Genomic DNA, 142,934 nt, shown 5'->3' with positions numbered 1-142,934 from the left:
CATTTCTCTCACAGAACAAGAATTTCTAATTTTGATGGAGAAAATTTCTATTAGTGCTTTTTTTTTTTTTTTTTTTTTTTTTTTTTTTTTTTTTAATCATCTGACTTTTTGTCTGAGGACTCTTTGCCTGCCATAATTCTTTTTTTTTTTTTTTTTTTTTTTTTTTTTACTTTCTTAGTGCTAGCCTGGGCAGCCCCCAATGCTTAACTCATTTACTCTTCACTGTGATCCCATGAAAGTGGTACCGCATATGATATAACCGCATATGACAGAGGAGGAAACTGAGGCACGGAGAGCTTAATAATTTGTCCAAGGCTCACCCGGCTTTCAGTGGCAGAGCTAGGATTCGACTGCACGCCTCCAGGACTTCAGAGCCCACCCTCTTCACCACGAGGGTCCCGCTGAAACTCTGCCGTGGAATCTCTCATTGGAAAGTCATCAGAGCAGGAAGCTGGTAACATTTGCTCCTACTTGTCATTCAGTTTTTAGCTTAAATGTCACCTCCTGAGGGAGCTCTTCTCTGGCTCCTCCGTCTAAAATAGGTCCCTCTCTCCCCTCCCTTCCCCTTGCCCCTCTGCCCCTGCCCCTTTCTTAACAGAGGATGAGCTTCTCCAAGGCACATTCCATCATCTGAAATTCGTTAATTTTATATTATTTGTTTTCATTCACATAACTTTTTTCCTCCCCACAAGAAGTTCAGCTGGGTGAGAGCAAGGCCTTACCTTCACCTCTCTGTCGCCAGCTGCTAGCCAGGTGGCCTGTGCAGAGTGAGTGCTCACCAAGTACATGCTAGTGGGTGGATGGATGGATGGATGGATGGATGGGGAACTGACTCAGTTGGGGACATTGAGCTTCCCAAGCAGGAGAGAACTACAACTTTGGAACTAATCAGGTTCTGGCTGGAAGAAACCAAAAGGTATCTTCCATATGAACATATTTGCTTCTGTGTATAGACATTATATACAACATTATGTTTTTTTTAAAAAAGAATATAGCCCCAGCCAGGTGGTTCAATTGGTTGGAGCATCGTCCCATGCACTGGAAAGGTTGCAGGCTCAATTTCTGGTCAGTTCACACACCTAAGTTGTGGGTTCAATCCCTGGTTGGGGTGCATGTGGGAGGCAGCCAATTAATGTTTCTCTCTCTCTCTCTCTCTCTCTCTCTCTCTCTCTATCTCAATAAAAAAAGCAAATCTTCAGGTGATGATAGACATGTATTTGCTAGTATATGCCTAGAATGTCTCTGGAAGGATGCACAAGAAACTGCTGTAGAACTGGGTAGCTAGGCTATGCGGGAGGGAATGAGGCTCACGTTTTACTACATACTCCTTTTTTTTTTTTTAATCCTCACCCAAAGATAGTTTTCCATTGCTTTTAGGTAGAGTGGAAGGAAGGGAGGTGGTGGGGGAGGGAGAAAGAAACATCGATGTGAGACAGACACATCAATTGGTTGCCTCCCACAGGCGCCCATGTGTCGGGAAAGAAACTGCAACCCTTCTGTGTGCGGGGCCAATGCTCTAACCACTGAGCACACCAACCAGGGCCCACTACATACTTTTATTCATTCTAAGTTTTCTACCATGTGCATCTGTTGCATATTCAGAACTTATATTTATTCATTTTGCAGCAACTTAATTGCTGTTTTATTTTAAGAAGTTGCCAGTCACCACAAATGCCAGCAACCATCACCTGAGCAGTCAGCAGCCATCTATAACCAAGATCAGACGCTCCACCAGCAGAAAGATTATGACTTGCTAAAGGCTCAGATGGTGGTTAGCATTTTCTTTTTTTTAGCAGCAAAGTATCTTAAAATTAAGATATGAACTTACATGTGTTTTTAGAATAATAATAATAACAGGTGTCTTTTCCCTGGAAAGCTGGGCAGCAGAGCAAGCCAAGAGGTTAACCAGAGGAAGTTATTCATAAGACAATGAGCACCTTCGCACCTTCTCTCCAATCAGCAGCTTGTTTGTAGGAACTGGAGCAAGGTAAGTGTTCAAGCAGAAAAAGGTTTACAAGAGTAGACAGGCAGACAACACTTATAAAGTCATTATTAATGAGCAGGGCTTTTAAATTAAATTTTTAATAAAGTACTGCTCATTGCAACAATTCAAACTTTAAGATGTATCTGAAGCAAAACTAACACCCTCCAGTTCAAGCCTTTCAACACTGTAATTAGAAATTTGATTTCCCAGTAATTTTCTTTGCTTAAACAGGGGTTCAGGGTGATTTGCATATGTTTATTTTGTTTTCTATGAAAATGGAATCAAATCATAGGCATTGTTCTTTAACATCCTCTTTTCACTTTATATGTTTTAGAGATAATATTAAGTTGGCACAAGGCATCTACCTCATTTGTTTTAATGGCTCTGTAATAAGCAACTGTATTGATGCAATCAGGGTATTTCCAGGTTCTTGTTACTACAAAAATGTTGCGATGACTATTCTTGTCTGTCCGTCTATCAGTCTATCTAGCTGTATCACTATTATTGTTTTCATATCTGAAAGTTGTCACACACTTCTTTTTTTGCCATAGTATTTTGGGAAAATTATCCTAAAAGACTTTAAAAAAAAAATTCCAACAATGGATATGTTAGTGTTGGTTTTCTATGCCTGCATCAGCTAGGACTGTTACCAATATTTTTCATTTTTCCCCAGTATTAGGAGACATATGGGGGCTCACTGTTTAATTTCCATTTCCCTACTCACACATATGTTTGTTTCCCATTTTCATTTGCTCTTGTACACTGTTCACATTCTTTGCCCAGTTTTCCATTGGGTCATATGTTTTTTTCCAGTTTATTTGCTGGAGCATGTTCATACCAGGGATAGTAAACCTTTGTTCTGTGAAGTTTAAATATCTTCTCCTACACTCTCATTTATCACCTGACCCCATTCGTGGTGTCTTCTGCTATACAGAAGTTTAAGATTTTTATGTAATCATCTCTCTGTTTTTCCTTCAAAGCTATTAATAACCACGGATGTTTGTGTAGCCCAGTGATTTTCATATTGTGCTCCTAACCTTTGTGTTTCATGGGGATGAATGGATGTCAAGGGGGTGGGGGTGAATGGGGCTGTTGGCTGTTAGGAGCTCACCACAGCGCCTTCCTCTGTCCTTATCAACCTTGCACGTGCTGTTGTAGTGGACGGGGGCCTAGGATCTGGAGCCAGAATTATTGGGCAAAGGATTTAACCTCCCTGGACCTTAGTATGAGATGGGAACTTGGAACAGTGCCTGCCCCTGGGATTATGATGAGGCTTCAGTAGCTGGTACGTGGAAAGCAACTGCTTAATTAGCACTTACCATGTGCCCAACACTGTAGGCAATGCACATACATATATTCTCACCCTGTCCCTGAAACCTGTCTAAGAGGCCAGCATCATCACCCCTGTTTTATAGAGAAGGAAACTGAGGCCCAGAGAATTTAGGTAACTTGCCTAAAGGCACACGAGATTTGCATCCTTGTCCCTATGTGACTTGAAGGCCTTGGTTCTTCTCTTCTCCACTCTCTATACCACATAGACATTTATTGAACACCTATTATGTTCCTGCCCAGTGAATATGACAGCGTCAGTCTCTTATTGCTTACAGTCCACTGGGTGAGGCAGTCACTAACAGCCAGACAATTTCAAATTGTAGTTAAGTGCAATTAGGAGCTGTACAATGGAGACCATAATGATGATTGCTCTTTTAGGTTGGGGGGTTAGAGAATATTCTGAGAATATTCTCTTTGACCTGAGACATAAAGAATGAGTAAGAGTTAGGCTGTTGGAAACTGTGGCCCATCAAGTGGGCAGGCTTCAAGAATGGAATAGAAGATCATTATGGCCTGTGCAATGTTTGAGGTGGGGAGCAAGAGGTCAAGGGATTCCAGAGAATGCAAGACCCGTGGAGGTTGAGATTAAGTTTGGACTTAGTTCTAAAGGCAGGGGGGAGCCATGGAGGGTTTAAGAGAGTGCTGCTTCTGATTGTATTTCAAAAAATAGCACTCTGTGGACATATTCATATCCTGTGATGAAACCATTCTACTCCTAGGTAGAACTTATGTGCACCAAAGATAAAAATATTGACAACTGCACTCTTTGTAATAGCCCCAAATTATAAACCACTCAAATGACTCTCATTACTCAACTAAATAGATAATGATATAGTCAGGCAATGGAACACTACACAGCAATGAAAATGAACAAACTATAATTACATATAGCAATGTGGGTGGCTCTCACAAACAGAATGATGGGTGAATTAAGGCAGATATAAAGTACTACATATTGCATTAATCCATCTACATAAAGTTCAGACAGGAGAAACTAATCTGTGGTTAGAAGTCAGGGTAGTCGTTATCCTGGGGAAGAAATAGGGGTATCGAGGAGGCTTCTGAGATGATGGTAATGTTCTGCTTCTTGATCTGGGTGTTGGTTACACAGGTGTGTTCAGTTTAGGCGAATTCATCAAGCTTAGCGCTTATGATGTGTGCATGATTGTTGTCCGTTGCATTCTGGCCAGTGTCTGAGCAGTGAACTAACTGGAAAGGAGGCCAGCACAGTCTGGGTGTGACAAGGTAGGGCTATTGCAGAATCCAAGTGAATGATGGGTGGCCCAGAGGGTGGTGGCGGCGGCGATGGAGAGATGAGAATGGATTTGAGAGAAGAGTCCATGGGAAGAGTAGGTGGCTATGAGCAGGGAGAGGGGTGGTGAAATCCGGGCTGCCGCTCTAGCTTCTGGCATGAACACCTAGTGGGAGGAAGTGTCAGAATAAAGATGGAGAAAGTGGGGGAGGCACTGATTTAAAGATCGATGGCAGAACCCAAGGCCTTGGTGCAGGACATGTAAAATTTGAGATGTTTCCAAAGGCACCATCATAGGAGCAGACGGGTATGCAAATGTACAGTATAAGATTCATTTGATTAAAAGACTTCTGCTGCTTCAGAGAGAAAAATCAAAAGCCACCGTTCTAGCCCTTTTTCCTTTTACAAAGCACTTTCAGTTCCATTATCTCCTTCCATTTAATTTCATGATGAAGACTGTTACATGGGAGGGGAGGTGGGGGTGACATGGGGGAAGGCTGTTTCCTTCTGCAGAAAGTAGAGATGTATTCCCGTGTATGCTGTTACGTGAACATACTATATTTCTCTATTAAAAGAGCCCTGGGGTGGGAGCCTGGGCTGACCCGCAGGAGGCATCAGCCATGATGAGAAGGCTGGTGAAGGCTCTGGATTAGGTTCTCACTGCAGTGGGGCTGAGCTCAGAGGTCTGAGACCCAAGCAGAATGGAAGAGAAGTCTACCTGCAGCTGTCTCTAGCCCTTAATCCTTGGGACCCTGGGACAGGCTGCGAGTGCCAGAAACATGGGCCCTGTGACCTTTGGATTCTATCTGTCCCTGCCTCTCCCTGAAGACCATGATCACACCTCTCCCCTGCTGGGCCCTCCAGAGCTCCCCATGCCCTCAGGGAGGAGTTCCTAGCATCAGCCACCAGGCCTGGTTGGGAAGAGGCCTTACTAACGCTGCAGCCTCATCTTTCACTCCGTTCACTGGGTTCTCCATGTCTCAGCCATGCAGGACTTTTCTTTTTGTCTATTGAATGCCCCCTGTGCTTCCCTGTTTCCGGACTTTTCATGTCTGTTTCCGCTGCCTGGGTACTTGTTCACTCTTCACTGGGCTCACCACGACACATTCTTCACGTCTCAGCCGAATCCATTTCTTTCAGGAAGGCGCGCCCACTCCCTGAACGGGGTGAGCTGCTGACCTGCTTACCCGGGGCTGCCAGCACTGCCCGACGTGACCCTCACTTCTCTTTATAGTAGGACACATTCGGATCTGTCTTGGCCACCAGACTGAGTGCCAGGGCAGTGGGGACTCAGTCTGCCTTCTTGTCCCCTGTAACCTGACACAGTGCTCAGCACCGGGCGGGTTGACTGATTCGTCCCATGACCTCCCTGACTGAGGACTGTGCCCTGCTCCCCAGCATCAGGTGCCAACCATGTCCTCACAACCATGTTCTTTCTGTGCCTTCTGGAATAAACCCTGGGGACCCAGCTGATGACCTTGAAGCTCAGAGACCCAGCATCCACTGTGCACTCAGGGACTTGTCCTTGTGTTTCAAAATCCCTGAAAATGCTCGTGACCATGACTGACCCCAGACCTACTTTTTTAACACAACCCTTGGACACAGTTTACAGGCAGATTGGAGCCAAAACCTGCCCCCATCCCTTGCAAAGGACTAATTGGGGTCAAACATACTGAGGCCAACTCAGTCTGAAATACTGTAATCTCATGAGGTTGTCCAATGATAGTGTCAACAGTGTGGCCAGTGATCCTGGAAGAGGCAATAATCACAGAGCATCAAAAGCCGTGTCACAGAGCCTTAAAAATAGGACTATCTTTTGCTGCAGCAATTCTACCTCAAGGAATTCATTCTGATAAATTAACGCATGGGAGCAAAGATGGATTTATGAGGATGTCTGCTACAGCACTGCTCATCACAATGAAAAAATGGACATAATCTAGATAGCCAACAATAGGCGATTGGTTAAAAGTGGAAATCCAGACCATTGAAAATGATGCTGTGCATGTATATCACTGACATGGAATTATGTCGTGTGTGTGTGTGTTAGGAGCTGTTCAGTGGCAAGTGACGGAAATCCACCTCAGAAAGGAAAAAGCACAGGGAGGACTTGTTGGTCCATGGAATCCAAAGGGGAGTCGGACAACCACGTTTTGGGAAGGACCACGGTGTGGTTAGACCTTACGAACAGCTGAAATCTGGACTCGGGCAGCTCCAAGGCTCCCTCTCCACCCGCCCTGTTTGCCCCTCCCTGCATATTCACTTTCTCACTGCAGACTCATATGGGAAACAAGATTTGGGACACAGGAGAGAGTCTACCCGAAGCTGTCTCTAGCCCTAAATCCAAAAGTCCCAAGCCAGGAATATATTGGCCCCGTTAGGTCAAGTACCCAAATCAGAACCAGTCAACTGTGAGCAGGGCCGCTAGGCACTGTGATTGGCCCAGCTGGGGTCAAGACCTGCCTCTAGACCAGTGATGGTGAACCTTGTGAGCTCGGCGTGTCAGCATTTTGAAAAACCCTAACTTAACTCTGGTGCCGTGTCACATAACAGAAATTTTTTGATATTTGCAACCATAATAAAACAAAGATGTATATTTTTGATATTTGTTTCATATATTCAAATGCCATTTAACAAAGAAAAATCAACCAAAAAAATGAGTTCATGTGTCACCTCTGACACGCATGTCATAAGTTCGCCATCACTACTCTAGACCAATCAACTAAGACAGGTGGAGGGGTCTCCTTGACTAACATGGGATCTCCTTAATTTAACAAAGAAGAACATTATTTCCCAGGAAAGGGAACTAGGCCGAAAATCTCAGTTATCCTCTATCTATTGTTAAGGGAAACAAAACAATAAGCACAGTGAGGTCCCATTTCTGTGAAACTGTGGAGCAGAAGAGAGGAAACACGTGTCCAGGAGAAAGAAGTCGGAAAAGATATTCTAAAATGTTAAAGGTGATTTTCTTGCAGCTGTGTTGTGTATTCTACACTGAACAATTATTTGTGAGATTAAAGAAATTTTAGGCGAGGAAAACTATATTGACTTCCTGAGCGTTTGGGATGTCGTGTCTCTTGCCTTCAGCTAGCCACTGTTAGATTTGTGAGCTGCAGGGCTCCTCTGTGTCCCCAGTCATTCATCCATCCAACAAATAGATGTTTACCAGGGGTCCCATAAGTGCCAGGCAGCAGCCCGCACTGGAGATACAGTGACAACGAAGGGCCAGACCCTGCCCTCAAGGAGCTCACAGTCTGGCATAAAAACACAAATGAGTTCATCATCAGTTATAAGAACCTCAAAACAGAAGTGTGAGCAGCATGCTAGGAACATGTAGATCAAAGAGTAACATATTCTGTTTAGGGGGATCTGGAAAGGTGGTCTTGGGCTTTGAACGGGGCCCTGAAGGTAAAGCCTGAAATCAAGGGCTTATCAGGTGAAGGAAACAGCATGTGCAAGGGTTCCGAGTCAGCAGGACTAGAGTTGGCAGGTAGTTGGGTGTGGCAGGTCTGAGGGAGCAGGTGGTGAATTCCATCCCCTAAGCATTTAGTGAGCAGCTGTTGTATGTCAGGCTTTTGGCGAAGGGCTTACTGGTGAGATTGGAAAGGACCTTGAATGCCATTCTGTGGCTTCTCCAGTAAAACAAAGTTGAGATCAAAATGTGAATTTTTCACTTCTCGCCTATGAGAGATAAAGGTCTTCCCCATCTCCAGGCCCTCTCGAGTCTCCTTAGCTCACACACCTCCATGTCAGGGGAAGAAGAAAGACTGGACGTGTGTCAGAGGAGTAGGATCCCAACACGCTGCTTCCTGGATTTGTAACTCCACCCGAGGGCTAAGGGTATTGGGGAAGCAGATATTTGGAGAATTCTCCCAGGGGTTGTTATAACAGCTGATCTGGGCTTTGCAGTGGAGACCCACAGCCACCATCAGGGCACTACCCTCCCAGATCTGGGTCTCAGGAAGGGCGCTGGGGAAGGGAGATCGTTATCTCTGAAGTGTCTTTCACGCACGAAGCCAAATGACCTTGGCCTGAATCGCTGAGGGTTATGTAAGGTTAGGTAGCCACTTAGTCAAAAATAGCTCTCATGCTGACTCCAGCCCACAGAACAGCATCCAGGCGAAGGGGGCACAGATGGGCCGGCGCTGGGCACGCATGGGGAAATCCCCTCCCCGGTCTTCACCCTGGAAAATCGTTCAAGAATGTTAGATGGGACGTCAGGGCTGCTGACAGATGACGCCCCATGCTCGTCTGTTTGGCAGCAGAAATGTGACTGTTTCGCTGACACGCAGAAACCAAGGGACCATAAAGGCAGAAATCCAGGGCAAACACTAAAAGTGAGTAAGAGGGGGTAGCAGGCAGAAAGAGCACTGAACTAGGAGTCTTCAGATCTGCCATTACCATTGACTCTCTAGGGCCGGGCGTTTTTATTTAATCACTCAACAAATACTGAGCAGCGCCTACCATATATGCCAGAGACCGTGCTAACACAAGAGGCACAGCAGGCTGTACCTGGTCTCATGGAGTTTCAGCTTGTGGTGAGCTGTCTTGGACCCCATCCTGATGATAACTAACGTTTTCTGAGATCTTCCCTGTGCCAGGCACTTTACAAGACATGGCTGAACAAACCAGACACAGTCCCTCCATGTGTAGCTTACTGTCTAGAAACAGACAAGTAAGAGATGAAAAAAAAATGCAGATAAATTGTCTTTACAATAGAAATTGCAATAAAGGTTTGCTAAGGGCCCTTCCAGATCTGAGAGTAGGAGCTCTTTGTTGAAGTGGGACTGTTATGATCTCGTTCAGGTTTCTGCCCAGTGAAGGAGCGTGTCAGGGCCGCTGGTAGTGACATTGGAGAAAAGTCTTTGGACCCTGTGTGAGGAAGAGGCACCTCGTCCTGCTGTTCAGAGTGGGTGTTGGTCTGGCATTTTTGGAGGACAATTTGGCAGCATTCACCAAAGCTTTAAAAGTATGTCTCTCCTTTGACCTAGTAAGTCCGCTTCTGGGTTTAACCAAAGGAAATAATTGGATATGTACACAAAAATGTACAGTATAATGAAAGTCATTGCCTCCTCAGTTATGATAGTTAAAAATTTAAAATAACCAAGATAGCCAATATTAAGGGATTGCTGAAACAAATGGTAGTATATTCATAAAGTGCTATGGAATGATTAGGTAGCCCTCTATCCCACTGAATTGGAAAGATGCCCATAGGTTAAGTTAAAATGTTTGGTTTTAAAAGTGGTGAGCAGAAAATTTAAACTCCTGTGTACCGTTAGTGGGAGTGTCAAATGGTATAGACACTGTGGAAAAGAGTTATGGCGGTTCTTTAAAAAATTAAAAATAGAATTACCATATAATCCAGTATTCTTCTAGGTATATACTCAAAAGAATTGAAAACAAGGTCTTGAAGAGATATTTGTACACCCATGTTTATAGCAGCGCTATTTACAAAGACAAAATGTGGAGGCAACCCAAGTGTCCATTGGCAGATGAACAGATTAACAACATGTATATACACACAGTGGAGTATTATTCAGCCTTAAAAAGGAAGAAAATCCTGACACATGCTGTAACATGGATGGAACCTTGAGGACATTGTGGTAAATGAAATGAGCTAGACCCCAAAAGACAAATACTGTCTGATTCCACTTATATGAGTCACTTAGCATAGTAAAAATTATAAAGACAGAAAGAAGAATGGTGGCTGCCAAGGCTGGGGGGAGGGAAAAATGAGGATTTATTGTTCAATGAGTATTGAGTTTCAGCTTTATAAGATGAAAAGAATTCTGGAATTGGACAATACTGAGGAGAGCACAACATTAGGAATGCATTTAATACCACTGAATTGTACACTTAAAACTGGTGAAGATGGTAAATTTTGTTATGTGTATTCTGCCATACTTAAAATATTGTGTGCAATAGAAACCAAAAAAGAATGAAATACTTAAAAATAAATTAAACTACAAAGATGCAAGACTTGAGTACTGAAACTACAAAATATTGCTGAAAGAAGTGAAAAAGGACCTAAATGAATAGATATCCGTGGTCATGGTTGAAGACATAAAACTGTTAAGATGACAACACTCCCCAAAGCAATGTATAAATTCAACTCAGTCCCTAAAAAAAAATCCCCAAATCCCACAAATTCCATTTTTCAGAAGCAGACAACCTGATTCTGAAATTCACGTGGAGTTGCAAGGAATCTCAAATAACCAAAATAATTTTTAAAAAGAAAAACAAGATGTGAAGGCGCACACTTCCTGACTTCAAAACTTAATACAAAGCTATAATAATCAAAATAGTGTGGTACTGGCATAAGGATAATCTTATGTATAGATCAATGGAATAGAACTGAGAAACCAGAAATAAACCTGTACATCTTTGGTAAACTGTTTTTCCACAAGGATGCTAAGACCATTCAACGAGGGGGAGGAGGGGATAGTCTCATCCACAAATGATGCTGGGACAGCTGGATGTCAACATGTGAAAAATGAAGTTGGATCATCACCTTATACCAGTGGTCGGCAAACTGTGGCTCGCGAGCCACATGCGGCTCTTTGGCCCCTTGAGTGTGGCTCTTCCACAAAATACCACATGCGGGCGCGCACGTACAGTGCGATTGAAATTTCGTGGCCCATGTGCAGAAGTCGGTGTGCAAACTCGCGAGCCACAGTTTGCCGACCACTGCGGCTTATACCATAAACAAAAATTAACTCAAAATGGATAAAGACCTAACTATAAGAGCTCCAACTGTAAAAACTCTTAGATGAAAACGTAGGAGGTAAGTCTTCATAACCTTGAGTAAAGCAACAGAAGAAAAGATAAATTTGACTTAATAAATATGAAAATTTCTTAAAAGTTGAGATACAATTGACATATAATATTATATTAGTTTCAGGTTTGCAATATAATGACTCTATATTTGTATATACTGTGAAAAAAATCACCACAATAAGTATAATTAACATCCAATACCACATGTAGTTACAACATTTCTTTCTTGTGGTAAGAACTTTTAAGATCTACCTTCCTAGCAACTTTCAGATATGTAATACAATATTGTTAACTAAAGTTGCTATGGTGTACATTACATCCCCATGACTTATTTATTTTACAGCAGGAAGTTTGTACCTTTTGACTTCCTTCACCCATAAAGTAAAAAACTTTTATGTATCAAAGGACACTACCCAGAAGGTGAAAAGTAACCCACAGAATGGAAGAAAATATTTGCAAATTATATGTCTGATGTTATTTATTTGAATATGTAAACAAGTTGTACAACTAAACAACAAAGTGGTAAACTAACCATTTTTTTTAAATGGGCAAAGGTCTTGAATATATATTTCTTCAAAGAATAGATACAGCCCGGCCATAGTGGCTCAGTGGTTGAGTGCCGACCTATGAACCAGGGGGTCACAGTTCAATTCCCATTCAGGGCATATGCCCAGGTTATGGGCTCAATCCCCAATCATGCAGGAGGCAGCCAATCAATGATTCTCTCTCATCATTGATGTTTCTATCTCTCCTTCCCTCCCCCTTCCTTTCTAAAATCAATAAAAATATTTTTTTAAAGATTTTTAAAAATAACATATACCAGCAGTTCTCAACTTGTGGGCCGCCAACCTGTGGGTAGTGACCCCTTTGGGGGTAGAACGACCCTTTCACAGGGGTCGCCTAAGACCATCAGAAAACACATATATAATTACATATTGTTTTTGTGATTAATCACTATGCTTTAATTATGTTCAATTTGTAACAATGAAAATACATCCTTCATAGCAGATATTTACATTACGATTCATAACAGTAGCAAAATTACAGTTATGAAGTAGCAACGAAAATGATTTTATGGTTGGGGGTCACCACAACATGAGGAACTGTATTAAAGGGTCGCGGCATTAGGAAGGTTGAGAACCACTGACATATACAAATCGTCAACAAGCACAGGAAAAGATGCTTAGTATCATTTGTCATTAGGGAAATATAAATCAAAACCACAATAAGATAGCACTTTATATGCACTAGGATGGCTATAATAAAAACAAAAACAAAACGTGGACAATAAAAAGTGTTTGCAAGGATGTAGAGAAATTAGAACTTCTGTCGCTGGTAGGAATGTAAAATGATGCAGCCACTGTAGAAAATAGTTTGGTGTTTCCTAAATAAGATAATATAGAATGGCCATTTGACCCAGCAATTCCACTTCTAAATATATACCCAAAAGAATCGAAAATAACTGTGCAATAAAAAACTTATCCAGACATGTTTATAGCAACACTATTCACAATAGCTGAAAAGTAGAAACAACCCAAATGTGCCTCAAGTGATGAATGGATAAACAAATTATGGCATATCCACACAATGGAATATTATTTGGCTATGGAAAAAGAATAAAGTACTGATATGTGCCATAAATGAACCTTGAAACTATGCTAAGTGAGAGAAGCCAGACACAAAAGGCCACATATTATATGATTTCACTTATATAAAATACTCACCCATAGGCAACCCATAGAGACACAAAGCAAATCACAGTTACCAGGGGCGAGGAAAGGAGAACAGGAAGTACCCCTTAATGGGTTTCCTTTGGGGTGATGAAAATTTTGGGGAACTAGTTAGTGGTGATGATTGTACAACACTGTGAATATACTCAATGCCACTGAATCGTACACTTTAAAATGATTAAAATAGTGAAAAAAAACTGTGTGTATTCCAGAAAAATAACTGAAAGCACAGATGCTAACATGCTTAGGATTTTCTGGGTAACGGTAGGAGTGACTTTCACTTTTTTTTTTTTTTTTTTTTTTTTTGTATATCTGGTCATTTTACAATAAGTATATGTTGCCTTAATAATCAGAATGATAAAGCCACAATGAGCTGTTTTCATTTGGGGAAGCAAGAAGGAAAGAAGAAGGAAGGAAGGAAAAGGGAGGGCCCTTGAACCACCCCCATCTTTGTCTCTCTCGCCTACTTGGGGATGAGTGGCTAGAGTTCCTGTTTAGACATCAGTTAGGACCCATTTGGTCCATAGGAGTGAAGCTACCAGCCAACAACTCTTCACAGGTCTTTCGGAAAGTTCTTGAAGACACATTGTGTAAGAAACGAAGCTCAGAACATAGTGCCACAGCTAGTGCCACACACACACACACACACACACACACACACACACAATTAAGAATGTATGTACATACATTTGCAAATGCAAAGATACTCTCTGCAAAACGAATTTAAAAACCGCAAGAACACGTTTCCCCAGGGAGGGGAACTGGGTGGCTGGGAAGCAGGACGAGAGGGAGGAGGCCGGCTCATGGCTGCAGCCACCCCTCTCTGTACTTTTTGAATTTGGTAGCATGTGCTTTTAAAGGCCTGTACTTGTTTCCTGCTTCATGTCATAGAAACAGAGGTTCAAAACATAGGACCAAACATTTTTAAGTCAAAATAAAACACTTCTTGTTTGTCTCTACCCTGTTCTGTATTTACCAAATTAACAACAGACAGTAGTTAACATCAATAAGGCAGGTATTCCTTTTAACATTCAAACAACACAAATGTTTAAAGTAAACACAGAACATTCCTCGTGGCTTATTCTCAAAGGAAAAATATATTTAACAATAAAATGTATTTTAAATAAGATAGAGGTATCAGAGAACTGGGCTTTTTTATTTTTTTTAACGGTTCTTTTCTTTTTTTCCTACATTTTCTCTAATGACATTTATTCTGTTGGAAAAGGTCTGCAAGTAACCGAGTTGTTGAACATAAAGCCCCAGTTTTATGCAGCTGGTGAAGCAGCACTGGCCTGACCTTGACCTCCCAGCAGCCCTGGACCCTTCTCTCTGGCCTGCTCTCCGCAGCCTCCTTGGCCCAGACGCTCCCGCTGCCCTCAGACGGCCTGCGCTGCCTGCCAAGCTGCTCACCAGCCCCCAGCCCTCAGGACTGGCTGGAGGAGCGAGGACATGCAGAGGGCACAGTGCTTCCGGATTCCGCTCTAGGAGGGGCCTGGGGCTGTTTTCAAGGTGTGTGTGTGTGTTCAACAAGCACAGTGTTTTCCTCTAATAGTATAACAGACAAACGGAAACAAAGTTTTCAGGAGAATTTTTTATTCATGCTTTATGTTAGGTTGAGCAAACGTTGGTTGTCCGTTTTAAAGAAGGGGGCACACAGCCCTGGCTGGGTGGCTCAGCTGGTTGAGCCACTCAGTTGGCGTTCCAAGCACCAAAAAAGTTGCGGGTTCTGTTCCGTTTGGGACACATGCCTAGGTTGTGGGTTTGATCCCTGGTCTGGGCACGTGCGGAGGCAACAGATCGATGTTTCTCTCTCTCTCTCTCTCTCTCTCTCTCTCTCTCTCTCTCTCTCTCTTTCTCTCTCTCTCTCTCTCTCTCTCTCTCTCTCTCTCTCTCCCTCTCTCCCCCTTCCTCTCTCTCTAAAAAACTCAATAAAAACATATCCTTGGATGAGGATTACAATAAAAAGAAGGGTCACACAGATATTGGGGGACACAGGAGAAGTGGGCTAGCCCAGAGACCACCTGCCCTGGCCTCCCAGGTGTGGCCACCATGGGGGGACCTTGGTATTTGACTGCCAGTCCCCACCCCACAGACAGAAGAGTGAAACAAAGACGCCTTCCGCCTCCCTGTCCTCGGACACGTGGTTTGGAAAGTCTCCCGGGGTTGTCCCCATGGTCTGCGACCAAGGGTTTGGAAGTTTTCTCCTGGGATGTTTCCTGAGCCTTTCCCTGTCTTGGCTTCTCTGCTCTGCTGTCCCCGCACATTTCCGAGGTGATGCTGGGTCAGACCAAGTGGGCCCATCAGAAACCTCCACGGTCCTCTGGGTGCTGCAGGGAAGGTCCGACTGCCCCCGGACAGCTCCTCCATCGCCTAAGCTTCGTCCAGTTCTGAACCAGGCGTTTGCATTTTCAATTCTAAATTCCAATTTAAAAATGAACAAAACGTTCTTTTCCCCCCTGAATTACAGAGATGTAGACTGCGTAAGGCAGAAAAAAGCAGAACCTCCGGGCCCCACCGTCACCTAAAGAGAGCCGCTTCTTGAAGCCTTTAAAAATAAATCCCGGAGTCATTTTTACTGTTGTTGTTTTATAGTGTGATCCTTCCATGTATCAATTTTGATTCTTTTTAATAAAAATCACTTCAACAGAAGCATTTGTTTATGTTGCTGTACATCCGGCTCTGCTGTGCTATGCAATCTTGGGCATGTTTGCTTAACCTCTCTGTGCCCCCCGTTTCCTTGCCTACAAAACGGAGTTAATGCCAGGATTTACGTTTCGGGGCTCCTGCAAGGACTCAGTGAGATAATGCAGGACAGGTGCTCTGTCAACAGCCCGATGCCGTCAGTGTTAGCAATTCATCTACTGCGGGCAGAGCCGCGGCTGACTTCGTTTTTCAGCCCGTGTGAATAATGCTACAACGAACACGCCTGTGGCCAGAGCCTTGTCCATATTAAAGATTAATTCCTTAGGAGAGATTCCTGGAAACGGAATTGCTGGACCAAAGGTCTAGACCTTTTTGAAGTTGTTGATACCGGTTGCTATTGCCACTCCTGCCAGAGAGGAGGGCTCCTGGTTTCATGCACTATTGACTTGTTTGTTTACTTATTTTCAGTTTTATTGAGATAGAATCGACACGGAACGCTGTGTCAGTTGAAGGTGTACAATGGGACGATTTGATATATGTATATATTGTGAAGCGTTTACAAGGTTAGTTATGTTTAAGGTTAGTCACCACCTCCTTTGCCTCATGTGATGACCATTTTGTTGTTGAGAATCCCGGTTTTAAGTGTAAATCTGTCCTTAGTTTAGAAGTCGGCTTTCTCTGGACAAGCTTTCTCTGGCTGGGAGTCTGATAAGACGTCTTGGCATCATCGAGGGGCCTGTTAGAATTACCCTGAGACCTCACGCTCTGTAAAACCGGGGCAAGGATCTTGCCCAAGGTGTGGTGACGACTAATCAGTGGCTAATGGCTGGAGCTGACTTTTGTCCTCATGGTCATAAAAGACCTTTGAAATTCTTAGGAACAGTGATAACACTAGGCCAAAGTTCTTGCCAGTTGGCCAGCCTGCCTGTTGGCCAGCCTGCCTCTCTCCAGCACCCACGAGGCTGAGGGGAAGGGAGGTGATCGCAGTCCCCGGGGTTTCGGGCGGGTTCACTGGAGTTGGGGTCATGGGGGCGGGAGATAGTTCCCAGGTGATCCTTTCACACAGGACACCACAGGAACGAGCCCCACGCTGTGTCTACCACCCCACCCCTGATACGCCCGAAGGAGGTAGGTTTGGACACACAGTAGCAGAGGACTTAGCATGAGGTGAGGCTCAGCCTGGATATGAGGAATGGATCCAACCGTTCCTGTCACTCCCTCTGTCACCCAGCCACCCACCAACACCTCCCAGAAAGTCAGACTCAACATCCTCTGCAGCGGGATCTGGGAATCTGTATTTTATCAAGTTCTCCGCAAGATTTTTATCATCCACCAAGTGTATGAAGGAAACATTGGGGCTACATACCCCCATGATATCTGCTCAGATCTCTCTGTGCTCAAAAGCCTTGGAAATCTCCCACACTTCAGACTGAAGCCTCAGCCCGTGAGTGTGGCATGCTGGACTCCAGTTCTCCTGCCCGGACCGGCAGCCCACCTCTCCCCTCACTCACCACCCCTGTAGCACGCCGGGCTGTTCCTGGCACCTGAACCAGGCAACCTTGTTCTCGCTGCTGTGTTAATTTGGTGAAATCCTTCCCAGCACGTAAGGTCCACCTCCGGACTGGCCCTGGATCCAGCCCCAGAGAGAAATGATTCCCTATCTTCTGGAATCCCGTGGACCCTCCTTATCTGTGCTCTCACGTGGCTCTGGTCACTTTCCACCCTGTTTTATAGGCTTTGCTGACTTCATCTTCCCAAACAGCCTAGAGCAGTGGTCGGCAAACTGCAGCTCGCAAGCCACCGGTGGCTCTTTGGCCCCTTGATTGTCGCCAAGAAGTTTCAATTGCATTGTACGTGCGTGCCCGCACGTGGTATTTTGTGGAAGAGCCACACTCAAGAGGCCGCAGTTTGCCGACCACTGGCCTAGACACGCCTGAAGGACAGTCCCCAACGCTGGGTTATCTCTGTGTCCCCAGAGTGCAGGGCAGGCCTTCCTGTCACGTAAGGTAATTAGTAAGTATGGCTGACATGAATTAATTCCTGCCCACCATGCCGAAGAAATGCTAGTAGAAAAGGTAAATTAAACAGAGAGAGTTTCACTTCTTTTATTCCAATCTGGTGCCCTTTATTTCATTTTCTTGCCTAATTGCCCCAGCAAAACCTCACATACAAGGCTGAATAGAAATGGTGAGAGAGGACAGACTTGCGTTGTTCCTGATGTGGGAGAAGCCGTTTGGTATTTCGTTAATAAGTCTGATGTCACTGTGGGTGTTTTGTAGCTGCACATTATCGGGTTAAGCACTTTCTCTTCTATGCCTAATTTGCAGAATGTTTTTATCATGAAACGGTTTTGAATTTTGTCAACTGCTTTTTCTGCATCAGTCAAGATGATCATGTGGTTTTTGTCCGTTAGTTTATTGATAAATGGCATATGCATTACTTGATGTTCAGATGTTAATTCAACATTTCCGTCCTGGGGCCAAATCCCACTTGGTCATGGTGTCTAATTCTTTTTATGTATTGCTAGATTCTGTTTGCTAGTATTTTGTTAATTTTTTTTTTTTTTTTTTTTTTTTTTTACATCAGGCAGAGTTTAAACTACCTGAAAAAGCTGAGCTCAAAGCCAGTGGGAGAGGGAAAAAAATCTTATGGTGAGGAAGTGGAGTTAGAACCCTGATTTCTTTCTTTTTTTTTTTTTTTAATTTGAAATGTTTTTTTTAAAAAAATCTTTGTTTTTGAAAGTATTACACAGGTCCTCCTTGCTCCTCATTAACCTCTTCCAGCCTGCTCCCCAGCCACTCCTCTCCCCAAACCCAGATTTCTAACCCTCATTTCCCTTCCAGGAACCTAGTGTGAGCAATAGCGCCTCCAAACTTTTATAGAGTGGGTGCCGTGAGCCAGGCCTCGTGCCTGATGCCAGGGGTAAAGAAGACCGTCACCACGCTCAGGCATAGACAATAACAACACAGCCTGGGAGAACAACTGTACGGGGGCCCGTGGGGCTCAGGAGGGGAACGTGTTGGTTGGAGGCATTCGGAGAGGCTTCTCTGGAGAAACAGATTCTGGGTAGGCCTTGAAGGATGAGCATTCGCTGTGAGGGGCCGATGAGGTAGTAGCATGTGAGATCATCTGTAAAATGTAACAATGTCGCAGAGAGTGGTCTTTATTATTACGGTATTATGATGCTAAAAAACCAACAACCCCAATTAGACTAATAGCTTAATAGCTACTGGTCTGCCTAGGAAAGGTTTTTGCCAGAAGCACTGGTAAATTCCTATGCAATTTTTAAGACAAGTTTGCTAGGATTGGAATCAGACACAGAGTAGGGGGCAGGGTAGAGGAGTCCTTCTGAGTGCAGGCTTTGGTATCAGACCCGCCTGGCTCCAAGCCCTACTGTCACTCGCTCTCCAGGTGCCCATCTGTGGGATGGGGGTGACGCTATAAGAAGGTTAAATGACATGTATGGATGGAGTTGGTGGCTCATGGTGAATGCTCTGTAAATGACAGCTACTGCTCAAGGGGAAAGGACTCACAGCTCCTAGGGCTCAAGCTCTAGTGAATTCAGTTTTCCTCTTGAAAAGGTATTTTTCCTTTCTTTTTGTTTTTATTTGCCACCCAGTAGCCAAATATGTAACATCGAGGAAATGTTTTTTCTTGGCCCTTACCTTTCTTTTCAGTAAAATCTCTTTAGATTGTCTTTACAAGACCTGTCAAGGGAAAGGTTTTTAAAAATAGTGCAATGCAAGCCTAAACCACAAAGATGCTCACCTCAATGTTGTTTGCCATGGGGAGGCGGAGAGCAGGAAATGACATAGATGTCCGAAAAAAGATGATTGTTGAAACATATTACGAGACTTCCTTCAATAGGGCTGTAAACAGTGAAGAATACAGGTCCCATGAGAACCAGATTATTTTTCTCTCATTGAATGATGACTCTCTCAGCACCCAAAACAATACCTGTCATATAGTAGGTGTGTGGTTTCATTAAAAGAATGAATAAAGAAATGCGGTAAGTTAATTTCCCAGGGACATCCTGGAGGAACGCCATTGACTATTGTTGCGCTGCAAGGCATGTACAAATGGACTAGAAGAGCCAGCAGTGGTTTCGAGAGGCTGTGGATGGGGGGAGCAGGAAAGTCAAGATTTTAGAGCAGTGGTTCTCAACCTTCCTAATGCCGCGACCCTTTAATACAGTTCCTCATGTTGTGGTGACCCCCAACCATAAAGTTATTTTTGCTGCTACTTCATAACTGTAATTTTACTACTGTTATGAATCGTAATGTAAATATCTGATATCCAGGATGTATTTTCATTGTTACAAATTGAACATAATTAAAGCATAGTGATTAATCACAAAAACAATATGTATTTATATATGTGTTTTCCGATGGTCTTAGGCGACCCCTGTGAAAGGTTCGCAACCCACAGGCTGAGAACCGCTGTTCTAGCGAGAACAGAGCTACCAAGCGGGATGTTTGAGGGTGTTTACTGGATGACGCGCAAGGTAAGTCTCTCCTGCACGGCTCACAAAGTCTTCAGTAAAATATACGGTGCCTGGCAGTGCTTTGGGGATTGGATGTTTTTTGAAGGGTGAAATGAAATACAGAGGCTGGCCTCAATCAGAGAATACCCATGGGCATCCAGTCACATCTGAGTATCATAATGTAGAAGGAAATTTAATGATGTGGAAAGATGTCCACAATATATGGTTAAGGAAAATAATTGGGTGCAGGACCGAATGTGCGATTGCAACCCCGTTTTGGTTAAAGTAGAAAAACATGTGTTCTTGTTGAACCGGTGAGGTTCAGGAATATTTTCCCTTTATGATTATTTATGCTTTGCATTTTCTTTAATGAACATGTAATGCCTGTGAAATTAAAAATAATGTGAAGCACTCAATGAGCTTGAGCTGTCTTTACTGCGTTTGCCTGGCTGGTAAAGAAACTGAGCTGCAGCTGAAGTGACATTGTCAAGGTCAAGCCAAGGCAGAGTGGCCCATTGATTCATGGCCAGTTCGGTGACCTTTCCATTTGACTGGAAGGAAATACCTCCCCAGTCGTGTTCTGAGTGCTTCGGACACACACCATCTGAAATATCTGGAAAAAAAAATAGGAGCATTCTCTCTCCCGTTCACTCCCTTTTTGCTAGATTCCAGGAATTATGTTCAGGAGAGTGCCAGTGGTTAGAAGTGCATTCCTCCTTCTCCCATTTCAAAGGACACTCACCAGGTTTCCTTTTGCACTTGGGTCAGTACAATGACCCTCCAGCTCCTCTGGCAGAGAGTCATGTCAGCAGGATGGGCGGTACGCCTCCTGCAGATTAGCCGGTTGTAATCTGTGGCTCATATCTGCAGATAAAATTTTTTCTATAAACATGTCTGTTCAGTGAGAGGGACAACCAGAGAGACAGAGACAGAGGGGCAGCCAGGAAGCATACCTTGGGCATACACTTCCCGCTCAGGCGCTGAAAGGGCCCTTTGAGATCACCTGTGTCATCAGCCACGATTGGAGAAACTGAGGCTCGGGTGGCAGAGACCAATGCAGCACAGCCAGGGCCAGAACCCAGGTGGTGTTTGCTCCCTAAGCATCTCTCACGCCTCCTTTCCTGTCCTTCTTCCCACGTCTGTCACAGGGATGCCACAACACCTCCCAGCGGATCTTCCTTTGGCCCAGGGCTGGGTCACAAAGGGTCCTATAACCCACATTGAGGAATCTGGACTTTAACCAGGGGCAACGAGACACCGTGGAAGAAGTTTTAGTCGGAAGGGCAGTGGGTCAGATTGTAGATTTCAGGTGGCCACTGAAAGCCTCTGCTATGCCTGGAATGAACTTCCTAGGTGAGAAGTTGGAGTGGACTCAGGGAAACCACTGAGGGAGCTGCTGGAATCATCCAGGGGAGAATCGATGGCAGCCTGGACCAAGGCTGTGGCAACGGAGACAGAGATACGTGGGTGGTCTCCTTCACTCCTTCAGGCCCTCATTGATCTCCTTCGGCACTTACAGTCAGTACCACCCAATGTAATACCTAGTGATGGGCTTATATTTGTTAGGACTCTTAGGTATGATTGCACAGAAACCCAACTCAACTAGCTCAAGCTCAACACTGTTGAGCAGTGTTAGGCATATGGTATGTGTTCGGTGAATGATGAATGAATGAGAGAATGAATGGCTCTCGACTCCTAGACCATTGTTTTTGCTACTACACATTAGGCAATATTGACCTTAAGCCTAAATTCCATAACCCTGAGCACTCTAACGGCCAGCTATTCTGGGCTTCCACCCAGCTCAGGAATCCCCTCCACAACATGCCTGACGGATATCCATTTGGCCTGTCTTTGGAATTCTCCAGGGACAGGATACTCACTACTTCAAAAAGCAATCCGTACTTGACACAAACAATAGGTGCAAATTTTTAAGCTCATCTTTATTGAAGCATAATTTACATATGATAAAATGCACCAATTTAAGTGGAAAATTCAGTGAGTTTAGCAAATGAATACAGTTAGGTAGCCACCACCACAATACAGTTTAGAACATCTCCGTTGTGTCAAAGAGTTTGCTTGTCCTCCTTTGTAGTCAATCTGCTCTTCCCACCCCTGGCCTCTACTTCCTGTCACGATAATTTTGTCTTTTCTAGAATTCCATTTGAAAGGAGTTTATACTATTTAGTCCTCTGAGTCTGGCATGTGTCACTTAGCATAATGCATTTGAGATTCATCTATGTTATTGCATGAAACCTGCTCCTTTTTGATTGCTGAATAGTATTCCATGGAATGCTTTTAGTACGATTCGTTCATTCGCTCAGTTTGTTTATTCAACCCACCATTTGGGTTCTTTCCAGTTTTTGTTATACAGTGGGGCCTTGACTTACGAGTTTAATTCGTTCCGAGACCGAGCTCGTTAAGGAGCTCATTAACTCAAATTACTCTATCAACTCAATGCAAAAAATCGGGAGAGAGACAGCTGGTATCTCAAAAAACTCGTTAGTCGGGACACTCGTAAGTCAAGGCCCCACTGTATTGCTAACAAAGCTGCTACGATAATTTACATATGCACTTATGTACACCTACTTTTTAAACATTTCTATTTTATAAATACCTAGAATGGGATTTCCGAGTCATATAGAAGGTAAAAGTTTAACTTCTAAAAATTTGCAAACCTATTTTTCAGAATGGCATCATTTTACATGTGTATCATTTTGTATTCCTTTCAATATTGCCTGAGAATTCCAGTTGCTCCACATTGCCGCAAACACTTGATATGTTTTAAAATTTTTAGTCACCATAGGGAATGGGTAGTGGTATTGCACTGTGATTGACATTTGTTTCCCTAATGACTAATGATGTAGAGCACCTTCCTATGTGCTTACTTGCTATTTAAAAAAAAAAAAAAAAAGATGTAATTTTAGAAACAACATTTTCTGCTGTTAGAAATCTCCAAGTTCTATGGCTTTATTTCAATGTAACAAATATCTCCTGACCACTTACTTTATGTCATTCACTGTGAGGTCTGATTTCTCTAACATTGAGACCCATTCCCTGACTAGAGGCACCAGCTATGTCCTGATTACTTACTTAGAGGTTTGTCAAAACAAAGACAGAAAGATTTAAAACCAGACGAATAGATGGGGGAGAACAGGTTGTGGAAGAGTTCAGCTCTTCTTCATTTGGGCAGAACTTGGGTAGAAAACAGCTTGGGTAGAAAAATTAGAAGCAGAAAGAATTGAGAAGTTTTATTTTCATTGACATCCTCACTCCAGAATGGGTGCTCACCCTTCCCCATCTTTCTGTTCCCTGCTACCTTAGATTTGGGCGTGGTGACACCAGACTGCCAGGCTGTCTGGCTTTGGGCCCTGGCTGAGCAAACCCAGGGAAGCTTATTGAGCCAAATCCAGATCCTCAAAGCACCTCAGCCATGTGGCCCTCTCGCTTCAGCCTGGACCCGTGTGGTCTTGCATGGCCTACAAGGCACACGCCAGTAACAAAAGGCTCAGACTGTTACAAGGGTAACACGAGTGAGCTCAAATCCACTGACAGATGAGGAAACAGGCTTAGATAGGACCGGTTGCCTCCGGGCACAGAATGTGGCAGAGCTAAAATTTGAACTGACTTTTTAAAAACTCCAACTTCTATCTTTGTCTTTGTTTCTTTCATCTTCCTACCACTTCACCAGAGGCATTTTCTTTAATTAAGCCCAATATCAATATACTTCTTTTATGGGCCAATTTTTTTAAATATATACATTTTTTTTTATTGATTTCAGAGAGGAAGGGAGAGGAAGAGATTGAAACATCAATGATGAGAGAGAATCATTGATCAGCTGCTTCCTGTATGCCCCCCACTGGGGATAGAGCCTGAGACCCAGGCATGTGCCCTGACTAGGAATGGAACTGTGACCTCCTGGTTCATGGGCTGACGCTCAATCACTGAGCACATCAGCTGGGCTATATGGGCCAATTTTGAAAAGGAATAAGGAGGAGGAGGAGAAGAAGAAGAAGACCCAGTCCCTGGTCTTGAACTTATAAAATTTTCTCACTGAAGGTATTAGTGTATTAATAAAGGTAAGGTAAGCACAGAAGACAGGTAAGCACACTCCTTCCCACTAGGGGTGATTAGGGAGAGGCGGTGGGTAGGTAGGACAGGGGGCTCAAGGAACCTTCCACCCTGAACTCTGACATCACAGAGATGCAGGCAGGGTGTCATTGATTTATCACACGCTCATTGAGCACCTACTTGAGTGGCCCAGACACTGAGATGGCCATGAACCAGACAGACATGGTCCTTATCTCAAGAATCTTACAGAATGAGGACAAGTTCACTATTTTTCTCTTGGCACCTTATATCAAAAATATATACCCACCTCCCTGGCCAGTGTTGCTCAGGTATTAGAATGTCGGCCTGTCCATCAAAGGTTCTTGGATTTGATTCCTGGTCCAGGGCACATACCTGGGTTGTGGGTTCACTGTCCCCCACCCCCCATTATTGTGGTGGGTGCTGGAGGCACCTGATCAATGTGTCTCTCACATCCATATTTCTCTCTAACTGACTCTCTAACTCTCTCTCTCTCTCTCTAACAGGCTCACATCTGACACTTCTCTGTACCCCTGTGGAGTGGACATCTGTCATTTCTGCCTACTCACCACCTCTCTCTCTGGTAAAGGCTCCTGATTTCCCCATATTATATTGACAACTTTTTCCGTGTGTCATGGACCCCTGGACAGTCTATAGAAGCCTAGTGACCTCTCCTCAGATTAATGTTTTTTAAATACATAATATCAACAATATGTGATTTAAAAGAAGTCAATTATATTGAAATAGTTATCAAATGATTAGAAGAACAAATTTATAATATAGTAATATATTTCTTTATCAACACATTAAATAATAAGACCTAGCTGGTCTAATAACTACCATCATTTCAAAATAGTGATAAACATAAATAGCATTTTGAGACATCTATGACAACTGTGATATAAAATGAAATATCTGTGGTTTCTATTGATGTTAAAGTTATGGGTACTTTTACTAATTTACTATGACTTATTTGCTACATTTATAATAGAAGGAAATGCTAAATTTCAGTTAAAAGTTAGCAAAAAGAGAGAGAGATAAATTTTTCCCATTCAAATGAATGGTCTGTTGTTAAGAAACCTTGGCTTGGGGGTTTATATAAAGCTGCTTGGCCGAAACCGGTTTGGCTCAGTGGATAGAGCGTCGGCCTGCGGACTGAAAGGTCCCAGGTTCGATTCCGGTCAAGGGCATGTACCTGGGTTGCGGGCATATCCCCAGCGGGGGATGTGCAGGAGGCAGCTGATCAATGTTTCTCTCTCATCGATGTTTCTAACTCTATCTCTCTCCCTTCCTCTCTGTAAAAAATCAATAAAATATATTTAAAAAAAAAAAAAAAAGCTGCTTGATTCCTGGATTCAGAAGTAGGCATGTAACCCAGTGCTGGCCAATCAAAGCAGCGATTGACTTAAGGATGGGCATTTGAGCCAAACTGATGCAATCAGAATGAATTCTGGACTTTTGCTGGACACTTGGGACAATTCCTTCTGCTGGACTTGCTAAGGGGATGGGGCTTAGTGTTGGAGCACACCACCTTGCCATCACCAAGATGCAGAATGAACCAAACAGATAGGAGAGCAGAACGGAGAAGTGATCATTCACATCTCCTTGGCAACATTCCTCCTTTTAATGTGTTAATTACGAAAGCCAATACATTATCTGTTAAAGCCAGTGTGAGTAGGGTTTTCCGTCACTGCAACAAGAACAGTTACAACTAATAGAGTCTTGCAAAGTTTAGCAGAATGCCTGACACAAAGTAGTTTGCTGATGAAAGAATGATGAATGGATTTCAAATAGTGTAGCCACATGATTAATATTATTTGCTCAACTGTTACATGCAGATCTGGCTTGATTCTGTATTAAAAGGTGAAGGATAGCCGAAACCGGTTTGGCTCAGTGGATAGAGCATCGGCCTGTGGACTGAAGGGTCCCGGGTTCGATTCCGGTCAAGGGCATGTGCCTGGGTTGCGGGCGCATCCCCGGCGGGGTGTGTGCAGGGGGCGGCTGGTCGATGTTTCTCTCTCGTCGATGTTTCTGACTCTCTATCTCTCTCCCTTCCTCTCTGTAAAAAATCAATAAAATATATTTAAAAAAAAAAAAAAAGGTGAAGGATATACTCCAAGTAAGCATTCCATTGGTTGAATGAATAACGGAAAGTGTCCACTGTCATCCTTTCCTATCCCCAGTTTTGCATATTCATCAGTGACATCACCAGGACCATATAACCTCCTGGAGACATCACCTGGAGAACACCAATCTAGAATTAGGGCAGATAACAGGTACAAATCGGGGCCGTGGCACACGCGCCCTGGGGAGGACCACACAGCAATGTAAAGGAATCAGGTAGATCTGTATGTACCGATGTAAAAAGACCTCCAAACACATTAAGAAGAAAATCACAAAACAGTAATTACAATAAGGTTCCATTTTCATTAAAAACAAAATCTCCCATGCAAAACTTTGAGCTTCTTTATACATAATAAGTATGTAAATCAAAGAAAAGTTCTGAAGGGCCACTCGTGAAACACAATCGGTGGGCACCTCTGAGGAGGGAGTGTTATTGGGTGGGCTGGTCACAGAAACTTATCTGTTCCTTGTGTAATTTACACTTTTTATACAGGAATAAAATAAATATGGGCCACTTGTGTAAATTTAAAATGGAAAAATAATATAGCAACTCTGATAGAAGCTGTTTTTTGTTTTGTTTTATCCTCTGTGGTATCTGTCAGTATTCTCAGGAAAGCTAAAGAGCAGGGATGTGCCCATAATGTTCTGCTATGCCCATGACGCTGAGCCCATGATGCTGAGCCCATGACGCTGTGCTGTTGAGCCCATGACGCTGAGCCCATGATGCTGTGCTGCTGAGCCCATGACGCTGAGCCCATGATGCTGTGCTGCTGAGCCCATGACGCTGAGCCCATGACGCTGTGCTGCTGAGCCCATGACGCTGAGCCCATGACGCTGAGCCCGTAATGCTGTGCTGCTGAGCCCATGACGCTGAGCCCATGATGCTGTGCTGCTGAGCCCATGATGCTGAGCCCGTGATGCTGTGCTGCTGAGCCCATGACGCTGAGCCCGTGATGCTGTGCTGCTGAGCCCATGATGCTGAGCCCATGACGCTGAGCCCGTGATGCTGTGCTGCTGAGTCCATGACGCTGATCCCATGATGCTGTGCTGCTGAGCCTATGATGCTGAGCCCATGACGCTGTGCTGCTGAGCCCATGACGCTGAGCCCATGATGCTGAGCCCATGATGCTGTGCTGCTGAGCCCATGACGCTGAGCCCATGATGCTGAGCCCGTGATGCTGTGCTGCTGAGCCCATGACGCTGATCCCATGATGCTGTGCTGCTGAGCCCATGATGCTGAGCCCATGACTCTGAGCCCATGATACTGAGCCCATGACGCTGAGCCCATGATGCTGTGCTGCTGAGCCCATGATGCTGAGCCCATGATGCTGTGCTGCTGAGCCCATGACGCTGATCCCGTGATGCTGTGCTGCTGAGCCCATGACGCTGATCCCGTGATGCTGTGCTGCTGAGCCCATGACGCTGATCCCGTGATGCTGTGCTGCTGAGCCCATGACGCTGAGCCCGTGATGCTGTGCTGCTGAGCCCATGATGCTGATCCCGTGATGCTGTGCTGCTGAGCCCATGACGCTGAGCCCGTGATGCTGTGCTGCTGAGCCCATGATGCTGAGCCCATGACGCTGAGCCCGTGATGCTGTGCTGCTGAGTCCATGACGCTGATCCCATGATGCTGTGCTGCTGAGCCTATGATGCTGAGCCCATGACGCTGTGCTGCTGAGCCCATGAAGCTGAGCCCATGATGCTGAGCCCATGATGCTGTGCTGCTGAGCCCATGACGCTGAGCCCATGATGCTGAGCACGTGATGCTGTGCTGCTGAGCCCATGACGCTGATCCCATGATGCTGTGCTGCTGAGCCTATGATGCTGAGCCCATGACGCTGAGCCCATGATACTGAGCCCATGACGCTGAGCCCATGATGCTGTGCTGCTGAGCTCATGACGCTGAGCCCGTGATGCTGTGCTGCTGAGCCCATGACGCTGAGCCCGTGATGCTGTGCTGCTGAGCCCATGACGCTGATCCCGTGATGCTGTGCTGCTGAGCCCATGACGCTGAGCCCGTGATGCTGTGCTACTGAGCCCATGACGCTGAGCCCGTGATGCTGTGCTGCTGAGCCCATGACGCTGAGCCCGTGATGCTGTGCTGCTGAGCCCATGACGCTGATCCCGTGATGCTTTGCTGCTGAGCCCATGACGCTGAGCCCGTGATGCTGTGCTGCTGAGCCTATGATGCTGAGCCCATGATGCTGTGCTGAACCCATGATGCTGTGCCCATGATGCCATGCTGTTTCCATAATGCCATGCTGTGCCCCCCATACCTTGCATGCCTGTGAGGCCATGCCTTTTCCCTGGGTCTGCAGTTCTGGCTGCTCCAGGAGCCAAGGAGATTCCACCCCGTAGAAAGCGGCCCTGGGGTGGCCTACTGACCTGGATTCCCCTCTCAGTATCCTGACTCCAACCACCTCTGCTGCCAAACTTCACGTGGCCCAGACGATTTCTCCCGCAAACGCAAACGGGAGAGGGAATCAGAGCACCTCACAGTCAGGGCAGAGGCCCGGGGAAGACACCATCTGAGGCATGTTCGGGGTGGCTGATCCAGTGTAAGCCCAGCATTGTGCAGACTGGGACTCTGAGTCTCAGAGTGGAGAAGAGAATTATCCAAATGTGAATTCAGTGCCAGAGGGACTCCAACCTGGGTCCCAGTGAGAGCTTATTTTATGGGAGATTCCCTAAAGGTCCACCATCATAGCTATTCCGTTATATTGAGATCTTGAGTCAACAAAATATTTGTTACAGTGTGTAACTGTTATTTAAATAACACATTTAGCACCTGAAACAGTTTATCAGAGGAGCTGGTTTTTAATATAAAAAGCAGAAAGCCAGCTACATTTTACTTTATTTATTGTAAGAACAAAATTGTAACAACACAAGTGAAAATATTAAAAGGAATTATTTCTGCCATTCTAATCATCTTTCATTTGTTCACATTTAGTTCACTCTAAAATACATACTGTACATGTGCATTTATGCATAGAGCTATAATCATTTACAAATGTTTTATAATGCCGTTTCACTTTATGTTGTTCATGTTTTTCTGGAGGTTTTCGGTATAGCGTTCTACCTTCTGCAGAGTATTTCATCATACATAACTGCATTGTCACTGCTCTTATATTATAAACTACTTTAAACATACAGAAAAGCATAAGGAACAATACACTGCACAGATTCAGCAAACATTAATATTTAAAAATATTTTTGAGGTTTGTTAAGGAAATTAAACATTACAGGTATCATTGGAGCTCTCTTCTGTACAATGTACTCTACCACCCCCCACCCCCCCCCACCCCCCCACCCAGGACAAGCTACATAGATTGCAAGGCCCAGAGCAAAATGAAAATGCAGGGATGTTTCAAAAATCATTATGAATTTTAAGACGGTGACTTCAGAGCATTCCACCCAGCACAGGCCCTTCTAAGTGCAGGGACCGGTGTGCCTGCGCAGGTCGCACCCCCCCTGCTGTCAGCTCTGACTCCCCCTCTCCTCTGCCTTTTCTAATACTGATCTGGGTCTCTGCGGTCCCATCTTTATGCTTTTTCTTCATATCCATGTATTCACCAGCATTGTGGAGTATTATTTTGTGTATTTAAAAATATTGCCTAAGTGGCATAATCCTGTATGTGTCCTTAGGCTGCTTGCTTATCTCACGTGTTGTTTCTGTGATTTATCTGTGTGGATTCGTGTAGATTTTATTGATTTTCACTGTTGTCTAATATTCCAGTGTGTGATCTCACCACAGTTCATTTTTCCAGTACCTTTTTTTTTTTTTACCACAATTAAAAACACTGCAGTGAACACAGCTCTTTGTGCACGTGTGAGCTTTTGTCTGCTGTGTGTAACTCGGTGCACAACCCAACTGTCTGTCTTCCTAGATGTTGAGATTATTTCCAATATTTTTGCTTGGCATCAGTGTGTTGTGCTTGTATGTCTCCACTTGGATGGCCCACAGTCATCTGAAAACCCCCCCACAGGGACTCCCCCGCCCCCACACACACGTTACCTCTCCTCTAAGACCCATCATACACTGAAGACAGAAGCACCACTTTTACCTATGACCCAAGCCTAGTGTTTCCCACTCCAAACAATGGCTGTAACACAGGGGTGGGCAAACTTTTTGACTCGAGGGCCACAGTGGGTTCTTAAACTGGACCGGAGGGCCGGAACAAAAGCATGGATGGAGTGTTTGTGTGAACTAATATAAATTCAAAGTAAACATCATTACATAAAAGGGTACGGTCTTTTTTTTTTTTTTTTTTTTTTTAGTTTTATTCATTTCAAATGGGCCGGATCCAGCCTGCGGGCCGTAGTTTGCCCACGGCTGCACACATCCTCTCCTCCACATCTCTCCTTCTTTCATTGTTTTAGCTCCGGCTCCACCTCTCCCCTGGGCTCCTCTCTCACCTCCTAACTGGTCCCTGATCCTCTCCAGCCCCACAACTTCCTCCATGGTGAGATCTGAACCCAGGTCCGTGCATGGTCCATGCTGACTGCATGCTGACTCGCCTCTCTCCTGCACATCATAGAGATCAGAGCTGTGAGTTACACATGTGAGTTACACATGAGCAAAGATTGTATCACGTGTGGGTCTGCAGTAGTGCGGGCATGTAGCAGATTCTAAAATATATACACTTTGATTCTATTTACTGAATCAAAGTATATATACATATATCTATCGAAGTATACATCATGCTATAGTTTTCCCATCGTTTGAATCAGACCCTTAGTATAAATTCCCCAAAGGAGCATTATTGATGACTTAGGGTAATGAATGCAAAGTTCAAAGCTCTTTGTAAGTGAACTTGAGCCACACAAAACTCTAGGTCCAGTAGTACAGATAGGATGATCCTCACCAAGGACTGATTTTCACAAGGTCCCAAAGCCAGTAAGTGACAGTGTAAACAACAGGTAGTCCAGTATTCTTGCCATCTGTTAGCCTTATTTGATAGGGACACTAAATTTAGATGTTGCCCTTTCATCTCAGTTGACTGTCTCTTTAAGTGTTGCTTTTCTGGTGTATACCCCCCGCCCCCCCCCCCACACACATACACACATAAATAAAATAAACTGATAGTATTTATGCTTCTATTTTAAAAAGTTCACATATCTGGGCCATTTTTTCTCCATCTATCAAATGGGCTTAAGAAGGGCCCTGTCTAGGATATTTTTGCTTTATGGGCAGATGAGGGAAAAAACACACATTTCTATGCCACGTTTTTATTCCACATTCTTGAACCTGGACAGTAAAGTCAGTGGCTAACATGCTCTGCACTGCCCCTCCACAGTCCGTAAGTCTTATCATTCGATGGAAGGTAGAGATGGCTTTCAGAATTAACAATACAATACAGGTGCCTTTTTAATTCATCTTGGCTGGAGTCCATGCCTCCTGGAGGGAAGCTGGGAAATCGGTGTGTGTCTGGCTCCCTGGCCTGGGTCATGGAATTACAGAGCTGTGGGTGGGTGGCTGGCAGGAAACCTCAGTGATTGTCCAGACTCACGTCCTACCTCCCTCACTCCTTCAACAAAAATTTACTAAGCACTCGTGTTGAATAGAACGTGGGCCGGGATGGCAGCTATGTTCACCAGTTTACCCATGGCACCGATCACAGTGGCTGGCGCACAGTAGGGGCTCCTTAACCATCTGCTGAATGATGAGTAGTTCCCTGCCACAGGTCGTCTAGGGGAGCGTGTTGAATGCAGATTCCCAGGCCCGCCACAGACCTCCTCCATAATAATCTCTAGCGACAGGGCCCAGGTGACTGTCATGCTCTCCAGAGTTGGAGAGCCACGGCTGTAGTGCATGTCTGATGAGAGCATCCTCCTATTACGAGAAGAGAGAAAATGCTGATGTTTTCACTTTTGAGCATTTGTCGGTAGTGTCTGTACTATTCAAGTCAAATAGGTTCATTTTGCTGTAGCCATTTCCGCGGAGCCTGGAGGAGTCTGGGCTTCACCCAGAGTATGCGCAGGGCGAGCTCTCACTAATCTCGGGAGAGGCGAGGCCAATAAAAAGGCTGAGGAGATAGGAGTTGAGCCACATGAAATCCAGGCTTGGCATTATTATTGTCCTTCACATGAAAGTCATAAAATAAGAAATGTGCCACCGTTCCTGGGAGTGGTTGCCTAGCGTGAGGTTTCTCTCAATCCCTTTCAAGGGGCTGTGCCGTGGACCAGGCACAGGCCTGGGTTCAGATCTCAGCGTGTCTCTAACTGCTGGGTCTTGGGCTAATCACTTTAACTCCTTTTAAGCTTTAGTTTCTTCAGTCACAGAATGGACATTGCAGTGTCAGATTCTCAAGATTGTCAAAAACAGTCTGAGAGGATACCAACTCAGGTGTCTGGCACATGCCCAGGACGGAAAAAACTGCACCGTTTGGGCTGCTACCTACAAACTGCCATCCTATTTCGGCTGGAAGGTTCAGCAGAGGGTCATTTAGCCCAGCCCTTTCATTTTCCAGGTGAGAAAACGGCCCTGGAGAGGGTAAGCAAATTGCTCTAGCGCCTTAGATGTCTTGAGAGCTTTTAATCTCAATGAAGAATTTCCAATTCCTCCGTGGACTAGAGGGGGTGATGAGGCTGGCGCTGTGGGTGGCCTTGATGAAGGAATTCCTGGGATAAGATGCTTTTGAAAAGGAAGCTAGATATCCCAGGTGAGGTGCCTTCCCACCCGAGTTTCCTGCCAGCCAGAAGTCCGTTCTGAGGACACAGTGATTAGGGCGAAAGTTCCTGCAGCTGGGCAATTTCTGGCCTTTCTATCAACCCCGGTTTTAAAGACAAACACCTTTGGGTGAGCACTGCTGAGGCCTTCCCTGGGAGGCCCTATCCGACCTAGCAGTGTCCATGGGCAGCAGCAGAACAGCAGGGCTTTGGGAGAGTTTGAGTCCTTAATGCTAATGGTGATGACACCGGTGAGGGGACCATGGGGACGAGCATTTCCTCTCTGCCAGGCTCAGGGTCAACAATTTATGTTACACGCATTGTTTCGTGCAAACCTCCCAAGATCCCCGGGTGGAGGGAACAGAGGCCCAGAGAGGTTAAGCAAGTGACAAGGGCACACAGCTGGTGAGCACCAGGATTCAAAGCTAGATCTACTGGAGTCCGGGGTAGCCAGCAGCCTGTAAGTGCTGGAAGCAAGGCAAGGAACACTGACCAGTGCTTTCAAGGGGTACATATTTTATTGCCACTTTTACAGATGAGGAAACAGAGGGCCAGAGAGGTTCGTGTATTTCCCATGAGGTCGGGCACCATGCCAAGCGTTTTACATATGTTATCTGCTCAGTCATCTTAACAGCCCCACGAAGTAACTCTATGATCCCCATTTGTGTAGACGAGGAAACTGAGGCCTGAGACGAAATGACTTCCTGAGACGAAATGACTTGTTGGGGTTCAACACTCAGCAGTCTGACTAGAGGGCCCATGTGCTGAACTTTCTGAGTTGCCCAAGATTGGAACACAATATGGCAGGCCCGGTCCGGCACCTAGGACTCCTGACTCCCAGGCTAGATGTGAACTCTCTGTTGGATGCATTGTTCCTTAAAAGTGCATTGGCCCAAAGCCCAAAGAGTGAAATCACACCCTGCGGTTCTGGGAAGTTCAGATGGGAGAAGGAGGCTCTTTCTTGCTCTGGTGTTCAAGTCTGAGCAGGTGTACTGGGACTCTCCCCGATTCCTCCTCTGGCTGGGAGGGAGTCCACGCTAGGGCAGGGTGGGGCAGCCCTGGGAGTGTAGGTGGGGGAAGAGCAGGAGGCAGGTCTAAATCTTCCCGCCTTCCTGATTTTATCCTGGCCGTGCCCTCATCTCCTGCCTGGCAAACCGCAGATCATGATGATGAGAGTTCAAGGCTGGAGCCAGGAAGCCTGAGTTCAGGTTCTGGCTCAGGCACTCACTCTATGTGCACTTTTGACTCTGGGCAGGTTTCTTATCTATACAGTGTGTGGTGCTGGGAGTGGGTGGTGGGAATCAAAACCATCCTGGTTTTTAGCTAACGCATTATTTATGAACTGCCCACTATGTGCCAGGCACTGGAGACATGGCAAGTTGAAAGCAGATTCAAGCCCTGCTTCCATGGGTCTTGGAGTCTCGTAAGGAGAGATGTAGATCAAATTTTTACTGAAACAAATGTAAAATGGCAAATGGGACCAAGTGTTTTAAATGAAGGTCTGCGGAGCTAAGAGAGCCCATGATGGTGGGGGTGGGGAAAGAGGGATTGGGTTGACAGTCTGAGGGGCAGTAGGGGGAGGATGCCCTGAAGATGTGGTTATAAGGTGAATGGTCACTGGGCAGGGGACAGTACTGGGTGTGTAGAGGCCCATTATGAGATGGTTCATCCGAAGAACTTAGAGAAGGCGGGTGGCCCTGGGGAAGTCAGCAGAAGCCTGGACACTTCAGGATGTTGTGGGCCATGGTAAGAGAGGTTATTGTTTTTCTTTGATTGTTGTTTTGGAAGAGGTTTCGGGGATTGAAGGAAGACTTGAGAGAGAGAGATCGCCAAACTTAACAGAATATGAATCAACACATCTTCAAGTTAAAGGGGAAAATGCCACCCCTTCCGAGGAGCCTTCCCTGATTTCTCCACCTTTGGACTATGGTATCCCTCCTCCTCTGGCTTTAGAGAAACTCTGAGGCAGTCTGACCTAGGCTTTGTCTTTCATCTACTGTAGTGTACTACAGCTTCAAACGCGGCCCTCGGCTTTCCCGGGCCTCAGTTTCCCCATCAGTGCAGAAGCAGGTTGTTTAGACGGACCCGCCCAGCGCTAAGGCAACGTGATTCGCTCTGGCAAAACCTGGGGGCTGCCCGCATTGCTGCGCAGAAATCGGGCTGCAGGCTGGGGCACCGTCACCCCGTTTCAGGAGCTGTTCTCCCGGCCGGGGGGGCCGCCGGCTGGGATCACGGTTCCAGACCTGGAGCAAGAAAGTGGGGGCGCGACCCCCGGCCGGCTCCGGCACCGCGCGGCCCCGCCCCCGCAGCCAGCGGGCCCTGCGGCAGCCGCGGCCCGAGCTCCGCCCTCCGCCTCCCTCGCTCCCTCCCCCGCCTCCCTCCGTCGCCGGCTCGCTCCCTCCCCCCGGCCGGCTCGGCGCTGACTCCGCCGCACGCTGCAGCCGCGGCTGGAAGATGGCGGGGAACGACTGCGGCGCGCTGCTGGACGAAGAGCTCTCCTCCTTCTTCCTCAACTATCTCGCCGACACGCAGGTACGGCCCGCCGGGGCCGCGGGCCCGGGGCCAGGGTGCTGAGCTGCGGGGGTTGCCGCCGCAGCCGCGGAGGCTGGGAGACAGCGGTGGGCGCATCGAGGGGATAGGGGGTTCCAGGCTGCAGAGCCCCCTGCCATGCACCCGGCGAGACGCTCCGTTAGGGGGGCAGGGGGCTGGCGGTGCCCCGCGCTAGCCGGAGCGTGGTGGGCGCTAGGCTGCTGAGGAGGGTCTAGCCTTGGTCTCTTGGAATCCGCCCCCCCTCCCGCCGGCAGAGCTGGAGGAGGGGGGTGTACCGCGTTTCCTCGGGGAGGTGGAGCCGCGCCAAGGTGTGGGGGACCCTCGGGCTAGCTCCGGGTGCTGGAGGCGCGCCCTCAGGCTCCCGGCACTTGCTGCCGTACTTTCACGTGGACTTGTGGCCCCGGCACGGGCGCCTACCCCCGTCCTCGGAGTCACCTGCTCTTCCAGTCTCCAGTCCCCCCTCCACTCCCCATCGGCCCAGCGCTCCTCTTCGGCGCCCGCAGCGCGGAGTTTGCTGCCAGTTGCCCGCTGAAGGCATAGGGGTCTACGGGGCACGTGGACATGCGGGCGGGTATAGCACCTTCCTGGTTGCGCTACTCGGCGGAGCGCCCGGGGTGGGGGTGGGAGGCCGGCAGGATGGGGGCGGAAAGACTGTCTGGGGGCGCCTGGGTCCCCCTGCGGCGCGCGGCCCCGGTGCGCGCTCGGCGATGCTGGGGGAAGGGAAGACGAGGCGGCAGTCCTGGCTCTGGGAACCCCACCGGCGACACGCGCGTGACAGGAGAGGGTGCTCTGGTGTGCCGGGGGTGGGGGGGAGGAGTGGGCGCCGAGGAAACTGGTGACTTGGAGACCGAGGCGGGGGGCAGGGGACGGGGGCTGCTGGTTCAAGCAGCCACCGAAAATGCCTGAACACGGCGTGCGCGCCCCCCACCCCTTCCGTGGTTTACCCAGCCCCCTGCCTGTTGAAAGCGTAAAGTTTGGCCCCATAGTTAGGGCTTTTTCTCTGGGCGCCAGGCTGCGGGAAGCCGGGAGAATGGGGATGCGGCGGAGCCGAGAATGAGACCCCGGATGCGGGCGCCCGCCGGGCCGAGGAAGAGGGGCCGCCCGGCGGAACCGGGCGCGGCTCCCGAAGGCTGGTCTGGTACCTGGAGCCGGAGCGCCAGGGCCGGCTCGTTTTGCATAACATTGAAAGGGAGGGGGGGAGGCGGAGGGGGCGGGGGTAGGAGGGCCGAGAGGGAAACTTTGCTTCTTGTTGTAATCTGCCTGTCTTTGGGCGGCAGCAGCTGTCATGGGACCGGTGGGCGGGGAGAGGCTTGCAAGCCGACTCCTAAGCCGAGAGACGCGACTTGGAGGGGACGCAGCGGCCGAGAGGTTCAGCTCCGGGCGGACTCCGGGAGGCGACTCCCGGCTGGCGGCTGGGATGGCGCGGCGTGGCTGGGTGTCGCCGCGAGGAAGCCCGCCACGCGCCGGAGAAGGCCAGCCCTCGCCCCTTGCGGACGTCCATGCGTCAGGAAGCCGCGGGGCCTCGTGGTCGGTGGCGGGTGCGCTTGGGTGGGTTCTGGTCAGGGGCCGAGGGGGCTGGTGACGGGCGATCGCGGTCCCCAGGGCGAGGGGGAGTGTGTGCCGAGTGGGCTGCGCGCGGGGGTGTGTGTTGGTGTGCACACGCCGCGCGCGCCGGGCGCGTCCCTTTACCTCTGACGAAACCGCAGTGGAGCTTCGGTGGCGGTCGCCGGGCGCCGTCACACGCCCGGAGCGCAGAGCCCAGGTCTTCGCGGACTGCAGAGCCCAGTCCCAGCACCACCGCGGCTCCCCTGGCCTCCCACCCCCCGCGGACCACGGGGACCGAGGGGACAGAGTTGCCCCTGGGAAAGTTCTGTCCTCAGCCGGCGCACTTGTCTGGGAGTGTTTCCAAGCCTCTCGACTAAGACGCGGGTGAAGGAAGCCTGAAATAACCGGAGACTTGTTCAGGGGCCCAGAGCAAGAACTGACCGTGTTGGACCCGACTCCAGGTTTTAACTCCATCTTCAGTGGTCTTTGGCTCACCAATAATTAATTATTTGCCCTGCTCGCCGCCCAGCGGGCCTATCCGGTAGGGATATTTCACCCAAGGAAACTAGAAAATTGGGTAATCAGGTGTCAGCAGAAGAAGTGCAGTGAAAGTTAATCTGGGACGTTTGCTTTTTTTATTTCACCACGTGACAGGCTGAGGATCTTCTGGCGATCCTTGCCGGCCCAACTTGGGAAATGTAATCGATAGGGAGAGCTTTGCAGCCGTCCCTAGAAGGCTTAGGGAGCGCAGCATGAGAGGACTCGGGCGGGCCATCGCCAGCCGCCTCATTTTACAGTTGGGGTTAGAGGCTGTGAGGGGTGAGCCACTTGTGCAGGACCATGCAGCCAGTGGGTGACAGAGCCACCCAGGGCTCCTGACTCCAGGTCCTGTGTGTTACCTCGAAATAGCACTGGACTTGGAGTCAGAAGGCCTGAGTGGAGTCGCCTTCCCCACTCTCTGGCTGGGTGACCCTGGAGCAAGCCTTTTGAACCCTGGGAGCCTCCCTTTCTCCATCTGTCAAATGGGGCTGGTGGTGTCGGTAAGAGCAGCGAAGGGCCTGCCTGGTGGTGGGGGTGAGCGCTCTTTGCATGTGAGATGTCTGGTTTCTGCACTTCTCTTTCCTCCCCAGACCCTTCCTCTCCGTCCTCTTCTCCCATGGGAAGGGGTGGGGTAAGTGAATAAAAAGGAAATATACGTGTTGTCTTTATCCAGAAGACTTAAGTTGTCTTTGGTGGCTAATCCAGGGTTAGGTCGAGGGAAGCGTTCTGTTTAGGAGACAACTTTTACTCATTCGGGCCAAAGTTCAGAAATCCAGCAGGCCAAGGATTGTGAAAGTTTCTTGGAAAGGTTTGGAACATGTATTCCAAAGGACTTCGGGTTGGCTTCACCTTTGCCCAGGCTGTGCCCCTTGCCTGCAATGCCCTCGTCCACCCATCCTGCATGGCCTCTTCTCGCCGGCCTTCCCAGCCTGGCTTGCCCTGCTTTCTTTCTCTTTCTTCTGGTTTTCTTAGTCTGTGTTATACCACCAGGCTCTTTGTTTGTGAGTCCTGTGTCCCAGGAAGATTCTAGAGCTAGAGTTGTGCCTTTCATCTCTTTGTGCCCCCACAGCACCTGTCCCTGTGCTGAGTTCCTTTGCTCGGCTCTTGGCCAGGCACATGAATTACAGGGGAAGCTCCCAGGCCCGCTGGGGAGACAGCTGGGCAGCGAGTATGAAGAGAGAGGAATGCAGAGGGCTGCAGCTGTGGGCAAGGACTTATGCTCCAAAGGCCACACCGTAAGCCCACACTAAATATGGGCTGTTTGAAGTCGCTTGGGACATCAATCATCCATGTCCGAAATGTCAGAGTTGGCAGGAACTTTATAAGTCATCTGGTCCAACCCCTTATCATTTGAAAATATTTTAATTGTAGAATTCATAGAAAATACTGGCAAGCATAGAGAAAGAAATTGAAAACATGTAATCTTACCCAGAGATAACCACTGTTAATTTTTATGTGTACTTCCAGACTTTTTTCTTTCCTCTAGATTCCTATTGATTATATCTTTGTAGAAAAATGGAGTCATTCTTTATATACTAATTGTAACTTGGAATCACACTGTCATAACTTGCTTTTTTCCCCCTTTTCCAAACAATATACTGTGACTACCTTTCCTCAATAATAAATATCCTACTTAATATCGTAATATCTTAATGGTTATATAGTATTTCTTTGAGGGTTGAGCCAAAATGTATTTAATCAGTCCTTTATTGTTAGTCATTTAAGCTGTTGTTTTTTTTATGTTTTTGCTATTGTAAGCTGTGCTGAAATGAATGTCTTTGCATATGTCTTCTTTCCTTCATTTAAATTCCTAGAAGTGAAATTACTCTGTCAAAGGAACTATGCAGGCGTTTGGTAAACACATTTCTGGATTGCTTTCTAGAAAGATTGTGCTGATTTCCACTCTTACCAGCATTGTGTGGGAATGCCTGGTTCGCCATTCCCAGATAACTCTTGGTATTTTCATTTTAACCAGTCTGTTCATCAATAAATTCTCTGTCACCCTTACTGTTTTAATGTGTATTTTTTTGATTACTTGTGATGCTCAACCTTTCCCCCATATGATTATGGATCATTTACGGTTCTGTTCTGTAAAATGCTGTGTTTGTAAAAACTCGGCCCATTTTTCAATTGGTATCCTCTCCCCTCATTGTTCTAAAACTGGATCTGAGCTCCCAGAAGGGCGCCCCCCCCCCCCCCCCCAATGGAGCATTGAAGCCCTGGTGTTCACTTGCAAGGTCTGGAATAGTGCTGCCTCCACAGCTGTGGAGGCAGGGCCGGTTTCTTTTCCAAGTCCAAGTTCTAGCCTAGCCATCTGTAGGACCAAGTTGAAGTTGCAGCCTTTGCTGGGTGCCTTTGTCCACCCTTCACCTGTGTGAGGTCAGGGGGAGTAACTTCTTCACCTGAGCCCAGAAGGGGACCTGTTTGCTGGCTTTATGAGAAGCCCAGAGGCTACTTTCACTGGGACTCTCTCACTGGTGCTAATGATGAAGATGCCTATGAACCCAGGAAAGGCAATAGCCCAGCAACTGGGCCCCGGGGTGGGGATGGAGGGGCTCATATTTCCCCTTCACCTTGGGGCCATCCTCTCCCAGCTGGTGCAAGCCAGCCAGCAGCTCCCCCATTACCAGGATGTGAGTCACCCTTTTCCTTCTCTCTGGAATAATAGGATACTGCTGTGGGTCAGAAGCAGCCTTGCAGATGGGGGCCTGGGCTTAGAAGTTAGGCCGTAACAAGAGCATTGCTGGTAACACTTCATCACTATTATCATCCGCAACGACATTTATTGAGCATCCTCTAGCTGCCACGCACTCTGTGGAACTTTCAATGTGCATCATTCTGTTTCATTCTCATAAAGATTCTACAACGAGTAGGTGCTATATCCCCATTAACTGGATGAGAATTGTAGTTTTCAGAGAACTCACTGACCAGCTGATGACTCTAACCTACACTACCTGTTGAGTAAGTAGCAAAAGCGGGATCAGTGGGTGAGGTTCCCAGACTGCTTGATTCCAAGCTCTGTGAAGATAGGGACAGCTTTCTATTGCTGTCTTCACTGTATTTCCAGCACCGTGAGCAATTGGAGGCACAGTGTATAGAGTGAAGACAGAACTCGGAAATCCCTTTGCTTCTCTGGCCTCAGTTTCTCAATTTGTGAAATGGGGCTGATAGGCCCTAACTCTCAGGGTTGGGCATTAGGTAATGTAATGTATATAAAACGAGCATCTGTCTGCTACTCAGAAAACTTGGCATTCTCTCTTTGAAGCACTTTAGAAAGGCAGCATCCAGTAGAGAGCTAACTCCCATCCATTCAGTCTTTAAAAAAAAAGTTTTTGTTGGTTTTAGAGAGAGAGAAAGGGGGAGGGAGAGAGAGATAGAAACATCGATGAGAGAGGAACATTGATCGCCTGCCTTCTGCGTGCCTCCCACTGGGAATTGAGCCCACAACCTGGGAATTGAACCACTGACATCTTGGTGCATGAGTCCACGCTCAATCCACTGAGCCATCCCAGCCATACTAGCTGGCACATTCAGTGTTGTTGTTGTTGTTTTTTTTATGTAAAAAATGGGAAGCATAATTCTTGTTATGTGAGGGTGAAGAAAACCCAAATGAAGTTATTTGGAAGATAATGAGCAGAGTTGTTTACTATCTCTCCTCCTCCAAGATAGTCAAGCACCTCACATTCATCCTATGGACACTCGGTTGATGTAAGATCCCAGTTGATGTAAAATCCAAGGGATTGGATTGAACTTACTGTTCTTCTCCCCGTCTCCTAGGTCTTTGCCCATTCATAACTAGATTCCTGCAATTACTACCAAACAGATCTTGGCTTGACTTGTCCTTGGCCCTGATGGTAGATCAGTCCTCTTAGAGTGCATGTCTGAAGTCACTCCCTTGCTCACACATCACCCATGGCTCCCCAGTGCTTTTAAGTTAAATTCAGTTAAAGTTTTAAAGTAAACCTGATGTTCAAGGGCCTTCAGGTAGTTGAAGTTGGAGAGTGAGCCCTCCTCCCCCATCCTCAGTCGTGTGCTTTCCCTTTGGGGTCCAGGTCACACAGGATTATGAATTTCCTTCCTGGAAGCCTGGGCTCAATCTCTTTTCTGTGTTCTCCATTCCCACCATTTCCATTACCCTGCAAGACCCAGCTCCCAAACCGTTGTTTTGGTGACGCCTTCTCGCTCACCTCCTGGCATAGCTGCATCCCATGTGTGGCAGCATGCACTCACTTTGAAGTCAGCCTACCCGGGTTTGAGTCCTGGTTCTACAAATAGGTGGCTGGGAGACCTTTGGTGGGTCCCATAACCTCTCTGAGCATCTCTTTCCTCATCTGTAAAGCTAAAGATAAATATTACTTCCCTCATAAGGTTGTTGCAGGGAGTCAATGGACATCGGATGACAAAACGCATGTAAAGCACCTAACAACAACCCCCAAATAGTAGATGCGTCTCATTTAATCCAGGCCACAGCAAGTGTTGTTCAGGAAATCACTCCAGGCTGTGAAGCTCCTCCAGGGCAAGGACTGTTGCTTGTTTCATTCAGTGTGTTTTCCCCACAGCAAATAGACAAGCGCCTGGACACAGAGTCATTCAGCCTCCTCCCTGAGTGAACAGAGATGCTGGGCCACGCGCCTCGTCAGGGCAGACACTGCTTCTCGTTTTGTATCTTCAGTCCATGTGTTCTGAGAAGGGACAGACTAAGCGATGAGTGTGCAATGACCTGGAATATCCTCCCCAGACCCCCACTCTCCCCATTGTAATGCGTTCATAGTCTGCCTTCTCTTTAAGCCTCTGCTCACAGCTGTCCTCTCTGGAAAGCCTTTTAACTTTTAAGAAACCTGTTTTTCTTCTGGTACCTCCCAGGTGGAGGGTGCCACTTACTGTCAAACGTATACAGAAGGAGCCAGTGGCAGAAATGGTGTAGGACATCCCCATGGCCTCATCCCTCGGCTTTAGGCATTTTGGACCCGTGGCTTATCCACCCACCCTCACACCACATCTGTCATCAGTGACTTCTGCAGTGTGCATCTGCAGGGAGACTATCGCATGGGTTTCTCCCCATAACTGTGAGCTTGGTTCTATTTTCCCTATTTAGTAAGTGATGACATTGAGGCACAGAGGGTAAGTCACTCAGAGTCTTGCAGTAGTGAGCATCTAACCTGGGATTTGAACCTTGGCCCCTGAGCAGCTCCCTCTCCTGCCAGGCTTGGGAGGGCCCTTAGCGAGCATCAGATCTACCCGAAGCAAGGGCATGGAGGCACAGGAGAAGACACCCCGCTGGAGGAGGCCCAGGTCCCTGACTCCCTGGCCAGTTCTTTTTTCAGTATCAGGACTTGTTTTTTTTTTTGTTTTTGTTTTTTGTTTTTTGTTTTTTTTTTGTGTGTGTGTGTGTGTGTGTGTGTGTGGTAGTCTTGTTCCTGAGGGAGAGACAGGGTGAGGGTGGTAGTATTGGAGAGACTCTTGTGCAGGGTAGCTGGGCTTTGTGGTGGCTGTGGGACTCTGGGTTGCCGCCTACCCACTAGCCCTGGACAGGCTGCATCATTTATTATTTTCTGTCTGTTCTCACCCCAAAGGCCTCACCTCTCCCCTTGCATTTGACCTTGGGTTTTCTCAGTAGATGCTCAGGACCACCCAGTGGCAGAGACAGGGCTAGAGGGCCAGCAGCCTGGGTTCACAGAGCTGAGAGGAGGGGCCTGGCCTGCGGTCACACTGCTGGGCTAGGCATAGGACTGCCAGGCTCCTGGTGGCAGCTGGATTCCTGGGCTCCCGCCCTGCCCTTTCCTTAGGGCAGAAACGGAGCTGCTGCCAGGTCTCGAGTAGGAGACCAGAGTGACTGTTACAAATGGGAGGGCAAAGCCGTTGATCACTTATCCTCAAAGGCTGTAATTACTGCTCAGCCTTTTAGGTAAGAAAACAAACTTTTGCCCTAATTATTCCTTTTGGTAACTGAGGGCTTTGCGTCCCCGGATTGAACTCCATGGCCTTGGCACAAGGTTTCTTTGTGCCTCAGTGTTTTCATCTAGGTAATGGGACTAATAATGGCACACTATTAAAGGGTTTTAGTGAAGACTAATGGATGCCTGCCAAGTACTTACAAATACTCAGTCCATAGGAGCCATTGTTAGTATTAAAAACAGTCAAATGTAATGCAGACCCAAACTCTAGGCCAGTGGTTCTCAACCTTCCTAATGCCCCGACCCTTTAATACAGTTCCTCATGTTTTGGTGACCCCCAATTTCATTGTTACAAATTGAACATAATTAAAACACAGTGATTAATCACAAAAACAATATGTAATTATATATGTGTTTTCCGATGGTCTTAGGCGACCCCCGTGAAAGGGTCGTTCGACCCCCAAAGGGGTCTCGACCCACAGGTTGAGAACCACTGCTCTAGGCCCTTGATCCTGTCTGGGCCCCGGGATTCCTCTTTCTGAGTGTTATGTTCTTCCCCCTAAACTTCTGGGGGAACTGAAGAGGAATCCATCCAGCCTTCGCAAGTGTTACAGTACCGGCTTTGAGGAAACCAAATTCAGTTAGATGCCACTTCAAGTGAGGAGAAGAAATATCAGATAGTGGTTAAGAGCTCTGGCTTTGGAGTTTAACTGCCAAGGGTTTAAATCAGGGGTCTTCACTTCTAGCTGTGTGACCTTGAGCACGTGTCTTCTCTGACTGCAGTTGCCTCCTAAAAATTGGACATCATCATAGTAGGTTCTTAGGATAACTGCAGAGGATAAATAAGCCTGCAGCATGGCTGGGCCTATAGTAAGCGCTCAGTAAAGGGTAGCCACTATGATGGTGAGCTTGACAGTGATGGAAATACATAAATGTAAATTTGAGCTTTCAGGGAGTTCAGAGAGCTTTAGAGACCACCGTCTTAAGATGCTCAGTGCCCCTACCTTGAAGTGAGGAAAACAGATGGGGAGCAGACCAGGGGATGCCTTCAGATCACCCAGCCCCGGCAGGACAAGACCCCCCTCTGCTGTCTGCGTGGCCAGGGCTGGCTCTGTGTGGTAGGGACGCAACTGTCTGGGACCCACTGTCTGGGAACTCAGCCGGGTGAGCCCTGCTTGGCTGAGATGGATGCTCCCCAGCAGCTCTGCGGCTGTGTTTTTTCCTTGTGCTTGCCTGGCAGAACATAGTCATGTAGCAGAGGGAGAGCGAGGAGACGGTAGAAACTGGGCCCTGATGTTGCCATGGCAAACAGCCTTGGCAACGTGGCTGCTTGCTTGAGCCTTTATTTCTGGTCTTAGGCTCCTCTCAGGGAAGTGTGGTACCCAGGACACTGGGGGAGGCCCTGCCCTGGTTCCTTAGCACCAAGGATGACTGGCCACGATCCCAGGCCACAACCACCTCAGGTCAAAACATCTGCAGGCCCACCCTGCACAACCTGCAAAACAGACTCCTGGGTATGGCATTCAAGGCCTCAAATGCATATCCATCCAACTACTCATCAAATACTGTGTGACCCACTGCTGCAATATTCTTAACATAGACCCTGGGGTTAGGTGTTCCCAGCCTGGCATCCTCTTCAATCTTATCCTTTAACAATTATGGTGATAAGAACAGCTAACAACTGCTAACCCTTTCAAGCAATTACTCTTCCAGGCCCTGAGTAAATTAGTCACATGTACAATCACATTTAATCTCAGAGGAACCCCATGAAGTAGTCCCCACTGTTATCCCCATTTTACAGTTGAGTAGTCTGAGGCCAACTCCAGAATTTGCGATGCTGTTGCTGCTCTGCAGTTCCTTCCCTAGACCAGGCAACCATGAGGTTCTCTACCATGAGACTTTTGTCCCCATCCCCTTCAAGGACACCTCCCCAAATACCCCCTCTCAGAAATGGCCCCCTTTTTGCTCTGTGATCCACAGTTTGTGTGCTCTGCCTGCACTCTGTATCTATCATGCTGATGAGTTTATATCTACCCTCCAACCCACTAAAAACAAAACAGAGAGGAAACGAGCTCAAGGGAGAGCTTTGAATGTCCTGGTGAGGAGTTTGGACTTGGCAGGCAGTGAGGAGTCAGCAAAGGCTTCCATTAGTATTGTTAATAATAACAGTAATCATAGACCATAGCTCACCTTCAGTGACCACTTGGAATGTGCCAGGTACTGGGGTTAGGTGTTCCCAGTTCTTGTTTAATCTTCAACTACCTGGTGAGGTTGGTACTATGACAAACAAGAAAACTGAAGCTATGAGAAGTCCAGGGACTTGCCCTAAATCACCCAAGCAGATAGTAAGTAAAAAGGCTGGGATTTGAACCTTGGTCTGCCTGGCTTCAGAGCATATGGCCTAAACCACTGCAGTGTTGCTAATCTGGCTGGGCACGTAGAAAGGACTGGAATGGGGGTGCTGGGTAGCGGGAGGAGGCATCTGCTCTTGGCTTTGGTGGGGGGTCAGTGGAAGTGAGTGGGATGTGGGAGGAAGGTGGAGTGCAAGGGGCTGGCTCAGAGTGGCATCCCTCTAGCTGAGATAAGGCTGCAGAAGAGGATTTGCTTTGGGGGGTTCTGTATGGGGAGGAATAACTATTTACTCAGGGTCCACTGTGTGCCAAGTTTGTCCCCATCCCTGGCCTTCCTGGAACTTTGTTAAATGTAAAACTCTGATCCCAGCCTGTGATAACCTTTGTTTATGTAGTTACTAGAGACCTGGTGCATGAACTCATGCATGGGTGGGGTTCCTTGTCCTGGATGGTGATTAGGGCCATAAGGGCCTTCTCACCCAGATAGGGGCCGGCTGGTTGGCGGGGAGGGACCGCGGGAGGTTGGCCAGATCAGGCTGGCTGGCCAGGGCGAGGGGCTGTGGGAGGTTGGCTGGCCATCTAGGGGGAGGGATCGCGGGAGGTTGGTCAGCCACAGGAGGTTGGTTGTGGGAGTGCACTGACCACCGGGAGCAGCTCCTGCATTGAGCATCTGCCCCCTGGTGGTCAGTGCGCATCATAGCGACCAGTCGGGTGGTTCAGTCACTTAGGCTTTTTATATATATAGACTAGAGGCCCGGTGCACAAAAATTTGTGCACTCGGGGGGGAGAGGGGGTCCCTCAGCCCGGCCTGTGCCCTCTCGCAGTCTGGGACCCCTTGGGAGATAAAGACCTGCTGGCTTAGGCCTGCTCCCGGGTGGCAGAGGGCAGGCCCAATCCCTAGGTGCAGCCCCTGGTCGGGCTCAGAGCAGGGCCGATTGGAGAGTTGGGGCGCCGCCCCCTGTCATGCACAGAGCAGGGCGGATCTGGAGGTTGCGATGCCACCCTCAGTCACACTCAGGGTACGGCCGATTGGGGGGTTGGGGCACCGCCCCCTGTCACACTCGAGGCAGGGTCGATAGGGAAGTTGTGGCACCACCCCGTCACGCACAGAACAGGGCGGATCAGGGGGTTGGGGCGCTGCCCCCTGTCATGCATAGAGCAGGGCCCATCAGGGGGGTTGGGGCTCCATACCCTGTCACACACAGAGCAGGGCGGATCAGGGGGTTGGGGCGCTGCCCCCTGTCATGCACAGAGCAGGGCCCATCAGGTGGGTTGGGGCTCCGTACCCTGTCACACACAGAGCAGGGCCGATCAGGGGATTGAGGAGCTCCCCACTGTCACTCACAGAGCAGGGCCCATCAAGGGGGTTGGGGCACCGCCCCCCGTCACACACAGAGCAGGGCGGATCAGGGGGTTGGGGCGCTGCCCTTTATCACCCACAGAGCAGGGCGGATCAGGGGGTTGGGGCGCCGCCACTGTCACACTCAGGGCAGGGCCGATGGGGAGGTTATGGCTCTACCCTGTCACACACAGAGCAGGGCCCGTGGGGGTGGGGGTGGGGGGCGCCGCCCTCTATCACCCACAGAGCAGGGCCGATCAGGGGGTTGGGGCGCTGCACCCTGCCACACACAGAGCCACAGGGCGATCAGGGGGTTTGGGTGCTGCCCCTGTCACGCTGATCCCGGTGCCGGGAGGCCTCGCGGCTCCACTGATCCCGGTGCTGGGAGGCATATTACCCTTTTACTATATAGAATAGAGGTCTGGTGCATGGGTGGGGGCTGGCTGGTTTGCCCTGAAGGGTGTCCTGGATCAGGGTGGGAGTCCCCACTGGGGTGCCTGGCCAGTCTGGCTGAGGGGCTGAGGGCCGTTTTCAGGCTGACGGGTGACTGAAGCTCCCAACTGCTCCTTTTTTTCTTTTTTCTTTTTTTTATTCTGGGCCAGCTTTAGCTCTGAGGCCTCGGCTGCTAAAAACAGGTTTCTGGCCTTTGTTTACCGTATGTATTTGATACAATGTTGCGGTCCGGCTGGCTGAAGCCTGGCTGAGTAAAGCAGGTTTCTGGGGTTTTGTTTAGCTTCTATATTTGCAACATAGTTGCTTAGAGTTGCAGCTGAGAGGCCGGCAAGTCAGGCAGGGAACGTTGGAGTCCTCCATCACTGAAGCAAGCAAGCCTCCCTGTTCGCATCAGCTGCCTGGCTGCCGGCCGCCATCTTGGCTGGCAGTTAATTTGCATATCTCCCTGATTAGCCAATGGGAAGGGTAGCAGAGTGACACCAATTTGCATGTTTCTCTTTTATTAGTGTAGATTCTTTTCTCTACCTAGCCAGGACTGGAGTTGCCTAAGGAAAGGAACCTCATCAAGTTGGTTCACCATCAAACCCCCAGTGCCATCACAGTTCCTGGCACACTGTAGGCCCCCTAATAAAATATTTGTTGAATATTTGATGAATATTGAATGACTAAACACACGCTGTTTGATCTTTTAGAAAATTCACCAACTATTTGCTTGGCTCCAGCGGCCTGGTCTCTGTGCTTGGAGCTGAGTTGGGATGTGTGGGTGAGGGGAATTTAGGGGGGTTGTACCAGTCCCTATACCTTCCAAAGAGATTGAAACCAGCACCTTACACTGAGCTCATGCCCATTGCCCAGGGGCTGGTTCCAGCAGGACTGGGCAGGTTGGCCTCCTCTCTGGAGGAAGAAAGGGGGGATCCAGGGAGGTATAGGGGTGAGGGAGCACTTGAGACCAGTGAATCCAGTCTCCAGCCCAAGAGGGTGAACTCCATGCCCTACCAATCTTTCCCTTTAAGACTCAGGTCCTCCCACATCTGATCACCCTGCACCCTTTCTGCTTAGGACCAATTAGCTCTTGGTTTAGGCATAATTCTTACAAGCCTGGCAGTCTTGCCCTGGCCTCTGTGACATTAGAATCAGCAGGTTAGTTCTGTTAGTGTGTATCTCTGCAAGCACGGGTCAGGGGTGTGGTTCCACTAGAGTCAGAAACACGTGAACTGTGGCACCAAAGGCCATTTGGGTCCTTAAGGGAAGGGGCAAGGAGGCCCCTTGCTCTTGAGTACCTTCCTGGGTGCAAGTACCAAGCGCATGGGTCAGCGACAGCGCCTCATCCCCCAGGAAAGGTGTATACTGTTCAGTGTTCTCTGTGCAAGGAAGCAAAGAAGAGTGACATACATTTGGGTATTATTGTCTGAAATAGGAGGTCTGTTAAAAACAGGAAAAGTTTTATAGTTAGCTATAAACTTAGCTATTGCAAGAACACATTATTCCTTGAGGATGCCAGATGATTAAAGAGTTGGTCTAGCTATAAAAAGTTTCTGCGAAAGTGAATGCTGTCTCCTAATGTGAGATGTTGTCTTTTGTATTTCCGAGGCTGCACGAGGTGGTAGAAAAAGTATGTGGCAAATGCTGATTGGGTAGCTCAGTTGGTTAGAGCACCATCCCCATAGGCCAAGGTTTCAGATTCGATCCCCAGTCAGGGCACATAGAAGAATCAACCAATGAATGCATAAGTAAGTGGAACAACAAATCAATGTTTCTCTCTCTCTCAAATCAATTTTTAAAAATGCTGATTGGCTTCAAGAAACCATGTTGCTTAGTGATTAACGAGCACAGACTATCTGGTACAAATATTAGCTTTATGACTTAATAGCTGTGTGATCCACGGAGTGAGACAGCTGCTCTGTGCTCTAATTAGTCAGCCACCAAATGTGAACCATAATAGGTCCTACCTTCCTTCTGTTGGTAGAACTAATCAGTGGTTGTCAACCATGAGTGCCTATCAGAATCAACGATGTAGTTAAAAAAAATATAATAATAGTTCTACCTCGGGGCCACCCCGGACTTACTGATTGAGAATCTTTGAGTGCAGGCCCTACGCTTCTTTGTTTTCAGAAAGCTCCCTCTCATGGCAGCCCTGCTTTGGTCCTAAACAAGCAGGTACTATTTGTAGAGTGTCTGGCATTAACTCTGTTAGTCCCTTCCTCCCTCTGTCCTTCCTGCCTTTGTCCAGATTATGGGGTAGCACTTAGGATACAGACGACCATGCCGTACCGATCTTTATAAGGCCTGTGTAAAGCAGGATGCCTTCCTTAGCTGGCGTATCCATTTGGTCTTCACATCAATCTTGCATTGTAGGCAGGAGGAGAGGAATATTCCCATTTTATAGATGGAGACATGGAGGCCCAGGGAAGGATTTGATGGGATCCTGAAGTGAATCACTTTTCAAATATTTGTTTTTATCCCTGTATCTTGATCTCTTTGATCCTCAGCCACATATCTGCTTTCCCCTCTTCCAACCCACTCATCTCTGATGTCATTGTGATCCCCCACCACCCCCTCCACCTCCTGAGTTGTCCTACAAGCAGATATGTGGCTGAGGATCAAAGAGATCAAGATACAGGGATAAAAACAAATATTTGAAAAGTGATTCACTTCAGGATCCCATCAAATCCTTCCCTGGGCCTCCATGTCTCCATCTATAAAATGGGAATGCAAGCCGTCTATGGACCCTCAGCCCAGAAATAATTTTATTTATCGGGACCCTTAAAGATCAGAGGGTGCTGCATGTCCCAGGCGGTTTAAGGGACGCAAGGGGATTAGAACCCACTTATCCTGATGCCCAGTTTGCTGTTCCACCAGCTATGTTCCGCTCTTGCTCAATGGGCAGGGCGTGGCTTAAGTGATAATAGAAGTAGTCTCCGAGAGCTAGTGTACTTGCTGTTTCCTCTTCCGGGAATGCGGGGCCGCACCGTGGCCTGCTGCTCCTTCACCTCCACATCTGCTGAGACAGCACCTCCTCAGAGAGGCCTCTCCTCACCCCCCAGCTCCCACCCGCACCGTCCACTTTCTATCCAGTACCTGTTTGTCTTCTTTAAGGCAGGAACCTCTCTCAGACACTTTCTTGTTTATGAATTTGTTCCTCATTGATAACCCGTTGCCCCTGTGGGAATGGGAGCTCCATGACGACTGGACTTGCCTGTCTGGTTCCCCAGTATCCCCAGGGCCTAGACTAGGGCCTGGTACGTGGTTGGTGTTTGTTGGATGTTTCTTGAATGAGTTTATTCAGTTCTGGTTGAGCTCTTAATCTGTACTGGCCACTGTGCTGAGCTCACTTCCAACAACCCCAGGAGATAAATACTATTAGCCCCATTCTTCAGATGAGGGTCCTGAGGCTCAGAGGGTGAGTGGTGGGCCTGGGGATTTAGCTCCTTTGCTGACCAAGCCATGCAAAAGCCCCCAGGGGCCCTGCAGGCTGGTGTGACTAGGGCCTTGCCCTAAAGGAGCCATGCCCCAGTGCCCTGTTGACCTTACACCACTTTCTCCTTAGGGTTGGGCAGCCGCTCCTCCCTGTCCTGTGGGTGCAGTCCCTGGTACCTGCTCAGCAGCGTGTGGGCCTTCCAGCCTTCTCCACACTTGCTCTTTGTCCTCGTGGCTGAGGGAGTGGCTGGCTGGCTTGCACTTTGTGGACCTGTGCCCCTCGGGAATATGGCAGTCTTCCACCTCTGGGGGTGCAGGTGGGGGTGGTCTGTAGGTGGGGGTGGTCTGGAGGCTGGGTACTGTAGCAGGTGAATGTAAAGAGGGAAAAGGCCCTCTCCCCAGAGCGGAAGTAGGCCCAGATGAGTGAATCAAGTCGTGGGAAGAGCAAGGCGGGCTGGAGGATGTGGTAAAAAGCATGGGAGGGAGGAGGGGGATTTAGAATCCACCCCAGAATGACGAGAAAAGACCTCCTTTGCTCAGATGACCTCACTGTGAGTTTTTTTTTTTTTCTTTATATATTTTATTGATTTTCCACAGAGAGAAAGGGAGAGAGACAGAGAGCTAGAAACATCGATGAGAGAGAAACATCGATCAGCTGCCCCCTGCACATCTCCCACCGGGGATGTGCCCGCAACCCAGGTACATGCCCTTGACCGGAACCGAAACTGGGACCCTCCAGTCCGCAGGCCGACGCTCCATCCACTGAGCCAAACCGGCTTCGGCCTCACTGTGAGTTTTTAGTGATCCAGTTGCAGGGCCACCCAAGGAGGAGCCGTGTCAGCCAGTTCCAGGTGACAGACTCAGCCCAGGTCTGGGTTTTGAGGGCCAGTGGGAGGCAGACTAGAACAGTGATGAAGAACAGAGCTCGGAGTCAGGGTCTGCCCTTTAGCAGCTGAATGGATTATGGCATGTCCTTTAATTTGCCTGGGCCTCAGTTTCCTCACCTGTGAAATGGGATAATAATATGTATTTCACTGGGTGGTTGAAATGACAAGAAGATACACTGTCTGAAGAGCCTAGTGCAGTGTCTGGGTGTCATTAACAATAATAGTGGTTTGATGGCAGTTTGGTGGAGGAAACTGGAAGACCCCATGAGTTACAGACCCCTGATTCTCACTTGACGCCTCTTTTTCCATCCACGCAGCAATCACTCCCTCTGGGTGGGAAGCTAGGATTGCAGATTTGAACAAGGCCCATTCCCTGTCCTGGGAAGAACAGATCTGCCGTGGCTTTTTAGGGTGGCCAGCGCAGAGGGGGTGTCCAGGCAGCTCGTGTAGCAGAAAGAGTATGAGGGAGGAGCAGGAGCTGCTGGCATGATGGGGAAAGGCATTGTAGGCAGAGACCAGCCTGTCATAAGGCCCAGCACGTCCTGTGGCTGGGGAATGAGCAGCGATGACTTGGGGGGAGACATGAGCTGGAGGAGACTCCCGTGAGGATGAAGAACAAACAGATACACTAAGTGCTCGGAAGAGTCACCAGCAGGAGCACCAGGATTTCCAGCCCAGGAATCTAGCTGGAGGCTGCTCTGGGGCAGTGGGGAAATCTCGGGGAGGGTGACTGACAGTGACTAGGTTTTCCCTGGGCCTCATGGGCAGAATGGAATGAGTGCTATCACCCTGCTATCTGGGCAGCTCGAACCCAGGCCCTAGGCGTGGAGTGGAGGTGCAAGGCTAGGGCACAGCTTCCCACCTGCAGTCCGGACTGAAGTCCTTTGCCCAATAAAGCTGCAGTCTCGCATGCCTGGTGGTTGGTAGGGGCAGGTCCACACAACCACCAGGTACGCAAGAAGGTTAGTAGCTCTACAGAGTAAGCCCTCAATAAATGCAATCATGATAATTATTACCATAATTATCATAATTGTTGCTCCTGTTACCCGTTAGCACATGACTGAAAATCACAGAGCATTTTCACATCCATGGTTCTCATCCTCCCGTGGATTTTCATTTTCATTTTACAGATGAAGAAACTGTGGCCCAGGGATATTGAAGTGTCTTGCCCAGTAAGGTCACTGTTGCAGGGACTCGATGGGAATGTGGACTTGAGGCCCACCAAGTCCACCTGTTGGAGGGAGGGATGGCTTTTGACCGGGGACCCTCAGCCATTCATGTCTGTGCCTTGTCTAGACTGAGTTCCCAGGATTATCTCCTTAGAGCAATGATCCCCAGTCTTTTTGGAGTTGCAACATCCTTCTATTGTGTGATTTTGCAATAGTTGCAACTCCCCCAGAAGAGTGTGACTTCCATAGATTCCCCTTGACATTAGAGTTGGGGAGAGAAAAATCGTGTTGAAAGAATTTTGTAGCTGCCCTGGAGATGGTGCAAGCATTGTACCTGGGAGTCTGGGTTCAGGTCCTGCCTGTCCCCCTTTGCTGTGTGACCTTAGACAAGTCTGGCCTCCTCTCTGGACTTGAGTTTCCCCATCTCTGCCATCTCTGCCATGCTGTGATTCATTCTTTCACTCTCGGGGCTGGGGGTGGGGGTGGGGGGCGGCTGTCTCTTACTTTTGTAAATTCTGCTTGGGGCAGAACTGCCAGGTGGTGGATAGAGAGGGAGAGAATTGGTTACTGAAGACCAGAGGAGTGAGGGAACTGTCACATCTCGAACGGACAACATGGTTTCCCTCCATCCAGTGTGCAAAGCCAGTTGCAGGTTCTGGACGCCCCAGTTGCATCCCCTGTCCTGGTGGTAGGTACTGACTTCTCTTTGAACTGCAAGTTGGAAGAAATTTGTCATGGTTTCATGTGCCTTAAATGAGTGGGTTTGGAAGGAGGAGGAGGTGGAACGGAGGAGGAACTCCAGGCGAGAGAATCCCCGATTTCCAACCTCCCCAGTGAATCACGGAACATTTGGATAAGTCACTCATGGGGGTGGAAAGATTGGGTGAAAATCAGGAACTGCAGGCCAGATTTCTTTTCTTTTTTTCAAGGAGCCAATTATTCAAAATCCTCTACTGATAGATTCTATCTAAAATTGATTTCTTCCTTTTCCCTGCAGTCCTGTTTTATCCATCTTGGACCTTTTTTTTAAAAAAAAAAAAATCTGGAAAGTTGCCTTTTAGCTCTGTTTCAGCTAAAAACCTATTTTAATAGGGGAGACAAGGTGTCGGTGAATTCACAGATACCCCAGGGTCTGCAGTCCTGGCCTTGGGTGCTCTTTGAGGCTCAGGATGGCGGTTCTTGGGCTCTGGACCCAGCAGAGCTGCTGCTGGCTCAACCTCGAGGCCTGCAATTATTTAAAGAAAGCTCACATCAAGTGGAAAAACAGCGGCCATACTTACCACACCATGTGGCCAGTAGGCAATTCAACACCAGAGCTACCTAACTCCCTCCGGCCCTCACCAGCTGCCGCGTTTGGCAGCCGATGGATTAGGTAACGGGCGGGACTGACTGACGGGCAGGGCCATGTGCACATGGTGGGTGCCCTGGGTGCCCGCAGGCCTGGCCCTGCTTCAGCCTGGAAGACAGGATCTGCCTGCATCCAGGGGAAGCTCTGCTCTGAGCTTTACAGAGCAAGTTAATTTAAAAGCAGTTTTGTCAGGGCTTAAGGGAAGCTAAAAATTATGGAATTTAAAACAAAAATTCTCTATTGCTATAACTCAGACATTTGTTTAATTGCTGCATAGTTCACCATTAACCCCAAAGTGTTTTTGGAGAAATAACGGATTATCTTAAATTCCTTTTTTCATTTTATATTTTGTTGGTTGTTCAACACATTTATATGCTTAAATTAATATTAAAAATCTTTTTAAATAAAAAAGTTAAGTAATAATTTAAAAAATTCCAGTGTTAAGAACTAACTTAGAGAAAGTGAGACCACCTTTATCCTATAAATGCCTTTCAATTGACTATCTGATCATCTGCTTTTTAAAACTTTTATATATGTTGTATTTTCTTATTGCAAAAGGGGCAAGTGTTAATTTACTGCAATTTGAGAGAATACTGTTTGGAAAAAAAGCAAACAATAACCCAGCACCAAGAATTAATCAGTCAAAAGCAGTGCTTTTTTTTTTTTTTTTTTAAGTAACACAGGTCCCATCTCCAGCCAAGCTTCCCTCCTTGGACACACTTCTCCTGTTTCCCAGAGGTCATGTGTGGGCTCATTTCTGCCTGTGACCTTGAGAGGGAGCGAGCCTCGGCTGCAGCCATGGTTTGAGTGTTGCTCACCCTGTGAGCTCTTCCAGCCTCTCGTCCTCTTCATGAAACGCGAACCATCCCTGCATGGCTGTGAGGATGCACGCATCACGGACTTCAAAGCTGTTTGCAGGTTGTAGTCATAAACCGAGGGAAGGCCGTGCTAGGACTCTGCCAGCCTGCGACCACCGCAGCGACTGAACACTATCTGATCACCTCTAAGCATTTCACATGACCGATCGCCATTATACCCCAGAATTTAATCACCGCCAAGATTTGGCGTTTATTCCACACACTGCATGGGTACCGCAACCGTCTATATATACATTTGTTAATATGTACAGACCAAGATAAACACTCTTGCTGGTAGAGAAGGCATTCAAACCCAGGCTTCCTGATTTAGAATATATTACTCATGCAGGCTGTTTGAAGTGTTAACTGATCCACCTTGTGATTCAGGCTGCCATTGGAACCAACCCAAGGGGAAGAGATTTGGGGGGCAGGGTCATGCAGAGCACACCCCAGGAAGAGCCAGCTACCTAACAAGTTAATTTTCATACTGGTTTCGACATATAGCATTGTTCAGTGGGCAAGAGACAATAGACTTGCTTTTGTATTTATTTTGAAATGTAATGCATGATCCTTCTTGAAAAAAAATTGTAAAAGTACAAATGGAAACCCTTGTAAAAGTTACAAATAGAAGTCCCCGCTCCCATTCTTGTGTTCCTATCCCCAGAGCAACCCTGCTATCAACTTCTAACATGTTCTTCCAGAGATAAACCATGCAGACACCAGTATATATATAGATAGACATATAGATATAGATACAGATAGATATATAGATAGATATATAGATATAGACATATAGATATATAGATATATAGATATATAGATATATATAGATATGTAGATATAGACATATATAGATATATCTATATCTATAGATAGAATAGATATAGATATAGATGATATAGTATAGATATAGTCTGACTTCCTGCCTCCATTTTTTTGCACAAATGGTAGTAAACTAAAAACATTGCTGTGCCAATTGCTTTTTTTCTAATCACATATCTTAAAGACCATTTCATACCAGCATTCAAAGAGAGATCCACTTCATTTTTTGGCTCGACCGTAGTTCTTTTAACCAGTCCTCGGTCGGAGATTCAGGTTATTCCTAATTTAATGTTACTAGGAGGCTGCATGAGTATTTTTGAGTGTCATTTTGTATGCGTGTGAGCGGATGTATAGGGTAAATACCACAGAGGGGAATTGTCCAGTTAACCGGTGGGTGCATTTAAAATTATGATGCATATTGCTCCACATTCCCCGTCATGAAAGTATATCAGTTTTACATTCCCAAAGAAATGAAAAAGAAATGCTTGTTTCCTCCCACCTTCACCAACACAGACTGGCATTAAACTTTTTTGATCTGTGTCAATCAGGTGTCTCTCTGGAGTTTTGTTTCCTCTCCAATGAATTACCTATTCTGTTGTTAGTTTTTACTTATTGACTCGTTTTCCCCAATGTTCCCTCACAATACCCCGGGACCTTCTCAGGCTCTATCCTCCCCCCTCTGGCAGCCTGGCTTGGAGGAGAAAGCCCACTGGGATTCGGGTAGGAATCTAGATCCTCATCCTGCCACCTACCCACTGTGGGACCTTCACCAACTCCCCTGCACTCTCTTGAGTCACTCACTGTCTCCCAGAAAGGGGAGGCTCTTAGTTCTACCGCAAGGTTGTTGGGTAGATGAGCTAATCAATGGAAAAGTGTTTTATAAACTGTAGAAAGCTGCAAAAACATCACATCACACTAATATCTACTTAATTTCAAATGAGTGATAAGAGTTTAGATTCCTAAAACTTTCGAGCCTAGGCATGTGGTTAAACAGGTGGGCAAAGGGAGGCCAGAGAGAATGGACCTGCTGGAGGAGGCCTATGCCAGAGGCGGGCCTGACCGGGGATGGGGTCCTTGTCTTGCTGAAGTAGGATCTTCCTATGGTAGGAACAAGGGCGACGTGCAGTTTTTTTGAGAGCAGCCTGATTTTTATAGTAAATGGTCCCAACTTCCACAACAATCAGGGACTGCTATATGGCAGAGCCCTGAGAAACCGGTACTTCAGAACTGAGCAATACTTGCTGTTGGCTGCAGACGCTACACCAGGAGATGTCACTTTTTGGGCCACAGTTGCTTTCTCTGTGGAATGTAGAGGGCTGTTGAGAGGATTACTGTGACCACAGTGGTTCTCCATTTGGCACATGGTAGGGCTTGGTTGATGGTGTCATGATTATTGTCTGGCTTTGCCTGAGGCATGCTGCCTGTAGTCAGGGAGCCAGGCACCGTGCGGTCTGACACCCTGGGTTCAAGACCTTGCCCTGCCCTCCCTTGATGGTTGGGCATCTGATTTCTCCGCTATGAGGTAATGATAGGGGTTCTGGCTGTACAAGGGCTGATTGGAAGAACCAATAGACTTTGTATATAAAGTACTTACCACGCAGAAGTCACTTAATAAAAGAATAAGTTATTAAGAAGGTATTTACAGAAGTACCTATTATGTGCTGGCCCTGGTCCAGATGTTGGGGATTTAGCAGATAAGAAGCAGGGGCTCTGGCCTTGGGGAACGTACATCCCAATTTATTGTTGCTTTATGTTTCTCGTTATTGTTGGTCATAATGGCAGTGTAGTCTTCTGGCCAGTGTTAGCAGAATCTTATGGAGGTTCTGCTTGGCCCCTGCCTAGAAACTCCAGGACACACTCAGGGGATTCGGGGATTTTTCCTGTCCCTATAGAGTCAGCAGATCACTTCCAGGAACCTTAGGGAACTTGACTCAGCCTGCCTCTCTTGACCTCCCGTGGGGCCTCACCCGCTCGCTGACCTGTGATCAGAGCTTCCTTGACTGGGCCCTCCAGCCCTATGGTCCATTGTCTTACCTGATGTCCAACCGATTGTTTGGCCAACGGGCGTGTCCCTCTCATCCAGCCCATATTTAATGCACATTTCCTCTGTGCCACCACCAAGCTTGGACCTGGAGACATAGCAAGTGAGGTAGACCCAGTGCTGCCGGTGGTGAGCTAGCACAGGGAGGCAGGCAGCAAACCAGATGACCTCCCGTGGCCTGAGAAGGATAAGTCCTGAGAAGGGACTCAGTAAGACAAGGACATGCGACGAGGGGTGGTCTGGAAAGCCCTCTGATGTGATATTCACTCTGAGGTCTGAGAAACCAGAAAGGAAGCAACCTTTTGGGGAAAAGGGGTTCAAGGCACTGAAGAGAGCAAGGGCGATGGCCGTGAGTGTCTGAGCTTGTCATTCTCACGAAATATACCCACGACTCGTGCAAACCAGATCCAAGGGGAGGCCGTGTGGGGACCTGGGGTGTTTGAGCATCTTTTCAGAGCAGGTGATGTGCTACTTATAAATCAGAGCAGGCCCCACTGAGGGGATCGCCAAGTCAGCCTGGGTGAGGTGAGTGAATAAGTGCATTTTAGGTCATTGCTTGAGCTATAGTATATCTTTGAAATGAGTAAAATCTTCAAGATCGTTGTGAGTTGTAGAATCGAGGCCTTCCCGAGTTCCAAGGAGCTCTGGCAGGCTGTCTTAACGAATGAGGACTTCCTCACTGGCTCTCCATCTAATGGTGTCAGCATCCACAGCCACAGTGGACACAAAGTCAATTTCCACTCTTGGATCTGCGATTTAACGCCTGGCTGCTCAGATAGCTGCAGAGAGTTGAGGTCAGTGGGGGCTAATTGGGTGGCTTAATAAGAAAGAGGTTCTTAGAATTGGAATAGCTGGGCCGGGGCAGGGTCAGGATACAGAGAAACCAGCAGGGCTAGCCTGGGGGGGGGGGGGGGAGGGGGGCGGGAGCGGGGAGGGGGAAGGCCCTGCCAGAGGAAGCTGCTGGTCACAGAGCTGGAGTGACACGGATTAATGTGCAGGCGTTGGACTCTCATGGACACCCCTGCCCAGGTAGGCAGCTTGGGGCATTTTCTCACCTGGATTACTCTTTCCTAGTAACAGCCTGGGTGATGGGGACCTTTTCTCCTCCCTCCCTTTATACCATGACTCTTGCTCCCCATCCCACACATAGCACTGTCTGTGGTCTGTGCCAGCTGGTGTTGGGGACCATGATGGACATGTGAGGGAACATGGTGTAAGGCTCCCAACTCATGTCCCACTGTGGGGTGGATTCTGGCTGCGTAACCTGCCTCTCACCTTATCCCCTTACATCCTTTGACTGTTCATTTATTCAACAAATACTTATGGAGCCATAGTCCGTGTCAGGCTCTGTGTTAGGTGCTCAGGGCACAGTCACGACAGGACAGACCATGCCACTGTCTTAGAGCTTAGTGCCTGCTGGGGTAGGAAGAAGTGGGCCTGTGTATTGCATATATTAGTATCATTATGATTATACTTGTCACTGAAACTGCACGTCAGGTACGGTTATGAGACATACCTCAGAAGACAAGTACCGGGTCTTTTGAGGCTGGGAGATCCGACGGGATCTCCTGGATGGTCACTGGTTCTGCCCATTGTACTTGACCTTCCTCCCAGGCTCCATGACGTCCTGTGTCTCTACTGTGGGGCCATAGCCTGCTTTAAAAATGTTAACAAATACTTAATAATTATAAAATGTTCACATTTTACTTATAGATATAATTAATTGAAGAATTGGCCATTAATTTTATACATTCACAATCACTCTGATTTATATGAGTAACTTCTGCTTTGTTTTTAAATGTTTAAAATTTTTTTATTGTAAAAGAATTAGCCCTAGCTGGTTTGGCTCAGTGGATAGTGTCAGCCTGTGGACTAAAGGTCCCAGGTTTGATTCCGGTCAAGGGCACATGCCCGGGGTGCAGGCTCAATCTCTTTCATCATTGATGTTTCTATCTCTCTTTCTATCTCTCTTTCCCTTCCTCTCTGAAATCAATAAAGATATATTAAAAAATAATAAATTTTTTTTAAAGAAATATAACCTCTAAAAGGAAATAAAAACCACCCATAATTTCACTATGTAGAAGCTACCATCCTTGAACATTTCTTTTGTCTTTCTTGCCATATACATTTTTCCTTTACAAAAAGTCAGATTGTCTTTGTGACTTTCCACTTAGCATTATAATGGATGATAGATCTTTATTAAAGTCTCATTCATCGTTACTAAGGTTTATGGAAGGTCTTGTCCATGGCCTTCCATTTTTTAACTCTCCGTTTTGATGAAAGCAGGTGATGTTCCTTGAGGATGTTGCCTGAGATTCTGTTTTTTTGTGGTTTGGTCTCTCCTCTAGGAGTCACTTAGATTTTACTCATACCTTCAGGCAAGTAATTGACTCCTCCTTTGTCTCTTCATCTGCTTGTAAAAATGGGAAATGACTGCCTGCCCCGAGGAGTGGATGTGGGGGGTTATCCTGCAGCCATACCAGTAGCTGCTCCCCTGGAGCTGAGGGAAGAGGTGCTGCCACCATTAGGTCACCTGCCTGAAGCAGCTGTTGACCAGAATGGAATTTAAGCAGCACCTGAAGGGCGCTCCCCCTCCTCCTCACCCACCAGAGGAAGTGCATTTGGTTAAGAATGACTCACATCCCTCACCAGGCAGGCTTGGGGCACTCCTTGGGAGTTGGTGAAGGGCCTGGCTGCCAAAAGCGCCCCCAAGCTGGGGGCCACCCACACCTGCTGTGGATATTGAGGCTCAGAGACTAAGCTACCGACCCATCAGGCAGTGTGTTAGTGGCAGAACTGGGATTCAAACCCAGGGCTTTCCTACCACATCTTTCATGTTAGATTCTGTGGGGGTTCAGAATGAGCCACCCCAAGATGTGTCTCTGTGGTATGCGGATTGTTTTGAGGTAAAGACAACTTTAGCCAAAGGCTCAGGAGAAACTTCTGCCCACCCTGAACTACCTAGTAGAACTTGGATTAGGGGCCTTGCTCATCATAAGAGATTACCAGAGATAACCTCTTTTGATTTATGTGGCAGGGCGTGCGTGGAGTGGGGGAGGGGGGGGTCTCTGACTCTCTCATGTATGCGGGGTTCCATACATATGTATGTAATTACATTTGCTTATTTTCTCTTGCTAATCTGTCTTATATCTATGTGATTATTAGATCAGCCAAGAGAACTGTGAAGGTAGAGAAGTGTCTTCCTTCCCTGAAATTCCTTCACCCCATGGGATGGAGCATTTGTTCATGCAAGGAGCTGGGCTGGGGAGGGTGGCGGGGACAGACAAAGTAGGGTCCTTGCCACACCGGCACATACACACAACACCGGAGATGCTGCAAGGGTCAAGGCCATGGCCGGCATGTCCACTGGTTCTTTCCTTAGGCATATGCATGCCGAGTCAGTCCCTGTGCTCAGCACCTGGACATGGCCTTGGGCCAGCAGACCACATTGACCAACAATCAGCCAACTGTCGGAAAGTCAAGGCCGATGGGCCCAGGCAGGAAAAGATAGAATTCCTGGGTGGGACTTGGTGTTGGGCTGGAGACTAGCTGCAGTGCCCCTGAGACCAGAGGCAGGTCCTTGGCATTGAATAGTAGCTAAGGGCAGGGCTTTGCACTCAGACCACTTAAATGCTGGGTCTGAGGATTCTGCCATTGAACATGCTGTGTGACCTTGGGCAAGTGGCTTGGCTTTTCAGAGCCTCCCACCCTAAAGGGTATAAGAATGAGAGGAGAATAAAGGGACCTAATGTGTCTACAGCAGCCATGTGGCTATCATCACGCCTTCTTTATGTCATTGTCCCTCATGGCGGTGACAGCAGGTGTGCGGAAGTCTGGGATCCGCTTGGGATTGGCATTGCTTGCCCCTTGTGGAGCACAATATAAGTGGAGCCCAAATGCTATGCAAATATGACAGACACTGTCCTACTAACAACCTCACGCACCTGCCACACAAATAGAAAGGGACGGAGGCCTGCTGTGCCTGGCTGCCTCTTAGAAGGGGAGGAGCGGAGTCATTTTTGGAATTTGCCCCGAGGGGTAGCAGATCCCAGTTGACCTGGTCCCAGGTGCACACCTAGCTGAGCACTCAAGGAGAGCCTGTCCATCTTAAAGTAAATGTGAAAGAAAAGGCTCACGCCCTGAACTGGGGGCAGGCTGGGGGGGAGCAGGAGAGCTTCTGGAGCCGGGGCATATTTCCTGCTGCTCTAGTTAATAAAGCAGCACGGGCACCTGGGTGAGTCAGTGACTGGCACTAGCCCAGCATCCGGCTCCTCACACTTCACAATGCTGTTTTGGTTTCGTGGGCTCTGCAGAGGCGGCTTGGGGTCTAATCCTTCCTCTGTGGCTTATTACCTTGACAGGCTGCGGGTCCCCACTGTCCTCAGTCTCCTCTTAACAAGGGGAGCCCACCTTACCCTGTGGATGCCAGTAGCACCAGCCTCATCGTGGTGCCGGAGGCTGAACCGGGATAAAGCGTGCTTAAAGAACTTAGCACAGTGCTTGCCACCATGAGCACTCCTTTTTTGCTCTCACAACTAGGATGTCTGCCTCTATCTTGCTGTTCACTCCTTCGCTCAGTCTACTCCCTTCTTATTCTCTGGCCAGACTCTCATCCTCCCTGGGTTCCTGCCAGGGTGTAGGTGAGCTGCTGGGTGTAAATGCAAGGGCAGTGACTTGGTCAGGAGTCCCTGCGGCAGCCTCCCTGCAGATTCGCCCACCAGGGACTCTCTAGGACAGCGGTCGCCAACCAACCAGTGGTCTATGGACCACTTGTCGTCCATGAAGTTCGAAAGGTTGGTGACCGCTGGTCTAAGGAAACCTTTGGAGCAGCGGTCGCCAACCTATGGTCCAGAGACCACTGGTGGTCCGTGATGTCCGAAAGGTTGGCGACCGCTGCTCTAGAAATCTCTCCTGCCTTCCCAGGCCCCAGCCTTCTCTTTGGCCCTGAGGGAGGATTCCAACACTCACTAGAGTGGAAGAGGTTTTAGGGGGCATCTCATCAGCATCCTCCCTGGCAGGGCTTGCATTTTCCAGCTGCTGCTTGCACACGTGGGAAGTCAGGGCGCTCACTGTCTCTGGCGGCCCCCTGTTATATTTGGGGGATAGTGTTGGTGATGTGTGGGCGTTGAGCCGAATCTGTAACTCCTGACCTCTGGCTGACTCCTCCTCGAGCCCTTGGGTCCCTTCAGGGAGGTGACCTGCCTGCTCCCTGCTCCCTTTCTCTCTCCTTCCCTGGCCCTGCAGCCTCCCTCCCTCTGGCCCTTGGCCCTGGTCCTGCAGTTTCCACTCTGGATTTCTGGGGGGACCACAGTGGAGTTGAGAGTGTCATCATGGCCCCAGGTCCTGGGGTGACTCTTGACCTTTTTTTTTTTCTATTCAAGTTATCGCTTGCTTGGGCTCTTAAGTTGAATGAAAGGCATCAAACACTGTGTTTCTTTCTCTTCTTGTAGTCGGGGCATGTTGATTGCACCAGGTGGAGTTCAGGCAAAGAGAGGGTGTTTTGCTCTCTTATTAATGCCCCTTGCACTTGGTCCCAGGTGTGGAATGTGTCCCTGAGATGAGGACATTAGAGTCCAGAGACAGCCCGAAGGCCTCAGACACCACCTCTCCCAGGGCTTTTACCCTTTTCGTGGGCAGAGCTTCCTTTCGGGGCTCTGAAGACAGTATGGACTCTTTTTAGATAAGACTTTCAAAACACAACATAGTTGGCGTGTAATTTCATAGACCGATAGCCAGGCGCAGATCCAAAATAAGAACTTCTATTGGAGTCCTTGTGCCTTCATTGGGCAGAGAAACTGAGGCCCAGAGACGCACTCCACACTTCACAATAACTGGTAGGAGGGCAGGGGGCGCTACGGATCAGGAGCAGAGGTGGTGGTGGGATGACTCTGCCAGAGGCAGGGCTGGTGGGGTGTGCGCCCGGCCAGGGTTAATGGGGAGATGAGCAGGGATGAGGACCCGAAGGACATTGGCCCCGGCAGGATGGCCTCCAGCCCTGCAGAGGAGGCTGGGTCAGTCACGCAGGCTAGAGAGAGGTGATGGGAGTTGGTTAAAGATACAGAGCCAGTGAATTAACTTATGGTCGAATTAAGACAGGCTCTGGTACAAGCATGACGTGATCCTTGGCCAGTGAAGGTAACAGACCCAGGGAGACAAGGCATTGGGTTGGAAAGACCTCAGATGCCACCGTTTCAGAATTTTCCCAGAGAGGAGCTGAGGCTCAGCAAGGACAAGTAGCTGGGATCAAGTCAGTGCACGTGCGGGAGTGTCCTCAGTCTCCAGTGTGCCGGGCTGGGTGGTCTGCTTGGTGATTTGGGATGGCAATTTTATTTTAATAGCTAAGTATTCCAGTGCACATCTGAGGAAATATAGCTGGTACACATACCTTGTCACTAAGGATAAGTCTAAGGAGCAAAAAATGAGTAGATTTAAAGGCAAATATTAAATAAAAAAGAGTGGTGGGGTACAAAGATATGGTAAACCTCGGGCAGCTGACATGGGGACCGTGCACTCCACACCACTCCGGTCTGATGACTGACACATTTGGCCCAGGCTGATTGATCCCTGGGTCCTGAGGATGGGAAAGGAGGGGACCCAAGCACCCATGCTCCTGCTGCCCTCCCTGGGTGGGCTTCCTCCTGAGAATAATGCAGAGAAGGAGGGGCCCAGCAGGGCTGGGGCTACCAGGGCTTCTCTCCAGAACCTGAGCCGAACAGACAGTCTGATTCCAAAGCTTGTGTGTGACCTGAACCTTCTTTTTTTTTTTTTTTTTTCAAGTAAAAACTTCAAATATATAATACAGTTTCACTAACTCTAGTCCCCATGCTGTACAGTACATCAGATTTTATAACTGGAAATACCTGTTGACCACCATTACTCACCACCCCTGTCGCCCCTGCCACTGGCTACCACCAATCTGGTCTCTGTATCTTTGAGTTTGTTGTCTTTTATATTGCACATATAAATGAGATCATGTGGTATTTGTCTTTTTCTGTCTGACTTACCTCATGTTGTCACAAATGGGAAGATTTCCTTCTTTTTTATGGCTGAAAAATATTCCATTGTATATATGTACCACTTCTTCTTTCTCCATTCACCCACTGGTGGACACTTAGGTTGTTTCCATGTCTTGACTATCCTATACAATAAAAGCCTAATATGCTTAAGTGTCCTAATATGTTTAATGACATACCTCGACCTATCGGCTGTTCAACCAATCAAAGTGTAATATGCTAATGATTTGCTAAGGCCGATCAACTGCTCACTATGAGGTGCATTGACCACCAGGGGGCAGATGCTCTGACCAGTAAGTTAGCTTGCTGCTGGGGTCCTGCTGGTGGGGACTGAGCAAGATGGGCCAGACATGCCTTGGAGCCCTCCCACGGTCCCTCCCCAGCTGGCCAACCTCCCGAGTCCCTCCCTGCCCCATCCTGCACTGGTGGGATCCCTCGGCCTGTCCTGTGCCCTCTCGCAATCCGGAACCCCTCAGGAGATGTCAGAGAGCCAGTTTCGACCCAATCCCACAGGCCAGGCCCAGGGACCCCAGTGGTGCACGAATTTGTGCACCAGGTCTCTAGTTGTAAATAATGCTGCAGTGAACACGGGAATGCAGTTATCATTTTGAGTTAGTGTTTTTGTTTCCTTCCTATAAATACCCAGGAGTATTCATCTTCTCACTGCCTCTCAACTAAACCCAGACCAAGTATCCTTCCAGCTCCTGGATCCCAGAGGGTTTAATGTGCCCTCGGTTTCTGTCTGCAGGCACCCTACAGAAGCCACGTGTCACTCCCAACCTGGGCTCATACCCTAGGGTTCTGCCCCTGTCCTTTACAGAGCACAATAGCACCCATCGTGGTTTCATTGGATTCCACTGAAGGCAAATGTGAGATGATGCAATGACCAGTTCCCCTACTTCCTGACCCTCACAGGGCAGGTGGCTGGCCTCTTTGGGGAAGGTGGATGTTCTCTGAGTGTCTCTGAGAGAGAAGCAGGTACCTGCTTGCACTTTGAGAACCTGAATGTGGACTTAGGGGGAGATGGAAGGGTGTGAGGAATAAGAAAAACCAGCGTGTTTCTTTCCAAGTCAGTTTGGCTGGTGGTGCTGGCCTGGCGTGGCTGGCGTGGAGAGGAGGACAAGGTCCCTGCTTGGAGTGGGTGGAGAGCTGTCCTAGCAACTTCCTGGCCCCTGGCAAGGATGTCCTGCTCCAGGGGAGGAAGTCTGCCCTGCGCTAGGGAACAACAGTCCTCTTTCTGTGACACTGGATGCCTCGGTCCATTTCCCACGCTGGCTGGGAGGGAAGGGTATGGGCTGGGGTGTCAAGTTCAGGGAGGTGGGCTCCTGGGCCCGATAGGGTGTTTGTGCAGGGAGCTACAAGAGCCCACAGAGACAATCCTGTGTCTCCAGCCTTTTCCCCTGCTCTGGGTGAGGCTGTCTGCAAAGATTCCTTGATAGTAAAGTTGTTTAGAAATGATGGTTTATTTAGGGTTCCTGGGGCAAGAGTCTGCCTGCCTTTTTCTCCAAGCCCACCTGGAAGCTTTGAGGATGTGTGGTAGGTGGCTTTGGGATGTCTCAGAGGCAGGGGGTCTCAGACTTTATTGAAGGGCAGAGTCGGGTCTCAAACTGCAGGGGTCTCTAGAGGCTTGTTCTTAGTGTAGCGGAATTCTGAAATCTAGAATCTTCTCCAGTCATGAATTTTTGTGGATGTCCTTTGGTCTGCCTTTCTTCCCAAAGTGAGAACGCTTCTCTTAGCATTCCTGGAAATGCTGTACCTACTCAGCTGTCACCTCCAAGAACATTGATTCCCACCGGGCGTATCGCCTTCCCTTTGGGCATCTGACAGCTCAGGTGTTCCTTTCATTGAGCTGAACTCCGCTCCCCTGGAACTTTCTAGCATCTGTTTATATTGTCCGTACTCTCTTACGCTTCCCGTTTACAAATGATGATCGAGATGGCTGAAGGATGAGCTGCAGAACAGGTGGGCCCTCCCTGTCCCACAGTCGAGGGACACCGGCCACTCCCTTCTTCTTTCTTGGCCTTGGTTTTTTTTCGCTTTAACATGGAATGAGGGTTGTATCAGCGTTCTAGGGCTGCCGCAGCCAATTACCACAAACTCAGTGGTTTAAAGCAACACACATTTATCATCTTCCAGTTCTGGAAGTTAGAAGTCCAAAGTGGGTCTCAGTGGGCTAAAATCAAGATATTGGCAGGGTTACATTCCTTCCCGGAGGGTCAAGGAGAGATAATCCACTTCCTTGCCTTTTCCAGCTTCGAGAGGCTGCACACATTCCTTGGCTTGTGGTCACATTGCTCTGACCTCTGCTTCCATTGCCACATCTCCTTTTTTGACTCTGACGCCCCTGCTTTAATCCTTGTGATTACAGGGGACCCACCCAGATAATCCAGGAAAATCTCCCATCTCAAAACCCTTGACTTCCTCACATCTGCAAAATGGGGCTGAAAATATTCCATGGGCCAGTGCTCAACCACTGAACCACACCGCCCGGGGCTCAAATCATTCTTGCTCTGCCCTCTGCCCAGGTTGCTTGAGGGTGCAGTAGAGTGAGGTCTGCGGAAGATTCCTGGGTTGTAAAATTTAAATGAGATGATACAGGTAAAGTGCTTAGCACTGGGCCTGGCACTGAATAAGGGCTCAGTAAAGATTTGCTGCTGCTGTCATCCTCCTGGGGTCTGGTCTCATGATGACCTGCCTGACTACAGTTGTCCCATCTAAGCATTGAGGGAGGAACAGGATGACCGCTAAGGTTCCAGCTGTGACATTATTTAGTCATTCAGCATGCAGACCGTATCCCTTAGAAGCCATGCCCTTTTCAGGTGCCAGGTGTTCAAGGATGAGTGTGGCTGGGTCCCTGCCCCACATGTGATCTGGCTGGGCAGGGTCTGAGCCTCACCTCCTCTCCCTGTCACCTCAGCCCTACATCGGTCATGGACACTCCCTTCTCTAGCTAGGCCCTGGCCCTGTCGGCTTACTCAGAAAGTGGCTGAGATTCCCTAGGACCCACTCAAGGGAGTCAGGGAGGTGAGGCTGCTGGTCTGGGAGCTGTGAGGGCCTTTTGCCCAGGGATTGTGTTCTGTCCCTAGGCCTGAGTCCATTGAGCAACCAGTTCACAGGCTTTGGGCCCAGTATTTGCTCCCGTCAGGGATTGGGATTGGCCTATGTGTGCTCACAAGTCCCCATGCATGGGTGCCTCTGAGGTGGCTGGTCCACATACTGGCATTTGGGGCCACGCATCTTCGTTGAACAGATAGGAAACTGAGGCTCAGGGTGAGGTGAGGACTTGGCCAGGCCCCAGAGTGGGTGAGTGGCAGAGACGGATGGAACTGGTCACACAGCTCCACCTGAACCAGCCTCCCCTTTCCTCGTTTGGTGGGGGTGTGTTCATGGGCAGTTGAGGGGTGTGTAGGGGTGAGGTAGGGCAGCTCCCTGCCATGGAGTACTCTAATAGCCTCTTGATAACCTCACGTGGCTGAACTCTCACCCCTCCTACAGAAGCCATAACTACAGGTCCATGAGGCTGCTGAGAAGGCACAACTGTGGGTCTCCAGGGAGCAAGGGACGGAGCAGTAATAGCAAGAGAGATGGAATCCAAGGTTCTTGTCCCTGTAATCATCACTGACTCATTGTGTAGCCTTGGACAGTTTCCCTGGACCTGTAGGCCTTCAATTTCCTTTCTTTCAAAGGGGCTCAATCATGTGCCCTGACTGGGAATTGAACCAGTGACTTCTTGGTGCATGGGTCAGCGCTCAACCCTGAGCCACATTGGCCAGGCGGGACTCAATCATTCTTGCTCTGCCCACTACCCAGGTTGCTTGAGGGATCCAATAGAGTGAGGCCTGCAGAGGATTCTTAGAAGAGAGAAGGTCAAGCCTGAGATGGTACATGAGCTGAAACTTCCTTTTCAGCACTCATGGCAGACAGAACTAATCAATCACTGCACGTTTCCCCCTGGATCTGGACAGGCCTCAGAATCCTTTGCAAAACAGTGCTTCAGGCAGTCCTCCCAATCAACCGGAGCTGGCATTTGAGATAAGCATTTTCTAAGAGATCTAGAAAGGGATGCTGCGTCTGCAGCTGGGCATATCTTGCCTTGAAGGCTTCAGCTAGAGATACCTACTCCTCTTCCTCTGTCCTAGCATGGGAGCTGGGAAGTGCTCAGGGCTCGGAGTCTCTCCAATTCACTCATTTCCTTGTACCTCTCTCCACAGGCAGCACTGAAGGGAGCTGGGGCATTAGGTACACTGGATAGTTATAAGGAAAGTAAATCAAGTGAGGTAGAAATAAATCAACTGATGGGTCCTCTCATCTTCCCCTCCCTGCCTCCTCCTAACATTCTCCAACACAACCAAGCTGGCTGAGGCCAACATTGCCTCCTAGTGGTTAGCATCAAGAGAGCACTGACTGCCCAGCCCTCTTCCCATCACCTCCTCTTTTCCCTGACCAACCATAACCCCACCCCTTTTCCTCTGTCATTATTAGCTTCCTCATACATATACATTTATTTTGGAACCCTTCTGCACTGTGTTCTAACCCTTACAGGTGTTGTAGAAAAGACAGCAGAGTAGAGCACAGATGGGAGGAGGAAGACCCTCATTTCCATTGCTACCTTATTGTGTGACCATGGGCACATTCCTTTCCCTCTATGAGCCTTAGTTTCCCCATGTGCACCATGAAAAGTTCGCCTGTGTTCAGTGTTTCCCAAAAGAAGTGCCAAAAGCGTTTCAAGCTGGACAGCTCTTCATTGTATGGGACTGCGTGCGCATCTAGGACATACAGCATTCCAGGCTCCCAAATCAAATCATTGCTCCAACCTGGACTCCCAAATGCCACCCCCCCACCCCCGCCCCGCCTCCCCGGGCAGTGGTACTATCCATGGCTGGCACTTGTAGACAGGGGGATTCTGAGATCATGTGTGAGGTGGGTGTTGGTGCCAGCCACAGCTAGGCTGCAATGGTTCATCCAGGAGCCCCGGGACTGACCCACCCAGAGGCCAGCGCTGTAGAGTAACAGACACCTGAGCAGTCAGACCCGAGTTTCTATCCCTGCTCTGCCACTAGCTAGCTCTGAGGCTTCAGGCAGGTTTGAACCAGGGCTGTGTGTGGTTCTCAGAGGATGGGAATAGCCGAGTAATCTTTTCCCTTTGGCAGCAGACAGGGGGTGAGGCTCTCTGGGCTGTTTGTATTCTGCACATGCATAGACATACACACATGTGCACACACCCTCACGTTCCTGCCTAGCTCCTGCCCTGAGTGCTAACCTCACCCTCTGCCCACCTCTTCGACAACAGAAACAACCACTTCCTGGTCTGTTGCACTGGGCTCACAAGAGGGAGGTTATGATCTCCATTTTGCAGATGCAGGGCCTGAGAAAGGTGATGGGACTCGTCTTAGTTAAGCAGCAAGGCCAGGGCTGGAACTCAGTTGGCATCCATTTTTGTTGTTGTCATTATTGCCCAGGAAGTTCTGTGGTTTGTTTTATCTCCTTTTTATGGAGCACTTTGTATGCGACAGGGCTTTAGAATTTTCTCAATCATCCGAAAGACACACACACACACACACACACACACACACACACACACACACACGCACACGCACACGCACACAGCCTGCTCCCTTTACAGATGGAGAAACTTCTGAGAGAAGTCCCCAAGCACATGCCAAGGTTGCCCAGGTTGGCATAGCCAGGATCCGTTCTCACCGTCTTTAGAGCCCGTTTCCCTTGTCCTCATACTCTCCCACCTTCTTCCCCAAGCCCACCACCCTGGGCCATGGCCAGCCCTGCTCAGTAGTAAGGCCTGGCCGGAGTGATGCTGACAGCCGGGAGCGAGAGGGGGTTTGCTGGCTCTGTGCCCGGAATGTGTTGGGGAATTCTGTTACTGTCCCACGCTGGCAGGGAAGAGTTAAGTGTCTGCCTCGTCCCTCATGGATCACAGAGGCCTCTTCACTCCTTTTACAGCCTGGGTCTCCTCAGGAGACTGCCTGTGGCCTCCCCCGCCCCCTCTGTCCTAACTTCTTGCCTTCTTTGGTCCTCTCTCCCCATGAGGGCTGCACCGCCCCATCCTCCGCCCAGAGCTCCCGCTTCCCATGAGGAGGACACTTGGATATGGGGATTTAAAACTCTCTTCTTCACACACACACACACACACACACACACACACACACACACACTGCATGGACCAGCACCAGCGGGGTCTCAGCAGATGCCCCCGAACTTAGGTGGTGGGGAGGCCCACACTCCTGGCAAGAAAACTTCCATCTGTCTCTTACCCTCAGCCTAGATCTTGGCAGGCAGGAGGGGAAGGGGTCTGTGAGGCTTCCTAGACCTCCAGCAGCAAGAGGGACCCCAGAGCAGTGAGTGAGGAGAGGCGCAGAGCAGGGCTCTCTGGTCGAGGGGACTTTCAAGGCTGTCTGATGGAGACTGCCCACCGTCTGGTGCTTGCAGCCCCTCCCATCCCACCAAGCAGCTTGTGTTTGTGCACGCCCAGGCCCAGTGCCCTCACTACCTCCCAGGGCTGCCTGTGGCCATCTTTGGGCAGATTGACTATCACAGGTGCTTCCTCAGGATACATGAGCTGCAGTCTCAGCCCCCTCCCTTGGCCCTGGCTCAGCCTCGTGGGACCTCAGAGTGAAGCTCCCCTCTCCTACAAGTCACAGCTCTTCGTCCCCCTCTCTCCCAGGTTCCTCACCAACACCCTCCTCCTCCAGACATTCTGCATCTGTAACTGTCTAGAGGTGGCTTAGGATCTTAGGCAAGACCTGGCATTCATGCCCTCTGTTTCCTTGTTTTAAAAAAGGGAGTGAACTCATACAACTTAACAAAAGGAAGATAAACAATCCAATCAAAAAATGGGCAAAGAAGCTAAATAGACACTTTTTGAAAGAAAACATACAGAAGGCCAGGAGACATATGAAAATATGGTCAAAGTCACTAATCATCCTAGAGATGCAAATCAAAACAACAATGAGGTACCATCTCACACCTGTCAGACTGGCTATCGTCAACAATCAACAAATGACAAGTGCTGGCGAGGATGTGGAGAAAAAGGAACCCTTTTGCACCGCTGGTGGGAATGCAGACTGGTGCAGCCACTGTGGAAGACAGTATGGCGTTTCCTCAAAAAGTTAAAAATGGAAATCCCGTTTGACCCAGTAATCCCACGTCTAGGACTATATTCCAAGAAACACCAATCAGAAAGGATATATGCGCCCCTGTGTTCATAGCAGCACAATTTACAATAGCTAAGGTTTGGAAATAACCTAAGTGCCCATCAGCAGATAAGTGGATTAAAAAACAGCGGTACATCTACACAATGGAATATTACGCTGCTGTAAAAAAGAAGGGACTCTTACCATTTACAACAGCATGGATAGAACTGGAGAGCATTATGCTAAGCGAAATAAGCCAGTCAGAGAAAGATAAATATCACATGATCTCACTCATTTGTGGAATATAATGAACAACATAAACTGATGAACAAAAATAAAACCAGAGTCACAAAAGCGTTGAACAGACTGTCCAACCTGTGAGGGAAGGTGGGGGTGAGGGGGTAAGAGAGCAACCAAAAGACTTGTATGCATGTATATTAGCATAACCAATGGATACAGATGGGGGTAGGGAGTGAGGGGAGAAGTCAATGGGGGAAAAAGGAGACTCGATTCTGGTCAAGGGCATGTACCTTGGTTGCGGGCACATCCCCAGTGGGAGGTGTACAGGAGGCAGCTGATCAACGTTTCTAACTCTCTATCCCTCTCCCTTCCTCTCTGTAAAACATCAATAAAATGTATTTTTTAAAAAATTTAAATTAAAAAAAAAAAAGGGAGTGTGACTGACTCTGTCATCTTAGAACCAGCCCTCAGTTTCCATGATTTTATGGAAAGACTAGTGTCCCAGTGCATGGATTTGTGCACAGTGAAAGGAAATTAATTAGAATAAATATTTTAATATCGCTATTCGCGTCTTGCTAATAAAAATAGGATTCTACCTAGTCTCCTATCTACCTACTCCAGGACTTCTGTGAGGATCAAATGAGATGAGGCACGGGAAAACGCTTGACAAACATTTGGTTAAACTGTAAAATGTTTGCACCTGGCTATAAAGCAAGTCAGGTTCTTGGGTTGAAGAAACTCGAAGGAGGCTAGTCGCTAGGGAGAGGAAGCCGGGCGTTGCTACGTGACACCATTACCTGGCACCCACAGCCACCACTTCCAGGCTGGGCTGGGCTGTGGGCTGCATTTTGCGCCATGGGGTCTTGGCAGCATTGGCTGCGATTTGGTGGGGTGTCACTCTGGGGTGGTGGTGGGGCCTGTGTCCCACTTGGGGGAAGCCGAGTGCTGGTTTGTCGGCACCAGTCCAGTGGCGCTGTTTTTTGTTTTTTGTTTTTTTTTTTAAATATATTTTATTGATTTTTTACAGAGAGGAAGGGAGAGAGATAGAGAGCTAGAAACATCGACGAGAGAGAAACATCGATCAGCTGCCTCCTGCACATCTCCTACTGGGGATGTGCCCGCAACCCAGGTACATGCCCTTGACCGGAATCGAACCTGGGACCTTTCAGTCCGCAGGCCGACGCTCTATCCACTGAGCCAAACCGGTTTCGGCGACGCTGTTTATTTTTAAATGGCCAGTGCGCTTTATGGCAGCTCCTGCATTGAGCATCTGCCCCCTGGTGGTCAGTGCGCATCATAGCTACCGGTCAGACAGACACTTAGCCTTTTATATATATAAACTAGAGGCCTGGTGCACAAAAATTTGTGCACTCGGCGGGGGGGGGGTGGGTCCCTCAGCCCGGCCTGTGCCCTCTCGCAGTCTGGGATGCCTCAGGAGATAACGACCTGCTGGCTTAGGCCTGCTCCCGGGTGGCAGAGGGCAGGCCCAATCCCTAGGTGCAGCCCCTGGTCGGGCTCAGAGCAGGGCCGATTGGGGAGTTGGGGCGCCGCCCCCTGTCATGCACAGAGCAGGGCGGATCGGGAGGTTGCGATGCCACCCTCAGTCACGCTCAGGGTACGGCCGATTGGGGTGTTGGGGCACTGCCCCCTGTCACCCACAGAGCAGGGCCCATCAGGGGGTTGGGGAGCTCCCCCCTGTCACTCACAGAGTAGGGCCGATAGGGGAGTTGGGGCACTGCCCCCTGTCACACACAGAGCAGGGCGGATCAGGGGGTTGGGGCGCCGCCCTCTATCACCCACAGAGCAGGGCCAATCAGGGGGTTGGGGCACCACCACTGTCACACTCAGGGCAGGGCCGATGGGGAGGTTATGGCTCTACCCCATCACACACAGAGCAGGGCCCGTGGGGGGGTAGGGGTTGGGGTGCCACCCTCTATCACCCACAGAGCAGGGCCGATCAGGGGGTTGGGGCGCCGCCACTCTCACACTCAGGGCAGGGCCAATGGGGAGGTTATGGCTCTACCCCGTCACACACAGAGCAGGGCCCGTGGGGTGGGGGGGTTGGGGCTCCGCACCCTGTCACACACAGAGCTGCAGGGTGATCAGGGGGTTGGGGAGCTCCCCTCTATCAGGCACAGAGCAGGGCTGATCAGGGGGTTGGGGCGCCTTCCCCTGTCATGAACAGAGCAGGGTGGATAGGGAGGTTGTGGCCCCGCCCCCTGTCACACACAGAGCCACAGGGCGATCAGGGGGTTTGGACACTGCCCCCTGTCACGCTGATCCCGGTGCTGGGAGGCATATTACCCTTTTAGTATATAGGATAGAGGCCTGGTGCATGGGTGGGGGCCGGCTGGTTTGCCCTGAAGGGTGTCCTGGATCAGGGTGGGGTTCCCCACTGGGGTGCCTGGCCAGTCTGGGTGAGAGGCTGAGGGCTGTTTTCAGGCTGACTGAAGCTCCCAACTGCTCCTTTTTTCTTTTTTTTTTTATTCTGGGCCAGCTTTAGCCTGGCTCCAGCTCTGAGGCCTCAGCTGCTGAAAGAAGGTATCTAGTTTGTTTCGGTTCTATAATCGAAACTCTGTATCAACTCCAGCTCTGAGATCCCAGCTCGCTGAAAGCTGGTTTCTGGGGTTTTGTTTAGCTTCTATATTTGTTACTATGTTTCAAACTGCAGGCTCAGAGGCCGGCAAGGCAGGTGGGGAACATTGGAGTCCTCCGTCACTGAAGCAAGCAAGCCTCATGTTCAGTTTAAGCTGCCTGGCTGCCGGCCGCCATCTTGGCTGGCAGTTAATTTGCATATCTCGCTGATTAGCCAATGGGAAGGGTAGCAGTCGTACGCCAATTACCATGTTTCTCTTTTATTAGATAGGATAGTATCCAGAGGTGCTAGAAACATCTCATAGGAGAGAGAGATGACCTGTGCCTAATGTCTGTACGTGACAGGGAGTTTATTCACAGACCAGTCTTTTATGGAGTAGGTGCCCTAGAAAGCAGTTACCCCCATTAAGTCTATTTTTTGAATGTCACAAATCGAAGGCCTCACATCAGCCCCTCCTTGGTAGGGTCCTTCCTCGATTTCCGTTAACTACCAGGTAAAGTCCAGATAAGGGCCAGGCTCCAAATATGAATGCAGCTCATGGAAGAGGTCTGAATTTTTTTATGTTTTTATTTTTTTCTTAACAAAATTTTAGCAAATTTTATTTATAGAAGGAGGTTAATACATTATGCATAATTAAGTAAGATTAATCACAGAAATACAAGGTTCCTTTAGCATTTGAAAGTCAATCAGTGGGACTTACCATTTTAGTAGACTAAAAAATAAAGAAACATTGGACAGAATTCACTGTCTATTCATGATTAAAAACTCCCAGTAACCTAGAAATAGAATGAACTTGTTCAACCTGAAAAGGAGCTTCTATTAAGAAACTTAACAGTTAACAACATACTTAATAGTGAAGTTCGAATGCTTTCCTCCTATGGTTGGGGGGTGGGGGGGAAGTTAAGAACACCTGCTCTCAATGCCTTTTTTTCAGCATTGTACTAAAAGTCCTAGCCACTGAAAGAAAAATTTCCATATAAATTGGGGAAAGATAAATAAAGTTGTCATTATCGAAGATGGCATAATGTATTTGTAGAAAATACTAAATAATCAAAACAGGTACAAACACTAATGGATGAGTTTATCAGAATATATGTTGAATACATAAAAATTAATTATAGGCAATAAAAACAATTGTATACAAGCAATAAATAATAACCATAAATAGAATTAAAAACAATAAGTTATAATATTAAAACATAAAGTAATTAGTGACAAATTTGACAAAAAATGTGCAAAGCTTATACACTTTATACACTGAAAATTACAAAACATTAATGAGCGATAAGGAAGGGCACTCAAAGAAATGGGATATACCACACACATGGGTAGGAAGACTAAGTATTTTTAAGAGGTTAATTTTTTCTGAACTAATATATAGATTCAAAGCTATTCCAATAAAAATTTCAGCAGGCATTCTTTAAGCTAATAGTAATTTTCAAGCCGATTCCAAAACCTATATGACAATTCAAATGTCATACAACGGGGGCCTGAATTTTGTCTCTGCCACATCTTGGGTGTATGTCACTAAGTCTCTGTGAGCTTGAGTCTCCCCATCATTTAGACAGTGATGAGGGTGGTTAGGAATCTGTGTGATGAGTGCAAGTGCCCAGCACATCGTAAGTGCTCAGTAACTGGAAAACAGCAGGCATGCCTGTGTCTGGCAAAGGGGACACGTCTTCTGCCCTCAAGGTCAAGTTTTTGTATCCCCTTCCCCAAAAGTGTCATTGGACCTCCTCAGTAACCATGGAACATTCATGACTTTGGGTTTTTGTTGAACATCTAATTATACTGGACTCTGAAGATACAGCTCCATGAAAAGACTGATAGACCTCTGCATCCATGATGCTCTCTAGAGACACAGACAAAATGGTGACAAGCTCTGGGACAATGAGGAGATGCAGAAAGAGGAAAAAATGAGGGGCAGGGCCTCCGGGGAAGGCTTGTTCCAGGATTGACTTTTGAGACCTCCTGTTTGAGGGCACACAGGAAAGGAGGAACAGATCCACGTGAGGCTGGAGCACCCGCAGCCCACCGGGGGGCAAAGCCCCAAGCATGAGTGCTAACGCAGGATGAGCCCTGTGTGGAGACCAGCGGGAGCCCCAGGCCTGCAGAGTTCAGATTCTCACCCTGACCTGTCAGCAGCGCTCTGTATGACCCAGGTCGGCTCGCCTGACCTTGAATTGGGTGCAGGATTTTAAGTCAAACATTACCTAGTGTTTGGTGAGCAGAAGCCACGACTGGGAGGAGGATGTTTAGGTTCTAGTCTGGCTCTTCATCATCTCAGCATTGAACCTAAGACAGGGCCCTTCTCACTCATCTGAGGAGTTTGAACTAGGGGTCTCTAAGGCCCTTCTTGCTCTGACAGTGTTATTCTAGTTTGTTCTAGTTTTGTAGAGAAGGGGTATTTTGGGAAAGAGATGTACAGTGTGAAGCATGGTGAACTCCGAAAATTATTGATGGTTTTAAACATTTGGCTGTATTCATAGAAGTCCCGGATCTAGAATGAGGGGAGGAGATGATTCGGTCACCAAAGCAGGCAAACAGATGTGCTCTCAGCGAAAGCAATGGAGAGCAAGATGCCTCTAAACCAGGTGCTCTTCCAGATGGCAGGTGCTGTAGAAGTGTGTTTCTTAGAGGAAACAAGGTTCCGGGAGGGCCTGAGAGCTGACATGGGTGAGGGGTGGTACTGGCCAATGGAGTTCATGAGGAGAGGTTCCAGCTCAGGCTGAGAAGGAGCTTGCCAAACAGTCAGAACTGCCCCCGGATGGAATGAACTGGCCTGCATTGGATGTTAGGGAGTTTCCTGTCATGGGAGGTAGGAGAGGGCAGGTGGGCAGCCACCTGACGGGTTGGCTGTCCTATGTCCTTTGGGGCACTGGACTGGATGATTCCTGCCAATTCTGGATGGCTGCCATTCTGTGACCTGGGTGGAGGTCTGAACTTGCCAACTCCTGTAGCATGACGTGGGGCAGTCACTTAACCTCTGTGTGCCTTGGTTTCCTTGTGTGAAAAGGAGAGGGAATAGCTGCCTGCCTCTCAGGCTTCTTTTGCAGATTAGTTGAGGTGGTGGCTATAGAGTTCTTTGCATGGTGCATCCAGATGTGAGCAGGGGATAATTGTCATTCCTCCCTCCCCCTGGCATCGTCTGCTTGCCCCCTTGCTGACACTGGGTGGTGGGCAGGGCGTGGAGAATCCCTATTCTGTCAGCTGACGCTGACTGATCTATATAGCTGAGCTTCTGCCTTAAGGAATTTAGCCTTTGGGGGCAAAAGAGTGAAGAGTAAGTACTAAAGCAGGGGTAGCAAAACCTGGCATGAGGGTTGACATAGTCTATGGCCAGGGCAGACATCACTAATCAATTACCGCACTCTTTCCTGCTGATTTTGGATATAGCCTCACAATCCTTACCCAGCTATTATTAATTGTTAGGATTTGACCTAAGAAATAGACTCTATTCACCACTCCTAAATAAAGGAAAATAATTATTCATGACATTTTTGGTCAGTGCCAAGCAAATGACTGAGTAAATGCAGTGTTAAGGGGAGTGTATGTGTTTGGTGGAGAGAGAGGGTCGGGACAGCTGTGATGGCTTCTTGGTGGAAGTGGTATTGGGCTAAACCCAAGAAGGGGTGAGATTAAGAGAAGGAGAGAGAAGCAAGAAGGGCACTCCAGGCCATTGGCACAGCATAAGCAAAAGCCCCAGTGGTGCCGGGAGTAGTGCTCGTGATCAGCGTGAGGCTGCATGAGTGCTGACCTGCGAGTCGGGTTCCTGCTCTGCAAGTCATTTACTGTGTAACCTTGAGTAAGGCTTATTCCCTTTGTGTGAGGTAAGGGACAGTAGTTGGTCTAATGTCCTCAAAGCTGTAAAGAAGCTCAAAAATTTTTTCTGCAAAGACCAGCATCCCCAACACACACACACACACACACACACACACACACACACACACACACTCACACTCCCCTAGGAGTGGCCAGTGGGTCCCTAATGAATACCTTGTTTGTGGCAGCATATTCAAGTGATTCAAATGACTCAGAAATCTGGAGGCTGGAAGCAGTAGCTACACCAGGATAGTTATTGGGGAAAGAAGCAAAATGTGGGCTGAGTGGGCCTGGGCTTTGACAGATCCCTGAATTTCTGGAGGATGGAGCATTTTCCCTTAGGTCGGCAGAAGGTTTGGGTCCAGAGCAGCTGAGCTAGTTGTCTGGGCTCTGCACCCTTTCAAGTCGCCCTTTCATTCTTGGCCAAGAGGATGGGGAGGCTGGGTTTGGGCAAGGGGGCTGACAGGTTCTCATCTATTTATAGCTGGGATTTGGGGTCATGGGGCCCTGGGTGCTAGGATGGCCAGAAGCCAGATCTTTCCAGCCAATCATAGGATGGCTGGCCCCAGGGTCCTGCACACTAGCAGGTGCCCTAACATGAACCCACAGGGCTGGCCTGGGCTCTGGCCAGATGCTCAACATTCCCTCCTGACTCCCAGCGGGCCTCTGGGGTACCGCCAAGTGCCTGCTGGGACAGAGGTGGGGAGGGGGCAGAGAAGAGGAAGAGAAGAAAGGGCTTGTGTGAAGGCCACCGGTTCTGAGCTCACAGGGTGGACGGAAGGTCAGGGTGCTTAGGGCAGAGGTTCTGGAATGGGCACCGGAACTCCTGGGTCCTAAAATAGGACAGAGCGAAGAGACCATCGGCCCACTCAGGCCTTCTTCACCCTGGGGACATGCCTCTCCCTGCCACACTCAACACCCCAGAAGCCATTTAGTTATTTTCACTGAGACTCACAGCCACCAGCAGCATCAGGGAACTTGTCTTGACCAATCAGCACATCTGCCCCATTTAACTGAGTTGCTCAACTGGCAACTCGGTTAAAGCTGTGCAGAGGTTTTCATAAAGAGAGTAGGGAAGGGGTTCTGTGACCTTCATGGTGACTGTGTGGGGCCTGGAAGACAGTAGACGTGGGCCGGAGTTGTGACCTTGGACTTCTGCCTTAGGGAATTTAGTCTTTGGGGCAACAGAGGGAAGAGTAAGTGCTAAAGCAGGGATAGCAAAACGGCATAAGCAAAACCTTCTGGGAACTCATCTAATCTCTTGGGTTTTAAGTTTTTCATCTGTGAAATGGGGAGAACTGACTGGGATGCTTTGAGGACCAGACAAGAGGATTAGAGAGAGTTTGAGTGTGCTCTGTAGCATTATGTAAATAGGAGCATTGCAACAGCCTTTTCACACCCCCACCGTGCACATGCACACACACAGGTGCTTGGCGCAGCCAGGCAGGGGGCGCAGGAGAAGGCCGACTTGCTTGCCGAGGCTGACTGCACTGCTCACCTGTTTTCAGGTGCCCCAAACCCAGCAGGTCCAGGGTGGAGCTCCTTATTGCATTTCACCCCCACCCCAGCCCCATTCCCCCTGCCTCTTCCACCCAGATGGCCGCAGCACTGGACCAGAGAGCCCTCTTTAACTTCTCCTCCTTCTTTACTGCCCACAGCCCGGCCTCACCAAGTCTTTCACTCCCACCCCAGAATACAGATCACAATCCATCCATTCTACCTGCTTCTCTTCATTTTACTTCCTTTTTCCTCAGAGGCCACTCTGTCACACTGGCCATGAGACAGCCACCTAATTGGAGCCTCTGCTGCCAACTTGTCCCCATCTCCCCGTAGCAGCCGGAGTCCAGGTTTGTCATGTCACTGTCCTGCAGAAACCCCCTCAGTGGAGCCCCATGATATTAGGGCAAAGGTGAACTGTACAACCCCCTCCCCCTGCCCCCACGCATGACCTCGAAGTCCTTCGGGCTCTGGCCCCACATACTTCCCCTCATCCTTCCCAGGTTCCCTGACCCACCCCCCACCCCCACTCCAGCCAGCTGAGCTCTCAGTTCCTTCTCGTGTTCTGATCACCTGGGCTCCCCCACCTGACTGAATGGTGGGGGACCCCATCTTTCTATCACCGCTATAGTCCCAGTGCTAGGTAGTTGCCTGATGCAGGTCAGCGCTGAAATAGCTGTTTGGGGAAGAGGAAGGTGTTTATATACTTTCAGCGACAGAGAGTTCTCCATACTGATAGTCAGGGTTCAGGAGGTCTGGACCTTCCTTTGAGGCCTCAGTCTGGCCTGTGCAGCAGGGGTTGTGCCCTATGCCCTTGTCCGAGGGCCCTTTAGTTCTAAAGGTGGGACAGGAAAAAGGCAAAGAGGATAAAGGCATGCACTTTGCAGCCAGACAGGCCCAGGTTTGAATCTTGGCTTTCATCTCTTGTTGGCCAGGCGATCTTGGGCCTTTCTGAACCTTGATTTCTTCCTCTGCGAAGGAGAGGGTGGCATGATCATTTCTACTGTCTCAAATGATACAGCACAGGGCCTGACACTTAGTAAGCACCCAATAAACAGGGGCTCCCGCCTTTCTAGTTTACAGTCTGATGATGGAACGTGGCAGTTCAAATGACTCATAAATCTTTATCATTCAGAAATTATTTTCTCCCCATATGTTTTAGTGCCAAGTATTTACAAAGGGCCTGCTGTGCACTTGGTCTTGCCGTCTACTTGGTGGTGCCACGTGAGCGGTCCAGGTATGTCTCGGGAGCCTGCTGTCGGCTTACAGTTGTGACTGTTGGGGGCTGGTGGCAACCCCAACCCAGGTTGGCACTAAAAGAGGCCAGAGAATAGAATCCTTCACTGGCCCTCCCCCCACATGTACGAGGCTAGCTGCCCAGACCAAAGGCAAACTGAGGTCTGAGCCTGAAAACCATTCTTTGTGGGAAGACACTCCAGGGACAGGAGCCAGGAGCCAGAGGCAGGTGTATCTGTGCAGATGCTTTCCCAGACACCCTGTCACAGGCTTGGCCTCACGTCACACCCCAGCTGCCTGCACGCTGCCGACGCTGCAGAAACGAGAGGCAGTCAGGAGGAATGTCTAGGTCAGTGATGGCGAACCTATGACACGCGTGTCAGAGGTGACACGCAAACTCATTTTTTTGGTTGATTTTTCTTTGTTAAATGGCATTTAAATATATAAAATAAATATCAAAAATATAAATCTTTGTTTTACTATGGTTGCAAATATCAAAAAATTTCTATATGTGACACGGCACCAGAGTTCAGTTAGGGCTTTTCAAAATGCTGACACGCCGAGCTCAAAAGGCTCGCCATCACTGGTCTAGGTGGTAGGAAAGGTGGAGAAGAAATCAGAGGGTTGGAGTGAAGACCGTCCAGCAGCAGTAAATGTCAGTAAAATGAATAAAGCAATGAATGAACAGATTCACGAATGAATACAGGTCTTCTCCGGCCAACAGAAGCAGAATCCTCTCCCAGGCCTCAGAAGCAGAGCGTGAGCCCCCTCGGCTTATCAACATTATTAGGTGCCCAGAAAAGAAAAAAAGGCATCAGAAAAACCCCACGGGGTTATGCTCAATGATTTTTAAACCTTTTAAATTCTACCCCAACATGCGGGTGAGAGAGCACAGGCTCACGCCCCTAGTTAGCAGCTATGGATAAGAGGAAGCTGCGGGCCACACGCCTGCTGGATGTTTTCCCACCCACCCCAGAATGTGAGCATGTAACGGCCAGGGTTGTTTTGGTTATAAGTGAAAGAGAGCTGTCTCCGAGTCATCCCCCGACAACCCCACCCCCAAGAAAGGGAACTCACTGGGTCCAGAAGCTCCATCTCTCAACTGTGCTTTCCTTTGAGGGGGTGCCTATGATGGCTGCTGTTGTGACCACCTTCTGTCCACAGACAGCTCAACGGGCAGCCACACTCCCTGTCTAAGCAGCAACAGCCCCAAACCATCCAAATCCAGAGTGAGCTGCTCTGTAGCCTGTGCTTCCTGGGGGCCTTTGAGGCTTAAAAATTATAATAAAAGGAGCACAATCGGAAGAGAGTCCGAGGCTATGATGAGGCATCTTGAGAGGGTACAAGTGCTCTTGTTTTTGGACCGGATGAAATAAGCAAAGACATGAATGACAAAGCGTATTGGTGGTTTGCTTTCCTGTCAGTCACCCTGGGTGCAGGCCTTCTGTTGGGAGCGGATCTCAGTGGCCCCACTGTGAAGTGGAACCTGGTGATCGAAAAGGAATATGTGACACAGACAGGTTCCCGGGCTGGGGCAGGAGCCTGGACAGTGGACAGTAATGGTTGTTTCATCACTTGGGAGCTTGCTTAAAAAGCAGATTCCTGGGTCTCCTCCTGAGATGGATTTAGGACTTCCCCAGGAGGTTCTGCAGCAGGGGGCCAGGCACCAAACCTTGGGAAATGCTGAGCCTCTAACTTCAAAAGGCACAAACTTCCAGTTATAAAATAAATACATCCTGTGTGTATTGTGCCGGACGACTCTAGTTAACAGTGCTGTTTTGCACACGTGAAAGTTGCTAAGAGAGTAGATCTGAAAAGTTCTCGTCACAAGAAAAAAATGTAAAACTGTGGTGATGCGTGTTAACTAGACTTACTGAGGTAATCATTTCGCAATGTGTACAAATATTGAATCATTATGTTGTGTACCTGAAAGCAATATAATGTTACGTGTCAGTTACGCCTCAATAAAAACAACAACCGTCCTTTGATTCTATGAGGCTTCCCCTCGGCTCCCTTCTCTGAGCCACCTACCCTCAACTCTTGGGGCAGCGAAGACCCTGCAAGAGGCCCAGAGCTCCCTCTTAAGAGCTTTTAAAGATGACCCCCAGCTTCTTCAGGAGCTCCCCATCCCAGAAGGCGTGCAAGGACCTGCAGGGTGCTCCTGCTCTGGATGGGGGCGAGGGCGCCACCCAAGTGCAAGGTCTCCTTTGGTGCTGTGATTCTGTGATTTCATTGCCTGGGGAGGCTAATCTTTTAGAGCAAAAGTCAGTATCTGCAGAATGGGTGGTGATTAGAGAATATTGAAGCGAGAAGGGAGTTTTTTTTTTGTTGTTGTTTTTTCACTGCAGGAATCCTCTTCTTTCCTCTGTGGACAGAATCTTCCCTGAAGACCCAATTAGTTAAGGAGACAAGGAGAGCTACTCTGTTTGGACTGGCACCCAGCAGTCCCCTTCCCCCCTTTTTACAGCCTTTTACAGATTAAGATAACGAGTGCCAGCCCATATCCCAGGGCCTGGTGGTTTTTCTGTTCAAATATAAAAGGATACATCTATAAAGTTTCACTTATTCAATAAACATGGGATGAATGAGTACCTGCTGGTCCCAGGACATGTTCCCCCCCAACCCCCCGCTGCCCGCCCCGCAGCTGACCCGTGATCCCCGGGCCTTAGGTTCCAATTCTCCCCACTGAGAAGTGATGCTGAAGCCTTGGAGGGGTGGAAACAGGGCAGAGGGTGTCCTTGGGCAATACTTGGAAGGGCAGCGCCTTGAAGAGTGGTGCAGGAAACAAAGTCACCTTAGCAGGGAAGGCGGGAGCGGGCTGAGTGGTGGAGGATATGGACAAAGGTGCTGAAGTGGGAACATTCAGGGTGTTTAGAATAAAGGGTGGGGAGGGGCAGGGCAGGAAGCTGTAAAGTGGAAATTAGCATGGAAAGTCCTGGAACCAGCAGGGCTTTTCCTGGTCTCTGTGGAGACTTCTGATCCTTGGTGGGGTGTGGGGTGTGTGTGTGTGTGTGTGTGTGTGTGTGTGTGCAGAAGTCTTTCCTCTTGGGGTGTCTAAGATGTAGAGTCCCCATTCCATCATTCCTCACATTAGCAGCTTGCCCCAGACACAGGAGGGGTCAAAGAAAGACCCAGACCACCTCCCCAATGAATTCATTGTACTCGGGATGGAGGGGGATGGGGTTCGGATTCTGAGTGTCATTTAGGGAGCATGGTTTTGTGCAGACACTGATGCTAGGAAGCTGCAGTCACATCCTGGCTCCCTGTCCTACTTCCCCCTCTCATCACTGAACCTGACTTTCCCCGTCTGCAAAGTGGGACTATTAATTTCTGCCTTGAGGATTGTTGTGAGCCTTAAAGAATATACTGATGAAGGATAAGAAACGGAAGAGCACAGACTTGATATACAGTTATGTTCACTAAAGCAGCGTGCATTTTGGGAGCGTGGGCACCCTTTGCAGTTCGCTCTGCCGGCCTCTATGAATCACAGCAAAGTGGAGGACATCGCTGCTTTCATCGAAACATTCTTTCTCGCATGGGAAAAATATGACTTCCCCCCATTGGTGTCTTGGATCTGCCCCCGGGGCTCCGTGGAAAAAGCTCATGTGCCTTTTCTTTGAAGACCTTCAGAGACGTGCAGATAAAAGGACAATGACCACAGCGTTGGGACTGGACATCCTCGGCTTCATGCAGTCGGCGGCGAGGCGGAGCCCAGGCCACTGGGTTTGGTGGTGGGTGTGCCCTCCCTGCCCTCCCTCAGAGTTGCTGGTCTGCTGGATCTCCCCCAGGACAGCCTGCGGGGGCAGCTGCTGTTGCCTGCTCTTTCCTCATCCTCTTCCTGAGAACTGGGTGGAGGCAGTAGGGAGGGTCTCCTTGGGCAGGAGACTGGTTTCTGGCTGCCAGGAGAAGCCCCTGACTCATAGGAGATGTTTTCCTGTCAGAAGGGAGAAGTGGTTATAGTGACAAGTCCCAGGGGAACGACTGAAGGAAGTTGGTTCATCAGAGCATCCTCTGTCTTCTGAAACTCCCAGGGCTCCATTAATAATAGCATAAGTAGCCCCTTGTTGAAAAGAATGCCCTTGCACTGCTGCACTTGGCATCCATGCAACAGATTTTGTGGGGAGGACAGCTCATAGCCCGGCTTCCTCATGCCTTCAGACACATCTCATCCTGCAGCCGCTGCCTTCGGATTCTAGCGAAGAGCCTGTGGTAGCCAAAACCGCTACGGTGGTGACAGGCACTGTTCCCTACGGGCTTTCTTTTCCTTCAGAGGCCACTGGTTCTTGGGTTAGACAGAGCCTCAGCTCGGAGATCTGGTTGACCAGTCCACCGCAGGTTAGAAACGGCGCCCAAGCAGGGAGAAGTGGGACTCGAAGACAGCGGGCCCACAGCAGGAAGAGTGCAAACCAAGAACCCAAAGGCCAGAGGTGATGACTGAAGGGCAGAGACAAGCCGCTCTGAAGACCCCAGGGCCCCAAGGGGAGGAGCAGTGCTGTGTCAGGGCAAAGGACTGCCTTGAGGGGTGGCGGTTAAAACAATGGTTCTGGGGTTTCACTACTAAGGCCCTCAGGGCCAAATTCAATCAGCTGCCTGTTTTTTTGTAAATAAAGTTTTATTGGAACCCAGTCACACCCGTTTGTTTCTATGTTGTCTGTGGCTGCTTTTACATTGCTGCCACAGAGCTGAGCAGCTTGCTATTTATGGCTTAAAAACCTAAAATATTTACTACCCGGCTCTTTACAGACAACGTTTGCCAACCCCTGATGATGTGAGTTATGAAGGAAGGGTTAAAATTCAGCCCGAGTTAGAGCAAGACCAGGAGGTGTGAAGTCTCTTGGGGAAGGACTTGCAGAAAGACTGGCTAATGGCTTGTCACTCATGTGATGGGGCTTTAATTGAGTGGGAAAGGTTTCGGATTGTGTGGGTTTCATAGAATTGTCAAATGTTAAGCCCGAGAAGGACACCGAACAGTGTCTAGTTTGACTCTTGCATATCCATATGGGGAAACTGAGGTCTGGGGAGGCAAGAGGACTTGGTTTGGGAGCATAGGTGGCAGCTCTCGGTCTCAAACCCAGGCCACAGCACTCTGTTCTGATTTACTGTTTTATGGCACAGGCCTGCGTGCGTGTACACACACACACACACACACACACACACACACACACACACACACACTTCTCTAAGCAGGAAAATGGCAAAGAGATGTGTTTGCCTCTAAAGGGCAGTTGCTTATTTTGTCTTTTCTGTGTCTGTTGCCTTTGCATGAGGAGAAGGGGGGCAAGGGTTCCTGCTTTGCCCTACATAAGGAGGCCGCTGTCCCCTCCTGGCCCATCCCATAGTAACAGGGCTAAAATGGAAACAGGGAGTTCTGTTGAAGACCAGCTCCTGAACGACAGCTGCCTCCCGCCTGCTGTGGATGCAGCATTGTCTGCTGAGCACCTGCCCTTCCTGCTGTAACCCGATTGGAATGCAGGCACCAGGGGTGCACAGTCCTGGAGTGGGTCTTGGGGGAGGGGGGGGTTCAGTGCCTCCCACCCCCCAGCGTGCCACCTCTAGCCCTGCCTTGTGTCCAGGGCCTCAGGGCATTCACCAGAAGCAGCGTCAAGCAGGCGTGAGCCTCAGTTTCCTCCCATGGTAAATCGGAGAGTTACTAGTAGAACCGGTTCTAAGGGCCCCTTTCATTCTGTTGTTCTCTAATTCTGGCACTTGTGCCTCCTTTGAAGAGGCTCTGAATCAAAAAGGGTTTTTTGTTGTTGTTTATCCTCACGGAAGGATATTTTTCCATTGATTTTAAGAGAGAGTGGAAGGGAGAGGGAGGGACACAGAGAGAGAAACATTGATGTGAGACACATCAGTTGGTTGCCTCCACATGCGCCCTGACCAGGGCCCAGGATTGAGCCTGCAACCAAGGTACATGCCCTTGCCCGGAATTGAACCCAGGACCCTTTGCTCTGCAGGCTGATGCTCTATCCACTGAGCCAAACCGGCTAAGGCATAAAGGGTTTTGTTTTTATTCTAGCATGGGGGTTAAATGTCACAGCTTAGGGAGTCAGATTTCCTGGGTTACATCCAAGCTCAAAGACTTATTTACCTGGGTGTCTCCCAGGGAAGTTAGCACCTCTCAGCCTCAAGTTTCTGCATCTGTAAAATGGAGATACAGAGGGAAGTACCTGCAGCTATTGTTTGGTTAAAGCAGAAGAAGGAGGTGGGACTATGTGGTTGTCAAGGTCTTTTCCTACATTCAGTTCTAGGGTTCCAACTGTGGCCTCCTGGGCCCAGTGTGACTAGGGAATTTCCTAAGAGGACACTCCACAGCTCTGGAAACACGATCTGGAGATTAGAGTCCTGGAAGAGGAAGGTGAGGAGAAAGGAGAGTGGGGACTTTCCAGGGCACTGCGGGCAGAGGTGAGTCCAGGTGTGGGCACCACATCCCTGCCAGCTGCTCCTCTAGGCAGAGCGGGCCAGGAGGGAATGGCTTCTGAGTAGGATGAGGCCACAGCATCATGAGACCTGGGATACCATCGCGTTAGCCCTGCTCCTCTGCATCTTTCTGTAGAATCATCCTTCCCTTGTCTTCTGTTGAGGGGTGATTTTGGAAGGTTGTTTTTAAAGCGGTGTAATGCAGTGGTGAAGAACCTGGCTTCGGCCTCAGACAGACCCGAACCAGCGGAGGAACCTCCGTGGGCCTCCTCAGTTTCGTCCTCTCTCTGTAAAATGGAAATAATAGCAGCTGTGAAGATTAAATGACAGTGCATGTCAAGAGCCCAGCCCACATCCCACGCAAAATAAGCTCCCTCAGTAAAATCTGAAGAGTGTCTAATATGTGCCAACATAGAGTAGGAAGCAAGACAGACTAGTTCCTGGTAGTCAGGAGTGTCCAGGCATGTGGGGGTGGACAGATAACCAACATGAAAAGATGGACAAGAGCATGTCAGTGATGTGGGTAGTGAAGAAAAGAAGACATGGCCATGTGCTGGAGAGTGTCCCAGAGCAGGGAAGGGTGGCCACTTTATAGTGAGTGGTCAGGGCTGGCCTCTTTGAAGACGTGACATTTTGGTCAAAGTGTTGGAAGAAGCCAGCCATCCGAAAATGGCCTGTGCAAAGGCCCTGGGGCAGTGGCCAGCTTTTAAGCTGTGATCTAAATAATGCCAAGATGCTGGGGGCATAGTGAGTGAGGCAGAAAGTGGCAGGAGAGGATGCTGGCAAGATAGGCCTCAGATATTTGGATTTTATTCTACATGCAATTGGAGAGTCTTTGAAGAGCTTTGAATAGGGAGTGGGGTGACATGGTCTGATTTCCATTTTTTAAAGGTTGTTCTGGCTACTTTAGGAGAGACCAGCTTGAGATGAGATGGACAGGTATGGAAGTGGGAGACCCATTAGGCAGCATTGTAAGAGTCTAAGCAAGAGATGATGACAGCATGAGCTATAGTATGGTGACAGCAGAGATGGAGAGAAGAATACTTTGGAGAGGCAGTGGACAGGGCTGGCTGATGGATTGAATGTGAAGGTGAGGGAGAGAGGAATCCTGTTTTGCTTCTGAGCAGCTGGGTGAAGGTTGTGCTATTTACTTGACAGGGAGGGGACTGAAGAAGACATTGTCTTAGGTGGAAATAGAATTCCATTTGGATATAAGCTTGAGATGCCAATAGACCACCCAAGTGGAGGTGTCAAAGAGGCAGATTTTAAATGGCTTTTTTGCAGGAGCAGCTGAGGACATAGGCAGGACACAGCCTGTTTTGAGCTGAGACAGCCTGAGTGTATATCTAACTGGAGCTTAACCCTCTTCCAGCCCTAAGCTTCTGGATTAGCTTTAAGGGCCTCACCCAACAGGCCGGCATGACCCACATCCCTCCCTGAGCTCCCGAAGGGCTCAAGGCTGCTCTAGCCACTCCCCTAGAAGACTCCTAAAGGCATGCAGGGGGAACCTTGGGCCCTATTGTGTCTGGGGGCAGACGCTGGCATAGCTTGAACCAGCTCGCCCTGAAGAACCTTGACAGGGCATGCCAGGCATGTGAACCTGCTTTACAGTGGAACTTCGTAACCTCATGTCCATCAGCCAATCCCAGCGGATAGAATTCAGGGGGTCTGTGAACTTGGATGGAAAAAAAATATTACATCTTTATTTCCCTAACCTCTAAGTGAAATTTAGCATTTCCTTTCATTGTGAATGTAGGTGACAAACCACAAAAGTATGAGTGGTACCTGTGATTTTTGTCACTAATGGAAATCATAGATATTTTCATATCGCATTACAGTTACTTCAGACACCTAGAACTATTTATGTTCATTGCTACTTTGAAATTACGGGTGATCATTGCACTTGCTACTAGATATTACAGCAGTAAGGAAGCCTGTTGTATTACTGTAACATAAATATACTCTTTTTAATAGTTTATGAATGTTTTTTTAATATTATTGGCTTCCTTTGTAATCCTGTTTTATTTTAGGCTTCCCAGATTGCCAGTGGGACCTATGGCTCAAAAAAAGTTAAGGCTTCCTGCTGTAAAGCATGATCTTATTCCCATTTTACAGATACAGATGCTAAGGCTCCAAGAGGTTGAGTATCATGGCGGGGTTCACACAGCTGGTGAGTGACTGAGCCCACATTAATGCAGATCTTTCTGATTCCAAAGTCGCTGTTCAAACAGTCCTGTCACTGCCTCCACAGTGGCCCCATCAGTGAAACCCACAACCAATGTAAGCAGAATCTACAGCACAAAAACCATTCATATTTTATCTGAAAAGGTTAATACAGCGTTTGCATTCTAGTTCCTAGAATACACTTGTGTTTTTTAATAATAGAAGGTAGTTTTCCTTACTAGTGAAAATGTTTAATTTTCTATTGTGGGAGGGAAATGGAAGTCTGAGAAGAGGCATCCTGTGTCTTTGAGTGTTTCTCAGCCAGCCCACCCACCCCCACCCCCGTGCCCCCAGTAGGTATGTGACCAGAGACAGAGAAGCGTGATTCGGCTCAGTTGATTCTCATGCTTCCTTGTTGGTAGCCCTCTGAGCAGATGAGAAAACAGGCTTTGGGCTATCAGGTGGCTTGCCTGCAGCCATGTTGCTTCAGCCAATGGGATTCTAGTTGAGGCTCTTCCCTGGCTGCTGCTTTGGTCCAGTTCCAATGTCACAAACTTAGCTGCGGGTGCGCAAGCACATTACTTACCGTCCCTGGCACTCAGCTTGCCCATCTGTGAAATGGACTGGCCGGTGTGTCTACCTGTCTTTACTTGGTTGTTATACAGTATGAATGAGAGGACTGTAAAATGCGTGGTACCCAAGAGAGGCTGAACAAAGGATAGTGATTATCATGGGCCAAGAATTGCCAAATTTTCAGAGGTGCTCAGGCAGGGGCTGGGTGCTGAGGAGGGCAGGGACCGCCTTGCTGCCTGGGAGGAGAGATGGGACCGTCACCAAGTTCCCGCCAAGACCAAGAGCCAAGTCCAACCTTCGGGGTAGCCATAGCCCAATGCTTCCTAGGTGAGCAGTCAGGACCGGGGACTAGGGGACAGACTCAGCCTCTTATCCCTGACTCTTTGTCCCTTCCTCAGAGCCCCAGCACCAGAGTGGCAGCTTCATTTCACACGCCTCTATATTTAATAAGCAGGACCATGACAAGGTTTGGTGACCTCAGGGCCCAAATGGACTGTCTGCTGGCATAAGTGGTGCTTGAGTCATTTCCCAGGAACGAGCCCTGGGCAGGCTTCCAGGAGCTGAATTTACCCTCCGATTCTCAGCTTTCCTCTCCTCCTCCCCACCCCTAACCTCCATTATAGTCTCCAACTTCATTGTCTTCAGAAGGCCAAAGACCTAGATAGAAAGCAAAACAGCTATTCATTCACTGGCGCGTCCATGCCCCCACCTCATCAGGGGCTCAGGTTCAGTGTCGGGGGAGACCCCAGAGGCCTGAGACACTGACCCCGGCCCTGGGGCTCCTGCCTGGCTGGGGGCTTCCACGTTGACCTCCCACTGTCTCCAACCAATTCCTTATTCCTATGGCCGAACTCTTAATATTTTCTTGTGTGGTCTTTTAGCAATAATCTCTAAACATCTAAACTATCCATCTGTCCTTCCATCTATGTTTTTTTTCTTTTTTTTTAAAGTACAAGCAGGATCATATAACATTAACTTCCCCTTTTTTCTTAACAGCCCCACTTGGTGATCTTCCCATGGAAATGCACATGGGGCAGGTGGCTTTGACCATGGTGTGGTCCTTGCAGGTAGCGGGAAGGGCATGGGCCAGATGAGAAAACCCACAGTACGTAAGAGGAGCTTTGGCAGGGAATGAGGGAAGCAGTCCTGCCGAGTGGTTAGGAACCGAGCCTGATCTTTGAATTAGAAAGATTTGGGGTCGAATCCCAATCCTAGCACTTTGCAGCTGTGTGACTCTGGGCAAGTTTCTTCCCCTCTCTGAGTTTCAATTTCCCCATCTTTCAAAAGCAGCTAATAATACCTCCCATGAGGACTGTTGGGGACTTTCAGTGAAAGCACTTACCCCTCACAGAGGCAGGTAGCACATGCAAACAGGCCCCCGTTTTCGCTGGTAGTTTTTGCTGGTGTCGCTGTTGTGTGTCTGATGGGGCAGGGGGCAGCTGAGGCTGACAGGTAAGGCCAGGTGCATGTTCGGTGTTTCTGGAGTGATATTTAGAGAGAGGAGGGCCAACAGATCGATCTGAAGCTTAAAATAGCCTGGAAGCACAAGAACAACAATAAATAAATGGGTTCCGGTGCTTTTAAACCTTGGCATTTTCTCATCTCAGCTTAGCTGGCCCAGACAGCTTCATCAGCGTTTACTGCTGAGGCTGGCAGCACACATCTCCCCTGGCCATGGCCCAACGCTGCTTTCAAGAAAATCAGATCTAGAAACATTTGGATCTTTGGTGCTGGGCCTGCCAGTCATGGATGTAAGTTGAGGATCAGGCAGCATGGGGGACTGCCCCATGTGTGTGGAGAGTTAAGGCCTAGAATATCAAGTGTGAGGGAAGGTGGCACCTCCTAGGGCAGGGGTGGGCAAACTTTTTGACTCGAGGGCCACAGTGGGTTCTTAAACTGGACCGGAGGGCCGGAACAAAAGCATGGATGGAGTGTTTGTGTGAACTAATATAAATTCAAAGTAAACATCATTACATAAAAGGGTACGGTCTTTTTTTTTTGTTTAGTTTTATTCATTTCAAACGGGCCGGATCCGGCCCACGGGCCGTAGTTTGCCCACAGCTGTCCTAGGAGGTGGGGGTGAGGTGGTGGCCAGAGAATGGGGTTATTCATTCACTCCCCAAGTATTTATTAAGCACTTATTCTGCACCAGGTGCTGGGAATACAGTGGTGAGCATTAAGCAAATGCCCGTGCAAATAAATGTTGACCAACTATGATGGCTCTAGAAGGCTCAGGACCTCCAGAAGGCTGAGGCCAGGTGAAGTAGGGCTCCTCATCGGGTCTTTGGGGCTCAATGAAAGCTTCCCCCAAGGTGTAAAGAATAGATAGGAGATAACTAGGCAAAGCGGATCTACATGTGGGGATGGTGTTCCAGGCAGAGGGAACAGCACATGCAAAGGCCCTGTGGGCGGAGATTCTGGCACATGCCTGGGTGGAAAGAAGCCAGTGGGACCAAAAGTTGGTATAGAGGTTGGTGTGTTAATTCTGGGAAATGATACAGGATGGGTAGGCAGGAGTCAGATCACACAGATCACGGGCTTGAGGGAGGGTTTTGGTCTTTATCTGGGAGAAATCCCAGGCAGGCTTATCTGCATCTTGGGAAGATGGCTGTGGCTGCTCTGGTGGGGGCTGGAGCGGAAGCAGAGGCTGTGGCTGCCATTCAGGGGCGAGTTGATTGTCAGTCAGAGCCTGAAGAGTTTACCCTGGGATTAGGTGGCAAGGACGCTCCAGCGGCCCAGAGAAGCTGCAGCTGTTCCAGCAGTTGCTTCAAGACTCCCATGTAATAAGCTCCCTAATGGCGGCTGTCTTTTGAACACTTGCTTTGCACCAGACACTATGCAAAGCCCTTCTCATTAAATGCTCATTAGAACCCTAAGGCAGTGGCTGGGGCTGTTATTATCCCCTTTCACGGAGGCCCAGAGAGGTTCAATCACTCAGCGAAGATCACATAGCTCAGCCCTCATGGTCCAGCTCCTCTGGGTTGACAGTTCCTGGATTGGTGTCCTCAGGGCCCAAGCCCTCAGCTTCTGTCTGTTGCTGTAGTGACCCTCAGCATCGGGTCTGCCCTGGCCATGCAGAGGACTGGTTCAGAGCTGGGCTGGAAAGACATTGTCATGTGTGACCTGAAGGGACACAGCCCCATGGCCCTTCCTCGCTCATCCCTCCCTCCCAGCCACTGGTTTCTGCCTATGCTTCGTAGCCCTGTTTTAAGCCATGAGCTGAAATGGCCACATCGCTGGGTTTCACATGTCGCCTGCCTCTTGGGATTCACACAGTCTCTGCTGCTTGTTTTTATTTTGCTTCTTTATTTCCTTTCCTCTCCTTCTTTCCCTCTGCTCCCACCCTGTCCCCATCTGTTGCTGCCCCAGGGGGGTCTTTCCTCACCTCCCAGATGTACAGGCAGGACTTGGGAGGGAAGCAGAGGCCTCCTTCCTTCTGGCCTTTCAGGAAGGAAAGAAACTGGCAGTTCGGGCAGCTGTTACCTGCCGGGCACTGGGTTAAGCTGTGGGCATGCGTGATCTTACATAACCCTCACAGCGGTCCCGTGAGGTGTACACATCACCTCTACTCTACAGATGGGGACACTGGGGCTCGAAGGATTTAGGTGTCAGACCCAAGGTCACATGCTACAATCTGACTCCTGATTTAAAATATGTTGCTTCCCAAACTGTGCATGTGAGTCACCTGGGGAGCTTGTTAAAATGCAGATTCTGATTCAGGAGTTCAGGGACTCAGCATGAGATTCTGCAGAACTTAACAGGCTCCAGGGAGGCTGATGCTGCTGATCCGGGGACCACGCTTTGAGTAGCATCTCAAGGAGCTGGCAGATCTCCCCGCGCCCCCCTCCCACTGCCTCCCCAACAACATCGGTGCAGACACACTCCACCATGACGCTCCATCCCTCAGTGCCTGCCTCCTCCACAGGCTTTCCACCATGCTCAGCCATCCCAGGCTGACTCTGTATGTCCCAGACTCCATGCTGACAGACCACGGTCTCCAAGGCTGACCACTGTTAGAATGTGGGGAACGGAGGCTCAGAGAAGGGGAGGCCCCATGCCGATAGTGCAGAAAATTCAGGCTTGTGACTCCCAATCAGTGCTCTCCATTACTGCTTCATTTAGGAGTCAGGGGTCTCGGGCTTCTAGTATTGCCCCTCTTTAACTTGCTGTGTGACTTTAGGCAAGTTACTTCCCCTCTCAGAAATTCAGCTTCCTGTGGGAAACTGATACAGGGTTAAGCCTCGGACTGACCTGCTGGCAAAGTCACAAATAAGCCCTAGCTTAGAGGGCACAGTCCTCTTAGCATAATTAGGCTTGACCTTATAACACTCCCTAGATCTTATCTGGGAAGCTAAGGGGCTGAGGAAGTGCAGGAAGTATAACCATGGTGTAAACGAGTGAAACTCACAAGAAAAGTGTAACTTTGGTAACCACTACCTTGTTTACCGCTCACTATAAAAAGCTTGGTGAGGCCTGAGCACAGTGGAAGTCCTTCCTCTTGAGTTGGACTTGCCGCCTGGTCCCCCAATATTCCCAAATTATCTCCTGTCTTTTCTTTTTCATTTGTTGTGCGGCTCCTCTTCCAGACCCGAACCCTGAACCACGCAGGACGTGGAGGGAAACACGGCAGCTTCCCATCGGAAAAAAATGCCTTTACCTCTGCCCTGTTCTGAGGATCAAATGGGAGAATGTCTAGTTTACAGCATAAAGGGTTTTTATGAGCCCCAAGACCCCCAATCTCAGTAGGTGGGAGAAACCTAGTAGGGCAGAGAAGCAGGTTCAGGTGGCACTTAGGTGCTGGGGTGGCGGGAACCTCACTCCCTGAAACATCTCACTGTTCTCTGTTTGAGAGCGCCACACTTCCTGCCTGCTTTCCATCAGGCTTTGGTGATAAGCATTGTCAGATGGTTCGCCTTCTTCAGTTCAGTGCCTGTAATTCCATCGCTAGTGCATAATACAGAGGACCTGGCCCTGGGGAAGGGGAGTGGGGGTGAAGCTGTGGTAATACCACCCCTCGGGACACATCACTGGTACATGAAAAAAAGGAAAGAAGACGTGTTATTCGTTTGACATAAATTTACTCTATGTGCCCAGTGAACATGCTTTTTTACATAAGGCAGACTCACCTGTGGCTACATGGGACATGATGAATCAGTGGGGGTCTGCTAAGCAGGCCTCCTTGGCCTCTCTTTGGCCCTCACTGACCACATGACCAGGGAGGGCCTGCTGGGGCCCAAGAGAATCTGTTTCCCACCAGCTTTATCTGGGAGCTCACAGATCTGGGATTCTCATCATCTGACTACTGGAAAAGGAAAGGCAGAAATTTCCATAAGGGAATAAATGGATGGGGAAGGAAACCAACACCTCCCCCGCCACCCCAGTAAAGGGGAGTGCATGAGAGGGAGACCTTGCAGGCATCACAATAATGTGAAGCAGAGGTGCCCAAACTGACCTGGGAAATGGGGGCTCTACTCACCCCCCACCTGCCCCCACCTACCCCACAAAGGTTTAGTGAGCACCTACTCTGTGCCAGGTACTATGCCAGGTGCTGGGAGTCAACAGAGACAAGCCCCGGAACCTGCCTTCGCATAGTTTACATTCTAAGGGGACACAGACAGTCCCTGGGTTCATGCTGTGGCTAACACACCGCCATGCAATCTACAGTGACTGGGAGGGGTACGTTGGGGAAGGACTTGCAAAGTACTAGCAGGGCTTTGAGACACGCCCCACCCCCACCCCCCGCCCCAATTTCAAAGTTCACCTGCTCAGAACAAGGAAAAAAGCTCTCTTCCCCTGCCCCACTGTGTTATTATCAGCTGTGGTCAACCTGAATAAACAGATGGCTGGAGGTTGTGGCAGCAAAGAATTTGGGAGTTGAGTCCGGATTCACATTTTGCATAGTAAAGCCATACTACGTTCCTGAGCCTTAGCTTCTTCTGTAAAACAGGTGAATTTAAAAAAGTAGTAATTTTTTTATTTAGAGAGAGAGAAAGAGAGAGAGAGAGAGAGAGAGAGAGAGAGAGAGAGAGAGAGAGAGAGAAACATTAATGTGAGAGTAAAACATTGATCAGCTGCCTCCTGCACACCCCTTCCTGGGCCTTGAGCCCACAACCCAGACATGTGCCCTGGCCCATAATCGAACTAGCAACCTTTTGGTGCAAGGGACAATGCCCAACCCATTGAGCCACACCTAGCCAGGGCTAAAATAGATGAATTAAAGAAAAAATTTTTAATCCTCACCTAAGGATATATTTTCTTTCTTTTTAAAAAATTGATTTTAGAGAGAGAGGACATATGAGAGAGAAACATGGATTGGTTGCCTCCTGTATTCGCCCAGGTGATCAAACCTGCAACCTAGGTATGTGCCCTGACTGTGAATCGAACCAGAAACATTTTTTTGGAGTGCAGGACAGTGCTCCAACCAACTGAGCTCCCCGGCCAGGGCAGAATGGCTGGATTTTAATTATCCACTTTGCTGGGCTCCCATGTGCCACTCAGGCACTTTGAGTGGTGGATACCGCCTACCGAAGGAATGGCTTCTTAGTCTGAGGATTCAAATTAGCCTGGTAAAGCCCTTAAATTGCCCATGAAATAGTATGTATGAATAATAGCTATGAGTTCGTGGGCATGGGAGGATATAGAATTCATGTACAAAATATAATGTCACCATATTTCTAATATGCAAGAAAGAAAAAGAAATTTGGTTTTATATGTATTTGTTTTTTGCCAAGTTCATAATGTTCAATTCACTCAGGCTAAATAAGAGTATGATGGGTTGCCCTGTATGGTTTTTAGTTCATAAAAATGGAAAACCTAATTCATCAGCTTCCTCATAATCCCTCCCACTTCAAAACCCAACGTCCTGGTGGGCTGTGGGGGTGGAGATCCTGCAGGGGGTTCCCCTGGGAGCCCAGCGTGGGAACCACAGGGCCAGATGGGCTGTAAGGCCCCTCCTGGCTCCCACGCTGTGCAGCAGCCTCAGCAGGGGCAGTTGTGGGTTGAAAGTTGCTGAGTCATCTCTCTGCAGGTCAGATCGTGTGTTGGCTGACAAGCCGAGACGGGTGGATTAGTGGCAGAACCCTGGTCCTGGATTCTTGGGGAGCTGACTTCAGCCCCTGTCCACTGGGCTGGGGGAATCCTTAGCTATCTGCTGCCTTTTCACCCATGTGATAGTCCCTTCTCTGCTCAGATCCCCCAGGAGCCAGCCACCTTGGGGCTGCCCTTCCTGGGTGGCAGTGCCACCCCATGGGCTCCTGGCACAATGGCAAGGCTACAGTCAGCTCTGGGCTGAAGATGTGAGCTGGCACCATGCTGGCCTGTTGAGCATGACATTTCCTCAAATGCCATGAAGGGGCTGCCTGACCTTCACTCTTCTGCCAGGACCCCCTTTCTGCCTCTTTCTGGGTTATTTATAACAGTGTTAACAGGTTTAAAAAAAAAAAAAAGGCTTCCCAGCCGAGTCCTGGCCCCACTCCCTCAGCCTCCCCTGCCAGCCAGGGCAAGAGACACATAAATAGAACCCAAGAACACGGACACTATAGGACCCCAGAGAACACCTGCTGACAGAGTGTGCTGGGTACTTGTCTTTCTTTCTTTCTCTTTTTTAGGTCTCTGGCACTTTTTTTAGGTTTATTTTTATTTTATTGTGGTAAAACATACACAACATAAAATTTACCATTTGGACCATTTTTAAGTGGGCAGTTCAGTGGCAGTAAGTCCACCCACAATGCTGTTCAAAGTCATCACTCTCCATTCCCAGAAATTTTTCATTATCCAGAGGCAGGTCTTTTTCCGTCCACCTGATAATGAGGATGGCTGGCATGTGCCAGTGCCCCTGCCCCCGGGCTTATTCAGATTTTGAGGAAACTCCACAAAGGAAGGCACCTGCCAGCTGATGATTGCCACAGTTTGATTAGAACATCGGTGGCTGCCCCTTTCAGTTGGTGTGGGATGGGCAGGTTCCCCAGGGCTAGTGGTACCCTCTGCCTCCCTTCACTTTGGGAAGGGGATCAGGGCCTGAGTGAGTGCGCTGGGCGGTGGTGGTGGCGGTGGCGGGGAGGGGTAGGATGTCCTGGGTGCAGGGAGAACCTTGAATCCGCTCTTCTCTCTCTCTTCTTAAGCAAAATCTATTCCTTTATCAAACTTCATTCCTTTCCTTATAAATAGGGCAAGTATTTTGCAAAACGGAATGCTACTCACCACTCTGTTGGATCATTGATTATACCTCTGATAAAAGTTTAATGATAGTTCCTTACAGCATATTAGAGTTTTCCCAAACACTCTCCCACCCAGAACACCTCATTGGACCAGGCTGGGACCGTTCATTCCCCAACAACCAGAGAGTTATGGACCCCATTGTAGAGATACAGAAACCGAGGCACGGAGTGATCTAGGATGTGATCTAATCTCATGTTAGTCACTTGCATCTGTAGTAACTCTCACTGTCTCATTCCACCCAGGCCAGGGATTAGGGTAAGGTAAAGGAGATGCCTTGGCTCAAGCATAAAATTCACAGAGATGCCAGAACATCAGTAGTCAAGATAAATCTCATTTTAATGCAGCTTTCTTTCTTTCTTTCTTTCTTTCTTTCTTTCTTTCTTTCTTTCTTTCTTTCTTTCTTTCTTTCTTTCTTTTTTAGTTTTATTGCTTCAAGTATTACAAAGGATATTGCATATGTCTCCTTTTTTCCCCCGCCCTTGACAATCCCCTGGCCTCCCCTACCCCCCAGTGTCTTATGTCCATTGGTTATGCTTATATGCATGCATACAAGTCCTTTGGTTGATCTCTTACCCACCCCTCCACCCCCCGCCTTCTCCCCCCATACCCTCCCCGGCCTTCCCGCTTAAATGCAGCATTTTAAAATAATAACAATGGGTGCCAAAACATCCATGCTGAACAAAATACCAAATTAAAAAAAAAAAAAAAAAAGACAGGAACAATAAGAGTGCCACGCAGGGGTATAGAGGCGCCTAAAGCCAAAGGAAAAATCAGTACCACTAGACCCGTCTTTATTGTGAATTTTGATATTTTGCTCAGCATGTGTGGGGTTTTTTGCATTCATTTTGACTTTCATTTTTTACGATATTGCGTTAAATGTGATCTGTCTTGATTACTGAGTTTTTTGGTGCCCACGTCAGGTGCCTTTCTCTCCTAATCCTGGCTCTGATTCCACTTCCAATCTTGGTGTCCTGCTGTGACAGAGGAGCCCCCTCCCGGGTCCCCAGCCTCGGGTCCTCATATGCGAAGGCCTTTGCAGCCGCCCCTGAGTGTCAGGGGAGCAGCTGAGGGTGGCATTTGATCCTGGCAGTCTATTTTTGTGCCTGCCCTTCAGCGACTGATAAAATGTTGCTCTCGGTAGAGCTGATGTGCTGAAATGGTGAGTGTCGATGTCAGGTGGCTTGTGTGATCGGATATCTTCATTCTTGACCTCGCAAAGGGGCCTGGAACCAGGAAAGTAGCTCTCGTTGGTTTTGCTCCCCCGGAGCTGGACAGAACTCAAAGCGTTGTCTGGTGACAGGCCGCCAGGCCATTTGGCCTCATCTTGGGGCTGTTACAGACAGAATGTCTGTGTTGCCTTCTCTTGCTTTTCTTGCTTTTGTGTACTGCCCTTGACGAGGTGCTGCCACTTTTATTTCACTTGGATTATTGAGCACCTATTGTGTGGTGGGCATCATGCTAGGCACTGGGGAAACAGACATGGCCCCTGCTCACATGGAGCTACTCTCTAGGGAAGGCAATGACACCCAAGGAGATAAATGAAAAGTGGGGAAAGTTCTGGACAGGGGTAGTGGTGACGGTGGCACAACAATGTACATATACTTAATACCACTGAGTCACACACTTAAAATGGTTAACACGGTAACTTTTCTGTCATGTAGACTTTGCCATCGTTTTTTTTAAAATCCTGGGAAATAGGGGTAGATACCAGAGAGTGAGAAGCACTAATGGAGGGAATGACAGCAGGGTGCTGGGTCAGAGGGATGGGGTAGCCACTTGAGAATATGGGGGTCAGCAAAGCCCATCTGGGAAGGACTCTGAATCTGGGACGGGGTGATAAGAAGGGACCAGCCTGCAAAGATGGAAGACAGAGGAGGCAGCCCAGGCCCAGGGAGCTGCCAGCGCAGAGGCCCCGGGGTAGAAACTCAAGCTTTCCAGCAGTTCTTGAGGGAGCTGGGCTCTGGAGATGCCCCGAGGCCTGGTGATTCCCCATAACCAGCAAGTGATGAGCCAAGGGCGGCCCTGCCTCAACAGAGCTTAACAATGGATACCTCATAGGCTTTGCGGTTTACCAAGCACTTCTCCTGCCACTCTCTTTTGAATTCAAGAGGCCCTTGAATTCAAGTGCATAAAATTGACTGCAATCACAGGCGAATACTAGTACAATTGTGTGTATTACGCTGCCCCAAAACACCTTAGCTCGCTGGCTGGCTTGTGTCACGGAGTATATTGCAAGCTTTTGTTGTTTTAAAATAAAAAAAAAATGAAACACACACCACCTTCCCAGGCCTGAGGCAGCCTTTACACCCCTTAAAAGACAGCCCCCAACATGTACCAGGAGCTGCAGTGGGCAGGGGAGGAGAGAAGGGGAGGCATAGCTTCTGAGACATCAGTGCCCTGGGAGAGGAGTCTGGGCTCTGCACAGCCACCTGCCAGGATACCCAGGAGCTGTTCCATCCGGGTAACCTCACCTGGGCACCGCTACAAGAAGCTTCACAGATCTGCATTGGATAAAGGGCTGCTTGCAGGCAGCAGGGAGTGGGAAAGGAGATGCCTGAGTGAGGTAACACGGCCCCAGGAGACTCTAGGGTCTCACTTTCCCTTGCCTTTAAAAGGGGAAGAGCGAACGGAAAACATCTTGGTGTTCAGGCTCAGCTGCTGAGGAAGCGGCCTGTCATTTTGGGAAAGCTTTGGATGGGGACCTGGAGATCCCTGGCCCTGCCAGGAAGAAGCCGGCTTTGCGGATCTTGGGTGACTCCCCGTTCGCTCTTTCCACCTGCAAAATAAGGCCTTCGTCTCTAGAATGCAGGCTCTTCCAGGGCCCCACCCGCTGGCTCTGCGGCTTGGCAGTCCATTGTGCGGATTTATTTCCTGGGCTGTGGAGGTGGGGATCCTATACAATAGTCACCTTATCTGGTGAGAGTGGGAACTGTGGCTGGGGGCGGAGGTATAGAGGGGAATTCCGAGGGAAGTGTCAGTGAAAACACAAAATCATAAAACATAACGCCTCATATTATCTTTTAATGAAGCCGTATGCCACGTCCATTCATTTTGCCAGTCTTTTGCTGAAGACTGGTGCTGGCACTGCACAGACTACACCCCCAGTGCCAGGGCTCCCAGTTCCAGAGTGGGGATTCAGTCAGTGGGATCGAGAATTTAGGATCTTGTCAAACAAATCTGAGTGCAGAGTCCTTCCAGATTCTTGTCAATTTCCCCTAATCTTTTACTATTATCTCACCGGCACATGCTTTTATGGCACTTTAAAATTTTATTTTATTTATTTTTTTAAATACATTTTCATTGATTTCAGAGAGGAAAGGAAGAGGGAGAGAGAGATAGGAACATCAGTGATGAGAGAATCACTGATCGGCTGCCTCCTGCAGGCCCTCTACTGGGGATGAAGCCTGCAACCTGGGCATGTGCCCTGACAGGGAATTGAACCCTGACCTCCTGGTTCATAGGTCGATGCTCAACCACTGAGCAACACCAGCTGGGCTGAGCACTTTTAAAAAAACAGCAACAAACATCTCAACTTTATTGAATCCTTCCACAGCCTTCAATGTAGTTTCCCTTGAAATCGCTTCTTTTGTACTCGTATTTTCTGCGTATGAACCATTTAATTATATTTTTGTAATTATAGTAATCAATGGGTTTGGGAAGAAACAACTGATTCCCAGTAAACAAACAACCCAGCGGTGGGAGCAGGCGTGCGGGTGACGTAGAGCATCCCCTGCGGCTCCAGGCCGGCCACCTTGGGCGTTTTTACTGGAGGAGATGGAGGATGTTGCTTAACCTGGCTGGTTGATTCGGTGGAGGCTGGTCAGGGGAGCTCCGCTGTACCAAAGGCCTGAGAGGGGGCCTGGTTAGGATTAGCACTGGCTGCAAATAACAGCCCCCCCCCCCCCCCAAATGACTAAAAAGTTCAACAAGCTCCAAGTAGTTCTTCGGTCACAGCAGAGGTAGATGTCCCAGGGCCAGTTTGGCAAGTTACAGCACAGGGACCCCAACTTCCTCCATCCTGTTGCCCTGCCTACCATGCAGAGCTGCCCTCCCCAGGTCCCTGGTAATGCCATCCTCTCTGGTTGGCTGGGTCTGGCCTGGTCTTGTTGCTCAGTACTGAACACTGCACCCCATTTTGCTCTCTGGGCTGGAGAACGCACTCTCACCAGGCCTGGTGACCCTCTGTTGGGTCTCCTTGCAGCTGCATGGCTGGGGCTTGGGGCCCCACTGTGAAGGGCTGAGCATCACGAGGTTGTGCCGGCAGGTGTGGGGCCAGATGCTTCCACATGGGAAAGGCCTTGAATGCCAGGCTGACATGTGAGTGTTTTTGTGGGAGATCCTTTCAATGGTCTGGTTCGTCTCTAAGTTCAGGCTCTTTTGCTCTTTTAAGCTGGGCTCAGGGCCCCTCTGTTTTCTACTTAATTTTTCTGGAGCGAATCTTGTGTTGAGGATTTCCGAGTCCTATTTCAGAGGAGGCTGTAAGTATTTCTGTGGGAACTAAGACCAATTACTTTTCCTACTGTTCTCCTAGAAGCCTCTTTAGAAGTTTTCAACTAAGTTAATAGACTGGAAAGGTTCGATTTTTTTTTTTTTTTATGTAAGAAAGATGCGTTAGTCATAACTTTTTCACTGATAGGTGACGGAAACTCCTACTGGCATGTAATCTAGAAAGGACATTTACTCACAAACTGCAGAGTACGGGGACTAGCCTGGCTCAGGCACAGCTGGATCCACGTGTTTAAGTTATTTGTTTAATGTGGGGAATCTGCCTCTCTCTGCATCGTGGTTCTGCATTCCCTGTGCCGGCTTCATTCTTACTCAGGCTCTTCGTGGGTGCTGACAAAGATGACTGCCCACTCTCCAGCCCCCTTGTCCAAATGCTCCGGCAAATTCCTGGTGTTCCCTCCCCTCCCCTCTGAACCAGTCAAACCTGTTGTGGTCCCTGGACAAAGCACATAAATTAGCCAGATTGTGCTTACGTGGACCTCCTGGGTAGAGGGGTAGGGTGGCTCGGGCTGCCACCACTGGGAAGGGCGGTAGGTAGGGGGCCAGCCAAATAACAGAGGTGGGAGGAGAAGATCGTCTAATGAAATGGCTTTGTGGGGACTTCATGAACACACCTCACTTCCTTCCTCGAAGGCAGGTCACAGGGCCACAAGTCCAGACCAGGCCAGGTCTCATCGATTAGGCTCCATGTTGGGCAGGCTCGGGCTCAGCAGGAAATAGAGTCATGGTCACTCGACAGATACTGTGATGACACTGGGGTTGGGGGTTGGTGGAGGTTGAAGGGACACAGGATAAAAGAACCAGTAGGTTTAGGACTGAGGGGAAGGGTCAGAAGACAAATTCGAGAAGCAGTGACCCTCTGAGAGCCCCAGTTTCCCCATCAGTCACATGGGGATGCGGACCACTGACTGCTCCCTGCATCTTGGGAAGGTACCAATGAGACCATGGCTGTGAATGTCACTTGAATGTCAACTGCAAGTGCGGTATCTGACCATCATTGCTGGGGTGTCTGACACATGCGAGGCTCCCACCCGTGTTACTTCATCTTTGTAAAAACCCTGTGAGGTAGGATACTTTTTTTCCTCCCCATTTTGTCAGTAGAAACTGAGGCGACCAAAGGTATGCCCTGACCTCAAAGGCCTAGTGTTAGTTAGTGCAAAGCCAGGGGCTAGTTCTTTGTCCTCCTTGTCTAGGCCTCTTTCCTTTCCAAGACAGTCCTTCTCTCTGCACTTTTGACTTCCCCTCTGTAAATTATTTGTTCATTAAATGCTGTTTTACCTAAATACTTCCTCCAAGCCTGTGTGGATCTCAGAAATTAGACTCGTACGGAATTGTATCAAATGCTTGAGCAAGAGGGGTCCATATGGTCTGTCTGTTTGACGCTCTCTTTTCCAGAAGGGGCAGTGAGAACCCGACTGAGGAGGTGACTCATTGAAGGATGCATAGTGAGTAGGGACAGAACCAGAAGCCAAGCTCTGTCACTGCCGCCACCCCTCCCCCTCCTGCTTCCTTCCACTCAGTAACTCAGAAAATGCTCTCTGGGCCCGGCACTCAGCGAGGAGATTTGCTGATTGCAGTCAGGAAAGTGGAGCCACCAATTTCTCTGGGAGATGCATTCTTTCTTAAGCAGGGAATCGATTTCCACCAAGATACGCAGGCTTCCAATGAAGCCACTTACGTGAATCTGGATGAAGCACCATTAATTCACTGCCAGGGGCATTTATCTCCCTGGCTTGGGGCAGCCACGGCCCTTATCTGAGCAGGGTGTGGTGTTGCTGGAAAAATGGGTGCCGAAGGCCCAGCAACCAGATGGGTCTCATGGCAGGGGTGTGAGCAGACCCTGGGGGGTGGGGAGGGGCTGAGGGACCATCCGGGTGAGGCCGGTGCACAGGACAGCATATCTAGCCCCTTACCTGTCCTGCGCAGCCCTGAACCTGCGGTGTGACTTGGGTCTTCCTCAGCCCTCGTCTGCAGCCCTGTCTCCCCATCACTGAATGGGAATAAATGGTCTTGAATGTTCCTTCTCACGTTCAGAAGCAGGATGTCGGATGACAGCAGGCTTTGTAGGGAGCAAGGAGAGTTGGATTTGAACTTCAACTTCACCTTTCTGGGATCCTGGGTGCTATGGGTTGAAGTGTGCCCTCCAAAAAAAGACCTCTGGACCTCAGAATGTGACCTTATTTGGAGATGGGGTCGCTACAGAGGTAATCGAGTTAGAACGAGGTCCCCTGGGTGGGTCCTCATCCTGTATGACTGGCGTCCTTCTTAAAAGGGGACATTTGACACAGGGACAGGCAGACATCGAGGAAAACCATGTGAAGAGACAGCGGGGTAAGACAGCTGTCCTCGAGCCAATGAGACAGGCCTTGGGAGGGGCCAACCCCGCCAACACCTTGATCTCCGACATCTGGTTGGGGGACTGTGAGGCCACCCATTTCTGTTGTTCAAACCCCAGCAAACTCATCCAAGTGACTCCATCTCCGAGTTTCCTGATTCGTCACGTGGGGACGGTGGCACCTGCCCTGAAGGGTTGTTTTAAGAATCTGATGGGAAGATGCATGCACTGCCCGCAGCCTGGCCCGTGGCAGGTAGTAAGCCTCACTAATAGCAGTGGCCTGGTCCTGTGCTGTGATCTCCCAGCTCCACTGCGGGGCCCCCGGCAGGCGGCCAGTACAGGACAAGAAGGCCTCAAGTCAGACCTTTCCGAAAGAACTGGGTCATCCCGGCGCCCCTTCAGAAGCCTCTCCTAATATGGAGAAGGCCGGGAGATCACTGCTCATGCAGTGCTTAAAGGGTTTTCGCCAGAGTGGCCTCAACCCTAATTGACAAGGCCGCAGAGCTGAGGTTTCTGCATTTTTATGTCCTGAACACACTTGGAGTGTGTCGAGCTGCTATGGGTAATCAATAAGGGCAGTAGTCATGGGCATTTTATGGGTGTTTGTAAAGGAGGTGACATGGTTTTGATGGGAAGGATAGTCACTGGGTGACTCTGAGTGAATCCTTGTACTCCGTGGGCCCCAGTTTCCATGTCTGCAGAGTGAAGGAGGGAGACAGGAGTTCTTAGACAGCATCTCTGAAGGCCTACAAGTTAAGTACCAATTCCTTGCACACGTATGCATCGCACATGCGTATTTTATGGAGAGCGTAAAAGCTCTCCATAGCTTTTGTCTGGTTCTTGAAGGGGCCTCTGAAGCCCAAATTGTCCACGATAACTCGCCTGGACAGCCTCTCAGGGCTGCTGATTCCTGGCCTGTCTGGGATTCTGATGATAACGTTATTTCTAAGCCTCAGGAAGCAAGTCCTACAGAGCCAGGTGCTCTGTTACTGGGATGAAGGGGATCGAACATAAAGGAATAGCTCCCCACAGAGGTTATTGCTGGGGGGTTTGCTGGCCAGGGAAGCCCCAGCTGCCCAGCACCCTTGTGTCTCTGCGTTGGGCCCTCCTGTGTCCCTCCTGCCCCTCTTTTGGATGCTATACCTGCCGAACCCATCTGCCTGCTTCTAAGCTGGTCCCACCCCCATTGTACTTGGAGCAAACCTCTTACAATCCCTACCTGATCCGCCTCCACCTGCCTCTCTGAAGGCATCTGGTCAGTGCCTCATGCTCCGAGCTTGGTCCCCACTTGGGCCTCTGCCTTTGCTGGGCCCTCTGCCTGGAACATTCTTCCCACGTCTTCCACCACCTGGCTCCTCCTTCCAGTGTCAACTCAGGTATCGGCTCCTCCAGGAAGCCTTTCCTGACCGCCCGCCCCCGCCCCGGCCAAACTAAGATAGACACCCGCCTTGTTAGCCTCCATCAGCGCACCTGGTTTGTTTCAGCGGCACTACCATGGTCTATAATGAAATATTTATGTGTTTTCTTCCCCCACGAAGATGTCCACTTGTGAAGGAATGAACTGAGTCTTCTCTGTCACTGTGCCTGGCTCGTAGCAGTTACTAAGTGCACCCACTAGCGTGGCTAAAATTAAAATGAGTGACAATGCCAAGTGCTGGTGAGGGTTGAGAGCAATTGGAACGCGCACACTGTTGATAGATGTCCAGTGGTACAACCTCTTTGGAAAACAAGGTGTAGCTTTTGTAAGTCACACACGCACTTCCCATAGAACCCAGCAAGTCCACTCCTAGGTATTTACCCAAGAGCAATAAAGACATATGCCACACAAAGACTTACAAACATTGTAGACTTCATAATAGCCAAAAACTGAAACCAAACCAGTCGTCCATCTAAGGAAGTCCCCAAGAGGGGGCTGAGAATCCACCTGAGTGTCCCCGCGGCCAAGGCAGTTGAGTGGTGGTCAGGGTGTTGGCAGGGCCTGGAGTGACACGGTGCTCAGTATTCGTGGTTGTGGAGTGCACGTGGGCTGGAGAAAAACTGGACAGGTGGGGGCTCAGGTGGTTGGGGGTGTCCCTGGAGACAGAGGCTGCCCGAGCACCGTGCTCCCTGGCCTGAGCAGGGGGCGGGCCACTCGAGAGAAGCTTGCTCTGGTGCTACCCATGCATGCCGGATTCTTGCAAAATGCCAATTAAGACATTTGACCTAAATTCGGATAAAAGCCTTTTTCCTGTGTCAAGTTGAGCTAATAATATACATTTATTCATAATTTATGAGGCCTAGTAAGTGGGAACAATTAAGGAAAAGGCCTCGCCAAACCTATTTCTCCTGTCACATAAGCTCTTTTTTTGTTCTCTAATGCAGTTCTGCCCCCTCTGCCTGCCATGAAATGCTGTTGTTTTTATTATTTAAAAAAATTTGTTACTATGGCTGTGAGCTACCATTTCTCAAGCGCTTGCCGAGCCAGGCTATACCGTTGTTTCATCGTAACCTCATGAAGCAGGCGGGGATTTCCCATTTTACAGATGAGGCAGCTGAGATTTGGAGGTGAAGGGACTGGCCCAGGGTTTCACAGTGGCTGACCGGGGCTCATGATTCAGATCCGCCAGACCCCTGGGCCTACGGTACTCCGTTTCAGTGTCAGTCTCCCAACTCAGGCTGTTTCTAAATTTGCAGAGCAGCCCTCCTCCTGGTAACTGTTAAACTTGGGAGATGGGGATGAGAAAGCAATGGCCTTCTGATTCGGGGGGGTCTGGGGTTAGGCCTGAGAACCTGCGTTATTTCTAACATGGTCCAGCTGCTGCTGACACTGCCGGTCCTGGGACCACCCTTTGAGAAGCACTGGTTCAGGCAGTGATGTTACCAGAGTCCCCACCCCCGCTGGCAGGTGGGCTCAGGGCCTTGCAGACCTTTTCCTGTGCGTTGCATACGTGTTACGGTACACAGAGAAACGCGTAGCCTGGTTTTTCTCTTTACACACGTGGAATACCTACTGATATCCTGCCATTTAGTTTCTTGTCTGACATGTCTTAAAGAGTATATTCAGCCACCTCATTCTCTTCAACAGCACCAGAAGATTCCGTGATACAGGCGATACTAGTTTTATTTACCTGTTGTCTCATGATGGGTGGGCTTCCACATTGTAGACTTTACAGGTATTCCTGTCAAGTCCCTGGGGACACGGGTGAGTGAGTGTCCAAACATAGTCCTCACTCGATAACATCAGCCATTATTATTATTATTGCGATTTTTGTTGCTTCCTTATTAATATGGAGAGATTGTTGTCTTCCAGAAATCTCCTTTCAGCTGGGGGCAGGTATGGGAAGGAGTAGGTCTCTATTTACAGGTCCTCATAAGGTTTTCAACAAAACATTGCTGCTAAGAGAAAGGAGGGGCTACGTGGGTAGGGCCTTGAGGGATATATAGGAGTGCAGAGGAGAAGGGGAGAGAACAGGAGGCAGGATTGTACTGCCAGGGCCTGGCTTAGCTCCTGGTGCATTCAAAAGATGTAAGAGAGTGGGGCAGAACTTGACATTTCTTGGTCATTTGGCAAAATGGCCTTGGCCAAGGGTGGTCGAAGGTCCAGACTGGCAGCATCATGAGTAGGATGGTCCCCGCTTGGGTTTAGCCAAGCTCAGCTCTGACCAGCCTCCCTCCCTCCTGTCTCCTCAGGGTGTGGGGTCCGAGGAGGAGCAACTCTGCGCCGACTTTCCAGAGCTTGACCTGTCCCAGCTGGATGTCAGCGACTTCGACTCGGCCACCTGCTTCGAGGAGCTGCAGTGGTGCCCCGAGAGCTCCGACACTGAGCCCAGCCACTACAGCCCCGATGACTCGGAGCTTTTCCAGGTATGACCTCCCGAGCCGCTGTCCCTGCCCAGCCGTGGCCCTCTCTGCCCCTGAAAGCCTGGCTCTGCTCGCACCACCTTCTCCCACACTTGCTCACGCAAAGAGGTTTCCTCTCGGGACTACCGAAGCTCTTCCGACTGTGTCTCTTGCCCTGGATCTGCACTTGATCTTCAGCAGCTCTCGTCCTTGCCAAGCCTCTGGAAAGTGACGGCTGGGAAGAGCGGCTCTCTCTGTGCCCCTCCCCACCCCCATCCCAACCAGAACCCAGTCCCTCTGCGGGTTAGGGCAGGTTCCAAGTCCTCCCTTCCCTGTGGTAGCTTGCTCAGTTCTCTTCTCTATCCTGTGAGGCAGGCATGATCAATTCCCCATTTTGCAGATGAGGAAACTGAGGCTGGGAGGGTTGAAGGCATGTCGCCAGGGCCATCTACCTAATCGGTAACGAGCTAGATTCAAACCCAGCCTGCCTGCCTCCCAAGCCAGGGCTTTATAGCCACGATGTTGCCGTGATGGGAATGCCTCACGTTTACTGAGCAGCTGCTCTGTGGCGGGACTGCCCGGCTTGCGTATATTAATTCACTTAATTCTCTGAACAGCTCTCAGACATAAGTACAGTTATCTCCATTTTTCAATGGGAGTCTAGAGGGTCTTTAAAAGAGGCAGTGCTGAGGACCGCTGTGCATACATATGCCTCTCATCCTGCGAGCTCCCAGCCCCTGGCACGTACTGGGTGACGTTTCCTTTAAGAAGCCCTCTAACGTGGAAAACTAGGATGTCTGAGGTTTGCTTCAGAATAAAGCAAGCTCAGGGCCATTCGAGATCTTGCTTCCTGGCACAGGTCATCAGTTTGGCTCAAATGAACTCCCACACAAAAAAGAATAAGGCAAGCTCTGCGTGCATTTGCGTGTGTGGGTGTGTGGGTGACCTGGAGGGTAATAGATGAAAGAAGATTGGGCATGTTGTTGAGGCTGGGTGATGGGTACATTCAAGTTCATTATTCTTTCCTGGAAATGTGCTCCCCCATGAAGGCTGGGGGAGAAGACCTAGCTCCCTGCGCCTGCCTGGCCCCGTAGTAATAACAGCAACAGCATCCTGTGTGCCACTTGCCATGCAGATGCGCCGTAGCATCACCTCGGACGGTGCGGAAGATGATATCGTTGCCTCTAGACATGTTTACGAGCTCACTCTGTGTGTCAGGCACTGTGTTCATCAGTGCCCTGAGCAGCCTAGAGGGGAGAGAGACCCTAGATCAGCTGACACGTAACAAACCGTGCCCATTGCATTGGGGGCACAAAAGGAAGTGAACTGGGATGAGAAGGGGTCCTAAAGATTGGGTGGCAGGGAAGGCCTCGGGGAGGAGATGCTTCAGCCGAACGGTGAGAAGGAGCAGCCTCGTGGAGACCGAAGAGCAGGGACGGAGGACACGGTAAGTGCAGAGCTGGGAAGCAGGAACAGAAGGGCTGGGGGGTAGAAGCTAAGGCGAGACCAGGAGATAGGCAGAGAGGTAGGCAGGGCCAGATCATGCAGGGTCTCTGTGGGCTAACGTAAGGAGTTTGATTTTTTCCCAAGGCTATTCTGATATATAAGTAAAGGACTATTAATAACCCACTTTACAGGTGAGGACAGTGAAGCTCAGAGAGGTTAAGTAACTTGCCCAAGGTCCCACAGCTAGGAGGGTCAAGGTGTAGACTAACCTAGGAACCCAGAGCCCTCACTGTTACACAGCCTCTCTGCCAACCCCATGAGGATCAGCAGGGCTGGACTCCAGGTCTGGCTCCATCTGGTGACCTTCATTCTTTCCGTGAACAAAGGGAATGAGACCTACGCTATGCTGCTCCCTCCCTCAGAGGGCACCAGCCTCCAGAAAATGCTTTTATGTGTGGAGACTGATGAGTGAGAGGGATTTAGATGCTGCGTGGGGACCATCCCCTGCTTACCCAGAGATTGGCCAGTCCCACTAGCAAGATCCTGCCAAGGTCCTACTATGTGCTTGACATGGTCTCAGACACAAGTCAGCTTGGTGCACCCCCTCCCCCCGGACCCCCACAGGCTCTCAGCTGGCAAGAAAGGCAGAATCCTCACTAATGCTTAGGGCTATGCAGAACTCTGCCCACCCAGCCCCTTTCCCCTTGCTGGCCTGTGCCCCCCACCTGCTCCCAAGACCAGGCCAGCTCCACCCATTATACATGGATGCGCCTCTGTGCCTGTGATTATGTGATCGGTGCCTGATTCCCGCCCTGCCCCCTCGCAAGCCCCATGAGCATGGGGACCTGATGGCATTGTGCACTGTTACAGGCCCAGCGCTCTGCACGGAGCCTGGCACTTTCTCAGGCTTAATACATATTTACCAAGTGACTACATCCTTCCGTGCCCAGCTCTCATGTTGGCTCCTTCTAAGGAAGTTGGTCAGTCACTTCCTCTCGTGGGTTCGCACCTTGTGTGTGTGTATGTGCATATGTGTGCACACGTGTGTGTTTATATGTGTCCTTTAGACTTCAAGCTCCTTGGAGGACAAACAGTGTTTCATTCATGTGTGTGGGCCCTCACCCATTGTCGGGACTCAGTCGTATGAAGGCACCGATTGTAATTTTCTTTCCTGCCCAGGGCCAGGTGTGAGCCAGTCCACAACCTTGAGTTGGGACTCGGGGGCCATAGGTTCTACCCGCCTCCTGCCACTAGCTGGGGCAGCTCCCTCACTTGACCAGTGGGACTCAGAGCAGTGCTGCCTTGGGTCACAGGTGTGAACTAACAGTCAAATGACACCGTTGCTATAGAAACAGACTGGGAGGGTGAAGAACAAGCTACTGGGACAGGTTTGACAACGCCTCGGGGGTCCTGCCCAGAGGCCTAGGGTTGGGGCCGCACAGGCACTTTGTAAGCTTTTTTGGAGGAAGCAGCGTTTGGTTGTTCTGTCAGCTGTGCTGTGTGGCCCTGGGCAAGTAGCTAGCTTCCTTTGGTTGGGCCTCAGTTTCCCCATGTGAGCAATGAAGACGGAACATGGATTCAATCAGTGGTTCTTAATCTGCTGGGGGAGAGTCGAAGGGTCCTTTAGATTCAGATGAAATCTATGGACCGACTCCCAGTGAAAAAGGGGGAAACTGATTTCCTGGGTTTCCCAGGCTCCAGTTAAAGCCCCCCAACCCCCACCCCCGAGACAGTAGAGGATTTCAGAGTGTCCTTGCCAGCCTGATTGCCTAAATTCTGCCCTGTGACGTTCCTTCAAGCACTCTGGGCCCAAAATGAAGCATTTCCCCCCAGATTTTGTACAGACTCCTTTCCTCTAGCTTGAAATCAGCTCAGGAAGCTTGGGGGTGGGGCTGAGTCTATTAATATCCCTTCCTCCGCTGATTAACTCTCCATTAATTTACACTCCGCTTCCAAGCAGAGCTGGGGGAGCCGAGCTAATGGGCCAGGAAGAGGAGAGGGTTGGCCCAGCCCCTGTACTGTATTATCCTGCAGTGCCGATGGGGTGATGCTGTGGGCAGGAATAGCCTTTCTTCCCAGGGAGGGCTGAGGGGATGGCGGAGGCCTTTGGTTAGTTATTTTGTTGATGCCAACCTGTTGGGGGCTTCTTGAGGTCTCTGCCATTTTGTATCCATCTGAGCACAGCACCCGGCACACAGTAGGCCCTTGACCCCCTCCTCTGACTTGCTGTCTTGTGTGACCTTGACAAGTGTCTTTCCTGGACCTTCATTCCGCCACCCTAAAAAGAACAGCAACTGAGTTTCCTTGTGAGCACCAGCTGTGCTGCACCGGCCATTGTTGCCTGGAGGGCTGTGCAGCGAAAGAAAGACGCTGGCGAGGAAGGAACGGCCACAGCTGCTTAGCAGGAAGGGGTGGTACACTTAGGTCACGTGGTCAACATCCCTGGTCTCTGTGTGATCCGGGAGGGATCCGCTGATATTCGCGATAATTCATAGTATCTCTGGGCCATCGGACACCTCTGGGAAAGGGAATTCTCATTCCATCCAGTGCTTGATGACATCATTTCTGAGTAACATTCCTCTAGAATCTGTTCTTTGAAACCCTAATCTCAGTCTCTCCTCGTGGCCAGAATGCACTGTGCGGGTCATTCATTCTTCCACTCACAACATCTTCCTGGGTGCCTCCCGTGCTTCAGGCACTGTCTGGGCAGGAAGCGCTTTCATCATGACTTCCATTGAGGCTCAGATCCGAGCCCCGAGCGCTCAGCCCCAAGAGTAGTCATTGAGCCCCAGGTTCCAAGACCTTAACTCCCCATTCGGCTAGACAGGTTGCTCTGGGGACACAGGGGCTCTGGTCTTTGGGTTGGGGAGGGTGGGGGGAGTCAAGTGAGCTCCATTGCATTCTTTTTTAAAAATGTATTTTTTATTGATTTTTTACAGAGAGGAAGGGAGAGGGATAGAGAGTTAGAAACATTGATGAGAGAGAAACATCGGTCAGCTGCCTCCTGCACACTCCCTACTGGGGATGTGCCGCAACCAACGTACATGCCCTTGACCGGAATCGAACCCGGGACCCTTGAGTCCGCAGGCCGACGCTCTATCCACTGAGCCAAATGGGTCAGGGCTCCACTGCATTCTTGAGCCAGAGTCCATGGATCCAGATCTACCCTTGGTCCTCCCCATCCCCAGGGCTCGGGTCAGGCCCAAGCAAAAGCTTCTTGTGACCTTTCTTTTATTCTTAGCTGTGTTCCAAAAATGACAAACGCGTTTGTTTTCTTCTCCCCGTGCCCCCCTTCGAATCACTCAGCTGCTGCTCCGGCTGCGAGGCCTGGAACAGATTTAGTGGGGCCAAACGGCTGTCACGGGATGCGTATTTCAGATGAACTTCCTGAAGGAAGGATCAGCAGCCTGACCTGGGGTGGGGAAGCGTGCTGGGGGAGGTATCCTGTGACAGCACGTGCTGCCAGAGCAGGCCCAGCAATCAGGAGTTACTACATGGGGTCCTCGCTGCCTCGCCGAGAAGCAGGGTGAGCTTCGCAGTCCGGGCCCCGGCGTGGGCTGTTGGGCTGGGAGGGTGCTCACGGGCCCTCCTTGCTGTGGATCTTCGACATCAGAGCAGGAAGGGTCTGGTTCATCTGTGCGTGGAGTGCTCGGTGCCCTGCCTCTGTCCTGGACTTGCTGTGTGACCCTGGACACCTCACTCGAACTCTACGAGCCTCAGTTTCCCCAACTGTGAGACAGGGATTAGAATGGCACCCGGCTCTTACAGGCTGTTGCGAGGCAGTATTTACAAAGCCTTTCTGTTTCTCTTTTTAGCCAAATTCTTTGTCCCAGGCCTTTGTGCTTGATTTTCCCTCTGCCTCGAACCTTCGTTCCTCCCCCTTTTGCCTGGCTGATGCCTTCTCATCTCTCAGGGCTCCTCGTATAAGTTTCAACTGCTCAGCGCAGCCTTCTTTGACCCCCCAAAATAACCTGCAAACCTTCACCATGTTCTTATTCTGCATCACAGCTTCCTTTTATCTTCTTCCCAGCTTCTCTGGTTCCCTGGAATGATCTTGTTTGTTTCCTTGTTTAACTCTTTTCTCCACTGGAGTGTAAGCTCCAGGAGGGGTGTACCGGTCTCGGCATGTTGTATCACCAGTGCCCAGTCAGCGCCAGGCACAGAGTAGCCATTCAGTACGTATGTGTTAGGGGGAGGGAGGGAGGAAAGAGATGGGGGAGGAATGGTCACTACCACCACCACTACCACCATCATCATCTTTATTATCATCAGCACTATCAGTGTCATCATCATCATCATCATCCCATCACCATCATCACCACCAGTATCACATGAATTATAGTAGTAAGTAGTAGTAGTAAGTACTTATATGTTAAATTATTTAGTCCTCAACAATAACCTTATGAAGTATTACCATTTGACAGATGGAAAAAGCTAAGGAAATTGCCTAAGGACACATATTTGAAAAGTATGGGTTCTGGGATTCAACCTCAGCTCCAGAGCCCAAACTCCTAACCACCACACCAACTACCTCTCTGTGAGTGAGTGAGTGAGTGAGTGAGTGAGTGAGGCAGGCAGGCCCTGTGAGCCCGCAGGGAGATGGTAGCTGTGGTTGTCCTTGTTGTGGCTGAACCCTGAAGCTTCTAGCCTTTCCACTGCCTGCCTGGACCCAAGGGTAAGAGCCTCTGGGACCCGCAATGGGGTGCTGCTATCAGGGGCATAGACCAGCCTCAGGGCTCTGTCCCAGGGGTTGGATGCAGGAGGCTATGGTGCAGAGCTGCTGTCCCTGGGAGAGGGGACAGGTCTTGGTAGTGCACAGCCCAAACTGGGACTCCCAGGGCAAGACCATTTCCTATCTCCTGCTGCCTGCTCCTACACTTCTGAGATTCTTGGAGTGGATAACACATTTCCTGGGCATCTTCTACCGCAGCACTTCTGTGAGAATCTGATGGGGGAAGCATCCTAGAGGGTCTGGCAGGAGGGTGATGATGGTGCAGCTGCGTGTGCACAGCAGGCTTCTGCCGTGAAAACCGCTGAGCTGAGGTATGACTAACCGTGTTCCCTCTCTGTTCCGCCCGTGCTCCCTACTTCAGATAATCGACAGTGAGAATGAGGCCCTCCTGGCAGCGCTCACCAAGACCCTGGATGACATCCCTGAAGATGATGTGGGTCTGGCTGCCTTCCCAGCCCTGGACGGTGGAGACACACCATCCTGCACTTCAGTTTCTCCTGCCCCCTCGTCTACGCCCCCCAGCCCCTCCCTGGAGAGCCCCCCTGCCAGGGCCCCTGAGGTGGATGAGCTCTCGCTGGTGAGAACCTATTTCCAATCAAAGAGATGGTGTTGGCCTGGGGTGTGGTGCTTGGTTGTAGGGCTGGTGGGTTTTGGGAAACCGACTGTAGCCCCTGTAGAGGTCTCCATGCATCAGGGGCAATGGGGTTCACAGAAGGCAGTGGGGTTCACTCCCTGGGCCTCACCTTTACCACCTGTACAGCTGGGCTAGCCACAGCGTCTTCACACACATCTGCAGGCCCTTGGAGATTTCATGGATTGACCTTGTGTTGCAAAACCTTGAAATTACATGCAAGCATTTTCCTAAAAAATTATTCATACACACACAGTAAAAACTCAAGCAGATGTGACAGTGAGAAGCACAACTTCCTTACTTATCTCACGATCGCTTTTTCCTTCCCCAGAGCGTACTGTGGTTACTGATCTGTTATATGACATTATTCTTCAACCTTTTTATTTTTTTACTGCACAAAGGGAGCCTACATTATATTCTGCTCTGCACCTTGCTTCTCACAGTGTAACTGCGTGTCTTTGCCATGCTTTCAGATGAGTGCAGGTAGCTCTGTTCCATCCTTTTTCTTGGCTGCATAGTGTTCCTTTGTAAGGACATACCATGGCTTATGTAACCAGTCCCCTTGTTGATGGATATTTCTGTTGTTCCAACTCCTTTATTGCTACAGTGCTGTAGTCACTGTCCTGGCTCAGTGGCCATTGCCACATGTGAGTGGATAAATTTCCTAGAAATGGAATTCTTGGGTCTACAGATACATGGGTTTTTTTTTTTCCAGTTTAGACAGATACTTCCAGATTGCCCTCCAAACAGGTTGGACTGGTTTATACTTCCATCAGCAAAAGTTAAATGCTCTCTGTGTGAGTATATGCAGAATGTGGGAATGTGCACACGGGGTCACAGCTTTCTGGGGAGACGGTCTCAGCTTTTATGAGATTCTCAGAGAGGTCTAGACCTCGAGTTGCTCATACCATTGCCCTTGATTCAGGCTGAGGGTACAAATGCCAAGATGTCCTGGAGTGTGAAGTCCAGCTACGCTCACCTGTGTTCGGCTCCTTACCTTGGTGCTATGGCTCCTGGAGGCCGGCGAGACCCAGAAAATCAGACTGTTGGAACTGAGGAGGTCTTGGGTCATGGAGAGTTTTGAGCTGGAAAGACCTTTGACCATGGGGAACGGAGACCCAGAGTGGGGAGGCCCCTTCTGTGGTACAGCAAGTCGGTGTGCCAGTGGACACTGAACCTAGGACATCTTTCCTTCTTTCCTGCTTCTTTTAAGTTCCCCAAAGGAGTGTGAACCATTTAGTAAGCACCTTGGATGTGCTGGACACATGAGTATGTTCAGTCCCACATTGTGGCTCCTGCCGAGAGGGCCCTGCTTCCTGCAAGATTAGAATCAGACCTCCTGGGTTTGAATCCCCACCCCCACTCCCCACCTCCCACACCCATTTAACACTTGTGTGTCCTTAACCGCTCTGACTCAGCTTCCTGGTTTGTAAGGTGAGGTCAAAAACAGTGCCTATCTCAAAGGCTGTAGGTAATACACGTAAACTGCTTAGAACAGGGCCTGGCACACAGAAGTTGCTCAGTACATGCTCTCTAAGTAATGATCCTGGCACGACCATTACTGGTAGTAACAAGGGGAATTCTCTGCCATTTCTGTGTGGGGCTCTGGAGCAGGACCAAACCTCTGAGAGGCAGAGAGCGACCCCTGCTGGTCACAGACCGTTCCCTCCTGTGCCTGGATTGCCTTCATTTCACACGTTTTTGAGCAGTGTTTCAGGCACTGTGCTAGGCACACAGGAAAAAGACTCCTAGTAGACAGTCAGAGTTAGAAAGGCCCTGAGATGTCCACATGCTCAGTTCTTAGCCTGGAGTCATGGATGCCAGAGAGCCCACCATTGGCTTGACAAAGACCCATGGACCTCTACAAACCTGTGTGTTTTTCTGAGGTCAGCAGCTTCTAGCATATTCTTAGAGGGACTCCTAAGTAAAAAAAAAAAAAAAAAAAAAGGTTCAGGTATAGTCATCTAATCTACCTGCCCCTGTTATTCCAATGGAGAAACCAAGGCCCAGAGAGGGAAAGGACTTGCCCAAGGTCTCATGGTGAGTTGGGCTGAGCTGGGCCAGAACCAGGTCCCTTCCCTCCAGTCCACAGAACTTTTCCTGTCCACGTCAGAGAATCACAGATGTGTGTGTGTTGGTGTGGGGTCCAGATGGGGATCCTCCAGCTCCTACAGGAGCGTGGAATGCCTTTTCTCCGCTTCCTGGGCCTTTGGCACTCCTTGTTGGGACCACCTGGGGGATATGACCCCCAGGGAAGCACTCGGTGCTTTAGCAAAAACCTGCCCTACGTCCTGGCTTGCTCACGGCTGTGGCCGAGATGGCATCCCTGGTAGGACTCCAGTTGCACTCAGCTCCCTGCTATCTCGGCTGTGATGTGTTGCATTCCTGCCCTCTGGATGCAGACGTGTAAGCGTCTCAGCAGCTTTTATAGAAAAATGAGAAAAGCCAGACAAGATGAAGTGTCACATGCTTCTTCTTGTGTAGAAACATTGGGTGGCCAGAGGCATATGTGTGTAGCATTAAGTGCAGAGAGCGGATTGTCTAACAACCCCAAACGCACACACACATACACACACACGCACACGCACACACATCCCAATAAAAGGTAAATCCTTTTCAAAATTAATTACCTAAGAAGAATATCTGTGCCTTTGAGAAACCCAACCAGATCTTGGGTCATGGCTGCCCATTCTGTTAAAGTGTGATGTGCAGGGTGGGGCAGAAGCAGGCTTCCAGTTGTGAGTCCGCGAAACACAGAGTTTATTCTTATGATGTATTCATTATTGTGTTACTTTCCATGCAAACAGCGTTAACCCTACTTTTGCCCCACTTTGTATATTGGGAACATAGTCTAGGTCCGTGGTTGGCAAACTGCGGCTCGCGAGCCACAGGCGGCTCTTTGGCCCCTTGAGTGTGGCTCTTCCTAAGCCTTAGGAATACCCTAATTAAGTTCATAACAATGTACCTACCTATATAGTTTAAGTTTAAAAAATTTGGCTCTCAAAAGAAATTTCAATCGTTGTACTGTTGATATTTGGCTCTGTTGACTAATGAGTTTGCCGACCGCTGGTCTAGGTCATCAGGAGCCTGTCCTATGCTCTTCCCAGTCCTGTGATGACCCGGGTCAGGCGTGGTCAGTCCGAGGGGCTAGCTGGGGCTCGGGCCTCTCCGTCCTCCATGGCCTCTGACTGTGGCTCAGCCCAGCAACTCTTCTCTCTGCTTCTCCCGCAGCTGCAGAAGCTCCTGCTTGCCACGTCCTACCCAGCGTCCGGCTCCGACTCCCAGAAGGAAGGGGCCGCCTGGCGCCGGGCCGGCCTGAGGTCCAAAAGTCAGCGGCCTTGTGTCAAGGTATTTCTGCGCATGCCCGAAACCCATCTGGCCCCCAGGTGGCTGGGGCTGGGGGTGCAGCCTTCAGCTCCTGTCAGGGGTTTCAAGTTTAGTCGACTTCCAGCTTCCCCCCTTGCTCCTCGCGCAGTCCTGGTACCTGGTGTGCTGGGCACCTCATGAGACCCAGGCCCAGGCCGGGGTTCCGGGAAGAGCCCCGCACATTCTCACACACACCCGTGCCCAGGCAGCGTCAGACACGGGGCTGGAGCAGGGACAGGGGGCACGTGGCCTGTCCTCGGGGCTTTTTCTGTGTGGTGACAGCGTGAAACAAGACCTCGTGGCTTGGAGACCACAGTAAGGAGCTGGGTTTCTTTCGGGGGAGCCTGTGGGGAGATGGCAGCTGTGTTATGAATACCCGGGAGCTAAGCCAGACCTTTTCCCCCCTTGGGCTCCGTCTTCCAAGACTTCCAAGGAGACGTTTCGGGGGCGATTTCCCAGCGCCCCTGTCACTCACGGCCTGCACGCAGCCCTCCCCCTCCTGCCATGGGACACTCCTGCAGGGACTGGCCTGCAGTCCCACCTCGCGGCAGAGTGGGGTGGCCTCTCTCGCACCCCGGCTCTATGTAGCAACCTGTCCCCATGCCCTCTCCCCGGCTGAGTCCCAAAACAAAGGTCTGCCCCTTCTGTTCTGTTCTGTTGAGCGGGCAGCAGCTCGGCTCCTTGGTGAGCCAGCTCTTTGCCTGTGGGAGGCTAGGAGCCGGCCGGCCCTTGTCCCTCATCGCCTGAGCACAGCCAGGGGCCAGGCTCTGTGCTGGGAATACAATGAGTGAAACCTGGCAGTGTTGGATGAGCCTTCCTGAGCCCGGCCAGTGGCTGCAGGGGTGGGGCGGAGGGGAGGAGCAGGGTGGGCCTCCCTCCTCACTCTGGTCTCTTTTGCTTCCTAGGTGGACAGCACCCAAGAGAAGAAGGCCCCCACGGCGCAGCCTCAGAGCCGGAGTTGTTCGGAACTGCATAAGCACCTCACCTCGGTGCCATCCTGCCTCCAGGCGAAAGCCCACTCCCCAGAGAGGGGCCTGCAGCCACCAGCCCCCCTGCCTCCCCGGCTCCCCGCCAAGGAGGATGAGGAGCCGGGCAAGGACTGCCTGAGCCCCCAGCCAGCTGCAGCCTCTCCCTGGGACTCCCCGGCGCAGGGCAGGGCAGGCCCTGGCGCCCAGGTTTCCCCGGAGGACATGCAGGCCGTGCTGCAGCTTATTCGCTACATGCACACCTACTGCCTCCCCCAGAGGAAGCTGTCCACACAGGCCTCAGAGCCCGCCCCTCCGCCCTGCACCAACCCCTCCAAGCAGGTCAGACCCTGGGCCCGGTCCCCGCACCCTTCCAAAGCCACATGGGCTGAGTTTTCCATCCTGAGGGAACTTCTGGCTCAAGATGTCCTCTGTGATGTCAGCAAACCCTACCGCCTGGCCACACCTGTCTACGCCTCCCTCAGGCCCCAGCACAGGCCCAAAGACGGTCAGGCCTCCCCTGGCCGCCCGTGTCCCGTGGAGGAGGTGAGGGTCGCGGCTTCACCCAAGAGCACCGGGCCCAGTCACAGCCTGCGCCCACTGCGGCTGGAGGTGAAAGGTCATGTCAGCCGGTTGGCTAGGCTGCAGCAGGAGGAGGAAGAGGAAGAGGAGGAGGAGGAGGAAGAAAAAGAAGAGGAGGAGGAGGAAGAATGGGGCTGGAAAAGGCCGGGCAGAGGCCTGCCGTGGACCAAGCTGGGGAGGAAGCTGGAGAGCTCGGTGTGCCCCGTGCGGCGTTCCAGGAGACTGAACCCGGAGCTGGGCCCCTGGCTGACGTTCACCGATGAGTCGCTGGGCCCCTCAGAGCCCCAAGGAGGAGGAGCTCTGCCCTCGCTGAGCCTGGCTCCCGAGGCCTATGACACGGAGGGGGAGCAGGGCAGCCCCACGGACGAGGATAGTGGCCAAGCCCAGCAGCAACCCCGGGGACCCCAGATCCCGGCTCTGGAGAGCCCCTGTGAGAGTGGGTGTGGGGACATGGATGAGGACCCCAGCTGCCCGCGGCTCCCTTCCAGAGGTAGTCGGAGTCCGTCTGCAGGAGAGGGCAGGGGTGGGAGGTGGTGAACCCCCCTGTGCTGGGAGCCGGGAGCCCTGCATTGGTCAAGTCCCTTCTCCTCTCTGGATCTCAACTTTCCTTTCTGTACAATGGGCTAGCTGGGCGGATCTTCAGGAATTACCCGTACACACCATGCATGGGCCAGACGCCACTTAATGAACAAGGAGGGAGATGCCTGCCTTGATGGGGCTTGTGTTTCAGTGGGGGAGACAGGTGACCACAAAGTAAGCACAAAAGGAAGATAATTACATATTGTGATAAGTGCTCTAAAGAAGACTTCGTGGGTGATGATGTGACAGAAGGTGTGTCTGTAAATTCAGCTCCACAATGAAGGTGAATTTTAAATGGTAACAGTAGTGATGATACTATTAAGAGTTACCTGTTCTTCTGTGTACTTGTGTGCTTACTGTGCCAGGCACTGGTCGAACACAGATGATCCCCATTGACCCCCTCACACGATTATAATGACTCGTTATAATCCCCATTTTAAGACACAGAAATGGAGGCACCGAGATATCTAGTGATCCCTTCAGCTGGTTAGTCCTGCAACAATGGGTGCCAGAGCTCATAGCCGCTGGCCTTGGGCTCCAGCTCTTCCCCCTGTGCTACCCTGTGTGGCCAGGAGGGGTCGCCCTTTGCACTCATCTGCTCTTTCTGGGAAATGGAGTAGATCTGCCAGGAGCTGATGTTGCTGAGACCCCGGGGGTGAAGGTGGCTTTGGGTTGTTCCCTAAAAATGGCAGAGGCTTTTGGGTCGCATGCTGAGGGGAGCTGTGCTTGGTACCAATTGGGGTCTCCTCCTGAGGGAAGCATTTGCTAACGCTGATCTGTTGAGGGATGTTAATTTTTTTCTTTTTTGTCTTCTTTTCAGACTCTTCCAGGTGCCTCATGCTGAGCTTGTCAGAAAGGTAGGTTTTGGAAATTTTCGGGTTATTATTCCATGAGACTTTGTTCTTTTGAGGGTGTAGGCTGGGGGGGCGGGGGGGAGGGCGGTGGGAGGCTGGGTGGTCTATCAGTCCTGAGCCTGGCCCTGCCCCCATGCCCATGCCCTCATTGCCCCTGGGGCCCTCGGAGCTGGGCTCCCTTAGAAGGGAGTTTGTTATTAGGCCCTAGTCTCTGCAGGGAAGGGTGGGGAAGCCTCCACCGTTTTGTAGGCTGTCCTCTCCAGGACCAGGGAAGGAGTTCTTTTCTCGATGGGAGAAAGCTGGAAATGCTGTGTGGCTTTGGGCAAGTCAGTCTCCCTCTCTGGGCCTCAGATGCTCAATCTATACAATAAGGAGGCTGACGATCCTTGCCCTCTCTCCGCTCTCCAGCAGATCTCTCTTGCAGCTTTGAATTTCCTCTAAAAGCCAGGAAGGGAAGGGGGGGGGGTCCCCCAGCAAATTCTCCCCAGGCCTCACTTCCAAGGGCAGCAGAGCCAGGGTCTATCACGGTGTCCCCTTGCCCTCCCCCATGCTCGGGGAGGTGGGGCCTGCTGCTGACCGGCCTCTTTCCTTTCTGTCCTCCCCGCCCACCAGTGACCCTCCTTTTGGCAAGAAGAGTTTTGAGCAGACCTTGACAGTGGAACTCTGTGGCACGGCAGGTGAGCCGGGGCTGCCCTTGGGGGAGCTGGCGCAATGCCTAGCAACGAGTCCCCCACACTGAGCAGCCCCTCGGGCAGCGAGGGGTGCCCCCTTGAGCTCTCCCTGCCACTGTGGCACAGGCTGTGCCAGGTCTTGAGATGCATCATGAGGGTGTTATAAGGAGGAAACTCAGGGGCCAACCGGCCTGTGAGCTGATGTCAGGCTCAGCAAAGGCAGAGCCACTGTTTCCCCCAAAGGAGTCTGCAGTCCTATGCGGGAGGCAGACTCACACCATGATGAGTACTGTTTCGTTCCCACTAATTCCAAAGTATGTGTCAGAGCTCTGGGAGCACAGAGGGGCGGTGCGAGGGGCAGAAGTGGGGCCTGGGCAGATTTGCAGGGGGCGTTGGAGCTGGCCTTACAGAGTGAGTGGGAGTTGGGGAGACAAAGAAGGGGAAGGGTATCTCTGGCAGCAGAATCAGCAGGAGCAAAGGCAAGAGGAGGGAAAGTACAGAGGCCCCTGAGGGGACCTCTCACCAAGCCTTGTGACCTGGCAGAACTGGGGGGTCAGCAAAGAGCAACCACAAGAGGCTGAGAGGAATGCCCGGCTGAGGGGTTTGGTGTTGATCATATAGGCTTCGGGAGCCCAAGAGAGGAAGCGATCTGGGTGTTTTACCAAGTTCCCTCTTGTGCGTGGGGGAGGATGGAGGCCAAGGCCAGATGCAGGAGCACTAAGGACGCCGTGGGGATCAAATCCAGGAGGGAGGCAGCGGGGAGGTCCTGTTGAACGACTGGACGGGGAGCAGGAAGTTATCCTGGATGGTCAGGGGCCTCGGCTGCCATTGCCAGGCTACAGAAGGGATGGCAAACGGGTCTCATCACATGTCAGCTCCGAAAAATGGATGGTGGACTCTAAGGAGTCCCAGGCTCAGCCAGGAGTGCAGTAACCGATCAGTGATGCCTGCCAGCCCATCGCGTTCGGGAAGTGGGGTCCCACTTTGCCATCCCAAACTAGGGTTTCGGTGTCTCTTGGAGAAGTGTTCTGTCTCTACCTCACATGCGTCTCCTCTTGCATGGATAGGACTCACCCCACCCACCACCCCTCCGTACAAGCCCACAGAGGAGGACCCCTTCAAGCCGGACATCAAGCACAGCCCAGGCCAAGACATAGCTCCCCGTCTCCCCACCCCGGAGGGCCTCCAGCTCAGGGCGGCCACAGGGGCGGCCCACAAGCTGCCGAAGCAGCACCCGGAGCGGAGCGAGCTCCTGTCCCACCTGCGGCATGCCACCGCCCAGCCCGCCTCCCAGGCCGGCCAGAAGCGCCCCTTCTCCTGTTCCTTTGGAGACCATGACTACTGCCAGGTGCTCAAGCCCGAGGGTGCCCTGCAGAGGAAGGTGCTGAGGTCCTGGGAGCCATCTGGGGTCCACCTTGAGGACCGGCCCCAGCAGGGTGCCCTGCAGGCCGAGGCGCAGGCCTCGGGCCAGGAGGAGCACGGAAGCGGTGACGCAGGCGCACCCCCCAAGGACAGTCTGCTGCTGAGAGACCACGAGATCCGCGCCAGCCTCACCAAGCACTTTGGGCTCCTGGAGACCGCCCTGGAGGACGAAGACCTGGCCTTGTGCAAGAGCCCCGAATACGACACTGTTTTTGAGGACAGCAGCAGCAGCAGTGGCGAGAGCAGCTTCCTCCTGGAGGAGGAAGAGGAGGAGGACAATGACGACGACTCCGGGGTCAGCCCCCCTCGCTCTGACTACTGCCCCTACCAGAGCCCACCGAGCAAGGCCAGCCGGCAGCTCTGTTCCCGCAGCCGCTCCAGCTCTGGCTCCTCCTCCTGCCGCTCCCGGTCACCAGCCATGCGCAGGACCTTCAGGTATGGCTGGGTGGCCTCAGGGGGGACGATGGGCAGCTGAAGACCCCAGTCCCCAGGGTACCTTGGGGAGGGAGGAGCCTTGAAACCGGGTCGGCGTTTCCCTGTGTGGTCCGTGGCCTGGTTAGAGGCCTGAGGGTGGTCTCCTCGGGGGAGCTGTGGGCTAGTCCTGGAGGCAGGCAGAGCCTGCTGAGTGGCCGTCAGGAGAGGCCCAAGTCTCCTGGCCTCAGGAGGGGAGAACCTCTACTTTCCGCCATTTGGAGCCGTATGTCTAAATGACCTTACTCCTTAGTCACCGGTTTTCTGCTTACATAGTTGTAAAATGGGTGGGTTTTTACAGAAACACTAGAGGCCCTGTGCCCTCTCGCAGTCTGGGACCCCCCGCTCCTACCCGCCAATCACGGAGGTAGGAGAGGCTCCCGCCACCACCACCAGCCAATCGTGAGCCGGGCTTCTGGCTGAGCAGCACTCCCTCTGTGTTCCACTGTTCGGTCCATTTGCATATTAGCCTTTTATTATATAGGATATACATACCCACACAGTTTAACACCTATGTGACACATGTAAAAGGAAATTAGCGTAATTCTATTCTGTGTTCTGCAACATACCTGGGTTTCAAGCAGTGATGAGGTTTTTCCCCTTTTCTTGGTGCTGCTGAGTTGCACTGTGACTTTCCAGTCAACCCCCCTTTCACCTTTGCTCAGGGATGATGCGAAGGTGCCTCATGAGCCTGTTTGCTCATCCCGTCTTTGCTCACTGAACCGGCCTGCAGAGGGAGCCGGTCCAAAAGCCAGTGGATTGTCGGGCAGAAAGAATGGAGGTTTGGCCTATCTTGGTGGAGGCAGGTTGCTTCTCTCCCTGATCCCAGCAGGATCTTCCTGGGGGAGGGGAGCCTGAGGTGGGCTGGCGCAGGTCCCAAGCCCTCTGTCTGAGATGCACCTGAGTGGCCACTAGATGGTGCTACTGGGTCTAGAGCAGTGCCGCTGAGCCACCTGGAGGGCTGTTAACCGCAGATGGCTGGGCCCCACCCCCTGAGTTTTTGATTCTGTAGGTCTGGGGGTAGATAATTTGCATTTCTAACAATAAGTCCCCAGGTGATGATGCCCAGAGTATGACTCTGAGAACCAGAATTCAGTAATAGAAAGATAACTTTTCTTAGAAAATTTCAGCTTCCTATTTACCTATCTATGCCAGCAGCTCTTCACTGTTTGAAAATCTGATCAATGCAAAGGCTCCTCCCCCATTAAAAAATGTGCATATACATCTAACTGGGTATTCGATTTTTATGGGACTCCCCAGGCACTAATGTTTAGAAGCCCTGGACTATGTTACTCAAAATGAGCTCCCCGGCGATTTCTCTAAAAGCCCTTCCCTATAATAAGCCAGGATGATCAGTCAGGACTGGCTTCCCTTAGACCTCTCTCCTCCCTCTTGCTCTCTTTCCGGCTCCGTTCTCCTTTCCCCCGGGGTTGCTGTGAGCTAAATGACTCAGTGTTTACATTAGGCAGTTTCTCTGCCACGTCTGTTCCTTGTTCCAAAGCTGCTGAGGTTCTATTCCTGTCAAACCCATCCCCCAGCACTGGAGCTGGAGCTGCCCAGGCTCCTCCCCGCTGACAGGTTCTGGGGTGTGTAGGCAGGGCCTGCACTCAGGGCCTGCTGGCAAAGAGTGGGGAGCCTTTCTAGAAACCCCCACAACCTCTTTCCCTCTGCTCGCTTTTGGGCCAAGTTCAGCCTGGCGTTTCTGCTCACTGGAGAAAGTTGACTGACTTCCTGCTGGGCTGCCTGGCAGAGCTCAGCCCCTGGTAAGCCTGGTAAACTAGTCGTCAGCCTTCTCCAGACCCACAATGCTTCTGCTATCAAACATTGATCGACAGGAAGCGTTGTAAGCTGGTTTAACAGCACTAACCCCTAACCCCGCAGTACCTTCCAGTCGCTCTTGGCTCTTCAGGGGACACTGCCAATTCCATTGCAAACGGATGGTGATACTGTTATTGTAGCGCACTTTATTTAAAGCTCGCACGCAGATCACGTCCCCGTCTCTTACCCGATCTGAGCTTCACAGATGCCTTTGGAGAGTGCATCCGCTTCCTATCCCCGTTTTATAGATGACGCTGAGGCTCAAAGGGGTTCAGCAGAAATACAGAGCAAGCAGTTATTATGCACGTAGATCCTGGGCTGGGCATTTACGTGCATTTTCTGATTTGACCCTCACAAAAGGCTGAGGGGGTGGATGCCATCGATCTCCCTATTTTGCCGATGAACTGAAGCTGAGAGGGCTTATGGACCGGGCCCGATGTCACCCAGCAGCGAGGCGGTAGAGCCAGGCTTCAAGCACAGGCTGGCTGACTGCAGAGCCCTGCTCTTATCCTCTGCGCTGTATCATATTCCCAACGGTACAGACAGCATGTGGCAGAGCCGGACATGGGGCTGTGATGGCAACCCCAGCACCAACCACCAGAGGGCAGTGCGTCCGATTCAGCAGACCTCCTTCCTCTGGCTTCTGCACGTTCGGCAAATCCCATCCTGCACCTGAGCCTCAGGGTTTTCATCTAGAAAATGGGGAAACAGAAGGCTGCTTTGGTTTCTTCCTCCCATCAAATACGAGAATGAAGTGAAAGGGCCTTTTTATCCATAAGAGCCTGGGGAGGTGCAGATGGGTCATGATCAGCAAGGTGGTGGGTCCCAGCGATCTAGTCCCAGGAGGTGGCAGGAGGCGGGTGTCAGTGCTCAGCCCCACATGAGGACTGGCTCTCATTGCTCAGGGGGTCCTTGTAGTTCTGCCGCCCAGCCCACATGGTCCCTCCTGAGAGTGAGTGCCTCTGCTTTGCTTGTTCACTGACAGATGTGAGAGCAGAGGGCCGTGTTCAGACGGAACGCCAAGCGTCCGGCATGCCAGGAAGCGGCGGGAAAAGGCTATTGTAAGTGACCTGGGGCCCCGGAGCCCAGAGCAAATGGGAACCAGCAGGGGCGTCAGGAAGGACCGGGACTTTGCAGGCCTGAAGCTGTTTCAGGGCAGGCGTGGTTGGGGGAACAGAGCCAGGCCGGCCAGGCCACACACTAATCCCGCCTCCACCTTCTGTGTGACATTGGGCAGGTACCCCTGCTTCCCTGAGCCTCCGTTTACTCATCTGTACACAAGAGAGCTGGGCCTTGTGCTTCCTAAGGGTCCCCCAGCTTGATCAGGTCTGAGGGACCAAGAGAACCCATCCCTTGCTCCCCACTCACTTCTCTGACCCTCCCCCAGAGAGAGTGCACAGACCCAGCTGCCCGGTGAGCCTGCTGCAAGGCCCGCCCCACAACATTAACCGGGAAGCCGGGGGTGGGGTTTGAGGGGGAGCCAGCCCCTCCATGTCACTAGAAAGGAGGGAAGGGGGAGTAAGACAAGGACAGAAAGACAAACGGACTCTCACTAGATTGCTTTCCCATGACGGGTGCTTTGGGGAGGAGGCGGGGGCACACATGGGGTCTCCCTGCCACAGGGGTACAGAGCTGTCTGCAAGCAGGTGCTTAACAGCACAGGCTGTGTGTGGAGCATCCTCTTAGAATCCAGGAGCTGTGTGTCCATGCAGGAGCTGTGACATGTGTGGCACCGTCCTAGGCCCTGGACGACCACAATGAACAAGACAGATGAGGGGCAGAAGAGACAGTGGCAACAGGCTCATGAACAAGAAATAAGCACTGTAATGACAGGCTGGGAAGAACGCTGGGGGGGGTGGGGGGTGATCATGTCTCAATGAGACTGTCTGACTGTTGGGAGGATGTATTTATATGGTGGTCTGGAGGCAGGGCCTCTTCAAGGAGCTGAGCCCTGAGGAATGAAAGCAAAGACTTAGAACAAGGGCCAGAGGCAGGAAAGAGTGGGATGAATTCAAGGAGCTGCCAGGAGGTCCGGAGAGGGGCTTTCTCACTGAGCTTAACTGAGACCCATCGTGTGCTGGTGTGGGGTGCACAGTTCCCACGACTGTTGATGGCAGAGCCTGGGAGGGCTCCAGAGTCGCTGGCCTTGACCTGCTCCTGGAGAAAACCTGTCCCAACCAGAACCTGTCCATGTTGCCCCTGGAAGCACAGGCTCCCAGGTTCCCAGGGACCTGGCTGGAGTCAAAGCAGGTCAGAGCAACTCTTCCATCGGCGCAGCCACAGGTCGAAGAGGGGAGGCTGGGCTTCCCCCACCCTCCCCTCTGCTGGGCTGCCCTCGGGGCCCGTGGGCATGGTGCCGAGCTCACCTGAAGGTGACCTCCATCAGCGTGTCTAACGCCCTGGCAGAACCAAGGATAACGTTGGCTCCAGAAGCCCTGTGTCTCCTGTCCCATCATGTTCCTCCCAGCCCACCTGACTCCCTGGACGACCAGGCTCCCAAGGGCTGCCCCCTACCACCTTGCCTCCCCACCCCAGCACCTCCCCCACTACCCAGAAAAGTCTTAGACTCAAAACAAATGTGGACGCTCCTGAGTATGAGGTTATATTAACAGTGATGAGCCCCTCTGTTTTCTCCGCCCAATCTCTGCTCATGTTCTTCAAGGAAGCAATTGCTTCCCATGGGGGTCACTTTCCCACCCCCGAAACCCCCTTTCTCCAGCAGGACCGGTCCTCTCTGACTCCAGCCCCCGCTGGTACCACTCGGTCAGCCAGGCGCCATGGCCTGGGCACCAGGAATCCCTGGGAGCCTGCCACCAAGGGGGCCCCGGGAAGCCAGGCAGTGACTGGGTCCCTCTGTGTCCTCTTCCCGAGCAGGGCGAAGGCCGAGTGGTGTATGTTCGAAATCTCTCCAGCGACATGAGCTCCCACGAGCTGAAGAGGCGCTTTGAAGTGTTTGGTGAGATTGTGGAATGCCAGGTGCTGACGAGAAGCAAGAGGTGGGTGGAATCTGGCAGAGGAGGGGGGTGCGGAGGGGCAGAGGTCCCCATCCAGGGCTGGCCATGCAGAAGATGCCCTACAAAGTTTTCGGAACAAATTTGAGGAAATGCACAGCCTGGACCTGGGGAAGGACCAGTAAGGATCGTGCCGCCCAGGAATAGCAGGGGACACGTGCTGATGGTTTGCTAAGTACCCGTCAGTTTCCTTGCCTTCTCTACACTTCCCAACGCTGTGCCTGTGACATAGACACTCATTCTTTCTATGGCTGACCTTTCGTTGGGGAGCTCAGACCAGGTGACTGAGCAGCTGGCCCGTGGCAGAAACAGATCTGCAGCCCACCTGTCTGCTTCAGGTTCTCCGCCCTAGACCTGAGACAGGGCGCAGACAGCCCCTTGGGGCGTGAAAGGCATGGATGCATTGGGACCTCCCTGCTGTGCAGGCTCCACACTGCTCACCCCTCCTCATTGCCCCGCAGCAGCCACTCACAGACCATCCACTCTCCTGGGCAGCCTGGTTTTTCCTCACTCACCTGGGAAGCAGTGTTTCATCTGTCAGGGGCCTGCAAAACTAGGTTGTATATAAAGGTACAACTTAGATGTCAAAAACCTTGGTCGGTTTTGAAATAATTCTAAAGTATCTCCTATTATACTTGCAAGCTACATTATTAAAGTTGTTAAATCCTAATTTATTAATAATTTTTGAGGCTTCCATGAGAAAATAGTGTCTGCATAGAAATCATTGCATACCTCACACCCATCAGGATGGCCTCAGAAAATAACAAGTGTTGGCAAGGATGTGGAGGAAAGGGGACCCTTCTGCACTCGTGGTGGGAATATAAAATGGTGCAGCCACTATGGGAAACAGTATGAGATTGCCTAAAAAATTAGACATAGAATTACTATATGAGCCTAACTGGTTTGGCTCAGTGGATAGAGCGTCAGCCTGCGGACTGAAGGGTGCCGGGTTTGATTCCAGTCAAGGGCATGCACCTTGGTTGCGGGCACATCGCCAGTGGCGGGTGTGCAGGAGGCAGCTGATTGATGTTTCTCTCTCATCAGTCTTTCTAACTCTCTATTCCTCTCCCTTCCTCTCTGTAAAAAATCAACAAAATATATTTTTTTTAAAAAAAGAATTACCATATGATCCAGAAAATCCCACTTCTGGGTATATATATATACTCAAAAGAATTGAAAGCAAGATCTCAAAGAGATATTTGCACAACCGTGTTCATAGCACCATGATTCACCATAGCCAACAGGTGGAAACCAGCCAGGTGTCCATCCACGGATGAATGGATAAGGAAAATAATAGTATATGCATATGATGGAATATCATTCAATCTGAAAAAGAAAGGAAATCCTGTTATGTGCTATAAGCATGAATGAATCTTGAGGACATTCTGCTAAGTGAAATAAAGCCAGTCACAAAGACTTACTGGATGATTCCACTTGTGTGAGGTCCTTAGACTAGTCAAAGTCATTGAAACAGAAAGTAGAATAGTGGATTGCCAGGGGCTGGGGAGAGGGGGTGAGGGGGAGTTGTTCCATGGGTATAGAGTTTCAGTTTTGCAAGATGAAGAGATTCTGGGGATCTGTTGCACAACAATGTGAATATACTTAACACGACTTAACTAGACACTTAAAAATAATAAAGATGGCTCTGGCTGGCGTGGCTCAGTGGGTTGGGCATCATCCCAGGCACCGGAAGGTTGCCAGTTTGATTCCTGCTCAGGGCACACTCCCGGATTGCAGGCTCCATCCCTGGTAGGGACCATGCCGGAGGCAGCCGATCGATGTTTCCCTCTCACATCAATGTTTCTCTCTCTCTCCCTCTCTAAAATTGAAGAAAAATATTTTAAAACAATAGTAAAGATGATACATTTTATGTTATGTGTTTTTACCACATTTTTTTTTAAAGAGTCGTCATACAAATGGAACTGTTTTAAGTTCTGTGCAGTCTTTAGGATACCATATGTAGATCACATGCCAAAGCAAAAACCAAATTAATTTTTAAAGAGAAGGGTCAATTTGTTAATATTTTTGAAGCACACATGAGTCTCAGACGTACTACCAGCTCAGACATATTTAAAGAGGCAGAAGGGGTTCGACTCTGGCCTGGCTCAGACAAGTGTCAGGACGCGGGATTCAGTGGAGTGTTTATTAGGCACCTGCTGTTGGTAAGCCTGTCGGAGGGCGAGGGGAAACTCCACATTGTCTCTGCCCTGAGTCTGCACAGCCGCCGGATTTATCAGTCGGGATTCTTTTTCTGGCTCATGGAACCGAAGAGCTGGGGATGGGGTAGCACTGACTTTAGACTCCCCGAGCCTTGGCGAATGTCACAGATGTCTCCCATGAAGGGTGAGATGTGATGTGTACCAGCGATATTAGGGAGGGTGAGGCCAAGTTAGCCGCCGAGGAAGTGGTGGGATGGGGTGTCGGCATGGCAAACCCCAGAAGACGGGAGTCATGGGGGAAATGGGAGTGTGAAGAGCAGCAGCCTTCACGGCGGGAGGCCTGAGTGGGGACCCCCTGAGCCCACTGACCTGTTCCCTCCCTGAGCTGAGCTGGCAGCACCCACTGAGCGGGGGTGGGTGAAGAGTGGCGGCCAGCACTGGCAGGCATTCCGTAAAGCACCTGCTCTGACTGTCACAGAGGCCAGCTTAGCCATTGTCCTCGTCCCCGTGTGGGGGGGTCCTGCGACATGGGGACCCTGCGACATGGGTCATTGGCTTTCTACCCCTCATCCAAGCTGGCCCAGTGACACAGTCCCTGTCCTGTCCCCGCAGAGGCGAGAAGTACGGCTTCATCACCTACCGGTGTTCCGAGCACGCCGCCCTCTCCCTGAGGAACGGCGCCGCCCTGCGGAAGCACAATGAGCCCTCATTCCGGCTGAGCTGTGGGGGGCTCCGGGACTTCTGCTGGCCCAGGTACACTGACTACGGTAAGTCCACAGGCCCCCACGTTCCCTGAGACCCAGAGCACGAAGGGCGAGACCTCCCTTCATGAGACCCAGACCTAGTGCCCCATCTGGACACAGCTCCCAACCCAGGCTCCCTGTGCCAATTCCTACAGCTCTGCAGCCACTTCCCCTGGTGGCTGCCATCCTGCTTTCCTTCTGGTCTCTGGTCCATCTTGTCCTGTCCTAGGACGGGCACCAAAAAGAGATTCGGGTCTCCCAGGGCCTCTTGGAAGGTCCAGTCTTGTGTCCACAGCCACATGGCAGCACCATGACCTCACAGCACCACTGGCTGCCCTGCCCCCCTTCAGGGGCATCTGTGGTGGCCCCTACAGGCAGCAGCCTTGTCCATCAACAATACTGTGGCCATGCCCTCCCCATTTGGGGACAAGTTAGTGAAGAAAGACAAAGAAGTACAGTCCAGGAGAGAATTATTTGCAGGGGAGAGTCCGCCGCAGCCTCCTTAGCACGGGGCTGGGTGTCGGGGGGGGGGGGGGGGGGGGGCTGGGAGGGTTCTGGCTGGGCAGCGCTCCACCTGGCGCAGGCCCATTTCTGGGACCCGGGTTCATGGCCAGACAGGGAGGGCACCCTAGTTTTGTAGCTGCCTTAGCTGACATGCACAACGGCTTGCTAATGGGCAGGAAGCTCTTGAGGGAAGTAGGATTATAGGATAAAAGAACCCTGGGGTGCTCTAGATCAGCCCCCCACCCCATTCTACCAATGGCACCCAAGGCCCTGAGACGTTGGCAACACAGCAGACGTGTGACAGCCGAATGGCTGAGCTGGTGCCCGCTGTCCAGGGCTCCCCGAGGCCTTGGGCCACGTCCACTCTGTGGCGGCAGACTTTCTGACCGTACGTCCTTTCTGACCTGTTCGCCGCCTTCCCCACTCACCGACTCCTCCACCCCCTGCCCAGATTCCAATTCCGAAGAGGCCCTCCGTGCATCAGTGAAAAGCAAGTACGAAGCCATGGATTTTGACAGCTTACTGAAGGAGGCCCAGCAGAGCCTGCATTGATCACAGCCTTAACCTTCGAGGAATACCTCAATACCTCAGACAAGGCCCTTTCAATATGTTTACGCTTTCAAAGAAAATAAGTATATGAGAAGGAGAGCGAGCGAGCGCATGAGAGAATACGAGAGAGAGAGAAAGAGAGAGAGAGAGAGAGAGACTTGAAACTGCTGTCCTTTTAAAAAAAAAAAATCAATGTTTACATTGAACAAAGCTGCTTCTGTCTGTGAGTTTCCATGGTGTTGACGTTCCACTGCCACATTAGTGTCCTCGCTTGCGACGGGTTGTCCCGGGTGCGTCTCCAAGTGCTGGGTCAGTCACCCACCTCCCCTTCCCCCCCCGACCGACTTCCCCTCGTAGACGTGCAGCCGTATTCACCATAGCATCTCTTGTCTGTAGCGTGTGATGATGAAATTGTTACTTGTGAATAGAATCAGGATTATAAACTCATTTTTAATTGAAGAAAAAGTATATCCTTAAAATAATGTATTTATGGCTCAGATGTCCTGTGCCTGGGGTTATTGTATCGCTTCCTTGATTTTTTAACTATGCACTGTCGTGAGGTGTTTGCCACTGAGCTGCGCTGCTCCCTCTGCCAGGATGCCCCGCAGGTGCTGGGGGGCTAGGGAAGTGAGGCCTGCGGTCCCAAAGAGCGGTTTCTGGGCCGGACCTGCCCAGCCCTGCCCAGCCCTGCCCTGTCTCTCATTGAGCGAGTTTAGGTCCGATGGCAATCAGAGCCCTCCTCCGGTGCCCAGCTCACGCTCAGAGTGTCTGCCTGGCCATGAGTCCTCAGATCCTCAGGAGGAAGGCCGTTCCCCAAGAGGTGAAATGACCTGCCCGAGGCCCCACGGGCAGAGCGGGGACCCAGCCCAGACCTCCTGCTTCCTGGTCCCATGCTGCCACCGTAGCTGGGGTAAAGGTGCAAAGTTTCAGGGCTGCGAGAGGTGAGGTCAGCTAAATTGGGCAACAAGCTAGAAACCTACAGGCTCATCACGGGAGTTATGTCAACAGTGGATTCGGCAGCATTGGGTGCGTTCAAGCTATAGCGTGAGTTTTGATCCAGGGGCCCTGCGGTTTGCCTGCTCCCGTGGACATGCATCAGAGCTTCAGTGACACGCCCGGAGCGTCCAGGACAGGTAGTCTGGGAGCAGTCATCCTCTCTGGACCAGTCGCCGCCCCGTCTTACTCCCTCCAGCTGGTCTTTCCTTTCCCTCAGCTGTGAAGTTGTTTGGATGGCATGGGACAGGGAAGCAGGAAGAGGGTTGGGGACGGATAAAACAACCTCCCAGCTCCTTTTCCACTTAGGAAACATGCTGATTGGGCTTTACTTTAAATTTTGTGTTCTCGGGTGACGTCAGAGCCACGTCGGGTGGGGTGTTCCGCAGGTGCCTTGGGGCCATTCGTGAGGGAGAGCATGGCCGGGCAGGGGCTGAGCACGTGGCTACTGCTTCAGAAAGAGCAGCTCCCACCGGATCCCTTTCCGACACCAGTGTTCCTTGGTACATTTTCACATTGAAAAAGAAAAGAAAACAGGTCCTGCTGCTTCAACAAAGTTTGAAATTGACTCATTAAACTAAATAAGCTAAGTTAGTCCATTGCTAACGCCAGGCCTTTCAGAATGGATAGTTGGTGGTTGTTTTTTTTAAGGTTTTCAAATACCTTAGTAGGTGAGCTGAGCCAATGAGCTCGTCCTGGGTGGTGAGCAGACGCCAGGCCCGCAGAGAAGGCTGGAGGAGGCAGGCTTTAGAAGGAAGAGGGAATCTGAGCTCCTGCATGATGAGTCACTTGATCTCTCTGGGCCCCGATTTCCTTTTCTGTGGAATAGACTGGGGAGGAATTAGGCAAGGTGATCTCCAAGGTCCCTGCCAGCTCGACAGTCTTAGCTTCTGCAGTATCTAGCTCAAGATGTGTGCCACTACAGCCACATGCTTGGCCAGTGGCAGACATAACTAATTGACCACAGCACTGAAGTTCTTTGAACCTGATTGTGCTATGAGACTCTTCATCTCAGAGCTCTGGGCAGACATTACTGATCAGAATTTAACCTATTTGACATCTTGGTCTAATCGTCTTAAAGGTTATGGTGGCTGGGTTTCATGCTGGCCCATTCTTGTCAATCATGTCCTGACCTACGAGAGAAAATTTCCCTGAAGCCATTTCTTGGCACAGGACTCCCAATATTACTGTGACACATAACTTGGGGAGGTGGGGGGTGGAGACTGGACAAGCCGGTGTGAACCTGTTTTGGGGAGGCAGGGCTTATGAGGATGGACCAAATAAAGGGACTTCCCGCAGCACAGACCCGAACATCCTAAATTCCTTTTATAGCTACTCACTGCCTAGCACACAGTAGGCACAGAATAAATGGCTATGGAATGGAATTTAAAGCCGTCTGCTGCCTCCTGCGTCCTCTTTTGCACCAAGGAGGGCCTTGAGATTTCACCCTGTGGTAGCCAGTAGGACTAGGCCATCTCTAAGCCCTTCCGATGGGCTGCTTCCGCCATTGCACTAGGCCAGAGGTTCTAGCATGGGCAGGTGGTACTTGAGGGTAAAGAAATGCAGATTTAGTGAAGGACAAGCCTCTCCCCTCTGCCAGGCCAGCTGATGCTGTCCTTTCACTTCAGATGAACACGGGGCTCTTCAAGTTACTGAAACTTGGCCCTTGAGCAGAGCAGAGATCTGAGCGTGGCAGGGGGGTGCGATGTCCCTGAGGTCAGAGCTGGGGGCCGCTGATGGGGGAGAGGAAGCCTGCCAAGGACACCCAGCAGTTTCTGCTCACCGTCCTCTCCATAAAAGGCCGCAGGTTCTAAAGCTGACGGGCCCTGCAGACCTCCTGTATCCAGAAGACTCGTTTGGTGCTGTGCATCACCAAGGAGACTCGAGGTCTCATCAGAAGAACTAGTCCACCTCGGGCTCTTTCCCACCAACTTAAGGAGTCGCCCAGAGGGAGCAGCTGCCGTTGGCAACCATCTCGTTGTAGCTCTGTCCTAGTGTTTGCTCTCGATGATGTTTACATGTGATTGCCATACAGCTTCCTGTAGACTGTGTCAGTAGCCGCCCACGCCGGGCAGGTGGTACTGTCCATCTCTGTGCCGTGCTGATGTTTTCCAAAAATATCCGATCCAACCGCTAAGTGGAATTCTTCCATCTCCTTCCTCAGTCGGTACAAGGCTGAATCAGAGTCCTCGCTCTCGGGGGCTCTGGTTACCGAAGGAAAATGCATCAAAGAGGTAAAGAATATGAGTGGATGGAGTGTAGCTAAGGCCCCCACCCCCTGGCCCCTTCACACCTTGTCCCCCTAATCAGAACACTGCTTGGAGTCTAAAAGCACCATCTGGGTGTCTGCATCTACCGTGAGATCTGGCAGCGTTGCCCGTGGGACACGCTCAGGAGAGAGGCAGGGCTCCGGGGGCGGGAGGAGGAAGGGAGGAATGCTCTGAGCTCAACGATGCAATACCCACGTCCTGATGTGGGAAGAGATGATGCAATAAGAAGCTTCCATCGCCCACAGCCTGTGCGCCTAGATCAGCGGTTCTCAACCTGTGGGTCGCAACCCTTTTGGGGGTCGAATGACCCTTTCACAGGGGTCACCTAAGACCGTCGGAAAACACATATATAATTACATATTGTTTTTGTGATTAATCACTATGCTTTAATTATGTTCAATTTATAACAATGAAATTGGGCGTCACCACAACATGAGGAACTGTATTAAAGGGTCGCGGCGTTAGGAAGGTTGAGAACCACTGGCCTAGATGTTCTGACAGCGATTTCTTCTAGGCGTGTGCAATACTCGTGCCCAGGCCGCTGTGCAGGTGGGGAGTGGGGGGAGCAGGGAGGACACTGGCAGCAAGATTCTTATGCCTGGACAGGTCAGAACCCCACCCTGGGCTCAGGCTCAGTTGAAATCACAGCTGAGCCTGCAGCTCGAGAGATGGGTCCTTCCCACTGTGAAGCAGAAGCCACCCCCAGAGGATCTGTCGATCTGACTCACTTCACGTCAAAACCGCGGTGGTTTTCTTAGCACTTGTGATTTAGCGGTCACCTTCAGATATGATCGAGGAAGGAAATTGGATGTACAGTTGCAAATAACGTGAACCTGATGGTTTCATAGGCCAAAGAAGAGGGACCCCCTCATCCCTTCCCGCTGGGGCAAAAGGGAACCGCTTAGTACTTACGTGCAATATGTTCAAGGTGGTCCCAAGTCCCTGAGGCATTTGCACACACAGATGGGTTCCAGGGCTGTCTGCCAACGCCGGAGGCACAGGGTAAATGGAGGGAGAGCTTGGGAGCGGGGAAACCCACTTGCACAGAGATGCCCTTGGCCCAAAACAAGGCGGGGAGAAGAGCCCTTGGGAACCTGCTGCACGATGCTCAGGCAGTAGGCAGAGGCTGACTTTGCATTGACCCAATAAAAGCACTTTGAGAAAACCACAGCACTTCAGCCTGGCTCCATATGTCTACACTGGCAAATATGGGTCGCCTCTGGCTGTGTGAGGTACCGGGGCAGGGCCTTGGGAAGGGGGCTGGTGTGAGGGAGGAGAGAGCGGAGGGAGGTACCTCTGAGACATCAGCGGCAGGAGAGCCAATCCTAGGGCTAGCCCTTTGCCAGCCTCTTTGCTGGAGGCCCCAGAAACAGGGAACGGTGAGTTTAGATCTCAGTACCTTTTTGTTCTTTAAATTAAAAACAGCCCAGCTGATTGAAATGGATTTGAAGCCCAAGTCATTTAACTATAAGCCATCTCAGACTGAGAAAGTCAATGTTTCTTCCCAGCTCTGTGATCCTGGGCCTCTGTGATCCTTAGTCCAACATAGGAGAATATTGGATGAGCGCTGAAGTTCATCCAATAAGCTCCAAGTCCCTTCTCTGGCTGTGCCCAGCTCATGTTGAGGGTCACATTCTCTGCCAGGGAACGGACCAGCAGCAGTTTCAAACACACATGGTCCTGGCAAACCTGCCTCATCCCCGGAGGCCGGCTCCCCAGGACAGATCTAAGCCATAGTTTCTGGTGGGGAGGGTGGGGAGTCGCACCCCCACGTGGCTAGGTGGCGATGTTGAATCTCACATTAGCCTCGTCATCATCCCCACCAAGCAGCTCTTAACCTGAATGTTCTGACCACTTGGCTGTTTCTCTCTTGCTCTCAGACAATACTAGCAATACACTTTTTTGTTTTTTCAAAACAGCTTAACGGAGGCATTTTTCACACATTTTTTTCAAATGATCGTAAAACATACGGGGCAACAGGAGGCCTCGATCACACTGCGTATGTTTCAGGCAGCTTTTGGTTCTTGTTTCTTTACTGGTATTGCAGCGATGACTGGAGCTCCGTGATTTGGAGGGACAGATTATCAGATATTCTGTCTCATCAGAACCCTTTGCACACCTGGAAGCAGCTCAGAGACCCAACGGCCCAAATCGGGAGCTTGGAAAAATCGTTTTGTAGATGGTCAGCCCCGGGCTGGGCAGCAGCACCTCAGAGAGGTGTTTATATAGCCAGAAGTCCCTCTGTGCTGTATTTTTCTTGTCAAAGGATCCTTCCAGGAAGCCTCATAAAACCTTTTCCACGTTGCTGGCCTTGCTCTGGGTGATGTTTGAAGGGATCGGTTCGCTTCCACTTCAGCACTTTGCCTTATCAACGTCTAGTCGCCATCTAGTGGCCAAAGACTGTATCCACCAGCTACCCAGATGGAAGGCAAATAAATCCTTTCTGCCACTTTGCTGTCCAGGACCCAACTTGGGAATGACATGTAATGTCATGAGTGAACTGTCTGTAATATTTAGAGCCCAGCGAACACTGCTCAGGAGAATTAAGCAACCACAGAGATGCACACAGACCCAGCAGCATACTAGCTCTCCTGTGGGCAGAGGAGGGGGCCCCTGTGTCCAGGTGCCCGGGAGGGGTGTCCTGGAACTGCAGTAGTGGCCGCCCAGCTGCTGACCTTAAGTGAGCCCGCACTGTCCCCTCGGGACAAGCAACGAGATTGGGCGTCAGGATCCTGTGTGGGGGCTGCCATGGCCTTTGATAGGGTCCACCGAATAGCCAAACAGTTTATATACTTTCGTTGTTAGTTTTTGTTTCTATATTTTGTATTTAAAAATCTTAAGTGTTTTTGTGTTAGGAATAAAAAGTCATAAACTATCCCCAGCTTTGTTTCTCGAGGGACGCTCCGATTCCGAGGGAAACGGGTTGGAAATCTATCTCAAGGGGCGTGTGGTCAGGCTGGTCGGTGGGACAGGGAGGTGGACCACTTTGCTCTCCAAGTGGTTTCTGGGGGCAGTGACCATCCAGAAGTCCGGCTCAGTGCAATCTGCTCCGGAAATTCACAGCCACCTCCTTGTGCCACGGTCTTAGCTTTGGCTTTGAGCATCTGCTTCTTCCAGGGGCAGCTGCTAGTGTGGAAACCACCATCAGATCTCTCCCCCCAACCCCAGGTTTCTAAAGAGACAGTATTTGTAGCTAGCCTTAATCCACTGGGCAAGGTGGTCCCTATGTTCCAAGCATTTCCAAATCTTGGACTCAAATCCTTTTCTCTTGGTGTGATTATGCAGCCTGCCCTAGAGAATTCTGAGCAATAGGAAGCCAGGGCTTTCCCCGGCTCCGTGACAGGGTCAAACCAGGGAATGGCTAACCTTGTGAGGTGTGGGTATCCCCAGGGGTACTCCATAGGGGGCATTATTTATTAGGAAGCTCAACAAGGTAACTACAGCCTGGGGTGCGTGAGTGCAAGGCTGTGTGTGTGCGTGCGTGTGTGTGTGTGTGTGTGTGTGTGCGCGTGCACCCGCATGCCTGTCTGTGTGTATGTGTATGTGTAGAATTACATTGATGCATTTCTTGAGAAAGGTGCAAGAATTTCACCTACACAGAGGGACACATTGCTTTGTTATTTATAATAGAAAGCTAAATTTTAATTTTTTAAAGGACACTGCTAATGATTGGGAATCTCGAGTTTTTAGTTTTACTATTTTTTTTTAATTGGTAGAGGATTTTTATATATTTTTTTTCCATTTTGTTGGGTTGTGTCCTTATTTATATAAATACTTTATCCGTAAGAGGCAAGGAAGAAACCTTCTTTGCTTTTAATTCTCGTGGTCGTCACCGTCCGTACTTTATTTCTGGTGTGATTCATCCGTCTTACCTTCTAAATGAGAAAATGTTTTCCTGTCTTTGTACATTGTCAGATTCTATAGTTTCATAGATAATTTAACCAGATTGCTCTATGTATTACTATTCTGTGAGTATAAAGTTCTATTTTAACGTCTGTAAATACTTCAGAACTGGCTTCTTTTCTGACTCCCACCGTGGAGTTATTGTTTACATCACAGAAACTGTAGAATCTCTATGCTCATGTACTGTAAATAGTGAAGTGATCTGCTTATAAATAAACTTAACAAATACACTATGGAGATTAAAAAGGAAATACCACCCACCGCCCTGCCCAGGTGTGTCTTTCTTTGTTGGTCCTGCGTGTCATTGAGGGGCTGGGAAAAGGATTCTGGTCTTGGTGTCACCTTCTCAGCAAAGACCCTGGTCAAGGTGTGTCCCGCACCCCGTCCGGAATTTTCTGAGCTCACTTTTCGTTCCTTCACAGCGCTTTTCATGGATCATAATGAATCATTCAGACTTCCCTCGTATAACAGTGTCCCATGACCGGCTCTGGCCATGACTTTTAGAAAGCTCTACCACTTTCTGCACAAGGACTCCCTTGTTTGGGTGTAGCAACTTTTCACACAGGCACACTAAATGAAGGTGCTGGATGCGATATTTTGACATTGTGGTTTCAGGCAGAAACACTCACCAACTGACGACTCTAAAGCAACTTTTGGTCAGAGGTGGTGGCAAACAGATTCGAATTGTGCACCGTAGTTTTAGGTGAGCTAGACATGTTTCCCTTTGCTCACTTAACCCCCAGCTGGAGCGCCGAAGTGGCATTTTCCAAGACTGAGCCTTGGCTGTGTGTATATTTCCTCAGTCTCAAAGCACTCTGTGTCTAGCCTTTATTTTGCCCTAAAGCTGCGTTCATGTTTTGCTTTTTAACATCAGTATTTTTAAGTGTAATCTGAGTGCATGATACCCATGTGCCCCGAGAGAGTTGAAACGCTGGTGAAGAAAATCACATACAAATAACAGGTGCAGTAAGCCATTCCATCTTATGTGCAGACGATTCTCAAATTGATGTTTTTTTGCCTACAGAAACAGTCTGTCATTGTTCGGGTGATTTATTTTTTTCCACTCTGGAATTTGTCTGGATTTCTTTGGTGGGAAGAGAACACGTAACTTTTCCCTTTAAAAACGAGCAGGGTGCCTACACTTAACGGCGGGCTCTCTGGCAGGAATGAGAGTCCTTAGAGAGGTTATGTGATTGGTTACGCAGTATATGTCACCCCATTACTAGATGCTCACCTCCAGGAGAACGGGGTGCTCCTCCATTCATGGCAGGGTGCCCAGCCCCACTAGTCAGGAACTCATGGATGGGCGAGTGAGAGGCGTCTATCCATGGCCTGATGACTGTACAGAGCCAGGGAGGCAACCAAGCCACAAAGTCTAAGGTGCAGTCGT

The 142,934-nt window shown here is 49.9% G+C and overlaps 1 protein-coding gene across 3 annotated transcripts; it reads left to right on the top strand.

Moving 5' to 3' along the window:
- The first annotated feature begins 35,472 nt into the window (after positions 1-35,472).
- Positions 35,473-137,994, top strand: PPARGC1B (PPARG coactivator 1 beta). 3 transcript variants are annotated; one of them, XM_036313803.1, is made up of 12 exons: positions 35,473-35,609; positions 109,726-109,899; positions 116,415-116,630; positions 119,916-120,032; positions 120,956-122,087; positions 122,997-123,033; positions 123,643-123,707; positions 124,769-125,558; positions 128,398-128,473; positions 130,287-130,408; positions 133,195-133,349; positions 134,281-137,994. In XM_036313803.1, exons 1-12 carry the CDS (start codon positions 35,532-35,534, stop codon positions 134,379-134,381), a joined length of 3,063 nt encoding a protein of 1,020 aa, XP_036169696.1. In that variant the 5' UTR covers positions 35,473-35,531; the 3' UTR covers positions 134,382-137,994. The 3 variants fall into 3 exon arrangements, 2 of the variants coding, with proteins under 2 accessions (XP_036169696.1, XP_036169697.1); XR_004968293.1 differs by lacking the exons at positions 128,398-128,473; positions 134,281-137,994 and having other exon boundaries at positions 133,195-133,332; XM_036313804.1 differs by lacking the exons at positions 128,398-128,473; positions 130,287-130,408.
- Positions 137,995-142,934: the final 4,940 nt, after the last annotated feature.

The sequence above is a fragment of the Myotis myotis genome, unplaced genomic scaffold, assembly GCF_014108235.1.
Source record: "Myotis myotis isolate mMyoMyo1 unplaced genomic scaffold, mMyoMyo1.p scaffold_m19_p_6, whole genome shotgun sequence".
Classification (NCBI taxonomy): Eukaryota; Metazoa; Chordata; class Mammalia; order Chiroptera; family Vespertilionidae; genus Myotis; species Myotis myotis.
The sequence above is the reverse complement of the archived record's forward strand: the minus strand, read 5'-3'. Positions and strand labels throughout refer to the sequence as shown.

Coding starts and splice junctions, on each gene's coding strand:
- PPARGC1B (XM_036313803.1), top strand. CDS start 35,532: ATGGCGGGGAACGACTGCGGCGCGCTGCTGGACGAAGAGCTCTCCTCC. Junction 35,610..109,725: donor ACTATCTCGCCGACACGCAG/GTACGGCCCGCC, acceptor CTGTCTCCTCAG/GGTGTGGGGTCCGAGGAGGA. Junction 123,034..123,642: donor ATGCTGAGCTTGTCAGAAAG/GTAGGTTTTGGA, acceptor CCCGCCCACCAG/TGACCCTCCTTTTGGCAAGA.